The 144,179-nt window shown below is 35.9% G+C and overlaps 10 protein-coding genes and 1 non-coding gene across 30 annotated transcripts; 8 read left to right on the forward strand and 3 right to left on the reverse strand.

Moving 5' to 3' along the window:
* Window positions 1-22,615: 22,615 nt before the first annotated feature.
* LOC110864901 lies at window positions 22,616-23,824 on the forward strand. Its single transcript, XM_022114067.2, has one exon. The coding sequence runs from the start codon at window positions 22,709-22,711 to the stop codon at window positions 23,615-23,617; it is 909 nt and encodes a 302-aa protein (XP_021969759.1). The 5' UTR covers window positions 22,616-22,708; the 3' UTR covers window positions 23,618-23,824.
* Window positions 23,825-36,063: 12,239 nt separating this feature from the next.
* LOC110864900 (ATP-dependent Clp protease proteolytic subunit 2, mitochondrial) lies at window positions 36,064-39,269 on the forward strand. The gene is made up of 3 exons (XM_022114066.2): window positions 36,064-36,464; window positions 38,390-38,810; window positions 38,925-39,269. The coding sequence occupies exons 1-2, from the start codon at window positions 36,161-36,163 to the stop codon at window positions 38,800-38,802; spliced, it is 717 nt and encodes a 238-aa protein (XP_021969758.1). The 5' UTR covers window positions 36,064-36,160; the 3' UTR covers window positions 38,803-38,810; window positions 38,925-39,269.
* Window positions 39,270-41,142: 1,873 nt separating this feature from the next.
* Window positions 41,143-55,104, forward strand: LOC110864899 (ENHANCER OF AG-4 protein 2). 16 transcript variants are annotated; one of them, XR_004860227.1, is made up of 15 exons: window positions 41,143-41,590; window positions 42,220-42,296; window positions 42,668-43,128; window positions 43,261-44,485; window positions 44,578-45,022; window positions 47,180-47,288; window positions 47,389-47,501; window positions 47,597-47,784; window positions 47,951-48,572; window positions 48,646-49,048; window positions 51,081-51,176; window positions 51,278-51,330; window positions 51,400-51,556; window positions 52,699-53,074; window positions 54,753-55,104. XR_004860227.1 is itself a non-coding variant. In XM_022114060.2 (13 exons), the coding sequence occupies exons 1-12, from the start codon at window positions 41,477-41,479 to the stop codon at window positions 51,328-51,330; spliced, it is 3,906 nt and encodes a 1,301-aa protein (XP_021969752.1). In that variant the 5' UTR covers window positions 41,143-41,476; the 3' UTR covers window positions 51,400-51,728. The 16 variants fall into 16 exon arrangements, 4 of the variants coding, with proteins under 4 accessions (XP_021969752.1, XP_035830317.1, XP_035830316.1 ...); XR_004860226.1 differs by lacking the exon at window positions 54,753-55,104 and adding an exon at window positions 53,400-53,868; XR_004860228.1 differs by lacking the exon at window positions 54,753-55,104 and adding an exon at window positions 52,536-52,613 and having other exon boundaries at window positions 52,699-53,156.
* Window positions 55,105-59,680: 4,576 nt separating this feature from the next.
* LOC110864897 lies at window positions 59,681-62,546 on the forward strand. Its single transcript, XM_022114056.2, has 3 exons — window positions 59,681-60,281; window positions 60,552-60,682; window positions 61,642-62,546. Exons 1-3 carry the CDS (start codon window positions 60,114-60,116, stop codon window positions 62,324-62,326), a joined length of 984 nt encoding a protein of 327 aa, XP_021969748.1. The 5' UTR covers window positions 59,681-60,113; the 3' UTR covers window positions 62,327-62,546.
* Window positions 62,547-63,164: 618 nt separating this feature from the next.
* Window positions 63,165-63,237, reverse strand: TRNAA-AGC. Its single transcript has one exon. It is a non-coding gene; the product is annotated as a tRNA-Ala (tRNA).
* Window positions 63,205-66,716, forward strand: LOC110864896 (photosystem II stability/assembly factor HCF136, chloroplastic). Its single transcript, XM_022114055.2, has 9 exons — window positions 63,205-63,710; window positions 64,477-64,712; window positions 64,798-64,928; window positions 65,048-65,180; window positions 65,289-65,411; window positions 65,487-65,561; window positions 65,651-65,766; window positions 65,908-65,981; window positions 66,472-66,716. The coding sequence occupies exons 1-8, from the start codon at window positions 63,368-63,370 to the stop codon at window positions 65,972-65,974; spliced, it is 1,224 nt and encodes a 407-aa protein (XP_021969747.1). The 5' UTR covers window positions 63,205-63,367; the 3' UTR covers window positions 65,975-65,981; window positions 66,472-66,716.
* Window positions 66,717-70,780: 4,064 nt separating this feature from the next.
* Window positions 70,781-73,874, forward strand: LOC110864894 (endoglucanase 5). Its single transcript, XM_022114052.2, has 8 exons — window positions 70,781-71,008; window positions 71,087-71,299; window positions 71,379-71,579; window positions 71,674-71,760; window positions 72,349-72,637; window positions 72,708-72,871; window positions 72,951-73,323; window positions 73,446-73,874. Exons 1-8 carry the CDS (start codon window positions 70,811-70,813, stop codon window positions 73,736-73,738), a joined length of 1,818 nt encoding a protein of 605 aa, XP_021969744.1. The 5' UTR covers window positions 70,781-70,810; the 3' UTR covers window positions 73,739-73,874.
* LOC110864895 (reticulon-like protein B8) lies at window positions 73,825-76,520 on the reverse strand. The gene is made up of 6 exons (XM_022114054.2): window positions 76,343-76,520; window positions 75,115-75,300; window positions 74,630-74,801; window positions 74,397-74,529; window positions 74,246-74,315; window positions 73,825-74,137 (listed from the first exon to the last, which is right to left on the reverse strand). Exons 2-6 carry the CDS (start codon window positions 75,293-75,295, stop codon window positions 73,974-73,976), a joined length of 720 nt encoding a protein of 239 aa, XP_021969746.1. The 5' UTR covers window positions 75,296-75,300; window positions 76,343-76,520; the 3' UTR covers window positions 73,825-73,973.
* A 5,253-nt stretch (window positions 76,521-81,773) lies between these two features.
* Window positions 81,774-87,417, reverse strand: LOC110864893 (nucleolin 1). Of its 2 annotated transcripts, none has more exons than XM_022114051.2 (21): window positions 87,191-87,417; window positions 87,061-87,112; window positions 86,365-86,561; window positions 86,160-86,276; window positions 85,909-85,983; window positions 85,560-85,637; window positions 85,352-85,462; window positions 85,156-85,272; window positions 85,024-85,071; window positions 84,857-84,922; window positions 84,626-84,739; window positions 84,441-84,521; window positions 84,267-84,362; window positions 84,127-84,171; window positions 83,963-84,048; window positions 83,040-83,154; window positions 82,877-82,965; window positions 82,703-82,790; window positions 82,517-82,608; window positions 82,120-82,442; window positions 81,774-82,020 (listed from the first exon to the last, which is right to left on the reverse strand). In XM_022114051.2, exons 1-21 carry the CDS (start codon window positions 87,221-87,223, stop codon window positions 81,992-81,994), a joined length of 2,052 nt encoding a protein of 683 aa, XP_021969743.1. In that variant the 5' UTR covers window positions 87,224-87,417; the 3' UTR covers window positions 81,774-81,991. The 2 variants fall into 2 exon arrangements, with proteins under 2 accessions (XP_021969743.1, XP_021969742.1); XM_022114050.2 differs by having other exon boundaries at window positions 85,156-85,290.
* A 5,552-nt stretch (window positions 87,418-92,969) lies between these two features.
* Window positions 92,970-103,823, forward strand: LOC110864892 (uncharacterized AAA domain-containing protein C16E9.10c). 4 transcript variants are annotated; one of them, XM_022114045.2, is made up of 25 exons: window positions 92,970-93,265; window positions 93,990-94,643; window positions 94,745-94,869; window positions 94,987-95,081; window positions 95,165-95,368; window positions 95,451-95,541; window positions 96,238-96,289; window positions 96,690-96,755; window positions 97,105-97,256; window positions 97,348-97,418; window positions 97,540-97,734; window positions 97,821-97,862; window positions 98,609-98,716; window positions 98,788-98,877; window positions 99,005-99,080; window positions 99,164-99,260; window positions 99,966-100,035; window positions 100,131-100,307; window positions 100,387-100,509; window positions 101,267-101,350; window positions 101,448-101,632; window positions 101,775-101,913; window positions 103,166-103,225; window positions 103,342-103,413; window positions 103,484-103,823. In XM_022114045.2, the coding sequence occupies exons 2-25, from the start codon at window positions 94,075-94,077 to the stop codon at window positions 103,589-103,591; spliced, it is 3,051 nt and encodes a 1,016-aa protein (XP_021969737.1). In that variant the 5' UTR covers window positions 92,970-93,265; window positions 93,990-94,074; the 3' UTR covers window positions 103,592-103,823. The 4 variants fall into 4 exon arrangements, with proteins under 4 accessions (XP_021969737.1, XP_021969739.1, XP_021969740.1 ...); XM_022114047.2 differs by having other exon boundaries at window positions 97,824-97,862; XM_022114048.2 differs by lacking the exon at window positions 96,690-96,755 and having other exon boundaries at window positions 92,971-93,265.
* A 3,577-nt stretch (window positions 103,824-107,400) lies between these two features.
* On the forward strand, window positions 107,401-113,332 carry LOC110864891 (probable metal-nicotianamine transporter YSL7). Its single transcript, XM_022114044.2, has 6 exons — window positions 107,401-107,875; window positions 109,479-109,651; window positions 110,243-110,340; window positions 110,572-110,709; window positions 110,803-110,992; window positions 112,091-113,332. The coding sequence occupies exons 1-6, from the start codon at window positions 107,458-107,460 to the stop codon at window positions 113,201-113,203; spliced, it is 2,130 nt and encodes a 709-aa protein (XP_021969736.1). The 5' UTR covers window positions 107,401-107,457; the 3' UTR covers window positions 113,204-113,332.
* Window positions 113,333-144,179: the final 30,847 nt, after the last annotated feature.

Below are 144,179 nucleotides of genomic sequence, written 5' to 3' on the forward strand. Positions count from 1 at the left end.
TTGTGAAAATGTTTAGATCCATGATGGATCTTAGCTTGTTTATGTGGAAATCGGTTAGATCTAAGCCAATCATAGTGGAATGAGGCCAAAACATGATGTTCTTCAAGAACACCATGATGACATCACCCAAGAACACTTAGATCTTGGTGATTTCACGGTTAGAATCCAAGTTTTGAAAGATAGAAAGGTGTAGAATCAAGTAATGATCAAGATCTTACAAGAATTAGAGTGAAAACTTACCGTTATTGAGAGAAATCTGAGAAAAGGTGAAGAAGATAGCTGGTTCGGTCTGAGCTTTCCAAAAATGGAAAGTATGACAATGACAGCCCTATTTATAGGCTTCCAAAAGAGGAAAGTGGCAGCCGATCGGCTGGGAACTCCGATCGAGTGGGCAGCTCGATCGGCTGGCAAGGTGCTTAGCCGATCGGCTGGCCTGTTCGATCAGGATGTTTCCTGTTCGATCCGCCACGCACTTCGAGTATTTTGCGACGATTTTCGACGTTTCGATTCCGACGTATGATGTTATGATTTCGATAGAGTTCCTAGTCAAATTACTTTTAATCCCAACCACTATATCTAACATACAATCTTCTATAAGTCACGTTTCGATGTCGGTTTCGATTGAGTTCGATTGCTTTTCGAGTTTCGATTCGATTTTCGATTGATTTGCTTGAATACCACACCGACATAAAGTAAGCACGCACAAGTAACACATAAGGCACACATACACGTATAATAATACCAAAATTCGCATAATTCGAGTCTCGAGTTCGATTGATTGTTAGATCGGTTTGATTGCTGATTGATTATCTTTATCGCAATGTTACTTCCTATCATTCACAGTCGTAGATCGGTTCGCGTTAAAACACATTCGATTACTTCGATTCTTGCTGATTACAACACTTACTCCACATAATACAACTAAAATACAAAATCGACTATCTACAGTCAAAGAAAGTCAAGGTTGACTTGGACTTTGACTTTGACTTTGACTTTGACATTCGAAAACACGGGGTGTTACAAGTGAAAACTCTTACTATACAGTGAAAACTTCTACTATTCAGTAAAAACCCCTACTATTCAGTGAACACGACTACTATTTATTGAACACTCCTACTGATGGGTGAACATTCTTTAAAAAGGGGTTAAACTAGAGCCCTCGCGGCCCACGACCAACCTAAATGACTGCAAAAGTGTGTTGGTTGTTAAAATGCAGCTGCAAACTCGTTTAGACATGTTTTAAGCGCTATATGACTAACCCATTTCATGTTTTATGAAATGTAGGTACTAACTGAGTTACCGGAGGACGATCAAGCTCAACGAAGAACCGAACACATAAAGAACAAAACTTCCGCGAAATGATTCGTGCTCACATTTTAAACGGCGAATGTTTTATAAAATGTGGAAATGTTTTATTTCTTAAAATGTTTTGACGAACCTGTATTTTTAGTGTATGGTTAATCGTAAATATACTATTATAGTCGAATTTATATAATAATCGTATAATTGGACTAAGGGTCTTAGAAATTTATATAAAAATTAAATACAATTTAGAACATCGTAAGACTATATTCGGAATTTTATAAAGCATTATATATGAAAAGTTATAAATGAAAAACTAAACTGAAATAAAAATAAGGAAATAGAAAATCAATTATATTTGAGCAGACTCATTTTTGAATAAAATATATGTTAAATTGTGAAAAAAAAAAAACATGCCATAAAGATATATTCATAGTTTTATAAAACATAATACTCTAAAAAGTATAAAAGGTATAAAACATAATATTTTAAAAATTATAAAAGAAAAACAAAATATGTTAAAAACTATAGTTAAATGCATGGTTGATCCTTGTGGTTTGTAGATATTGCACAGTTGATCCTTGTGATTTAAATGCAAGGTGGGTTCTGATGAACCAAGTGTGTAATTTTAAAACCATAATTTAGTGTTTGGTATGCAGGAATGAGAGGCGTAATGGAATGGATGATTACGATGGAATGAAGAAAATAGTGTTTGGTTGGTCAATGGAATAGAATTACCCATTCCAAAAGCCATTCCATTCCCTCAAAATCATTCTATCCATCCCCTATGTTTTTTTTTCATTCCATCCCCTCTTTCATCATTCATCAACAATACCACAACCTACCATCTTCACCACAACCCACCACCACCCATCACCGACGCCATCGCCGCCACCCGCAACCCGCCACCCCGACAACCACCTTCGCCGCCGCCACCCACCTGCCACCGTTACCACCCACCGCCGCGACCAACCGCCAACGCCACTCGCCGCTGTCACCCACCACCATCGTCGATGCCACCCCCACCACCACCAACCACCGCCACCTCCGCCGCCACCCACTACCAACAACCGCCGTCGCCGCCACCGCCACTCGTCGTCGTCGCAGCATCGCCACTCGCCGCCGCCACCACCACCCATCGCCGCCACCGCCACCTATAACCACCCACAATCACTACCAACGACGACGACCACCACCACCACTCACCGCTAATTTTATTCCTTCGTTTTTCTTGCCACCAAACAATACACAATAATAATTCATTCCATTCACACATGGTAACCAAACAAGACATGGAATGGTAATGATCCATTGCATTCCCTCGTCTATTCCATTACTTCGTTCATTCCATTCCTTTGTCTATTCCATTGCCCCATACCAAACAGACCCTAACTATTCAATATTTGCAAACCACACGAATCAGACATTTAACTCTAAAAACTAATTCTTTCAAAGATTTAAAGCCATGTAATTCCATAACTTTTATATTACTAATAATCATTTTGTAATCTATCTACTATAATAGTAAAAATTTTAACTCACACTCTGTTTCTATGATTAATTTCGGTAGATAATCTGTTAATACAAAAAGTTAATGTTCATCTTCGAAGCCAACTTTTTAATTTCAATCTTTTAACATCTTTACTGATTCAGGTTTTATCATGTATACTAAATTTGTCAAGTTTCTTGATAACTCAGAATCTTTGAAACTGGTATGACATGTTTTTATATACATAATTTATTTTTATTGAGATATATATTTAACAGTTGTTATGGTTTATATTTTCTTACACTACTTAAAAATTATATACAGAATGTACCTATAGCCTTTGCTAATAAAAAATGGGGAGATTGTTGGCAAAAAAATAAGTTGCGAATCTATCATGAGTCTGGTAAAAAATGGGTTATGAGGGCCAGAACAGAAAATTCAACACCAATAATAACTAAAGGTTGGGACAATGTTGTTAAAGATCTCAATCTGCCGAGGGATACTTTGTTGTTTTTTAAAGCGTTAGGTGATTTTGGGTTTGAACTTTCATGTTTTGTTGATGGGATGTGTGGTGAATCTTATTTTACGTTTAATCGTTATGCAAGATTTGGTTTTACGGTATGATTATTGATCTTAACTTCAATCCTTTTGCATCTTAAACGTGTCAACACTTATTCTCATAAGTTACATACTTCACGTATAGTATTCATTATTTTTAATTTTATGCAGGTAATCGAAGACTGCTTCATTAAACAATTTTATGTAAACAGCCCACCAAGTGGCAAATTTCAAATCTGTTATAAGGGTTCCTATTGGAATGTTGAGGTGTCTAAGGTTGATACAAACTTTGTATTTGCTAGAGGATGGCTTGAAATGTGCAAGGATGTTGGGATACTTGTAACGCCCTGCGTTTTCAAACTTCCTACATTTAGAAACCTTACGTGAAATTCTATCTTTGGAAATCTTGTGTTCTTATAATCATTCTTTCATCGTAATCGTTGTAAAATACGGAACTTGCTTCGTAAATAAAACTTGTACATTACACTTTTTACCTAGTTAAATCATGTTTTATTTCATATTTCACCTTATTACAAGTTAGGGGAAACATTGTTGCATATTATTACACAACTTAATTAACAAAATTTCTCATTATAATGTTTTAAAAAAATAAAAAAAATAAAGAAATATGGCAGCCCAATTCAGCAAAATTCAGCCCCATATAGTTGGGTTTTGTGGGCTAGTTTCAAGGTGTAACCCCTTCTAAACACTTCCAAAGCCCAACCCATTGAAACCCTAATCCTTCCCCCTATAAATACCACTTATAACCAGCCTCCCTACCACTTTTGCAACCCTAAAAACTCACAAAACATCCACCAAACCGTAGCTGAAAGCAAGGGTTCGAGTAGATTGACACCCCTTCACGAAAATGAGCATAACTCACTCAATTCTTATCCGATTCACTCGATTCTTTTTCCTACTTGCTTGTATAATCATGGGGTTCGATTCCTAGACTTCTCCTTGGAGAAATCAGACCTGGAAATGCCCCGAAATAGTCCATAAACTTTCTGTTTGTTTTTATGTTCATCAAAAACTTGTTTAAACCTATACAACTTGTGTCCAACACATCTCATACCTATGTCCTAATGCTTACAACTTATCCCATGGTTGGTTAAGCTTAAAAACAAGGTTGAGACATTTAAAATCAGAGGATTAAACCTCATAAACTTGGTGTTTTTTTCTAGGGTTTTAACCCACAAATCATGTCAAACATAGTCTTTGATACATGAGTGATTATGGAACAACTTGGGTTGTCCAAACATACAATCCTCACATGATTTGATGATTTCTATTAGTTAGTTTACTTTACATACATGTAAAGACCTTAGTTCATGACCCTCCTTGGTTGTTTTTACATCAAGTGTAGTGGTGAACATCAAAGGGGTACCTAAATGGAAGCCTTGTCTTCCTACCCCATCCATGACACCCATGACTCAACTTGAGGTACCTAAATGAAGATGTAATCTTCTACCTCTTACTTGAATACTTGAACATTTGGACTTAATAATATGTGTATAATATACGACCTACATACTATCTATGTACACTCGAATCTTTGATGTTGAAATCATATTCATTTGTCAAAGTAGTAGGTTATCATCTAAGGACCTAAACCTTGTTATGATTCTTATGGGTGTTCAACTCATAAAATCATTATAACCCGTGAGGTTACCAAGTGTCATACAAGTGTTATGTGTGAAGATGAATATTTTGATATAATATTTTCATGTCACTTTCATTCCAAATCTCGACTCTAAACATGCTTGAACTTAAACCCTTACGCATTCAACCTTCCAACCTCGGCAACTTTGTCACATTGGATAATCGGAAAACATATGCAAACTTTGTGAGTATACTCGTACTTTTCCCCTTTTACTTTTACCACTTTTGGGGTGTAACATGTTTACCTATTGAAACTTACACATGAACTTTTGTCTAAACACACGAACATTCATATAACAATGCTTGTATATGTGATGGCTTGATACTTTAAATTTGGGTGATTCTTATGTGTTGAACTTATCATTAACTTCGTACGAGCCAAACCTTGACATATGTAGCGTTATAGGATTGACGACCCGCCTCTACTGAAACTTTGGTTATGTCATGAGCAAGTTGCGTTTTCTTGGTTTGATATGTTAGACACATGCCATATTTAATGTTATCTTGAATCGCATGCTTGCTATGGGGAATTGTTCACACTTTTTATCTTATGCTATGTATGTACCAAACTTGTATACTCGCCTTTGCTTTTGCATTGAATTATTTTAAACATGTTACAGGTTGATGAGGACGATGCTAAGAAAAGAAGTAGCGTTGATGCCTAGATACACATATAGACGTTAGGGTTTAATATGTTGTATCAAATTTTGTTATGTTATCATGTTGTTTTGTTAAACTTGTTGTGTTTGAATTTCTTGTAATGTTGACTATTTGAAGTTATGAAATGAAATGAAATTTGGATTTTCTAAATATTGTCACAAATAGCGTTATGATGTCTCTAGCAATCTTCACACTTCGTCTCATCCCGATGTTTCCGCCATTGGTTGGGGTGTGACAGATTGGTATCAGAGCCATAACTATAGGGAATTAGGAAAAGTAGGAATGCTTTCACCTAGTCTATAGTTTTAGAGCCTTATTCGTATGCTTTGCTTGGACTACTACATGATACCTTATTTGTTACTTATTTATGCTCTTTTAAACATGTATGTTACTCATGTGTAATATTTGACATGTTATTCGTACACATTAAAGCTTGTTCTATTATGTGTTAACACTTGTTTTACCATTTCATTATTTAAGTACCATTCTTGATATGCTTTCTTATGTGTTTATACTTGCTTGTGTATTTCCTTCAACACACACTTCCCTCATGCATTTTACTCGATTATTCTAAATCCGACAACACTCATATTGTACAAATGAGACGAATTCACCAAAATAGGCGTGAAACCCACAATTTAGTGAACGACTCTCAATCTATCTATTCTTCTTTTTACACGAGATATCGCCATTGAGCTAGGAGTGAAATCCACATCTAAATGGCAAATCTCAAATTTCAAATTCTAGTGGACCCTCGTCAACATGTCGAAATTTAAATTTTGACCCGACGAGTACCAACCACACTTAGGATACGAAATCGTCAAGATAGGGGTGAAACCCGCACCTTGTCGACTAGTTCCACTCCTTGATTTTTCATAAATCCCGCCAAGTCTTGAAATTTCGATTGATTTGGGACATGTAGTAACCGGAAGGGTAAATACCGTTAACCGACTTGTCGGCGAGAGTATTTTACCTATTAGGCCAAAGCATGCTCCTCAAATTCAAAAGACTTTTCGACCACTTTGGTTAGTCAAAGTTCCGTTTGGAACACTCCAAACTTTGGTCAAACATGTGTTTCTATTGTTCATTTTATACGATGCAATCTTTCAACCTCGAGTTTACCTTTGATTTCTCTTTTCACACGCGCAACATATCGAACCTTTTCGATACATTTATATATGCATGATTTTCATATAATTTAAATTCATATTCCTTGTAACAACTAGTGGAGATGTATCATCGAGATTGGAGTGACTTCCTTACCTTGACGATTGACTCCACCCCTCTTCCCCTAAAACGACCTCACTAACGAGTTAGGGGTGATTCCCTTACTTAGGTGACCGTTACCAAAACTCCTCTTTCAAAATATTTTATTATGCAAACCCGATCATGTTTTATACCTAAATCATTTATCATTATTCAAAATACCTACTTATACCGATTTCAAAATACATTGTTTATCAAACGTACTTCTTATTCTACCATCCATTTTCACTCAAATCATATACACGAGATTCTTAATCAGGTCTTAAAACATTTTATTTCACGAATTTCAAAACCTTATGAAATGCTACCTATCAATTAATCGGTCTAATGAATCTCTTGCCCATGAACTTCATATCCGACTTATTAACTAAAATACGCTCACATTATATCATCATACTAGAGACTTCCACTCTTAATCGAAATCAAACTAACCTTTCTCAATTACTTATAAGACCTCATAGATGTTATATGATCGTTTTACCAAATACTCTTTCCATCATCAATAAATCCTTTGTTAAAATTATTTTTAAACAATCACTAAGTTCTTTTACTAAATTTCTTTTCTAAGGGTCGACGTTTTCACAAGAACTTTCAAAGTTCAAAATTTCATGTTTTGATGCAAATGAAACAAACCCGTTATTTATAAAAAAAAAAAAAAAAAAAAAAAAAAAAAAAAAACCTTCTCTACAACGCTTAACTCGTCATCCAAATTTCAAAACACGTGGGCTAGAAGACTTCATGGGGACCGACAATTTTCAACATACGTGAACTCCTTTTTTTTAAACAAAAGTAGCATTTCAATCATTACAAAATACGTTAAGCATGACCAATGAGTACTTTATGTTCCTTTACATATACAAACTATATTCTACCTTTCAAACCAAGCTCAATCTAATTTTGATTCGACAAACTCAACGTTTTGTTTAAACAACTATACATGCACATCATCATACACATTTTAGACGATATCTCGCGATAACATCATTTATATCGTTCGTATCTACATACTTAACTTTTTTTTCTCCGCAATGTCTCAACGTACACCATATACGCAATATTTATTTTTCATACCTACACCTATGTTCATACGCTTTATGCTTGTACTCATACACATACTACTTATACGTTTTACGCTTCTGCTTGTACACATACTACTTACACGTTTTATGTTTATGCTCATACATACATGCGTATTCATACTTAAACTTATGCTCATACTTTCATCCTTACTCATGATTCGTACATTCGTACCTATACGCGAGCGTAATCCGAGGGATTCGCTTACGTGGGTCCCATACATGCTTAAACATAAACATGCTTACATACGACATTCTTCTACGTACACATTCTTATTTTCAAATTCATGTATACCTTGATTCATACATAACTAGTACAAGCTATGTGGATCATGCGACGATCAGTATAATCGCGGGTGCACACGGGATTATAGTGATAGGCGTATGAGAACGATAGAGTGTACTACTGTGTATGGTAAGACACGGAATGTAACATGACCCCGAGTAACGAAACGGACGTAATGTGGTTAAAACATGGTGGATACGCCGCTGTTACCAAACTTTCGTAAAACGTACCATGAGAAATTCAGTGTGTTGCAGACCTTTTGGACCTAATACAACTTCACGCAACTCACAAACGCATTATATCCGATTATTCATGACGAGACTTCATCCTTAACACACTACGTTCATCTATCCAACACTTATGCTATTCTCATACTTGTACTCTTTAAGAGCCATTCGTTCATTCTATACTCGTATTATTTTATACAAAACTCGTTCGCAATCCAGCTTGTTTAAACATTTGAGTCCTAACTTACCTCATTACCTATAAAATAGCCTCCCTATTCTTGATTCTTGTGTAACTATACTTAGGGGCTGTTTGGTAGCCTCTGAATGGTCATTAAGAGGCTACCTCTTAATGGAACCATTAAAAATTTTACCAATGAGAAGGTAGAAGAATGTGACATGTGATGATTTACCATTCAGAGGTTACCTCTTAACCATTCAGACTTGAGGTTACCTCTTATTCATTCAGAGGTTTTAAACCATTAAGAGGTAGCATCTGAATGGTCATTAAGAGGCTACCAAACAGCCCCTTAGTATCTCTCTATTGCTTTATTTAAAGTAACAAACCTTTTCGTTCCTCTCAATAAACAGGTTTTACGAAAGTATGATTTTTTTTATACTATCCTTAAAAACTTCCCCTTGCAAATCTACCTTGACGTTCTCCAAAATTTGGTACTTTTCAAAACTTTCAAACTTCCCAAGTTTCAATTCTTAATGATCACCTTTATGCCAAAAACTCTTTCAAGCCTTCCTCTTGAATAAATTTCGGGACGAAATTTCCTAAAGGAGGGGAGACTGTAACGCCCTGCGTTTTCAAACTTCCTACATTTAGAAACCTTACGTGAAATTCTATCTTTGGAAATCTTGTGTTCTTATAACCATTCTTTCATCGTAATCGCTGTAAAATACGGAACTTGCTTCGTAAATAAAACTTGTACATTACACTTTTTACCTAGTTAAATCATGTTTTATTTCATATTTCACCTTATTACAAGTTAGGGGAAACATTGTTGCATATTATTACACAACTTAATTAACAAAATTTCTCATTATAATGTTTTAAAAAAATAAAAAAAATAAAGAAATATGGCAGCCCAATTCAGCAAAATTCAGCCCCATATAGTTGGGTTTTGTGGGCTAGTTTCAAGGTGTAACCCCTTCTAAACACTTCCAAAGCCCAACCCATTGAAACCCTAATCCTTCCCCCTATAAATACCACTTATAACCAGCCTCCCTACCACTTTTGCAACCCTAAAAACTCACAAAACATCCACCAAACCGTAGCTGAAAGCAAGGGTTCGAGTAGATTGACACCCCTTCACGAAAATGAGCATAACTCACTCAATTCTTATCCGATTCACTCGATTCTTTTTCCTACTTGCTTGTATAATCATGGGGTTCGATTCCTAGACTTCTCCTTGGAGAAATCAGACCTGGAAATGCCCCGAAATAGTCCATAAACTTTCTATTTGTTTTTATGTTCATCAAAAACTTGTTTAAACATATACAACTTGTGTCCAACACATCTCATACCTATGTCCTAATGCTTACAACTTATCCCATGGTTGGTTAAGCTTAAAAACAAGGTTGAGACATTTAAAATCAGAGGATTAAACCTCATAAACTTGGTGTTTTTTTCTAGGGTTTTAACCCACAAATCATGTCAAACATAGTCTTTGATACATGAGTGATTATGGAACAACTTGGGTTGTCCAAACATACAATCCTCACATGATTTGATGATTTCTATTAGTTAGTTTACTTTACATACATGTAAAGACCTTAGTTCATGACCCTCCTTGGTTGTTTTTACATCAAGTGTAGTGGTGAACATCAAAGGGGTACCTAAATGGAAGCCTTGTCTTCCTACCCCATCCATGACACCCATGACTCAACTTGAGGTACCTAAATGAAGATGTAATCTTCTACCTCTTACTTGAATACTTGAACATTTGGACTTAATAATATGTGTATAATATACGACCTACATACTATCTATGTACACTCGAATCTTTGATGTTGAAATCATATTCATTTGTCAAAGTAGTAGGTTATCATCTAAGGACCTAAACCTTGTTATGATTCTTATGGGTGTTCAACTCATAAAATCATTATAACCCGTGAGGTTACCAAGTGTCATACAAGTGTTATGTGTGAAGATGAATATTTTGATATAATATTTTCATGTCACTTTCATTCCAAATCTCGACTCTAAACATGCTTGAACTTAAACCCTTACGCATTCAACCTTCCAACCTCGGCAACTTTGTCACATTGGATAATCGGAAAACATATGCAAACTTTGTGAGTATACTCGTACTTTTCCCCTTTTACTTTTACCACTTTTGGGGTGTAACATGTTTACCTATTGAAACTTACACATGAACTTTTGTCTAAACACACGAACATTCATATAACAATGCTTGTATATGTGATGGCTTGATACTTTAAATTTGGGTGATTCTTATGTGTTGAACTTATCATTAACTTCGTACGAGCCAAACCTTGACATATGTAGCGCTATAGGATTGACGACCCGCGTCTACTGAAACTTTGGTTATGTCATGAGCAAGTTGCGTTTTCTTGGTTTGATATGTTAGACACATGCCATATTTAATGTTATCTTGAATCGCATGCTTGCTATGAGGAATTGTTCACACTTTTTATCTTATGCTATGTATGTACCAAACTTGTATACTCGCCTTTGCTTTTGCATTGAATTATTTTAAACATGTTACAGGTTGATGAGGACGATGCTAAGAAAAGAAGTAGCGTTGATGCCTAGATACATATATAGACGTTAGGGTTTAATATGTTGTATCAAATTTTGTTATGTTATCATGTTGTTTTGTTAAACTTGTTGTGTTTGAATTTCTTGTAATGTTGACTATTTGAAGTTATGAAATGAAATGAAATTTGGATTTTCTAAATATTGTCACAAATAGCGTTATGATGTCTCTAGCAATCTTCACACTTCGTCTCATCCCGATGTTTCCGCCATTGGTTGGGGTGTGACAATACTTGAGGATGATTTGCTTGTGTTTAGCAGATTGATGATGTTGTTTTTGAGGTAGTAGTTTATAGAGATGAGACTGAGATTTGCTTTTCGAAGAAAGCTGAATATGACGATGATAGTGTACTTGAGATATCGAAAGCTAATTATATTGAGAATGCATTCAAGGTACGTATGTATTTAGCATTAGCAGTAAAAGTTTTAATTATTTTAGCATTATATTAATTATTTCATTAATGTTGACCAGGACATCTATGAGGATGAAGAAGTTGTGTATGTAGGTGAAGGAAGAACCATTACTCAGGTACTTACTAAATTATTAAAATTATTTATATATTTTTTAATTTAACACATATAAGAATTTAATGTTTTTACAACTATTAGTAATGTTGTTTACTGATGTTACATTTATCCAATAATGTATTATTTAGAAGAAGTTACCAACCAATGCCGAATGCACGTCGAAGAGACGCATGTCTTCACGATTGAATAAAATACAAGATGCAAGTTTACCATCTTAAAGATTGTTATATTACTATGGTTATTAAAGTTACTCTATGACAACAGGTTAAGAAGAAAGGTAAAGTTACTTCTGAGAGGAAGGAGACGGTCAAGAATAGGACTAAGGGAAATGTTGACTTAGCTGTCGACACAAGTGACCATATTGGATGTTCTTCATCTGCTAACAAAGTTAAGGCATCTATACTCGCCACTTAATTGGTATATCTTATATAAACTGTTTTTTTTTGTGCATATATTCAACATTCCTTTAATTTACATGTATATTTTTACTTTTTCATCAAGGGGAAGAGAGCCGCCAACGTTCAGAAAAAGCTTAACTATAGAAATAAGATTACGAAGACTGCAAAAAAACATTTTGGACATCTTCTCGACCCTGAGTTCTTTCATTTTGATCACAAAGGAGACTATAGGCTGCTATACCATTTTTTATAACAAACTAATAATTTATGTTTATTTTTCTGACTATTATTTTTTTCTACACAATACATGTAGCGTCTTCCTGTTGAAGTTGCCAGACGAGCAGGTCTTTCTGTTGATCTTCATCCTTTGAAAGTTCAAAACATGGTTGGAGTTGTGGAGGTTTATGATGTTAAGTCGGAGTTAAATGAATTGAAGCCACGTTATGCGTTGGACGGTTGGCGAAAGTTTATGACTGAGAATAACTTGAGGTTTGGTGATATGTTGCACTTCACATATGTGTCTTCGCAACAGAAGATCGTATTAAATCAAGTTACCTCACTTTAACAACGACATTTAAGTATGTTCTGATATCAGATATTATATGAATTTTTTTATGGTGATGTTGTATGTTTTTTTTTTAAATTATTAACTTGATGTTTTGTTGCTATGTATAGCTAACATAATAAAAACTGTTATTAGCTCTTTATGTTTTATATATAGATGATATCATGCTTCTTTTTGCTAATAGTAACTGCAATTAGTAGAAACTTAGTTTATTAATCGCAAATGTGACATTCTTCTGCATTTATGGGTTTATGAATTTAGAATAATGGATGGATATGTATGACTGTATTTGGCATGATGATGTTGTGCTTCATTTTGTAAAAACCAGGGAATTGTCAGATAATAGATTTCTTTGCCCGATTAGATTATGTGTTAAATTATAGATTTTAAGTCATTGTTTCGTTTTCTTGAATTTTATGTAATTTTGTAAAGAAGTACAATAACAAACAGTGATTTGAACCCATATTTGCCTTTTGGTCAATAGTTAATGGAAACCCATGTTAGGTTCAACAGTGTTTTGAAGAGGAAAACAGTGCGAGAAGACAGTAGATCTGATTAAGTTAAACATCTTTTCAGACTTAAACAGATGTTTGGCCTTAAACAGATATTTGGCTTTTATATCAGAGGTTTGGACTTAAACAGTTGTTTGATCTTAAACAGATTTTTGGCCATAAACAGATGTTTCAGCTCAAACACATGTTTTGCCTTAAACATATGTTTAGCCTTCTATATCAGATATTTGGACTTAAACAGATGTTTTAGCTTAAACAAATATTTGGCCATAAACAGATGTTTGGCTTTAAATTAAACATCTGTTTAAGGTCAACATTTGTTTGACTATTGGTCAACATCTGATTGACTTTTGGTCAACATCTGTTTGAATTTTGGTCAACATCTCATTTAGTATTCAACAGAACTTTGAATAACTCAACATATGTTTAATTCGTTGTTTCGTTTTCTTGAATTCTATGTAATTTTGTAAAGTAGTACAAAAACAAACATTTTTACAAAATCCCAAATCACCCTATCATTTAAGTTCACTGAAGTAAAAGTGGAAATGATGTTATTTATGTGGTCTTGTTGTGCTTTTGTTTGACCTCTAATATGGGTTCATGATCTAATTCGGTGATTTGAAGACATTGTTGTTAAATCGAATGAGATGCATGATGTAATGTGGTCCTATTAATAACAAATAGTAATTAATATAATAAGTTTCCCGAGCCCGGGAAACAATCTCGGGTAATAACCTAGCTAAATAATATTTTATAAGGAGCATTGAGTAAACCTATTGATCATTAATTTATATCAATTTTGTAAGTCTGCAGTAATTATTTTTTTTATTCTCTGTCAATATGTGTTATGCATGGTTTTCTAAGAAACGACCCGTGTTTGCACAGTAGTCTTACCGCTAGTCTACTATAATAAAAGAAACCAACTTTTAGACACATGTCATTCATTGAATGTATCCACAAATCTATAATTATCTTATATTGACTAAATAAATAATAAATTAATATTAAATCTTATCATACTTTAATAAAATATTATCCTCAAGTCTAAATTGTTAATTTAATATATTTTTAAAACAAATACCTCTTTTTCCTACTTATCTTATATTAAATATACAAATAATAAATTAATATTAAATGTTATTCTAATTAATTAAAAATATAACTTTTTTTATTATTTGGTATACAAAATTATATTTATTCAACTCGTGTAAAACGCGAGGCTTTTAAAAATATAATTTTTTTATTATTTACTATACAAAGTTACATTTATATAACTCGTGTAATACACAAAGTTTTTAAAGATATAACTTTTTATCATTTGCTATGTAAAATTAGATTTATTCAATACGTGTAATACACGAGGTTTTTTAAGGATATAATTTTTTTATTATTTGGTAGATTTTTCAACCCGACTATACACGGGTTTTTTTTAAAGATACGACGATTTTAATATTTAATATACAGAATTACATTGTTTAATCTGTGTAATACACATGGTTTTTAAAGATACAATTTTTTTTAAGATCTATTCAACACATGTAATATACGGGGTTTTTAAGGATGTAATTTTTTATTATTAGGTAGATTTATTGAACCCGATTATACACGGGTTTTTTAAAATTACGACGCTTATAGTATTTAGTATACAAAACTACATTTATTTAATCTGTGTAACACATATGGTTTTTAAAGATATAATTTTTTTATTATTTGATATATAAAATTACATTTATTTAATCCGTACAATATATGAAGTTCATAAAGATATAATTTTTTATTATTTAATATATAAAATTACATTTATTCAACCCGTGTAATACATAGGGTTCTAACGTTATATATAAAACTCCTCGCCATATACTCAAATTAAAGAATTACTTTCTTTCGTGAGAGTATAATATGGGGGATATGACTTCTCGACACAAAAGACAATCACACAAATACAATGGAAAAGTAAGCAAAAGATTGCGGAGAAATTGAAGAAGCCAGCTCCCACTATTCTATATCAAAATATTTTCTAACATCTTTTCATACTAATAAACAAAAATCCTTTTTGGACACATGTTACCCTCTGGTAATTTCTCACCCTTATTTTCTTATTTATCTCTTTTACTAAATAATAATAATAATATTAAACATCAATTTAACTAAATCTATTTATCTCTTTTGTTTAATTGATTTATTTTTAACTCTAAAGTTTCAATCTTTGGCAATTTAAGTCTAAAGTTTCAATCTTTGGTATTTTAACCCCTTTGATTAATTTGATTTTTCACTTCTAATTCAAAAGTTTTCATCTTTTGCAATTTAACCCCTTTAATTTTTTTTTACTTTCAATCCAAAACTTTTAATCTTTTGCAATTTAATCTCAACATTTTTTTTACTTTCAACTTTAGTCTCTTATATACTTTTCATCTTTAATAAGTTCTCCGTTTAACGTGTCGTTCTAAATTTCTAACTTAACACGTCGCAACGTGCGTGTGGGGTTCAACGTTTTTTCATCTATTTTTTCCTGTTTGACATGTCTGTCGCAGTGCGTCTATTTTTCCCCATTTGATAGGTCTGTCGCAACGTGCGAGTTAGAGATTGACTTAGTTATTTTTTCCTTGGTTAAATTTACACACAGGCTCGTGGTCATGTGAGAAACATTTGCCTTTCATCTAACATGATATATAACTATTGAATCCCCCACCGGCGGGTGGTAAATCTAGTATATAATGAAAGGAAAATAACGAGAATAACCATGTCAACCATAGCCCTTAAAACTTTAAACTAGCTATAAATCACAGTATAACAAGTGTATTTTAGAGCGGTAAATTTTAATTCGGAGCAACATATTTAGATCTAGAGCAACAAATTTATATGGTTTGAAGCACCACATCCGTTCTATTGAACGGTATATTTATGTGTGGAGTTGTAGATTCATAATTTCATATTGTTGCTTCGAGAGTTCCACAAATGAAAAATAATAATCAAGAAAGTTAAACTTGTTTATAAAATAAAAATAGGTGATCTACAAACATTTTTTACTAATTGTTACAAAAAGTTGTTTTAGAAATATAAATAGTTAATATAAAAGCATTATTTATAAAAGATATATTTGATTTAAATAATCCCAACTTTCTCAATTTGGCCGATAATAATCTTAACTCAGTTATTTGCCAATAATAATCCGAACTGGTCCACTTTTGGCCAATAATAGTCCGCCGTTAAAAATAGTTTAACGGAATTAAGTTTTTTTTCCGAATTACAAACCAATGTTTTAGGGCTTTTGATTATAACAAGGATATGAGTTGATTGATGTAAAATTTACCTCGAAATACTGCCCCAAATGACGAAAACGGTGTTTTAATTCGGTTGTTTAAACTTCCAATTAACAAAAATCAAGCCGTTTGGAGCACCGTTTCGAGATAAGTTTTACATAAATCGACTCGTATTCTCGTTCTGATCAAAATTCCTAAAACATCGACTTGTAATTCGAAAAAAGACTTAACGCTGTTAAGCTATTTTTAACGGCGGACTATTATCGACCAAAAGTGGACCAATTCATATTATTATCAGCAAATAACTGAGTTGGGATTATTATCTGAAAAAATTGAGATTATTTAAATCTAATTTGCCTTTATAAAAACATTTAATATAAAAACTTATGTGTAAAGTAGAAACAGTTAATAAAAAGTATTGTTTTTAAGAAAAACAATCAATAAAAATTTATTAGTAAAATAAAGTTATATAACGCCGTTACTTAATTATATAAAAAAAGTATATTGTAATATAACATTATTTTTAAAGAATAAAATAGAACTAAATTTAAAAGTTGTTTGTAAAATTCAAAATAAATTTCAAAAGACATTCTCATATTATCTTTTAAGAAACTGTTCTGAATTCGTGCAAGAAGAAAACTTGATAAAAAAGATTGCATAAGGTAAAATAAAAAAGGTATTGTTTTATTTTGACAAATATTATTATGACTATTTAAAATCGATGATAGAATATGGTATTGCTTATTCAACAACTTATATATGCTATTATTTTTTTCCATGTAATTACCATACCTACTAAAAACCTTAAATAGTTAAATGTTTTTGCAACAATTATATTTAAAATCTAGGGTGGAGATATAATAGAAGTTTATTTGGCTAGAAAGGATAGAAAGTGATCTTGACCATTCATTAAGTTAATCAAGGGCTAAGATTAAATCAGGGAAATTGAAAGGAAGAAAAGAGGCGCGTGAGTTTGTTCAAGGGCATTCTAGTCAATCAAAGCCAATAGTTTCTCTCTCCTCCAATTCCCCCCCCCCCATTTTTTAAATGTTAATAACTCTTTCATACGACATTATTTTTTTATAAAAATTGCACCAAAAAAACGAGCGTTTTTTTATCTTTAAAACGAGTATACTATTGCTATATTTAAAAAAAAAAATTTAAAACCCAGTTGCGTAAAACGCAATAGAAAAACCACCAGTTACGTAAAACGCAATAAAAAAAAAACCTAAAAAATGACATTTTTCTAAAACGCAATGCACCAAAAACACAAAGAAATGACTTATTTGTAAAACGCAATGGCCAGAAAACACACAGAAATGTCTTATTTGTAAAACGCAATGCCCAGAAAACACATAAAAATGTGTTTTACCTAAAACGCAATGCACTAAAAACACAAAGAAATGACTTATTTGTAAAACGCAATGGCCAGAAAACACACAGAAATGTCTTATTTGTAAAACGCAATGGCCAGAAAACACATAAAAATGTGTTTTACCTAAAACGCAATGCACCAAAAACACAAAGAAATGACTTATTTGTAAAACGCAATGGCCAGAATACACTTAAAATGTCTGTTTTCTAAAACGCAATAGGCTGAAAACACATAAAAAGGTGTTTTACCTAAAACGCAATGCACCAAAAACACAAAGAAATGTCTTATATGTAAAACGCAATGGCCAGAAAACAGTCAAAACACTTAAAAATGACTCATTCTAAAACGCAATGGACTGAAAACACCTAAAAAATGTGTTTTACCTAAATGAGCCAGGGGCTCTGCCCCTTGGACCCCGCCAGGGACTGCCGCTCCTGGGACCCCGCTACCGGGGGCTGCCGCCCCCGGACCCCCGCAAAGATCGTAAAACGCAATGACTAAATCAAAAATCCAGACCATGAAAATGAAATTAAAGAATTTCTGACATGGATCGAAGCCGATTTCTTCATCAATTGACAAAATTTGAATGATAGAAACACTTATCAACGCTCGAATCGAACGAATCGAGTGATTATCTCCAAAATCACCGGAAAAACGAGATTTTTTTATGAAATTAAACTGGATTTTCTTCAAAAAAAAAGCTGAAGAACACGTTGATCGGGTTCTGAATCATTGATTGGTGATGAAAATCGCACTATAATGTAGTGATTATTGAGATAGAAAGTGAAGAAATAGTTGAAGATGGTGGGTTTTGAAAATGGTGGGTTTTTGAATTTACTGGGTTTTGAAAAAGGAAGAAGAAGGAGTTGGATTGACTAAAATACCCTTTCTCTTTATTTTAAAATTTGCCACATGTCATAATCCTATGGCTTCCTATCCTTCCTAGCGAAAATTAACTTCCTATTTGATCTTTTCCCTTAAAATCTATACTATATAATAAAAGAAATCACATGTAATTCAATGAGGGCTTTAATAATTTATCAATAAATTTTAAATTTCAAATTAAAAAGATTTAAATATTATATTAGAATTTTATCTTAATTGTAAATCTAAAGTTTAAAATGTGTTTTAAATCTAATATGTAATCTTTGGATTTAATTTTGATTTGAAATTATTAAAATAAAAACCCATAAAATTATTGACCATTTAATCAATTAAATGTTTTTTTCAGAAAAAAAACCTTACTTTAATGTTAATATAAATTTCGTAAAATTTTCTTTCCCTTATGAAATCAAATTAGATTTAACATTGAAACCATATAGTACAACCTTATATTAACCGTCAAGCATATGACTTTACTCTCCTGTCTCCATAACCGAGCTCATAAAACATTTCTCTTATATAATATAATATTAGGTTAGAACCCCGTGTATTACACGGGTTTAATAAATGTAATTTTATCTATTAAATAAAAAAACGATATATTTTTATAAACCTTATTTATTACACGTGTTGAATAAATATAATTTTATACATTAAATAATAAAAAAAATTATATCTTTAAAACCTCGTGTATTTTGCGGGTTGAATAAATCTTTACTATATAATAAAAGAAACCACTTTAAGGACACTTGTCATCATATTAGATCATCTCTTATAGATAATTATAATTTAAGTTTAATCCCTTCTAATTAATTATACATAACCCTCCTACTAAATATTATTTAGTTTAATATCTTATAGATTAAATTATGTTTTTGACCCATGTGGTTATATCACTTTTACTATATTAGCCCAAAATAAGAATTTTTAACATATCTACCCCTATGGTTTCTATAACTAACTATTTTGGCCCCTAAGTCTAGAGATCATGAGGGCCAAAATGAATAGTTATAGAGACCATTAGGGCTAAAATAGTTAGACTTTGGGGCCAAAGTGGTTAATTATAGAGACCATGAGGGCAGATAGGTTAAAAATTCTTATTTTGAGCTAATATAGTAAAAGTGATATAACCGCAGGGGCAAAAACGTAATTTACTCTATCTTATATTATAGATAACCCTTCTACTAAATATTATTAGTTTAATATCATATGGATAATTATTATTTAGTTTAATCTCCTTCTCATTTATAATATTATTTATTTGAATTAATTATATTTGAACGTTTTGTTTAGTTTGGTATCAAATAGATTTTACGAAACTTAAAATAAAATTAACTAATATTATTTATCATTTATACATTTACGGAGTTTTAAATAAAGGGTTAAATTTATTGAGACTTCGTTAACAAATTTTCCAACAACAGAATAATCTATTTTTATCACGAAAACCAAACTTTGTATTAATATATTAAATATTTTTATTTTCACTATACAAAATTACATTTACTCGACCCATTTAATACATGAGGTTTTTTAAGATATAACTTTTTACTATTTGATATATAAAATTAGATTTATTCAATTCGTACAATACACGGGGTTTTTTAAGGATATATTTTTTTTTATTATTTAGTACAGAAAATTACATTTATTCAAACCGTGTAATGCTCATATTATTAAAGATGTATTTTTTTTTTGGTATATAAAATAACATTTATTCAACCCCTGTTATAAATGAGGTTTTTTAAGATGTATTATTTCGTTATTTGGTAAACACTATTACATTTATTCAACCCGTGTAATACACGTGGTTTTAAATATATAAATTTTTTATTTGTTATATAAAATTACATTTATTCAACCCGTACAATATGGTTCTTATAAATATAACTTTTATTATTTAATATATAAAATTATATTTACTCAACCCATACAATAAATGGGGTTTTTAAAGATATATTATTTTATTATTTAGTATATAAAATTTATTTATTCAACCCGTGTAATACACGGGGTTATAACCTAGTTTCAGATAAGTCAAATTTATTGATAACATCTTAAATAGATACGATGGTTGATGAACGTAACATATTTAAATGTTTATAAAAAAGGAACCATTTTATCTAACTTACACAACCATTTTATCTAAATTACACAATCTTTTTCTAAAGATGAACAAAAAGTGATGAGACATGTTCAGTTGTCTTGATACTAACACGAATCATTTAAACAATATTAAAATCACTCGTGTTGGTACCACTATTATAAAGGATACGAATTATGTACTATGTCCATATCTTGCTTGTGTTGGTACCACTATTATAAAGGATACGAATTATGTACTATGTCCATATCTTGCTTTGATACAAGTGTAGCAATGCTAAATGAAACCACACATCCTCGTATTTAGTTCATTGAAAACTGGAAATTCGTTCGTGTCATTAGTTTCGTTACTAGCTTACGGACCAAACACAAATAGATTAATCGACTTTGAATGAACAAAAGAAAGCCGAAGAAAAACTATTTATTTTAATTATTTATCTGATATTAACTATTGATTTTGTTATTATTATTTTCACGTAATATAATATAACATTCATACAATACATTTTTTTAGTAAAATACCTTATATGATTTGAGTAAACTCAAATTGATCCTTTACTTAATACAAGTAGACTCAAATTAAATCGTAACCCACATCACTCATTTCTTAATAAATGTATCATAACAATCGATGTCAATGTTACGATTTGAAAATTAGGATATTTGATATTAAATGGTTTTTTAATTTATTATGAGTAAATTACTATTTGATTATATGTGGTTGTACCTTTAACTACTTGAATCTAGCTATTTGGCACATGGTTTTTTTTTTCCAATTGCCTTTGTTTGAGTCTGATTGAATATTTTCATCTAATAAGACAGTTAAGTACATGGGTATTTTAGTTATTTACACTTAGGTACAGCCATTTAACGCACAAGGTACTTACAAAACAGATCTACGCATTTTTAAATATATGTAAACACACACACACACAAACCTTTGTTACCCCATTCAGCTCGTCGGAGGAGGAATCGTTTTCCATTCCCTTGTTACCACCATTCAAACATTTTCCACCATGAATCATTGTTGCTTTTAAATCGGATCTATGTTGACAATGGTGAACGACCGTTGAAGATGAAGGTGATGGCTATGAGAGTTTCCAATCTTGCCATAAACACAAAGATGGTGGTGAGTTATGAGAGTTTTAGGTGTGTTTCCAGCCCATTTAGAGGGGAGGGGTGATAGATTATAGAGAGGGGGTGGGATGATAGTTGAGTTTTGAACTAAAAAAAATTAATTTAGGTTTATATAAACTATTTAAGTTTTTAATTTGTTTTCTATCATATAGGCAGTTTTTTATTTAAGTTTTTAATCTGTTCTCTTTTCAAGGGCATTTTTGTTTTCTCACAGGATACTAACAGAATTTTTGGATGGTGTTAGTCAATTGGACTTATATACAATTAGAAAAATCATACGCTTAGATAGTTAAAAGTTTTAAAATTAAACTTAAAGTTAAAATCATCAAAAAAAAAAAAAAAACATGGTAAATTATTATCCATGGAAGATACCAACCAAATTATTATACACGCACATATGTCACCTCGCTTAAGCTATTGACAAATATATTCATTCTACTAGACTATATTGTATAATATATAGAAAAATAAAATAAAATAATAAAAAACTATATTCCCATTGGTTACACTCAACCTAACGTATATAAAAACAATTCAATGGTAGAACAAGCCATCATCATCATTCATTCATTCATTCAAAACTCAAAACCAAATTAAACCAGAATGCCAAATCAGACTACAACTGTTCTCCACGACGATGACAAAAGATAACACCACCACCGGACCACCGTCCACACCCTCCCGGAGACTCAACTTCCTCGGTTGTTTCGGCTTTTCCGGCGAGAATATGAATATACAACTCACAGATCATAAACTCAACTCAACCAGCCGGCGGCGTAGCCGGATCTTTAAGTGGAGCTTCAGTTGCAAGAAGTCAACAACTACCAAAACAGTTCACGTTGACTTTAACACCGTCAGTTCCAAATCGTTAAACGCAGCTCCGGTGAAGACCGATACAACGTGGGAAATTCAGGTAGTGGAAGAAGATGCAACGTTGACTAAAAAACACGTGATCATGGTGGACACAAAACATGTTCCGGTGGCATCCGAGGAGGCGAAAACATGTCGGAAAAAGTGGACAGATGTCGTCAAACGGCAAAACGGGTCAACCCGCCGGAAAGAAATGAAACCGGTAGCCACGTCAGCTACCGTTGAATTAAAAACAAGTGTGATGATGGATCAAAATAATGAAAATATTGTAAATTCAAATCCGTCCTCTTTGAAACCTTTGACTCATTCAATATCTCTGCCGGCAAAAAGTAAGAGGCGGAAACCTACGAAAGTTGACAAAGGAGTTGTGGGTAAAACGACGTCGTTGTCGTCGGGTGGGGAGTTTGACTCGATAATTGGTATGACAATATTACTCGTGATATTGGTGATAATGGTGTTATGGGGTAAGTTATGTGCTATTATTTGTACTTGTGCATGGTTTTCGGTTGCGCCGCGATTGGTGGCGGTTGGGGAACGGTCCGCGGTGGCTACGGTGGAGGGACGGTTGCCGGAAATGCAGAAGAAGGTGAATTTGGAGTCGGTGGAGTATAAGAAAAAGGTGGTTTTGGAAGGACTTCTTCAAAGGAACCACCGGAATGTTGTTGGGCGTTTGTAGGTTATAAACTTATGACAAATTATAATCATGGTTTTTTTATTGATTTGTTTTTCTTTTTGAATTTTCGGATTAAATTTTGGGTTTTTTTTATAGGTTTAAAGGATGTCGTAAATACACTGTTTTTGAACTTGTGTACTAAAGATGATTTTGACAATCAACATGATTGTTCATGTTCATAGTGTTAAGGGATGTTTGTTTCAGCTCTTAGTGATTTAGATTTTTTATTGGTTCAACATTTAATTGTTTAGATTGTTTGTTTCGCGAGCAGTTTTTTGAATGGTTCGGACATTTGTCTTTGAATGATTAAGACCTCTTATCTGAATTGGTTTGACATTTGACTCTGAATAATTCAGTACTTCCCAATTCAAAAATTGCCAAACAGCCCCTTAGTGTGTTGTTATATTTCTAACGAATATTTGGTTTTAAGTATATTTAACTCGGTATCTGATTAGTGTGATGTTTAGAGTTTCACGATACATATGGTTGGTCGGATAACAGGTAAGATAATAAGTATTGCTATGACCATGTTTGTACATAAAACCTATTAAGAACCTAACCGTATTCTTTAGTTTATCTTGGTAGATAATATTTACGTGTGTCCAATGACCATATTTGTACATAAGACCTATTAAGAACCTAACCGTATTCTTTAGTTTATCTCGGTAGATAACACTTATGTGTGTCCAAATTAGCTTTTTGATGTGTTCACACCAAATTTATGTATAAGTCCATTTTGGAAAGTCTAAAAGTATTAGGACTTTTTGATAAAGAAGGTATATTTATACTTAACTTTAAGTGTTAAGTCAAAAACTTTCGATAGAATATATTTCAAAAGAGTTGGTTGGAAGATGCCCAAATACAATAACAAACACACATTCGATTGATGTGATATTATATATATTGGTAGATTGATTTTGTACTCAACAGTTTTCAAATGCATAGTATAAAACTTTAGCCATGACAGTTCACACCTTTATACGAATAGAATCGTTAGGATTATGACGAGTCTCAGTGGCGAAACTTGAGATTTCCGACCGTGGGGGGGGGGGGGGGGGAGAGTCATCGGACCTAAAAATTTATATAAAACTAGGGGGTCGAAAATTTATATTCCAAAAAAATTCTATACAAAAACTACATACTCTCCACTACTGAGTGAAAAATTTGGGGGGTCGCCCCCCTCCCGCCCCTAAAATGCTTCGCCCATGACGTCTTAACCTAAGACAAAACTAACTACAATTACTTAGGCAATGACGATTTTTTTTTTTTTTTTACTTTTTTGACGAGTAGGACTAATGAGCGACAAATTTGTTACTTAAACATATATGGGTTATATTAGGAGTGGCTGAGTCATATTTATGCTTCATTATATTTTCTTAGGTCGATTACAAGCTTACAACTTACTTTATCTAAAAAATTACACAAATAAAAACTAGGATTATGATAAGAGGATTGGTGTTAGCAACAATGTTTTCATAACTTATTAAACTTATCATCTTATCGTTTAGACAGATTTCGAAAACCTAATGAGATCGTAAATAATTTCTAACTTTAATATGTGTGTGTATACATCCATACATATTATAAGCAATTATAAAGAAAATATTGAAAGTTTTTTCAGCCTTTTGTATTAATTTGCAATGTAAACATAGTATGAAATTTGAAATGAATAAAATATGAAACATGAAGGTGTCAATGAATTAGCTAATGAGATTTTTGAAGTAAAAAAAATAAATTGATTAAAAAGTTTGATAATCTGATCCAACCAATGTTTACTATTTTAACCTCTCTAATTTATAAGTGGCTGGTTCAAATGAACGTGATTTATTTAAATGTACTTAATTGGATCAGTCTTGTTGTACTTAATCAGACCAGTTATGTTGACGGGTTTCAATAAAATCAGCCCAACGACCTCTGAGTGCCTATCACCCTAGCATGTCTTGAATCTGCCCTTGACTTTAGATCGTGCTCCCAAACCTAAGATCGGGTCAAGAAAGATCCTTAACAATCATGACCTAGTATTAAATACCAACTTGTTTAGATAGTTTAATTATATGATTGGTTAATGATTTAGTTCTTATTTTAAAACTTATGAAAACTGTTTTCTGAGTTCCCTTGATTCGTAATTGGTCAACCTCTCCCTCGAAAAAAATAATAAATGTAAGATATACTCCACAGGACAGTCCACATGATTATATAAATTAGAGGTTATTTTAAATATCTCAATTTGAAATTATATATATATATATATATATATATATATATATATATATATATGGAACACATTAAGTGGAAGTTACCTTTGAAATCAATATCATCCGTTCGATTATGCTGAGATTAAATCTGGGCCGTTTAAACTCTTAATTTTAACCACTGTTGAAGGCAGTTCTGAGCGGTTACTTGCAGCAATCATGTTTTTCTGTCCATGTTCCTACATAACTGAACCGAACAGCATCATCCCACGTTTGAGCAGTTTTTCTGTCCATGTTTTTGACAGTTCAGCACCTAAAAAAATGGGTAGTGGTGAATTTAACTGCTCAGTTCCTTAAAAAATGGGTAGTGGTGGTACCTTCTATATAATGAGAACTTGAGAAGCCTTCTTTCCTCCCCTATATTTTCATTCTCCCATCGGCCATCACTATCAAATTCCTTCAGTTTTATCCTCAATGAAATACATGGCCTGGCAATTAACTGGAGGCAGAGGTTTGAGACGCAATTGGTTGTTTACCATTGTTTGTAGTTTTTATTCTCCCAAAATTCCTGTAGCTGATTCAAAATCCATATAATACTGCGAGTGAGATTGAAAAATCCATCCAATGAGCAAGACACATCCCAATCAAAGGTTTCAACAGGAAATCCAATTTGACGCCAGTGTCTCCAATCCGACAACATCACCGGTTGATTCCGCCACTGCTCTCTAACTCTTCCTTGGCCACATTCTGATCTCATCCATCCCGGAATCCATTAATTACCACCCACAGGTACACAATACGGCTTTTTTTTATTTACGATTTGTCTTTTCTAAACATGAAGTTTTGTCTTGAAGGATGGAGAAATGCTTAGGGTTTACATTGGAATCGAATCCTGGAAGAAGTTCTAGGTTTGATCGTTACAAATTTTGTTCATTTATTGCAGTTGGAATTAAAAGGCATTTGATTAACTAATGTTTTTTTGTTCATCTATTGCAATTGTTTTTTTTTTCTTCTTGTGTAAAAGGTTGTTAGGACTTAGGTATGTTGAAGAAAGGTCAGGAGGAGTAAATTCATGGGGTCATGGTCACCATCACCATAGGAAGACCGAAGCAGAAGATACCTTATGCACTGGTAAGATGGATTTCAGCCTAAATTTAGGGTTTTAAGTAATGTTTTTAGGTTTTATATGACTGCTTTGTGTAGTACGACCTGAAACACTTTGATTTTGTATTAATTCATAGGTTACTTTTGAAATTGATGTGTCCGTTTTGATATTATAGATATACAAATGCATGATTAGTTTCACAAAGGCTCCTACAAAGACGGAGCCACTTTCAAGCCAAAGAAAACATACAGCTCTCAAGTCGATCCATCCAAATAAACGGGTATTTTCATGGATGTTGGATCTGCAATCGCGCTCACTGTCCTATTCGTCATCAGCGGCGGCAATAGTAGCGGTGCGAACGGTTCAAGAAGGTCAGAGAAGCAACTGGAAACAAAAAGACATCAAATTTGTTTACAATTCTTCTCTTCTCGATCTTATATTTCACAGAGTGCGCACTCTCTCCCTCTCTCAGATTATGCACATATTATCTACTTCACAATGATCTCTTTTCTATAAATCTACTGGTGATCGCATTGAGTGAAATATGTAATTGGATAAAAGTGTGTCGCATTTGAAATTATGCACTTCCTGTAGCACTGTTTGAATGAGGAAGTATCTCATACAAGGAATGTTAAGAAGTTATGAATCGATATGAATAAAGGATGTGACATCTGAAATTATGAATTTTTATATCATCCACTTGGACCAATAATTTAAGTGCTTTATACGTGTGTAATGTTTGATTTCAAATCAATATGAGATTTTTGGGTTTAATTTTTTTATTTCTAGATGCATAGACTAAGAATGATTATCATCTGTGAGTTCTCTAAAGCTGTATGGAGAAGGGTGAAAGTGATGGGTGATTTTAATGATGCTCCTGATGAGTGATGATTGACCTGATATAGTTCATTATGTTGAAGGGCAGGGTAATTCTAAGTCTATTTGGAGTATAATAAGGAAACTTGTATTGGCTGATGTGGTTTATTTGATATGTCAAGAAAGGAATAACAGGATTTTTACTGATAAGAAAAGGTCTGTTTAGATGTTATGTGATCAGGTTAGAGAGGTGGTTCAGTTTGTGAAAAAAATACCGGTTTTTTACACCTCTAGCTTAAGCATCAGGTCTATCATTTGGGCTATATAGCCCGACCAAATGAACTCTAAGTTGGGCTCTATACAAATAGGCATCAAAAACCAGCCCAAACATCTCCACCCTTCCTCTAAGACACAAAACAGCCCAAAGAACTATACAACCAAGGTGCACAAAAAAGGGGGTTGGGATTCCACTTTTCGATCTGGTTTGACTTTCTGGTCAAAGTCATCTTTGGCTTTTTAAATGACGCACAAGACACGGTCATCTTTGAGTCTTTGACTTTCCTGTTTAGAACCTATTAGTGAAGTTCAGTTTTGAATATGTAAGACTAGAGGGTATGGAGAGCCTTATCCCCAAGGGGATGGGTCGCCACGTCAGCGCCACGTAGGCTCGGCTTGGAGGGGATGGACCTAGGGGTGTTCAAAACTATCCGTATCCGAAAATCCGATCCGAAATATCCGATATCCGAATCCGAAATATCCGAAAAATCAGATATCCAAAATTCGGATATCCGAATTTTTCGGATTCGGATTCGGATAGTGATTTTCAAAATTTTGGATATTTCGGATATCCGAAATATTCGAAAATTTAATTTTCATTTTTTTCGGATATCCGAATATCCAAAAATATCCGAAGCATCCGAAAATATCCGAAATATCCGGAAAATATCTGAAAAATATCCGAAAACTTATATTCGGATATCCGAAACTACCCAAAATATCCGTTTCCAAATATGAAAAAAATAATAAAAAAATAAAAATTAAATAAAAAGTTGGATTTTCGGATATCTGATTCACTATCCGAATCCGTATCCGAAATTTCGGATATCCGAAATTCGGATATCCGAAATTTCGGATACGGATTCGGATAGTGAAATCTAGTATCCGAAAATTTCGGATATCCGAAATTCGGATATCCGATTTTGAACACCCCTAGATGGACCTAGGGAACCACCACAAGTGGCCTAGTGGTGGAGTGACTTGGGTTCTCCAATGGAGACCCAAGTTCAATTCCCATTAGTGCCACTTTGGTGGCCACCGACACCCACTTTAAAGCCGGACCGAGGACACTCGAGGTCTCGGGTTTGAAACATGTTTCTTACCCCTCTTTGATGGCTATGGGTATTTGCCGCCAGGGATCCTTGTCGGGTGGTGAACTGGGAAGGGAGATCCCTTCCGCGGTCAGGGGTACCGTGCAACTACCCTTTTTTTTAGATGGACCTAGGGGTGGGGGATGAACCCCTTTATATATATATACGTATGTATGTATAGATGTGTGTGTGTTAGGAGAGAGGAGAGAGGGGCGTCGAGTTCGGCTGGTGGGAGCCAAAGTTGCCGGGCTTGGGGCGGCGACGAGCATGGGGGGTGGGGAGTTTGGGGCGGCGGCGGGAGGACGGGCCTTGGACGAAGCTCCATACCGCTTATTCTAACTAAGTCAAAATTTTGACAATATGTGTTCTTAATGGATTTTGGCCAAAACTTACAAAGAGTATAAAACTATGTTCTGTTTTGTATCCCAGTTTCTAGCTGGCTCTTTATATATATATATAAAGTGATTTGCCGTTTAAAAAAAGTATAAAACTATGTTACAATTATAATTAATTTATGAAAATCAGTTATAAACATCATTGAAATTGACTCAAATCAAAATTAGAAAAACGGTTGAATGATGAGTGATACTTCCACAAATGGGTTTAGGATTTCAAGATGCAAATGGGATGTTGGATCAAACTCAGAATTTTATTATACACATGTTTAATGCGCATGTATCATGGATTGGTACATAAGCTGAATGAGTTTATTGCATTATTTTATCAGTACTTGATTGTTCCCTGCTGGTATTACTTTAATTTTGTTAGTATTTAGCACTTGATGTACACATGTCTCATGGATTAGTGATGAGAGTTATTTTGGATATGCATGATCAAAATAATTTAAAAAAAAAACTATAAGGGAACAAGTCAAATGGGTTGAATGGGTCAAACGAGCTAAAAGTCCCCCAAACGTTTACACTTAATGTATACAACCTCCTAAATGGCTAATCAAGGAAGGCTTTTGTGGAGAGTTTTAAATACAAAGTGTTTTTTGGTTAATTACTTTATTATAGTATAAATTTTTATTATTGCACTCGATTTTAGTCAAACAAGCTAAAAGTCCCCTAAACGATTGTTCGACAGTATGTTTTCTCTAAAAACGTTATGCATATGTTTTGCCTACCGTTTACTTTTCCATTAAAATGACACAATTTCATGTTTGGTACTCTATCAATTTTATTTTCTATCGTTTTGTGGTTGTAAACTGTTGACGTTCGTTTTCCTCTTATAAATTAAAGAATCGTGCTTTTGTTTATAACGTTGTTTAAATTTGTGTACACTTAATATAGGTTAGCTTTGTTTCTTACGTTGTTCAACGTAACCCGTCCATCGGACGGGTATTAAACTAGTTTAACATGACCTTATTTATCCAATTAATTTTGAAATTTACATTATCTTATTTATCCGATTAATAAGTTGAATAACTTGTAAAGAGGTCTTCGTCAAGGTGATCCTCTGTCCCATTTCCTTTTTATCTTGGCTATGGAAGCGTTGAATGTTATCATGAATAGGGTGATGGATAGGGGTAAGTTTAAAGGGGTTAGTCTTCCAAATAATGGGTCGTGCGTTTCTCATTTGTGCTATGCGGATGATGTAGTTTTTTTAGGAGAATGGTGTGACGAGAATATAAAAAACCTTAATTGGGTTCTTAGATGCTTCCATCTTTGTTCCGGGTTGAAGGTTAATTTAAGCAAATCCTCTTTGTTTGGCGTTGGGGTTAGTAAGCAGGATGTTGATAGTATGGCGGATGTGTTGGGTTGTAGAGTGGGAGTGTTTCCTTTTGCTTTTCTAGGGTTGCCGATAGGCGCTAATATGAAGCGTAGTAAGTATTGGAAGCACGTGGTAGATAAATTTAACTCAAAACTTTCGGCATGGAAAGCTAGATGCTTATCGTTTGCTGGAAGGATTGTACTTGCAAAAGCGGTAATGGGCGCTTTGCCTAATTACTATTTTTCGTTGTTCCCGGCATCTAAGAAGGCCATTAACGCCCTTGAAGCCATTAGAAGGGATTTTATTTGGGGTAGGAAGGAGGGTTCGTATAAAATCCAATGGATTGTGTGGAGTAAATTAACGAAACCTAGAAAATATGGAGGTTTGGGTATTGGGGACCTTAGGAGTGCGAATCTTGCGGCTTTGGCTAAATGGTGGTGGAAATACAAAGTAAATCAAAGGCCTCTTTGGGCAAGTGTGGTGAGTTCAGTTCATAATGATAAAAGGAATGTGAGTTTTATTCCGATTAATCGCAAATTCCCTGGTGTGTGGAAAGATATTGCTTTGATAGGGAAGGAGTTCGATAATCTTGGTTGTTCGTTAAGAGATAATTTAGTTGTTAAAGTTGGCTCCGGCGTGACGGTCAGTTTTTGGGCAGATTGTTGGATCGATGGGGGTAGTCTTATGGATCGGTTCCCGGCGATTTATAAGATTGCAAGTTCTAAAAAAGCGACGGTTGTGGATAATACAGTGATTGTTGGTAAGGAAGTGCAATGGACGATAAAGTGTGACAGGCCCCCTCGAGATGAATTGGAATGGGCTCAGTGGGCCGGTTTGTTACATATGTTATATGGTGTGAAGATTAGTGATGTGGAGGACAAGTGGGTTTGGAAATCGGATAGTGATAATGTTTTTAATATTGCAGCAGTTAAGGACCAAATTATGAAATGCTCAGGGTGTGTCGAAGATGAATGGAAGTATTGGAATCGATGGGTTCCACCGAAAGTAAATTTGTTTACATGGAGATGTGGATTGAGTCATATCCCGGTTAAAGAAGAGTTGTTAAAAAGAGGGGTTGCCATTCAGCATTCTATATGCTTGCGGTGTGATGAACAGGTTGAATCTGTAGATCACTTGGTGTGCAAGTGTTCTTTTTCGAAATCTATTTGGTGGAATATTTTAGCTTGGGTAAAGGTTCCGGCTTCGGTGGTCTTTGGTTCGTGTTTGGAGGTTTTAGAGTTTATTGAAGTTAGAATTGGCTCCAAGGTGTGGAAGAAGGTTTTAAACATGATTTTTCAGACGACGATTTGGCACATCTGGAAGGCTCGGAATGAGAAGGAGTTTAATGGCGTCCAACTTTCGAGGAACATGGTGGTAGAGAATATCAAGGCTAACTCTTTTTTATGGCTTAAGAGTAGATCGAAATTTGATAATTTAGATTGGGGAAGATGGGTGGATTTCAATGCTAGAGACGTTATCATTTGATTTGGGCGGTGGGGGTTGTTTGTGTCGGTCGTTTTTCTTGTTTTTCTGTACTTTTGTTCGGGTTTTTACAGCATATGCTGGCCCTATTTTATAATCATAGAATCTTGCCATTCAAAAAAACAAAAAAGAATAACTTGTTTCCACATGTATTTAATTAAATGGCTATATATGAAATGAATAATTTTTTTTTAACGGCTGAGAGACCACTAGAGTATCATCATGCCATTAGCGAAATCACCCGATCATATCCATCTCCACTAGGCATAACGTCTATACATCAATTCATGAGGAAACCCATTAAATATTAGAAAACCCCCTTTCTTTTTACTAAAGCAAATGCAACTAGGTAGGAATTTATTAGTTTTGTCATTTTATCTTTTTAGGTAAATTTTAAACTTTATAAAAATGTTGTTTTATGTGTTAGGTTTTAATAACTTACATTTAATATAATATTCTAAATTTTTATTATTAATATTTTTTAAAATTTTCGGCTATTACAGTACCGTTATCATGGTAATTCTGACCGAACAATATCGATATCTATATCGTTGCTATAGTAACCATTATCAACATTAATTTCTATAGTTTTCGACTGATGTGAAACACGTGTCGACGTCCTTTTGACTATGCGACAACTTATTCTTTTTGGGTTTTCTCTTTCGGTTGTATATCGAGTGCCATTACCATAACCAAATGAACTGATACCGATCAAATTCCCGCCATGTAGCGTGAGGAATTATACTAGTTATTAATATTGTACATATTTAACCCATTTATTTTTTAGTAATTTATCATTTAATTTTATTTTTTTTAACTTTTCTTTGTTAATTTTAGAAAAAAAAACTAAAATGCACACTTATGTTTAGTTTTTTTTTTTCCTTTAACATTTTGACATTGAAAATAACCTGGATTCAGAATAAAGTATTTGTTTTATTGTATCATAAACAACTTTCGCACATGTTTTAATACCGGTATTTGTATTCCTTTTGTTGGTTTTCAGTTTTGATACGATTCAGTTTTGGTATTTTTCGGTATTTTTGAACTACCAGTTCAGTAATCAACATAATCAATGTAAAACACGTTTCAGTATATTTTCTAACATATCACCACTTTGTATTTTGGCTACACATGGAACCCTTCTGTTATTGATACATTATTTAGTTTTGCTACATATTTTGTAACATACTTGCTTTCCGTCACATCGCATGGGTCAAATAAACAATTATAATTACTTTTACACATATAAAATATAGAGTCTACGAGTAAGCTGCAGTTTTCGTTCCTAAGGTTTGCTCTAGTCTCTAAACATTAGGTTTCGTCCGTCTATAACAGTTTTAGTCCCGTTTTAGTCCCTAACGTTTAATAGCTATTCAACACTTGATGTTATAGATGGACGAGACTGATGTTTGAAATATACTTGCCTAAATAAACATTTGTCTAAGGGTGCACGGGGCACACGCGGGGATTGCTTTCGGTGACCGTTAACCCCGATCGGGAACACCGCCGCCATCAACGCGGGGACCCCATTCGGGGAATGAATTCGATGTGGATTCACCGATTGAAATGCATGAATTTGGAGGAACGGTCAAGTGTGCAACGGTCGGATTTAAAAAAAAAAATTCACTTTTTAAAACATATATAAATAACCACACCATTCACTCAATTTTTATACTCAAACCATACCAACTTCACACATTTTTATACTCTCCAACCACACCCACTTCACTTTATTTTTTATACTCTCAAACCACACCCACTTCAAACCGAGCAATGGAGAACCAACCCCGTGAGGCCAAGAAAAAATTAAGGGACGGAGCTCGCAACCGTCTCGTGGTGGTTCGAGCGGTGCAAGTGCACAACCACAACCCCCTTTTGGATACACCTCACAACCCCCGTTTTTTCCAACAACCTTCACACCCCTCCTTTTACAACACCCAACAACCCAATTTCGGCTATTTTCAAAATTTGTTATCAATGGACGCTCCTCCTCAATCCCCCGCCTTCGACCCATATGCTTTTCGTGCCCCACAAGTTCCATCTACACGAGGAAATGTCGAACGTCCTCTACCTATTTACGACGACGAGGACGATGAGGTAGTGCCCGAAACTCAAAATTTGGGCGACGAGGACGAGGAAGATGAATATAATGTGGATGAAGACGCGGGCAACGAAGAAGATGACGCTCGGGATAAAAAGGGAAAAACGAAGAGCCAAAATTGGACAAAGGTCGATGAAGAGGCGTTGGCAAAGGCGTGGGTACATTGCTCTACCAACAAAAAGAAGGGCAATCAACAAAACCACGATAGTTTTTGGCGTAAGATTTTAGATCATTTTAACGCCACCGTCGGTGGAAGTAACCGGACCGTTCATCAAGTACGGTCTAAATGGAACCCGATGATGACGAAAATAAACTTTTTCAACGGCCTATACCAACAAGCGGTAAAAATTATATTTTTTTAACATTGTATATTTTTTAATTTTCTTTACTAAGTTCATATTTTTTTAACACTTATTATTTTATAATATGTTGGATCGCACACGAGGAAGCGGATGTAAGGATCTCGACGTGATGAAAGTCTCCTTAAAAGAATTTAAAGATAGATATCCGAACGGTTTTCAACATGTCGAGGCGTGGGAGGTCGTTCGAAAACACGAGAAATGGGCCCAAGTCCCATTGTTGGGTGAGGAAGGTGAAGGTTCAGCACATAAAAGAAAGCCCGTTGACGTGGACGCTTCGATACCGGATATGAACGAAGACCCCTCGCCACAAAGACCACAACGGCGAGACAAGCGTCAAGCGACATCGTCCGAGGGAAGCTCGGCCGAGTTGGCGGCACAATTCAAAGAGTACACCGCCATGAAAGAAGCGAAGCAAGCGATGGAATTGGAGGCGATCGAATTGAGGAAAAAAAGAGAGTCGGAGGCTCGCGAGCTCATATCGGAACAACGCGAGACGATGAAAAACTACAATTACGATCGAGATATGAAAACATTCCTCAAGCCGCACGACGATGCTCCGCCAAATATGTTGCCGTTCATCCTCGCCCGAAAACGCGAAATCGCTAACAAGTACGGGTGGCCATGCGATTTCTAAAATTTTAATTTTCTAGTTTTAATGTAATTTTTATTTTCTAGTTTGAATGTGATTTTAATTTTCTAGTTTGAATTTAATTTTTATTTTCTAGTTTGAATTTAATTTTTATTTTTATTTTCTACTTTAAAATGTCTTTTGTTAAATTTTATTTAATTTTTATTAATATTTTTTTATAAACATGTATATTTTCAACAAATAAAAAAACAAAAAAAAAAATTAAAAAACCGAGTCACCTATGAGGGGAGTGCCGCCATCAATTTAGGGTGTTAGGGGAGTTTAAGAGGGGAGTTTACGTGGCACAAGAGGATTGGTGGGGCGTAAGAGAGGGGACTCCCCTCTTAGGGGAGTGCCCAACATTCTCATCCAAACCACCAAAATCTGTGTGGGGGTTTTTAAAATATAAGAAGTATAAAAAGTGGTTGTGAGTGGAGGAGAGAGAAAATGTTACTGTTCATCTGTATATTTGGGGGACACTGTTCACCCCTATACTTTTTTAATATATATTGAAAGTGGTTGTGAGTGGAGGAGAGAGAAAATGTAATATATATTGAAAATGAGTGAGAAAAAGTATTTGTTTTTAGTAGAAATATATGTTGTTTTTTAGTGGAATGTATGTATATTTTTAGTGGATTGGATGTGAATGCCCTAAAAGTTACATTTTGCCCCTAAATTCAACAAAAACTGATTTTGCACCCCTAAAAACCGATCCCCATTCACAACCCCTAGAAAAAAAAACCCCACATTTTCCCCAATTCCATTCGATCAATCGCAGCAATGCCGAGTGTAATCACTCGCAATTTGAGCAAGCTATGGAGCGGGCTACCAAAAACCCGAACTATGGCGAGTCAACGGAGTTCATACAGCCTAATACCCATGGTGATTGAGCACTCATCACGAGGAGAGAGAGCCTACGACATCTTCTCACGCCTCCTGAAAGAGCGAATCATATGCATCAACGGACCCATTGCCGATGATACTGCACACGTTGTCGTTGCTCAGCTTCTGTTTCTTGAATCTGAAAACCCATCAAAACCCATTAATCTTTATATTAATTCTCCTGGTGGAGCTGTTACTGCAGGTTCTTTGTTTCACTTTTTTTTTTTTTTTTTTTTTTTTTTAATAATTGGAGTTTTGTTTTGGGTTAATTGGATTGTTTGTGAAGTGGGTAAGAAAGAATTTAAAATTTTGTTGACAAATGGGTAGATTATATATAGCTTGTATGTAATTAGATAGTTGGTGATAGAATTTGATTTTATATGTTTGGAATTGATTAATGTTACTTTAGGTTGCAATAATTTGATCAACGTTGGTTCCAATATGCAAAGACTGTTTGCAAGTTTGGTGCTTTGGATGCTATGTTCGTGTTCGTTCGTTAAGGAAATTTGGATGTTCGTGAACTGTTCGCGAACACATGACGAACAGAAGTTTGTGTTCGTGTTCGTTCGTTAGGGAATTTTGGTTGTTCGCGAACAGTTCGTGAACACTAACCACGAACGCAAACGAACACAGACGAACACAAATGAACTTTAATTTTGAAATTAAAAAAGGCACCGTTAATCTTAAACATTGTACACAAAGAAAGTAGTTAAATATAACCATTTAAAGATTGAAGGGATGGATGATATTGGGTTCAATTGATTGGAGATAGGCTGAATGAAAGGACCGTGATATCAAAGAAGGAGAGGGCCAGAGAGAGAAATACATATGGGGGAAAGTAAAAAATTAATAAAACATTAAAAGTTTTAGAAAAATAAACATAAAAAACCGAACACGAACGGACATAAACGAACGAACATAAACGAACATATTACCGAACGTTCACGAACGCAGTCAAACGAACGAGACCTTTGTTTGTGTTCGTTCGTTAAGCTTATCGAACGAAATTTTTTGTTCGTGTTCGTTCATTAAGCTTATCGAACGAACATAAACGAACTTCACGCCGAACGGTTCACGAACTGTTCGCTGAACGTTCGGTTCGTTTACATGGCTCCAAAGCAGTATTGATATACTTAGTGTGTTTTAGATTGATGGATATAAAAAATATTAATGTGGTTTACTTGAAACTTGATAAAAATGTTGTCAATAGCGATCGCTATAGCGCGCTGCGTAACGGATAGGTCTAGTGTCGCTATTAGGGTTGTAGTGATGGAAAGCCGGAATAGCGACACTTATTTTTTTTTTGTTTTTCTAATATAAATAGCAATTAAATATAGCTATAAAATAGCTGTATTTTAGGTTTATGTTAAATATACGTGTGAAATAGCATATTTACCAGGGTATTTTGATATAATATACATATAATTTTTGTTTTCTAGTGCATCGCTATTTATAAAATAGCCGCCCACTATTTATCGCTATTTGCTATGTAGCATATAGGTACCTTATCGCTATTTGTCGCTATTCTCCATTAACAAATAACAACTATGAATGAAAGTCATTTGGTATGGGAAGTCAGTGATAGATATTTTTCTGGGTGGAAGTGTGTATGAGGTCCATTGGAAGTGTACACAACTTAGGATTTGCAAAGATGGATAAAAAGGTGGGCATGTGGCTTGAAATGTTTAAGAAAAGAAAGAAGTGGAGCTACATGAGCTAAAGCTTACCTCTTTCGACTCGTTGATGATGTATTCTTTTGAGCTTGTTATATCAGTTGAGAGTTGGGACAGTTATATAATAGATTGCAATATGATGGTTTTAACAGCTATCAGATGAGGGAATTTATATTGAGATAAGGATGATAGGAGAGGTAGAAAAGGATAGGAGGCATGTGTTTATTTTAATTCTGACTCATTGATCATAGATTTCTTAAATTTATGTTTATTTCAAATCCAATTATGTGAAAATCTATATTTCCAGTGATTTTCGCATGAAAACGATGACAGGGCTACTTGTTTAATATGTTTTGCACAAGAAAAATCATTGATAAATAATAATGAAATAGAGGGAGGTGTTTAATATGTGTCACTATTTACAGAATTTTTTTATTTAATTTTTTTTTTGTAGGTCTTGCGATATATGATACAATGCAGTATATACGCTCTCCAGTCAATACCATATGCATGGGTCAAGCTGCTTCAATGGGTTCTCTCCTATTGGCTGCTGGTGCAAAAGGGGAACGACGAGCTCTTCCTAATGCCACTATTATGATCCATCAACCCTCGGGTGGATACAGTGGGCAAGCTAAAGATATATCTATTCACACTAAGCAAATTGTTCGTGTTTGGGATTCGTTAAATGCGTTATACGCAAAGCATACCGGACAAAACATTGACGTGATTCAAAAGAATATGGATCGAGATTATTTTATGACTCCGGAAGAAGCTAAGGAGTTTGGGATCATAGATGAAGTTATGGATGAGAGACCGATAACGTTGGTGACTGATGCTGTTGGAACTGATGGAAAGGGGAAAGAGTAGTATTTAATGTAATAATTCCATATCTACCCTTCTTGTGTGCGTGTTTGACTTTTTATAATATTATAAAAAATAGCTCCTTTTGATCTTTAATTTGAGAATTGAGATTTGTTGATGTGGTGCAGGTGTATTTGGCAAAAAAGGACTTTGACACTGCAGATTCAATTAAGGACAAAAGTCAATTATATGCCTTCGACTTATGCCGATTTGGTCAACTTTTAAATGACTCAGTGCTTTTTTCTTGCCATTCTCAGTAAGTTATGTTTTTCAGATAGTCTCAAAGTTTCTTGGTGATTTTATGATATTGTTTCGATTTGCTTTTGAGCCATGATGAACTCTGATGAGATTTTTAGATCCGCCGATTACAATTTCGGCTTTCTATTGAATTTCTTGGCATATATCGACCTTGAATTTCTTGCCATACTGACCTTGCATAACGCTCTAAAGTTTTAAAGTAATATATTTATACATGAATGATTGTAAAATTATCTTTTTATTTGTGTAACGTTCGTTTGATACATAACCAAATGTATGTAGAGAACCGTGATAATCATAGTGTTGCTGCCACATATAGTGGTTACGCGGCTATACAGTCGTTATGTATCAATGTAAAAATGCTGTGTTTAAAATTAGTTTTGTATTAAACAAGCTTTCTTCTGAGAGAGATGATGTATAAAGAGGGCATCAACTATTGTATATATTACTTAACTATGTATACTTTTTTGTTTATACTAAAAAAAATCACACTGAATAAAAAATTTCTTTAGTATTTGATAATATAAAAACGCACCAAAAACAAAAAGCAACCAATTTTAGAAATTGGATGTCTTCACATCATTGTTAAAATCGACTTGAATTCTGTCTTGTTTCATTATTGAAATGTTGTCAACATGCAAGGTTGATATGTGCCATCAACCGTGGGCCATTGTTTGTTGTTGACTTGTTGTATTCTGTTTTTGGATTGTACTTGAGACGATTGGCAATCAATCCACGATGGATCTGTGTGACATTGACCATTAGCCTTTTGTTGATTTTTCTCTAATGTTGTTTTAATCCATTTGGTTGATTTGAGTCTCTAGGAGACTTAAATATGAACATATAAATAGTTTTTAAGTGACACAAAACTATCATGCTATTGTTTTTATCATCACCAAAGCATGTGATTCATGCTTAGACATGTATGCATTCACCATAAGTTGACAAAATGCTTTAAAAACTACATTATGTATCCAAGTGTTTTGACTTGATTTCCACAACTACTACTACATATCCTAGGGGATCATGCTTTCCCCTTACGTGGTTTCTTGATCACACAACTAGCAAGAGTAATTCATGTTTCTAGATCCAAATTCATGATTTTACAAGACTAAGCACAAGCACCTTTATGGTAAGAAACAAGATTCACACATATACACAAGCATACATTACAAATTAGCAAACATCATGACTTAATTGATGCAATTCACAATGCCTTTATCAAGTGAAGTCATAACTTTTATCACACTAGCACATCCTTGCTAAAAGTTCCCTAGAGTAATCAACTGTCCTTCAGCCTATCATAAAAATCCAATCAGAATACATATAATATTAAATCCAACACATATGTATATAACAACTTACCTACTAAATTTAGGGGTTGTTTGGCAATATCTGAATGGTCAAGTGCTGAACCAGTAAGATAAGTGCTGAACCAGTGAGAGGTCTGAACCATTAAGAACTTGTATAATGCTTAACCGTTCAGAGGAAAATGTCTGACCAATTCAAATTAGATGTCTTAACCATTCAGACTCTATATAATGTTTAACCATTCAGAGGCAAATATTTGAACCATTTAGACATCTGCTCGTGAAACAAACAGTCTGAATCATTAAGTACTGAACCAGTAAGATGTCTGAACCATTAAGAGCCTCTTAAGCCCCTTACTCATATTTTAAGTCCCGAATCCGATAACATGTACACATAAAAAATACCCTCCTTATAAAAAACATAATATTTTTAATATATTATACTCATTGTTGTAAAAATCCCGCCTAGACCTCGATTAATCACTAATCAGAGATTCATCAATTAATGACAGATTAATCGTTAGATGGTCAACGGTGGTCCTATTACCAAATTCTGACCAGAATCCGGTCAAATTTCGACTATACCTTATAAATTCACTCAAATTAGCAAAAAATGGGTCAATAAGGGGTTAAAACATGTGACATATTAATTCTTATTAATTCCAATTAATCGTTAGTCGATACTTTACCGACCGACTAACGTTTGTCGATTGTTAAAACACTGGACTTATAGTTTGTATGAATTTAGTAATTTCGTGCACACACACGTATTTACCATTTTAGTGATATAATATTATTATTCGGGTACGCCAGGTATTTTACTTTGCAAAAATACTCTCCACCACCACACACCCCCACCCCCACTTTCATCCACCGCCTCAACAAAATCCCCATCTTCCGGCTAACGGAATCTCCCCAAACACACACGCACAACAGCCGGTTCAACCACCGTACTTTCCACCGTCGCCGGCCCTCTTCCAACCACCATCGCTCATCTAGGGTTTCCGATTCGAATCGACTCGTTAGGTTTCCGATCACTCATTCGACAACCGTCGCGTGTGTTTCCTTTCCGTATCCTTTTCTTAGGGTTTTGATACCGAAGACGATGCCCTATGGCTCCTACGCGGAAACGTGGCGGAGCAAAAGGAGTCAAGGCGAATAATAAGTTAAATTTGGGCGATCTTGTTCTTGCCAAGGTCAAGGGTTTTCCTGCATGGCCTGCCAAGGTTAGGTCAATAATATTCATGCTTTTTATGATGCATTGTGCCGTTATTCGATTCAGTTTCATGTGTTCTTGTTTCTGTTAGTTTGATACTTAGATTTCGTATCTTGAATTTAACCTAGTTTTGTTGAATTTAATCTTGCTAATGAAACACTTGAATTGGTTTATTTGTTAATAATCTCGTAGGATGTGGCCGGTGGTGTACTTCCAACTTGTATTTTGGTGATTAGCTTCGTTTGGTTAGTTGCGTTATGTCGATCGCTTCGATAAGTATAACTCGTCATAGGCTCTGGTATATGTAGTGGCTTTAATTTTTTCATCAGCTTTTGTACTTGATTAGTTGGTTAAAATGTCGGATGTGGTTAGAACTTAGAACATGTAGACATTTTTATTTAGGATGTTTATTTGATTTGCCTCTTGATCCTAATGATGTGTATCTTGATTCCAATAATGTACAATGTTGATACTCTTTTATGAAATGGAAGTGTGAGAAGGTTAATGTATCTTATTGGGGCTTATGCTTCAAGTTGTACAGGTTACATTATGTATCAGTTTTCACATGGTGTAAAGATAAACTGCTGTAGCAGGTTTCTTAAAGCCGTCTGTTTGCGTGTTTCAATCTTATTTATGCAGATCAGCAGACCTGAAGATTGGCAACGAACTCCTGATCCTAGGAAGTATTTTGTACATTTCTTTGGTACAGAAGAAATGTAAGTTCCTGTTACCTGTAAAGGTTGATCTAGTTATGTAACTTTACTATCTTGTTTTGCTTACCAACCGGAAAAAAAAATTACTCTTGTGACGAGGTATGCCGAGTGCCATTTATCCATGCTGTTTTTGATAAATGGCGATGTAATGGACGACTAGGTGTTTAAAACATGTTGACAGTTATGCTATTAAAATGTCTGAAAAGCATAGCTCATTATACATAGAGCTTTATGCGTTAGAACAATATGTATGGGAGTAGGATATGCTATTGCTAGTTTATTATTTGCAGGTTGGATGAAATTACTAAAAACAGTTCATTATTAGTTTTTTTTTACTTACAATTGTTTTGTTTCCTTTATATATCAAATTGCAGTGCTTTTGTAGCTCCAGTTGATATTCAGCCGTTTACTAGGGAAACAAAAGACAAATTGCTGAATAGATGTAAAGGGAAGACAGTTAAATACTTTTCTCAAGCTGTGAAGGAGATTTGTGACATATTTGAAGAGCTGGAGAATAAGAGTTCAGATTCTTCAAAAGATGGTAAAGATGGACAAACGTCTCAGCCGGATGCTAATATGATAGAGACAGTGGATGATGGGATGACTACGGATGGACCCAGCGGTGAAACATCTCCTAATGATATTCTAAGTCACGGTCTTGGATTAGAACGGTGCTCTCATACACACAGGGAAATGGAATATGAGGATCTAGTCCCTAACATCTCACCTCTTGTTAATGATCGTCCTTCAACATGTTCCACCAAAAAACAAGCTGAACTTTGCAATGATGATATAACATTACCTAATGTGGAGAGTATATCTACTTCTGGCGCGGGTACAACTTATTATTATTTTTATTAGTATTTTGTAAATTAATAGTTTGTTATGTAGAGGGCTTTGGTGCTTGCTTGGCTGCCATGATTTAATTATAGTGGTATGCTTGATTGGCTAGTTTTGTATGCTTTAGGTCAAGGTACAACTTCCAAGACCGAGACGAAGGTAGAGACAAATGGGCAGAATTCCAAGAAGATTGCAAAAGCTTCAAAGAACAACCATGATGGTGTTGATGGAATAAACCAAATTAATAGCCCAGAAGGTGTAAGTTCTGCATTTCCGACCAGTCATACTACTCATACTAAATTCAGTGCAACTGAGAACATGAAGGATGGGACACGAAGTAATACCTCACATGTGAGCAAGAATGGAGCTATTGTGGGTGTGTCAAACCAAGAATCTGGGGACAATATTAAGAAAACAAAGAAACTTGTGATAGATAAAACTTATAATAATGGAGTATTGCATCCTACAAAAAAGTCTAAGTTCTCCGATGACACCCCCAAGAAGTCCCAAACATACATGAAAAATGAAGAAGTCAGAAAGTCAACGCCGAGTTTGAAAACAAAAAACCGCTTGTCATCCAAGGGGCTTGCAAATGGTTCTGGTTCTGGAGTTGTTGGTGATGGAGATGTTGTCCCACCTACAAAACGCCGTCGTGTGGTACTCGAGGACGTGTCTAGCCCAACTTCAATGTCTGAAAATAGAACAACTGAAAGCTCTATTACACCTAAAAAGGGGGAAAACACTAGTCGTGCGCCTGTGAAGAGGAGAGCTGTTCGTATTTGTGATGATGATGAAGATGAGCCCAAGACTCCCGTGCATGGAAGGTCATCTGAAGCAGTTGACAAAGTATTACACACTTCAACCTCTAATGAAGAGGTTGCTGTTGTGACTGAAGCTATTCATGATTCCCCTAGTTTGAGAAAAACCGTGCATGTGAAAGAATCTGTGGTCAATTCTCAGCAGGATAATACAGAAGTAACTGAAGAGAAGTTGTGTCATACTCCTGCGAAAGCAGAACCTGACAATAAATTCTCTGACGAGAGTTTAAAGAAGTTTGTCTCCCCCGTCAAGTCTCCGTTTGATGCTTCCAAAGTGAATAAATCTTTAGGCAAAGTTTCTGGTAATGTATTACAAAAGAAGGGTCAATCAGGGTCGTCTAAGGCTTCAATTGGGGTTTATGACTCTGGGCATCATTTGAAAAATAATGCAGTTAACGAGAGAAGTAGGGCTGTTATTACTGGGGAGAAGCAGAAAGTTGCTTCAAAGACGACTCCAAAATCAAGTTCACGGGCTACTGATTCTGCACATGTATTGAGGAAACCGAGTGACAGCAACTTGTTTTCTAGTGAAAGGTGTGACATAATACGATTTTATTGTTGCTTTTAGGAAACTGTGTACTCACAAACCTTTTCTGCTGCTAAAGTTATTCCTCTGGCTGATACAGGTCAGAATTTCGAGTGGAGCGGACAACCTCATTGGCTGATTCTGGAAATGCTGATTCGAATAAGTCAATGAGGCAGCTGATTGCAGTTGCTCAGGCAAAAAGAAAACAAGCTCAATCATACAATGTTGTCCATGAAAGTCTTAACTTGTTACACACTGAAATAACTGGAAGGAGTCCTGGCCCTGTTGCTACTGTAAGGCCAACTTCAGTGGGTACTGGAGTTACAGCTCAAACAGATGATCAGCCTGATCCTGCAGAATTTGAGGAGAGAAGGACCAGTTCAGGACACCGCCCTGCAGGTGGATCTCTTAGTGGTGGAACTGAGGCGGCTGTTGCGCGTGATGCTTTTGAAGGAATGATAGAAACTTTATCAAGAACAAAAGAAAGCATCGGGCGGGCAACACGACATGCAATTGACTGTGCAAAGCATGGTATTGCCAGCGAGGTAGGAAAGCTCATTACTTTTATATTTTTGTGTTAATGCATATATCAGGAAGCCAACGATCCCCACCGACTTGTCGGTCGTAGTGTTAATTTTACCGAAAATTTCCGAAAAAAATATTTTTGTAGTGTAAGTTATTGGATTTTTTTTAAGAGTCCGGCCCACCGTTTGGATTTTAAGAGTCCCGGCCCCGCTGAGTTTGTTCAAGCTCCGCCACTGTCGATGGTTGCACTATTTTTTAGACTCTAGTGCTAATAGTCTGGTGATGCAGTTTTGGATCGCTTAAACTGCTTAATTTCATTTTACTGGTAGAGGCCTACAAACAAGACATTGCTTTTTGTTTTGGTAGGAAGCCTAGTTGTTAATAGCGAGCATAGCGCTCTATAGCGAATAACGTATATGATGGTTAGCGCCTAAACAACGGATTTAGTTTTCTTTTATATTTATAAATATAGATAGAGATTTGAAAAAAGAAGCGTATTTCTTCCATGTTTAACGGATATTTTTTGAAGTACACATGTAAAATATTTCTAAAATTTTCTTCTGGTGTATCGCTAAACATGAAATAGCACCCGCTATTTCATCGCTATCACTACATATCGTATAGGTGGCTTGTCGTTCTCGTCTGCTATTTGTATTGACAGCTATGGTAGGAAGTTTGATAAGAACGAAGAGAATCTAGAGGGAAAAAGAAGGTTTCATTATCATCAAGCTGACCAGCTATTACAGTTACATCTGTTATTATACCCTCTAACTAACAACTACCTTCTAACAACTAACTAACTAGACATTTACTATTCTGGTCCCTCTACAATCAACACCTTTACATACTTGACTTTACTAGCAATATTACATTTTTAACCCTTTGACTATCTTATTCGTAAGTCGTAACAAAGTTTGAGTTATAGAAAGTTGTCAGCTGCGTCTTGCAATGGTTCTTTAGCCAACTTATTGTCAAGGGGTGGGCACAAAATGCTATGATTCGAAGAGTGAGGACTAAAATGTAAGAGCTTGGAGAGAGTGAGAGACCTATTGTGAGATGTTAGGATGTTTTGGGTTATTGTATGCTTATATACTTCGATGAACGGGGTGAGAACCAAATCGTAAAACATCTCTCAGTATCTCCAACTTAACATTTAAACTTCATCTAGTCTCTTTAAAGGAAATCACAAAACAGTGTGTGTGAAAATATGCATTTGGCTATGTGACTTTTGATGTCATTAACTAGCTCATTGATAACCCAAAAAAGCACCCGTAGTAGACACGTGTTGTGGTCCAATATAAGTTGGGAAAACTCATCTTGGCATCATATTATATTTACACTCAGTAGTATCCGGTCTTAAAAACTTTAATCGTTCATGTATATTATAAAGTTGTTTAAGAGCACACCACATCATCTTGGCAGTTTATCACTATGCTTTATCTAGATCAACTGACCAAGAACCACCACGTTACACATATTTTATCTACCTCAATTGTGTAACTCCATCAGATGTTGAATGTAAGATAATTGTATCATTTTCATTTCGGGGCTTGAAATCTGGTTGATTTCCAACACTTTAGTTACTATTCTTACATTTTTTAAGCTATGCTCAATAACCTGCTCTCATTGCACGTTGTGTGGCTTATTTGGAAGCTTATGTCTACAATTTTTGGTGTTATGACATGTTCTATACATCTATTAGAACATTGCTTTTTCCAAACAGTCCTCATATTCTTTTACTTGAGCGCTTCTTCTCATTGGTTGTGTTGAGCAGGGTTATAAATCATTAGATGTTTTTGTGGCGATTACATTGTGGGTCCTAGGTGGATGGTTGGAGGCTTTATGTCGATTAAGTTTTTAGATGGTCTCTTTGAGCCTATAAGCTATAACTGTTACCTCTTTTGGGTTTCAGTGGCTTAGATATTCTACTTATTGTATGCTTTTAACATTATAATTAGGGAAGACTTCTGTTTATTGGAATCTATGTTTCAGCATATAAGAAATTGGATTAACATTTGATCTCCTGTTGGAAAGTAGTATATAGGTTACCATTTGATTGTGGTCGTGTACTTGGGTTGATGTTTCGGTCTACATAAGGATATACCATGTATTAAGATGATTTTTAATAGGTTGAAGTTACATATTGTGCATTTGTGCATGATCCTCTTCTTCTGCAGGTTGTGGAGCTTCTTACCAGGAAGTTGGAAAATGAATCTAGCTTGCATCGAAGAGTGGATCTTTTCTTTCTGGTGGATTCCATTACACAGTGCTCTCATTCAAAGGAAGGTAAATATATTAATTGCATACATTACTTATTCTTTATCGTTTTTGATATATTGGAATTTTCGATTTTGATATTGGAATTTACTAAATTTAATGCATTCAGGCATTGCTGGAGCCTCTTATATCCCTACTGTTCAGGAAGCATTGCCTCGTATTTTAGGAGCTGCTGCTCCACCAGGTGCTAATGCTCGTGAGAATCGTCGTCAATGTCTAAAGGTGGTTACTGGTTACTCCTTTCTTTCAGATTATAAGTTGGTTTATATTTTCCTTTTTCTAGTTTTAACAGATTTTGAGCTGTGATCAATATTTAGGTTCTAAAGTTGTGGCTTGAGAGGAAAATTTTACCTGATACTCTACTTCGGAGCCATATAGAGAACATTGGGTCTTCGAATGATGATACTTCTGCTGCTTTATCCTCCAAGCGTCCATCTCGTTCTGAACGGGCTGTCGATGATCCTATAAGAGAGATGGAGGGCATGCTTGTTGATGAATATGGGAGGTATCTTTAGTTCTCTCACTAATTTTTGTTAGGAAGCAAATTAACATTATTTCAATCTAAATATGAGGTTCACACTTCATGGAAACATAGTGTATTGTGTGTTATTTTTTTTAAGAGTGAAACTTATGCTAAGATTTATAAGTTATTCTTTTGTGCTATTTTTCAGCAATGCAACGTTTCAATTGCCTGGATTTTTGTCAGCTAATGTCTTTGAAGAAGAAGAAGATGATGATGATATTCTCAACTTTTCACATAAAGAAGGAAGCGGTAAATCAATACTAGAGGTAAACACGGCCACAGGAGAACTTGAAACATGTTCTGGAACTTCAATTGAAAGACGCCACTGCATCTTGGAGGATGTGGATGGTGAACTTGAAATGGAAGATGTATGTGGACATCCAAAGGATGAAAAATTCTTGACAGGCGGCGGTTCTTCCTATAAGGCTGTTCAAGAGGATGATGGCTCCAATAGGTCAATGGATACAGCATTAAATAATTCCAATGAAGCGTCCCCTCTTCGTGAGGGCTCACCGCCACTGCCGCCTGATTCTCCCCCGCCCACTCCCCCCTTGCCTTCTTCACCACCACCACCTCTGTCACCACCCATGGCTCCACCACCTCTGTCACCACCCATGGCTCCACCACCTCCATCAACTCCGTCACCTCCACCGCCACCTCCACCTCCTCCGTCTCTACCCCCGGCCCCATCACAAACATATCCTCTTATTGCAGGTCCATCACAGGTGCCGTTTCCTCAAGCATCAGTGCAACCTATGTCATCCAATGTAATACTCGAATATTGCTTTCATGATATTGTATTACATTGAATATTACTATATGTCTGAGAATCAACTTGTTCAGGTACCTTTGAACTCTCGTCTTGGTGCTCATGTTGAGGCTGCTGTCAGAGGTGAAATGTTTCCTCAGCAACCATCGTCTTTTATGCCAGCTGTACGCGAACCTTCGGGTTTTGGTACTCAGCAGTTCCAAAACGGAAATGTATCTTTGCCTGCAAGAACATTCCAACCTCCAATGCTTACTCAGAATCCTGCTAGTCAATATCAATATCCTAATCCGGCAATGCTACAGCATCCATACCCGCCTAGGTATGGATTAACAAAACCTCCTGATGGCCCGAGGCGATATGGTGCTGATGAACAATGGAGGCCACCTTCAAATGAGTTTGGCGCTGAAAGTCAGCGCGGTGCATGGACGAGTAATGGGAGGACTCAGCTATCCACGGGTCCTCCTTTTGTTCAGGAAGGTATGGAAGTTTACTTTTACAGTGTCTTTGGAAATTATGTTTTTAAATGCATGAACGTCAGCATTGATGTTTAATAACATCTGCACCAGGTATCCTGGACATGTTTTAATTGATGTTCAGTGTTGGATATGCTTAATGTTTTGGTTTTGATTTTGTCTAAAAGAGGGCAAAACAAGTAGTTAGTTAAAGCGCCATGCATCCGTTATGTGTTTTTAGGCATTTGAAACAGTAGTATATGGAAAACAATGAGCATGCAAACCAATTTTAGGGAAATGATATAGAGTGCATATAACGAATGAGCTCACCAGCTAAGCTGAATTTTCAATGAAAAGTGTGGCATGGCACTATTGGGGGCTTAAGTAGAAAGTTGAGTTGAACACTTGAACAACTGTCGGGTGTCGAGAGGGCAAAAATATGACCACTTTTTGTTTTGTTTTTTTAACGGAACTGTTTTGGTAGCTAGAAGGCTAAGTATCACACAAAGCTATAAACGTTGATCAAGTATTATTAGATAAAAAAAGAAGTTGCATCTAATGATCTTACATTCATTTTCTGTGGCAAATTATTTTGGTACGCATAACATGATGGAAGATAGACAACTATTGCTTGAGAGAACATCCCAGCTTGATTGACGCATTTTGGGCTTCTCTTTGAAGCACCTAGGGTTTGTGTAATAGGGATTATGTACACAGTTTGCTAGAATGTGTACGCCTCTTATATAGGATTAGGAAGTGTTGGTATTTGAATATGTATTTTACAGTTCCTAAGATGGGTAAGACGGGCTGCATATACAACTTAAGTTGAGGGTGACAGCCGCAGTTATGTGGATGAAGGATAATTATGATAGCAGCTGTAGTTATTATTGTTCACATGAGGTTGATGTGTATTACTGTAATGCATGTGGAATATTTGGTACATTCCTGGGCACATTAGCTTTCTTAAGATATATGCTTACGTGGAAAAGGCACGACGTAAACTCATTAAACCATAAATTGTACACTCTAATAATTCATATCTCACAGTGATCTCGTTAAACTTGAGGATGACTGATGACAATATTATAACTGATGCTGTTCTTCTCTTTTTTATTAATTGGTGGTCCTCTGTATTTGAAGCTTTTGTTTGTTTGGAAACTCACTAGAGTGAAGGATTAATAAGCTTAAGTACTTTTACTTGTACACTTAAGTTTTTTTACAAAGCTTAGAAGTTCAACTTGAGGCCTCGAAAATCATCCAATAGAAAGATACAGTTTATGTTTATATTAGAACATTGATTCAATAAAATTGAAGCGTGATGAATAATGATATTAATGACAAACCAAAGTTAAAGCTATAAGGAAGTCTAAAGGTACATATATTTGTATAAATGAAGAAGAAAGTGTGTTTTTTTTTTCTGTCCAGAGTACATTAAACTAGAAAAATGAATTTATGTATTTAGGACGGGATGTTCCAACATCAGGCAAGAGATATCCTCTAGGATAGACGAGTTACAAAATAGGACCGAAATGTCTTAGATACACAATACCACTCATATGTGGCATAGTTTCTAAAATAATTGAACTTATCTCATGAATAAACCACATCAAGTGGAATTTGTTTGCAAGTTAAAGATAAGCCTCTGATGGAGGTTTAGAGAAATTAGCTGTGTATTTACTGGATCTGTATACCCCATATTGTAGTACAAAAAGATAGGAAATTAGGATCAATCAAAACTTTTAGATATATGAATGTTAAGCTAGACACGGGTATGCATTTAATTGATTAAAGAAATCAGATGTAGCTACTTTTACTTGTACACTTAAGTTTTTTAGTAACCATGAAAATATGTTATCAGATAACCTCTAGGACCCCACCAATACCCTGCTAACCTATGGAAGCAGGTAAAACGCAGCTTGCGCTGGGCAGATGGTCTTCAAAGGGGTTTACCTTTAGTCTTACTTTATATAGTGCTGTTTACCTTTATAATCATCATATTCTGGAAAGTTTTTTGCATACACTTTGGTTTATTGACTAATTTGTTTTTACCATGGCAGGCTATTTTCGACCACCTATGGAGAGACCACCAACCAATAATGTTAGTTTTCAACCCGCAGGTAAGAATATAGTTCCAGCTGGAGCTCCAATTCCAGGTGATCTAAGCAATGCTTTTGTATTTCTTTTTTATCTTGCTTCTTAATCTCTCAAATCATGGTTTGTGGGCTTGGACTAACTTCCTAGTTATCGTTTTCAGGCCATAGTGGTTCACTGATGATGCCATCCCATAATTCTTGGAGACCAGCTTGAGTAAGCTCAGCATCTCTGGACCATGATTTTGACTTTTTAAAAATTTGTATTAATTTTTATAATATATAGGTGGTGACTTTGGTTGATATATGTCATAGAGCTTTGGAAGATTTGGTGATTTTTTTGTTTTGGGTATCTGATACCTGTTGATGGAGTTGTGAAGAGAGCGTTTGCAGGATTGTATATTGTAGTTTTCTCTTGGCAGATGCTTCCTAGACAACAGATTGTAAGCCCGCATCACTCATTTCATACACATCTTCTTTCAACTATAATGTAAACTAGAAAAATCGTGAGATCATTTATCGTAACAACATAATGAATTACTTCTCCTAGCCAGATCTGCTCAAATGACTGAAATAGAAATGGATAACACCTCTTTTAATGGTGTTTTTTTAAAATCCTTTCTTATCTCCCTATGCATATTTTGATTCTTCTAGGTTTTGGAATATTTCCATATTTTTTTTGTTTTACATTATAATATTTTTATTTACCACTTTACATAAATCGCAATGATATCTGATATTTGCATCATTTTGAAGGTCTTTTGTGAGATTATTGTAATTTTTTAAAGATAAGCTGTTTTTCCATATTAAAAGATAATCTGTTTTTCCATATTAAATGTCAACTGTAATAAACGATATCAAAGAGGTTTTGTTCACATGAATGTTATTTAGCTTCAAAGTATAAAACATGTTAATTATAATATAATATAATAGAGGTACCTTTACAACTGATATCATATAATATTAGAGGTTTCGTAAATACCGGTACAGTTTTTTTTATTAAAAGCTGTTACTAAAGCCATCGCTCAAAAACAAAAAAGAAAACGCTAAATATCAAGTACTAAACTAACTTAAAGTTGAGTAATCTTTACGAATAATACCAGTACAATTTTTTTTTTTTATTATAATCTGTAAATAAAATAATTGCTCTAAAAACTAAAAACGCAAAAAAAGTACCAAGTATACTAAACAAATGTATAAAGTTAGATAACGATTGCAATTGTAATACAACAATTCACTCGTATTTACTATTTAATGGCTATTAATTACCCGTTTTTAAATTCAAAATGTTACAAATACACCCCTCTTTAGCCATGACTTTTACAAATACACCCCTCTTTAGCCATGACTTTTTATAGAAATCCTCTTTAGAATTACTCAATGTATGATCTCTCTCTCTTATTATAACCTTTTGTTGTGTAGATATTTAATGTTAATATACATACGTACGTGGAAATGTGCAAGCAACTGTTTATGTGGCTCGAAAACGATACATTTCTTGTAACTTTCACCGTGCTTTTCACTCGGTACACCGTATTTTTTTTTAATTTCCTGTTCCTTTATGCTTTTCTTTCGTCTTTTTCAGTTGTTTTTAACTTCTGCCTGGCAATACGTCAATTGTAATCCGCGTACAATAAATGAGGTTCAAAATATTTGTTTGCTAGTAGCAGGAGTTCCGGGAGATTCTTTGCAGTGCATGCCTGTTGTCATTCATGCGTTCTAGTTTGTTATAAGTAATGTTGATGTGAAGTCAAAAATATCAAAGTCAAGTAGACAACCCACTACTACCCACTGCTCATGTTCTTGAATAAGCGTATTGATGAGGTTAATGTGAAGATTGGCATGTAGATTAGTGAGGTACAATCTGGAGTTTGTGATGTTAGCCATAGGGGTGAACTTGTGTAGTCATGGACTGAGCAAAGCCATTTCTTTACTTCAGAAAGTGCATCAAAGACAACCAAGTAAGAATTTCGCCATCTAAAATATTTCCTTTCGTGTTACCAAGTAAGAATCTCGCCATCTAATATATTTTCTTTCGTGTTAGTTTGTTTGATAATCGTTTACAGTATACTTTACTATGGTAATTTTGAAAATACGTTTGAAAGATCATGAGATGGCAAATATTATAGTAGTTTTGAAGAAAGAAACCATTGTTTTCCTCAAACTTAACCTCCTAAAACAAGCATGATGCACAACTTTTTATTTACGTTCTCCTATACTTAAAACTTACAAACCAATCACGTTTTAACTTAAAGTTTTGGGTATTGTACTCCGAACACATTTCAGACACCGGTTGTGCATTTAACATTGTATGGGCAAGATCTGGATTCTTAGGCCTTTCACAGTGAATCCCCGACAACTACTTGCTAGTAGGCCTCCACATTCATTGCTAAGTTATAGGCGTATTCTGATCTAACAAGGGAGATTTGGTGGGCCAGTCATTGGGACCCGAATTTAGACGAGTTATTCTCTGAGATGATGATCGATGGAGTTCTCGAAGTCATGAGATATGTGGTCTTAACTCTCGTAACCACCGATAATTTCCTTATTAGACCAACTTTCATTTAATACGGACTTAAAGCCATATGATAATGCCATGTTAAGTCCTCGAATGTCTATTCAGGAAAATCGTGACACATGACACGTGACATTTTTCTTTTGCGTATCGAAACTGTATGAAAATATAACTTTTGGGACTTATCAAACTTATTAATACACATATTTAAGGATAAATTCATGAAGTACGTTAACCAAAGTTGTGTACGCCCTTTCTCATTTAATTAGGCATTTGATTTTAGAGGCCAAATTTCATTCGATTCAGTATAACTAAAATAAAGTTGGATAATAGAGTAGAATGTTATTTTCGTTCTTGATGTTTGACCACTTTTGTGACTTTCGTCCTTGAGATGCCATTTTCATTGAAAAGGTTTGAAATCCTGTCATTTTCATCAATTATGGCTAGGGGTGTAAACAAGCCCAGAGGCTCGAGAGCTACTCGTGATCGGCTCGGTTAAAAGCTCGAACGAGCCGAGCCTTAACGAGCCCGAGCTCGAGCCTGAAATAGAGCTCGTTTTGTTATCGAGCTCGAGCCTGAAATACAAAGCTTGTTTAGGCTCGCGAGCCTAAACGAGCCCATACAAAATTTTAATTTTTTTATATATAATATATTAATAATGATGATAACATTATTGAGTCGAGCTAGAGCCGAGCTTTGGCTCGTTTAAGCGATATTGAAGTGAGTTCAAGCCGAGCTTTTAGCTCGTTTAAGGTTGTTCTCAAAATAGTTCGAGCCGAGTCGAGCCGAGCTCGAGCTTTGGGTTTTACTCGCGAGCCGAGCTCGAGCTCAAAGAAGAAAGCTCGAACCGAGCTCGAGCTCGAGCTTCACAAAAACCTAACGAGCCGAGCTCGAGCCTGGTCGAGCTCGGGCTTGGCTCGACTCGTTTACACCCCCTAATTATGGCCAAATTTCGAGGGACGAAAGTCGCATTAAATTGCCAAACTCAAGGATGAAAATGGTAATAAAACGCAAAACTAAATGACTCAAATGCATAAAAAAGTTATTTTAGATGAAAAAAAAGACTAAACCTCATGGAAGATTTTGGCATTTTACTCTTGATAATAATTTTTAATCTCATTCAGGGGTGGTGAATGAGAGGTGCCTATGTGGTAGCGACGATGAAGACAAAGTCATCAACACAATTTTAAATATTCCCAAATCACAAGATCATCTGTCGTCCTTGATTGCTTTGTAATGTGGTATAAGGTGTGTGAAACAGTGTTACTTCCCATGAAGGTGTTCCTCCGCATTAAGTCGAATTCGTTTGTAATGTGGTATCAAGGTGTGTAAAATGGTGTTTCTCATGAAGTTGAGTATTCGATCTCACGGTGGGCAATGGTGTAGAATTTGAAGTAGATTAGATAAAACTTGCTATAGGGCTTACTCTGTTGATATAATTTGCATTTATTGATTGTCATCAAGCAATTCTTGCTAGTGTGAGATTAGCGGATTTTTTTGTATGATATATCAAAATAAGTAGTTGGAAAATAAATGATAAGTGTTGTATATATTAGAAAGATTTACGTTAGTTAAACAAAATATTTTTAGTTAATCAAAATATTCATATGGTATCCAAAGGGTTGCCCACAATTTTTAGTTAAACAAAATATTCATATGGTATCCAAAGGGTTGCCCACAAACATAATAACATCCGACTCTTGACATATATCACAAGACTTCCACCTGATCATAACATTCTGAATTCACATGTGAACTAACAATGATTCATATGATCATTGTTGATAAAAAAGGTTCTTCTCAATTAGTGTAATATATATAGGAGTAAATTTTATAAGGGTGTGTGACTTGCTGACTTTGCCGCAACTTGAACTAATGGATACTTTTCGTTTTGTTTTAGAGGGTTAGAAGAGTAAAAAATGAGTATTTTTGTTCTTCCACTCTCTAATATTTGATATAATTCTTTTTTATTTTTTAAATTGTCTTTTAGAGGTGATTGATTAGTGTAGCTTTACATGTGGAGGGGTATGGTTTCAAAAACCTGCGCTCACCAATCAGTACGCGTGCGGGACCATACTCCTACTATACTAATCTGGCAGTTTTCCCAGCCACGCGCCGATCAATCAGGTGCAACCTAGGTCGCACGCAGTGTCCAGGCAAATACAAAACCAGATTTCATACTTAGCTCCTTGGGTGGAAGCCCTCACTTCCTGGACCTTGCGCCGGCTACATGGGTTACCCCCAGGGATCGCGCGGAGGACAGAAGCGCAGGTCACCCTAGGACAAGTACCAAAGGTACAAGTGGCAGAGCAGTGGACCAATGAGCGTCCAACAGGCTGTATCCGATCGTGCTCCACAATTAGCAATCGTACAGGAGACAAGAAGGTACACAAGGACGCTTACGTGGCACCAATTAGCGTGCGCCGACATCTGCTCCACGATCTCCACTCAGCCACTGATTACAGAGAGACAACAAGGACAACGGTCAGGACACGTGGATCCATTCAACATGCGCCAACTCCATCCTCACCCAGAAGCACTAACGGTTGTTGCAGAGGAGACAAGACGGATATTCTTTGTTGTCGACTCAAGGCCCAAGGCCCAAGGCCCATTAGGCCATCTCCTTCCACACTACTCCGGCTATAAATAAGAGCATTCATCTACAGGTTTAACCATTCTGTTCTCAGCTCTCTCACCTTTAATCACACACTTATTCCTCAAAACATATACTTATTATCACATTGGAGAGTAGTTAAGAGGAGAACCCCCCCATTCCCCTCCTCTTAACGAGCTTAACGAGGTGTTTAGTGTTTTGTAGAAAGATCATCATTATAGCTTGAAGAAGACAAAGAAGATTAACCTTATTTATCGAGATACATACCACAAACTAATTACCTGATTAGTTTGGTGTTTCTTCAACATTAGATGTAAGATTGTTGTTTAATGTTAGTTCTTGTAGCTTGGTAGGGGAACTTTGGATGTGTCATGTTATATACATATAATATATTAATATCCTTTATATAAAATAGTTATTTTAATATCACTTTAGCTGTCACCCTTTAGCATCAAATAATCTTCTTAAATATGCTGTGCTATGTACATGACAATTGTAAAGGATTTTTAGGGGTCCATAAACAATAGAGGAGTTTGATAAAGAGATGCGGAGATTTAAATAGGAGGGGGGGGGGGGGGTTAGGTGGGTTTTATAAATAATTTTATTATATTTCCACACTATAAATTTGCAACAATTTTTTACCTAAAGAGGTTGTATTTATGGCTTAGGGTAGTTTAAAAAAAATGCAATTTTCACTATTAACGTAAAGGTTTTATTCTTTGAATTTTAACCCCAATGACTTTTTAACTTTTTATCCAAAGTTTTTCCTCTTTTGCGATTTAACCCCAATACTTTTTTATTTTCAATTTGGTCCCTCATACTTTTCATCTCTCGCAAGTTTTTCGTTTTACGCTTCGTTCTAAATTCTGCGAGTCAACACGCCGCAACGTGCGTGTGGGGTTTAACGTTTTTCGTCTGTTTTTTCCCGTTTGACAGTATTTTTTTCCGTTTGACAAGTTCGTCGCAACGTGCGGGTCCTAGATCGACTTAGTTATTATCTTCTGCGTTTTACGTTTATGTCTAATTTCTTCGCATTAACACGTCACAACGGGCGTGCGTGGTTCAACGATTTTACGTCGGTTTTTCGTTCAATGTTATTTTTTACTTTTTTAATTTTATTTTTTCGAGCTTTTCTGATGTTGGTGGTCACTGACATTGGCGGTGTGACATTAGTGCTACTTGGCACGATTTTACGAACGTATTTAACCTATTAATTCTTTTACCAATACTTTATTTGAAGTTTACCGCTAATTCTAAATAAAAACCAATTTTAAAAGAAGTAAGATGACTAAAAAGCCCTCACATGCAAAGCATGTGAGGTAACTTAACTGAGTTTTCGGACGGCGTTAGTTGTAAAAGTTATAGAATGTAACAAAACATGAACATAAAGGTTGGGTTTTTGCCGATTTCATAGTGAAAGGTATAAAATGCAGCTTAGGTATAACATAAAGGTTGATTTATGCAATTTAGTCTAAGAAATTTTTTTTATGTGCATATTTTTATATACGTGTCGGGATAAATTCGATTTGCTATACGTTTTGTTTTGACGTAAACTTTTTCTGGAAATGAGTCAGATCATATATAATACGTTTTCGTTTAAAAAAACATTTTTACGTGCATATTTTTTGTGCGTTTTGGTATAAATTTGAGTTGGTGTATGTTTTGTCGTAAACTTTTTTGGGAAACGAGCAAGGTCAAATATAATATGTTTTCGTGGTTAATTTTATGAATGTTTTGTAAATTTTGTTTCGAACCGAGCGGAGTCAAATTGTGGTTTCTTTTTTCCCCTTTTTCAAAAGATCTAATTAATCTCTTTTGATTATATGTGTCAGCTTTTCCGTTATACACGTTACATTTTCTATGTATGACTCGAGTCACATATAATGCGTTATTATTGTACGGTATAAATTCGATTTACGTTATGTTTTGATCTAATCGCAATGCTTATATAGGTTACATTGAGTTCAATTAGATATGTCGTGTAGGATCGTATTCGGACCCGAACGAGTCGATCAGAAGAGTAATTCACCAATACAAGAGGCGGAAACAAGTGTACTGGTGTTATTTCAGCTGTATTCACTTTAACTTGTCGATTTTATTGATATAAAAGCCTTTTACAATCACGACGACACTTCAGCAGCACTTCGTTGCAAACCGGAAGACTCTACTACTGATTTCGCTCTAACTACACCTATTTATAGGACACCTTATTCCGCTTGAACATGACATGATCGGTTCAAGCGGAATCAGAACTAATACATTCAAGCGAAATCAGAACTGGACCATTCGAGCGGAATCACAATTGATTTGATTTCGCTTGAAATGACAAGAGATCATTTCAAGCGGAATCACCTACAAATATCAATTTCTTGATTCCCGAGCCCTACCTATTTCTATACAAGACTCGATTCAAGACGAAGTCGACAGACGGATGCACCAACATGTCGAAACGCGTGCTTTCATATGGTTAACACATCACATAACGTTTGAACTAATTCATTCGACGTTTGCGATGTACCCGGGCCGCAACACGCGTGGGTCTTATTGCTAGTTTTAACTATAGTTAAAAAGAGAATAAAAAAAACTCAAAAACAAAGACATACAACTAAAATGTCAAATGAGTTAATATGTTCGTAAACTGATTCGTTTACCTATTTAAATTGGATCATATGGTTACAACACAAACTGCAGTTTATGTGTAAACTGCTTTTATATTTTGACTAGTGTAAATTGCAAATTGCGAAAGTGTTGGGGAATTTTCAGAAAACCGGATCATTAGAGAGGCGTGTAATCACTCTCAGATCATATTATTTTGATGGTTCACCCGAATAATTTAATCGGACACAACTCTGATTTTTCGAGAAATTAAACCAGGGTATGTGTCTGTCTGTGAAATTTTTTCTGAACCAGGAAAAAAGTAATCAAAACTTGTCTACAAATTTTGGGTTTTTTGGGATGTAACTGCCTAATGGCAGTTATCTCTATTTTTCAGACAAAACTGCCAATAAAACTGCTAAACATTTCAAAAACGTGACAATTTCTAGAAAATAAATTTTCTGATGCAGTTTTATTAAAATTTTCGACCCCGGCTAGGGACTCTGCTCCTTAGACCCCGGCAGGGGCTACCGCCCCTTGGAACCCCGTAGAGTACGGGCTCCGCCCATACACTTCGAATTATAATAACTCAAAAAAGCGTGCACTCTCACACCTCTTAACTTGCCTGATGTGTATTATTATTCACTTTGATCACCAAATCACGATTACACTAAAATATATAACAGAAAGTAATTAATTTCATAAATGAATAAACAGGATTGATAGAAATGACAAGAATGACATACCTCAAGGGTCCAATAAAAAAAGGTTTTTAAATAAATAAAACAGGCAAATACGCCCAAATCACGGAACGATTTTGACGGTTTATCTCTTTTAACAGATCTCCCACAGGTGAAACTGGTAAAGGTTTAACTAAAAACACTTGTACTTTCCGCTTCATCAGTAGTACCTTACGCAGCTGACCATTCTCACCAGTATAAACGGAGAACTCCCTTTGACCACCTCCATACAATCTCACTTTCTTCATCAATGCCGGAACATCAACTCTTCTAAAATATCCCTCACATTTTCAATCAACACACCATTCAGATCTTCAAACTATTATAGATAGATCAGTTCATCAATCATTGATTCATTTCTGTGTTGTTTCTGATTTTGTTTTCAGTTAATTTACTCTTTGTCACCAGATTGATGCCCTAATGTGCCGAAAACTCAGATTTAGGGTTTAATAAACGTTTTACGGATGAAAAGACGGAAAAACGGAGATTATTAGAGTATTGTGATAAGGTTTTTTAGCAGATCGGAGTTTGTATTAATGGAATTAACCTCAGATTCAAGTGTTTCAGCTCCGTTAGGGTTAATGCAGCATTCTTCATCTAGTGACGGTTGTTCAAGTGTCGGTAATGGTGGTGTCGGTTGTATTGTACACACTGTCACAAAGTTTGATACGCTTGCAGGTGTCGCTATCAAATATGGCGTTGAGGTTGTTTCTTATTTATGTTTGATAGCTTTTTTATTGAATATGTATAGGTTAATGATTTTATTAGCATTTGATACATTTATTGTTAATATTACAGTTGGAATTGTTTGTAGGAGAGATTTTTAGTGGATTTAGAAGTGTGTGTTATGGTGTTGGTTTGGTTATGATATGTATTAGTAGTGTGTTAATGGTTATTTAGGAGAGATTTATATTTGCAGTTATTGTTTTTTGTAGATTGTGATTGTGGTTATTGATTGTTTTTGTGTATTGTAGGTGGCTGATGTCAAGCGGATGAATGGTCTTACGACCGATCTACAAATGTTTGCGCGTAAGTCGCTTCAGATACCATCACCTGGGAGGCATCCACCGTCTCCTGTAATGACAAATGGATATCATACTCAAGGGTATTTATGTTTTCTGTCTTTGTTTACTGTTTGTGAAGAACTCTTTGCTGATTGTTTGATGCATACTTGCTTTTCTCATAGTCTTATGAGGTTTGTGAGCTTTCGCGTTTTGGAACTCGATTGAATTGGTTAATGTGTGTTTCTCTGTTGTAAAAAATGAAACTCTTTCTGTTTTGGCTTGCTAAAAAATGTGGACATTTCCTTTTTAGCAAGATTATGATCCAATATATGATCTTTGATAACAACTCAAAAGCTTTCTCAGTTCCTCTTTTTATGAGGCATATTCAGGTATCTGATTTTTACTCAAAAAGACTTTTAATAAACAACATGGTATGGTGTCATTTTCTTAAAAGGGGGAGTAAATAATGGAAATGTAAGAGAGGCCCTTTGCCAATTAGTTATTTTTATATAATGTACTACATCCATAGATCTATACACACATTGACATACTTGATGTAGTTGCTGTTTTTTTTCTGGACTATGTTATTAGCTATTTGATGCAGAATGGTTATCTAAAGATAATGTCCTCTTTTTTACATTTGTTTTAGGGAGATAAACGGTAAACAATAGGAAGCAATGATGTAACAGCAGTGCCCAAAATATATTCATGATATTAATATCACTCGTAACGCTGTTAAAATTATTATATAGTTACCAAACTTATTCACTTTTTATGGAAGTAACAATCTTGCCAAATCAGCAGTCTCCAAATTTATGTATATTAGTACCTGATGAAGCATCAAGTCTCATGTTTGACTCCCATTAAGGCGTTAGCAGTCTAAACTTAGCCTTGGCCTGTGGACGGCCTTTGTCCGTTAGTTATTTGTATAAAATGTTGCTTGTTGAATGTGTATATAAGTTATGTTATAGAATGTCCATAAATTATTTTTTGGTTATTTTTTGCTTTATAGTATGCCATAAATGTGTCATGCTCTTATATTAGTTATATATGTTTGCAGACAACCAAGCTCCCAGATGACGCCACCCGGCCATAAATATTCCGATTCATTTAGTCCAATCGGACCACTGAAATTATCATCTTCACCCCAAAGGAACATTTCATCTTCCGTCAGTTCTTTACGGGAGTATTATGGTCTTCCATTGAGTGATCGTAAAGGCGCCCGTGAAGGTTTCGAAATGACCCAAACTAACACGCCCCTTGGTCTTCACCGGAAGTCAAAAAGTGAAGCAAACGGGCTTTCCAAAATTTACAAAACGGGAAGCGTTCCTGTTCCAAACAACAAGGGAGCTCCTGGTTCTGATAAAAGCATTGAAAAGCTGGTAAGAAGGCGTAAATCAGAGGTGGACCTTAACAACCGCACGCCAGAAGACCTGACAGCTAACCATACAATCGCTGAACCCGAACCAGGTGCACCCAACATGGTTCCATTAGGTTCCAAAGATTCATCAGTGGCTCCGGCTATAAGTGGAGTGAGGAAGTCTTCAAGTGCACCAACTTTTCTACCGTCGGAGACTAACAACACTAGTAATACCAGCCCGACTCCATCATCAATTTGGCCAATTTCTTTGTTGAATTTTACGGCCGATCTTCAAGCTATGTCCATAGCAGCCATAGCAAGTCCGCTCTTTGATGGGTTGCCAAAGCCAACGAGCGGGCGGAAGAACAAGGCGGCTCGTGATTAGTAAATTCTCTTGATTATTATTTTTTTGTGTCTCTATTTAAATTTAAATGAATTATGATGCTATATGTTCTCCTCGCTATTGAATTGGTGTCATTTCGAGAAACTAGAATAGGAAATAAAGAATTAGTTGTCGCGTCATTGTATTTTTTTGGGCAGGGATACACATACACACTTAATAGTAGCAGTAGTTGAGGTTTTAATATTTATGGCTTCATTGAACATATGTTGTATTCTTTTGGCACTAAAGTCGAGTCTTTTGAACCTGTGGTTGTGTCTGGAACCTTTCCAGGAGAAACATTACAAAGCTTTCACTGTCAGTCCAGCCCTACACCTGACCAAATGCTTGCTAACCATGAATCCCAATGGCAAAGGTCAAAAGAATTAAGCTACCCAATTATCATTCAAACCAATGTTGGCCAAAATGATACCTTGTCCACTAGTAAGACCAACACTGGCCCGGAGAAAACATACTCCATTGGCCGGACCAATGATGGTCGAAAGTCCAAACAGTAACTATTCTACTATCTGGGCCAGGGACAAAGCTTGATTTAGATAGAAAGCAAAAGGCATTGAGATATACATTGTGCACTATTCGAAAGATGACTCGTATTTGAATCTGTACTTGCTACACTACATTCCTTAATGACCAACAATCTGGTGCATCATTAGCCTAGACAAATCTTGAATTGGATAGAAAACAAAAGGTAATGAGATTCACATCAATCATAACATGAAACATAAACACCATTCAAAAAGACACATATCTGAATGTGTGTGGATAAAAAATAAATAATAAAAAATAGACTACTCAATTTAAATGGAGGAAAAAGTAACATTTATGGAGATGCGGGGTATCGATCCCCGTACCTCTCGCATGCTAAGCGAGCGCTCTACCATCTGAGCTACATCCCCTTCTGTTACATTATATCAAACAGACGCATTTCAACTTTCATAAATCTTCAAAGATCGTTTCCTGGTTATGGATAAGAAGACGTGGAACAATACGGAGAAACCGTGAGAGTGAAAGCTTCGAACAACGAAAATGGTGACTGCTGCTAAGCTCTTACCTGATTCCGTTACACCTTCATCTCTCCTAAATTCTCTATTCAATCATCATCCTCATCCTCCTGCTACTTTTTCACATTCTCGAAGCTTCCAACAGCCTCACCGGACCTTTAACACCATCAGAGCTTCTGCACTCAACCGTCGGGACTTCATTGCCGACACCGCCGCAGCCGCCGCCGCGCTTTCACTTACTGGATTGGACAGTGGAACCTCTATTGCTAAAGCTGATGTGCTTTCTGAATGGGAGAGAGTTTTGCTTCCGATTGATCCCGGTGTCGTACTCCTTGACATCGCTTTTGTCCCCGATGATCCTTCTCACGGTTCGGATTTATTAACTTAATATAACATTCTCTTCAGTTAAACAATGACTATTTGTTAGATATATTGTAATTAAGTATTAAAGTCATAGTAAAGAGTAGTAGATTATGTAAATAAATATCTACATGTATAAATAGGGCTGTAAACGAACCGAAACGTTGCTCATATTCGTTCGTTTTTCGTTGAAATTGTTCATGAATGGTTGACGAACACCTATTGAACGAAAATTATTGTTCGTGTTTGTTCATTAAGGAATTGAACTTGCTCACGAACGGTTAACACTAACGAACATATACCATTTTTAGAAATGGAAACCAACATTCTTAATTCCAAACGTTAGATTGATATAATCATCTTGTTAAGCACTTGATATAATAATTATAAACATAATTGTGCCAAAACGAAGGCACAAGTTAGATATAATAAGCTTTCAAAGATCTTAGTTTCTAATGACTGGACGTAAACTAAACAAAACAATCGACCATGAACGGACGTGAACGAACATATTACCGAACCTTCACGAACTCGACCTTTATTCATGTTCACCTTCATTTATTAAACGAATTTCCTGCTGGACGTTCGGTTCATTTACAGCCCTATTAATTAATGTTGAGCATTCTCTTCAGTCAAAACTGTTATCCGAATTACAATCAGATGAAATGATGTGATCCCTTTGTCAGAGAGAAAATGCTGACACTTTCTAATGACATGATTAAACTCGTTATTTGGATCAACTTTGAAGAACATTTGGATGCTTGTATGTGGCAGGTTTTCTGTTGGGGACAAGACAAACTCTTTTAGAGACCAAAGACGGGGGCAACACGTGGGTTTCCCGCTCAATATCTTCAGCTGAAGATGAAGATTTTAACTACAGGTTTAATGCCATAAGTTTCAAGGGAAAAGAAGGATGGATTGTTGGAAAACCAGCAATTCTGTTACATACAGCAGACTCTGGAGACAGTTGGGAACGTATACCATTAAGTGCTGAACTCCCCGGAGACATGGTAATACATTCATCGTTCCACTTTGGTTGACTTTTGACCCGGTTAACCCATTTGACCTATTCCATCTATGTTGCTTGTATTGCAGGTGTATATAAAGGCAACGGGAGAAAATAGTGCAGAGATGGTAACTGACGAAGGTGCTATATATGTTACAGCAAACAGAGGTTACAACTGGAAAGCGGCAGTACAAGAAACCGTTTCAGCTACTCTAAATAGGTGATCTATAATTCATAAGGACGCTGGGTTAACACGAATATTACATTATCAACCATCAAATGAAGTCAACAGTTGGATTTTGGTCAAACTAACAGTTACAAACGCTATTTCGCTTGCAGAACAGTTTCTAGTGGTATTAGTGGTGCTAGTTACTACACAGGCACCTTCAATACTGTGAACCGGTCACCTGAAGGAAATTACGTTGCTGTTTCGAGTCGCGGTAACTTCTACCTGACTTGGGAACCGGGGCAGGTTAGTCGCTTTCTTGATGTTACTTAAAAATGACCATTTTACCCTTGTAGGGTAATCTTGGATATGTATGATTGCTCACTCACTGGTTTTAAGTTTAAACGATTGTAGCCGTACTGGCAACCGCATAATAGGGCAGTTGCAAGAAGAATCCAAAACATGGGTTGGAGAGCAGATGGTGGACTTTGGCTGCTTGTGCGTGGTGGTGGTCTTTATCTCAGCAAAGGCACAGGGGTATGTAAAAGTTCAATAATGCCCTTGTTCTTCTTATTGACATTTTGTTTAACAACTTGAGCTTTTATCCTCTAGATAACTGAGGAGTTCGAAGAAATTCCAGTACAGAGTCGTGGTTTTGGTATTCTTGACGTTGGTTACAGGTCAAAGGTAATATCCATTTGTTAGTTTTTTATTGGTTTGCACACGTGACTTTTTACATGTAATTTGAGTGAATCGTATGTTCTGAAACTGTACAGGAAGAAGCTTGGGCAGCTGGAGGAAGTGGGGTCCTTCTGAAAACTACAAACAGCGGAAAGTCATGGAGTCGTGATAAAGCGGCTGATAATATTGCTGCCAATCTTTACTCGGTAAAGTAAGTTTTTAGGCCCTTTTTAACTTGCACACGATGATTCTTGATTTTTTAACTTAAGGAGATCTAATGATTTCTCTGTAACTTGATCATGTGTTATAATATACATCATATATGCTGATTCATATTACCTATTTTCTGCAGGTTTATCAACGACAGACAAGGATTCGTGCTAGGAAATGATGGAGTCTTGCTAAAGTATCTTGGATAGTTTCATGGTATGCAAACCATTGATGCTTAAGTTTGTTTGTCTGTTTTTTTTTTTTTTTTCGGGGAGGGGTGTTTGAAGTTACACATAATACATATAGCATTCGACTTATGGAGATGAATAAATGTGGCAAAACTGGTTGGTTGGCCGGGCCGGGTAGTGGGTCAAACTGTGTACTTTTTAATGCTGGTCAAACAGGTCGGGTTGACCCTCCAACATTTGTCTTCTTTTTCAAAATCTATAAACAGTTAACGTGCTAGGTATGATTACTAAACAATATTTTCACAATCTTACAAAAACAATATTTGCACGTTGGGTGATTTTCAACCCATTCGATTTGTTTCCATTCGATCGAATGTTTTAAGAGTTACCCATTTGACTTGCTTGAGATAAAATATGATCATTTACCTATAAAACGGTTGAAACTGTCTCTTCTAGAGATGATGGTGGGAATGGGCCAACATGTTAATAGAGAACTTGACTATTCAATCTTAATGCAGGTTCTGCAAAACTCGTAATTTTGTAAACGCGAAAAAGTACCATACATAACAGGTACCACAGAGAAAATAAGTTCACTTAATATTGAATTTACGATGTATTTACTGAGCAACCCGACTCGTTGTGATTGTTTGTGAACCCTTGTAAATGAATTCAAGAACGACACAACACAATAATTCTTCTTTTATTGTATGCAAGTCTTATTTCGGTGTTGTTGAGTGGCCAAACTTTGGTTTTTGTTAAACTATATGTCTGAGACAATTTTAACATGTCGATGTGGTAGTTTACAGTTACATGTTAGATGGTTTGATTATCGACTACTTAGACCATGCATAATGGTTAAAGCCCCTTAATGGCATTTTCCGCCACATCAGCATCACTTAACGCCCCTTCAATCATGTGTAATGGTTAAAGCCCCTTAACAACATTTTCCGACATATCAGCATCACTTAAATAATCTGATCTAATGATCGATCGAGTAGTGAATTTGTGTGAAAATTGGTAATCCTTAAGTGGATCTCGTTCAGTTTGTAATTTTGTTGTGATTCAACATACATCCTTGAGTATACAAAATCATGTTAAAGACATATAGTTAAGGGTTAGTGTTGTTTGTATAGATTGAAGTTATGATCTTTTAGATATAAATATATTTTTATAAAACTTTGTAAACACGTCTTTTGGTAAACTAAATCAAAAGTTCCATAAAAATATTGAAAACTATAAATGTTATGTAGATGTTTTGTCATTTCTAAAATGTAAATGTAAATGTAGATGTTTTGTTATTTCTAAAATGTAATATAAGCCAATAAGGTTTATAATAAAATATAAAATTAGTTAAACAACAAATAAAAATTATTTAGCCCAGTGACGAAGCTTGTGATTTCCGACTGAGGGGGCAGAAGTCATCGGACCTAAAAATTTCTATAAAATCGCAGATTCGAAAATGTATATACCCAAAAATTTATATACGAAAACTACAGTCTCCACTACTGAGCGAAAAGTTCGGAGGGTTGACCGCCCCTCCCGCCCTACTTAAGCTGCACCCATAATTTAGCCCAACTTTGAGAAATCTAATTTAAAAACAATATTGTTAAATCAAATAAAAAAAAAGCATATCGTCTGTAGGATTTTGAAATTGTTATATACATCAGTATAAATTGAATCGAGACATGCTTTATATGTATAAATTGAACAAGACACATCCTATGTATTTCTTGATCATAAGGTTTACGTTACTGAGATTTTGGTGACCCGATCCAAAAACAAAAATATTAAACATCTAAAACATGAGCTATAATGACACCGGGAAAAAAGAATGTTTTTTCTCACACACCCTGATCTAATTTCTTTCGGTCTTTCACACCCTATCTAGTAAACGACCAATAATATTTAGTCTATCTCTTCTTGTACCTTAAATTAGGAGTAAATTGCCATTTTAGTCCTTGAGTTTTGTTCAAATTTGCCATTTTAGTCCAAATAGTTTTTTTTGCCTCTGGGTCCCTGACTTTTACATTTTATTGCCATTTTGATCATTTTGTTTAACTCCATCCAAAAACCAAGTTTGTAACAGGGGTATTTTGGGGATTTCCTTAAAAAATGTTTTCAGTTGCCATTTTGATCCAATTCCAAAAAATCAAAAAAATTCCAAAAAATTCTAAAAATCAAAAAAATTCTAAAAAATCATAAAAATTCTAAAAAATTCAAAAAAATCAAAAAAATTCTAAAAATCATAAAAATTCTAAAAAATCCAAAAATCATTAAATGTTTCGGCACGAACCGTTTCGACCCGTACCGTTTCGAACTCGAACCGTTTCGAGCCGAAGCGTTTCGACGCCAAGCGTTTCGACCCGTACCGTTTCGACGCGAACCGTTTCGAACCGAACCGTTTTGACCCGTACCGTATCGAATAGAACCGTTTCAACGCGAACCATTTCGAGCCCGTACCGTATCGAAACGGTTCGCTTCGAAACGGTTCGGTTCGATACGGTACGGGTCGAAACGGTTCGGTTCGAAACGGTTCGCGTCGAAACGGTTCGGTTCGAAACGGTTCGCGTCGAAACGGTACGGGTTGAAACGGTACGGGTCGAAACGGTACGGTTCGAAACGCTACGGGTCAAAATGGTACGGGTTGAAACGGGACGGTTCGAAATGGTACGGTTCAAAACGCTTCGCGTCGAAACGGTTCGGGTTCGAAACGGTATGGGTCGAAACGGTTCGTGTCGAAACGGTTCGTGTCGAAACGGTTCGCGTCGAAACAGTTCGGTTCGATACGGTACGGGTCGAAACGCTTCGCATCGAAACGGTTCGGGTTCGAAACGGTACGGGTCGAAACGGTTCGTGTCGAAACAGTCGAGCTCGAAACGGTTCGGTTCGATACGGTACGGGTCGAAACGGTACGGTTCGAAACGGTTCGCGTCGAAACGGTACGGTTCGATACGGTACGGGTTCGAAACGGTTCGCGTCGAAACGGTTCGGTTCGATACGGTTCGGGTCGAAACGGTTCGGTTCGAAACGGTACGGGTTCGAAACGGTTTGGTTCGATACGGTACGGGTCGAAACGGTTCGGTTCGAAACAGTACGGGTCGTAACGGTTCGTGCCGAAACATTTAATGATTTTTGGATTTTTTAGAATTTTTTTGATTTTTTGGAATTTTTATGATTTTTTGGAATTTTTATGATTTTTTGGAATTTTTATGATTTTTTAGAATTTTTTTATTTTTAGATTTTTTGAATTTTTTTTGAATTTTTTAGAATTTTTATGATTTTTTAGATTTTTTTGAATTTTTTTGATTTTCTGGAATTTTTTTGGTTTTTTGGAATTGGATCAAAATGGCAACTGAAAACATTTTTTAAGGAAATCCCCAAAATACCCCTGTTACAAACTGGGTTTTTGGATGGAGTTAGACAAAATGATCAAAATGGCAACTAAATGTAAAAGTCAGGGACCCAGAGGCAAAAAAAAAACTATTTGGACTAAAATGGTAAATTTGGAAAAAACTCAGAGACTAAAATGGCAATTTACTCTTGTTATAAAAAAAAAAAAAGTCAAAGCTTTATTCAACGTGCAACCCATGAAATAATAAAGAAAGTCAATTTTTGTTACTATTCGGCGTATTGGATTCGTCACAGAGCCCCATCTGCAGTTGGATGACAACACATGTATATGCAACGTCTACAACTTTATGAACAACTCAATCCTTGTAAAAGCGTTATTGCAATTACAAGGATTGAGTTTTTCATAAAGTTGTTTACAAAGAAAGTCAATTTTCATATTAACATAAAAATAAATATAACGACACATTCTAAATGAACATTAAACGTTAATATGAAAACAATAAAAACCCTAAAATGTTTAGAAAATAGATTATGATGGTTGAGAAAGTATAACGTACTTCACGCCTTAACGTACATTAACGTACTTCACGAAATATATAACATGCGTAATTATTTTTCTGACCAAAATAACGTGCGTGATTTTGGATCCCATGCGTGATTATGTGGTCCCATGCGTGATTATATGTTCCATGCGTGATTATACCCCTGATCCAACGGTTACCATTGTCTCCTACGTGAAGTATGATAAGCCGTGAAGTATGTTAACCTTTCTCTATGGTTTTAGGAAAAGTAATTAAGTAATGGTTAATAACATATCAACTCATCCTTTAACATGTTGATAGAGTTTATGAATTACCAGATGACCAGAAAAAAAAAAGGTTATTTTTAACAACCTAGACCATAAAAGATTAAAAGTCAATACATTATCCTGTTTGGTGTTCTCTATATATAAGAAAACCAAGGAAAATATATTTATTATGTTCTCATGCACGAACTCTTTTTTTTAAATAGCATCACCAAACGTACCTTTAATTTCTAGATAAGTCAATACATTATCCTGTTTCTTAATTGTTACAACAATGATTAGATTTTCATGTTTAATAATCATTCCCTCTTGCACATCATAATCACTTCCCAAAAAAATATATTTGAAGTCATACCTACCATCAGCAGTTTGCATGGGACATAAATACTATTTGTTAAACTAAACGAATCAAAATCTCACCAAAAATATACAATTTATATATTTGTTTATTTTTAGTCTAATACATATAACAATATTTAAATTTTAGTCAAACCTAGATTCTGTCTTGGCAATCATAAGGATGAAGTACTAAACATGACAACGTGAGGACCTCTAACCTTAAATTGGATTCTGTATCATCAACGTGAACCCTACCACTTCTGTACTTCATTTTGTCTCCCATACATATGTATATATAAGTTGTCTTTATCATATCATTTCTTCATCATCTTCATTCATCTCAAACATCTCATTAATTAATAATGGCGAACCCGAGACACATTTTGACGACACTCGTCTTAGTTTTAACCATCATCGACGGATCATCAGGGTTCGACTATATGCAAGCCCTTGACAAAAGCTTGTTGTTTTTCGAGGCACAAAGGTCAGGTAAGTTACCTTGGAACCAACGTGTGAAATGGCGAGGCGATTCCGGACTCTATGATGGTTACCAACAAAGAGTAAGTAGTATCTTGTTAAGCTTTATGCTATTTGAGTTGTATAATAATAATAATAATAATGTGGATGTTGGAATGTAGGTGAACTTGGTTGGAGGGTACTATGATGCTGGTGACCATGTGAAATTTGGACTACCAATGGCTTATAGTGTTACAATGCTGTCATGGGGAGCCATTGAGTATGACAGAACCATGATGGACCTTAACCAAATGGGCCATGTTTTGAATGCTATCAAATGGGGTACTGATTACTTCATCAAAGCCCATTCACAGCCCAATGTTCTTTGGGGACAGGTGAAAATAATAAAACTAAGTACCTTTGTGATTGTATTAATGGTTGGTTACCTAAATGTTTAATAAAATTGTGATGCAGGTAGGTGATGGGGACTCGGACCACTACTGTTGGGAGCGGGCAGAAGACATGACAACACCACGAACCGCTTATAAAGTGGATACTGAACACCCGGGTTCAGACCTTGCGGGTGAAACTGCTGCTGCTATGGCTGCAGCGGCTATTGCTTTTAGGCCTTATAACTCTTCTTACTCTGATTTGTTATTAGTTCATGCGAAACAGGTCAGGAACAAATACTTATTATTTCTTAGTTCCTAATGACTTCGTTGTGGGTGTTTTTTGACGTGACGTTTGGTTTTGTTTTAACAAAATGCAGCTTTTTTGGTTTGCTGATCGATTTAGAGGACTGTTCACGGACTCAATCCCGTCTGCAAAAGAGTTTTATACATCATCGGGTTACTCGGTAAGTAATTATATTTGTCTTGATGCACTAGAGGTCGCAAGATGTACGCATTGGGTAACGGGTCAAACAAGTTAAGGTTGAAATGGAACTTTTCTAGTACGGATGGTTGTAAAAATCCCGCCTAGGCTCCGATTAGTCACTGATTGATCACTGATCAGAGGTTCACCGAGTAATGGCCGATAAATCACTAGGTGGTCAATGGTGGTCATATTCCGGCTAAATTCTGGCCAAATTCCGGCCAAATTTCGACCAAACCTTATAAATTCCCTTCTATTACTTAAAGAATGGGTCAACGAGGGGTTAAAACATGTCTACATATTAAAATGTGCGTGTATATATAAAACTAAAAATTACATATAAAAATCCCAATCCGGTAAATCACTAGTCAGTACCTCACCGACCGACTAGCACCTACCGATTCTTACAACACTGCTAGTACATATTAAAACGGGCTTAAGTTAGACCGGTTGACCCACAAACACGTGTCCTAATATTAATAAAAATGGTTTATAAAGTTGTGATGATAAATTTGAGCCCAGATGCTCCCAGCTCTAAGCCTCTAACTAACGAGTTTGTTTGGGTTTGAAGGATGAACTGTTGTGGGCGGCTACATGGTTGTACCGAGCAACCAAGGATGCATCATACTTGAAATATGTGGTGGATAACGCCGTCTCCATGGGTGGCACCGGTTGGGCGATGAAGGAATTCTCTTGGGATAACAAATACGCAGGCGTCCAGATTCTTCTATCAAAGGTGTTGATGGATGGAGACGGTGGTGCATACACCAGCACACTAAAACAATATCAGGCGAAAGCCGATTACTTCGCGTGTGCTTGCCAACAAAAGAATGACGGCTACAACGCACCTTTGACTCCTGGTCTGTTGACTATCTAAAAGTCTATCTTTGACCTCAAAAGTCAAAATTGTACTAACTGAATTTTATACAGGTGGCTTACTCTACTTGCATGAGTGGAACAACATGCAATACGCAGCCTCGGCCGCATTCCTACTTGCCGTCTACTCAGACTACCTCTCAGCGGCGAAATCAGTCTTAAAATGCCCGGATGCTGATGTTCAACCTCGAGAACTCCTTATGTTCGCTAAATCACAGGCATGTCTCGCTTTGTTACGTGAAACTTTAAGAAACTGTAATCATGTAGTTAACAAAACGGGTGTCGGGTGTTATGCAGGCTGATTACATCTTAGGAAAAAACCCGAAGTCGATGAGTTACATGGTAGGGTACGGTCAAACCTACCCGATTCATGTGCACCACAGGGGTGCGTCCATTGCATCCAAATTTGTACTCCATTCAGTAGTGGGTTGTGTTCAAGGGTTTGACACATGGTACCGCCGCCCACAGGCTAACCCAAACGTTCTCCATGGTGGCCTTGTTGGTGGGCCTGACAGAAATGACAATTTTGATGATGATCGATCCAATTACGAACAAACGGAACCTACAATGTCTGGGACCGCCCCTCTCGTAGGGCTCTTTACCAAGTTACATAGCATGAATTCAAACTATGAAGCAAGACCGAACCCAACCAAGAACCAACCGAAATCAGGTGATTAACGCACACCAAACTAAACTATTGTATTTCTACTAAGAAAATTAAAGGTTGCGTTAGAAAACCGATTTAACTGTATAATTGAATGAGAACTAACTTAAGTGGTTGTGTTTTTTTAGTAGGAGTGCCGGTGGAATTCTATCACACGATAACAGATTCGTGGACAGTTGGGAGAATCGCATACTATAGGCACAAGGTGACGATCAAGAACCAGTCGAGAAAACCAATCACAGATTTGAAGTTAGAAATTGAAAACTTATCAGGGGCACTATGGGGATTATCTCCAACTCGAAATAAGAACATATATGAGCTTCCAAAATGGATTAAGATGATCAAACCTGGTTCCGAGTGCAGTTTTGTCTACGTTCAAGGCGGCCCACAAGCTAAGGTCTCGGTTCAATCCTATCACTAATCATATGATCATTCCAGGGTCAAATCTGCGGTCAATCCTGCTTTACTTCTTTCTTTTTTAGATTTAGTTTGAAAAAATGTATCCAATTTGAGAAATCTAAATGGTTCATATACCAGTTAATACATATCCAGTAACACTTTTTCATTAAAAAGCTACTGATAAATACACCATACGCAGTCTAAAATGACAAAAGTTAAAAACACACATAACATTTTTGCGACAAGTTTAGATAAACCTATTCAAACTTCTTCCTGGTTGCTTTCGGAATTCTGCTTAGCACACTAGCATCCAGCTTACTATAGTTGTTCTGAAGCTTTCCCAAAACGTTGTATACGGCGTTATCAATTTGATCATCATACTTCTCGTACACAACAGGCAATGTGTGGGCGGCCACAAAACCTTATCAAAAATAAATAAATAAATAAAATCATGTCATATTTCACATTGAAGAAGCCCAAAGATATGGTGTAGTTTAAGCTGAAAAAGATGCAATATACAAAATATTACCCATGTAAATCACGGTAAAAAAGTTACACCAGGTTCCAATTATTGCAGCAGTTAGCAAACTCCCAATAACCTGATAAAAAATCAAAAGGAAATTCGAAGGTCGTGATACAATTGCATTTATATACTAAATCCAGATTAGAATGTTACATACAATTACAAGTTGCTTAATATCTCCTCTAGAACCAACGTGTTGAAGGAAAGCTAAAGTGCGGTTAACCTCAGCACCTACTGCGGTACCAATGTTCACGAATAGTTCATCTGACAGACGAAGACTTTGTGGGGGCCTGTTAACGAATAACGATCACAAGTGAAATTAGTCTTTAAATATTCAAATTTTTAGTACAAATGATTTCTACTTAATACAGAAACTACATAAAAGAGTACCTGTTCAAAAGGCGTGACATAATAAACTGGCCAATGATACATATAACAAGACCGAAGCATACCAAAGGAATAAAATTGTAGTCAAGCCATTCAAAAAGCACCCAAACTGCAGTAGCACCAAATAAGACACTTGCTGATATCTTTTTGTTCCTCCACAAGAGCACATCAGCAGCTTGAAAACGACCAAAAAAAATCAATTTAGAAACAAACCTATTAGATTCATTGTAAAAACAGATATTATAAAGAGTAAATTACAAAAATCGTCCTTTATGTATGTCACTTATTGCAAACTGTGTCCTTTTGGTCAGATTTAACCGCAAAAATTAACTGAGTTATGGCTAAAGGACATAACTTGCAAGAGTTTGCAAACATCGTGTACGTTTTCTGTAATTATTGAAGACAAAGGACACAGTTTACAATAAGTGACATACATAAAGAACGATTTTTGTAATTTACTCTATTATAAAAGATGAGATGAACATTACATTTTCCGCCCCCTAAAATACGATGAATGGGCTTCTGTCTCCCAAAGAGCTTGTTAAATTCGGTTCTGACAGAGTGTGGTTTCTCCTCCTCTGCGAAGAATGAACCAGAACTTTGCTTCTTATCAGAAAGCGAATCCATGATGTTGTGGAGAAGATCTTCAGGTGTTATACCCTCAGGCATGGCTCCTGTGGTAGGGAAGATAAAAAATGACATATGCATGCGTGTGTGTAGGGATTAAATAAAAGAAAATCCTTGTCAACATACTTAACTGTAATCAGATTGTTGCTACAACTATAACTATATCTTACAAGTTGTTAAATAACAATACGCTAGTGTTTCTCTACATTGACGGTTGACCCAGGTTTTAGCAGACTATCCGAGGCACTGCCTGCCAAGGAGGGTCCTGATTTACGCGAACTTTCTTTGCGGGCTGCGGGATTAGTTTGGTTGGACCACAATCTGAGCGGGCTACTCAGTGACTTTATATTACCTCTCACGTTATAGTTCTGAGGCGGTTTAAGGCACGCTAAGGTCATGGTTGTATAAATCGCTAGGCGCTAGTTGGGCAGTGGGGTACCGACCAGTGATTGATTAATCGGGATTAATCACATCTGAATTTTATAGGTAATTTTTCAAATTTATACACACACACACACGGAATTTTCAAAATTCAAATAAGTAGAATTTTTCAAATACTTCAACGACTTTGACCAAATTTGACTGATTTTAGTACCTACTAGTGATATTTAATCAGTAAACTACCGATAACCGATTATTCGTAGATGCGATTAATCCCGATTTTTACTAACACTGTATAAGATAAGAAAAGGAGACAGCTACTTTTAGGATTTTTAAAAGTTGACTTTTTAGTCAAAATTAGGTTAAAAAAACCTCATTCCCCAAGGAATAAAAAAAACAATCATTATTAAAGTAGTAGCAAAACCAGATTAAACACTAAGATTAAACAAATTACTAGTCAAACTAAATTCAACATAAGGTCTAATATTTTATTACTGAAGAAACTAACAAACATCCATAAAAAATTGGGCAAAATGATCTAATTCAACTTAATCTTTCAGGAATATAAAATAAATAGTAACAGTCAATTCGACTACAGTTTTCAAAACCCTAATTTAATGGCAATTCTGCTAAAATTTAATTAAAACAACTATTCACTGATTTGAACTTATATATATATTATATATATACAGAGAGAGAGAGAGATACCAGATTCTGGTTAATCGTCGATGAGAGAGAGAGTTCAAAATTAAGAAAGTTGTGAGAGAGATAAAGAAGAAGAGGATTTGAATGATGGATTGTGGGCCGGGACCCGGGGGTGGCTGGAGCATACGTGTTAAAACGACGGCGTTTTGTGAATATAATAATTGATTCGTGCGCGCATCTTACACCAATCGCATTCATTGTCCCATTAAACGTTTTTAATATTCGATATTGGAAAGTATATTATGATTATCTATCGTTGGTTATATTATTTAGAAATGAATTGTGTTTATGCTATTCACGTGTGAGTTTTTTTTAGCTTATAAAAAAAACATTCAGCCGGTTCAAACGTACGTTCCACCACAGGCTACTCCAACCACGCCAGCACGAAGGTATAGACAGTACAAGGTAAAATAAAAGTATAGCCAATCAACACTTAACAGGCTCTGCCCCAGACGATCCTCACAAGTGCGCTTGTGCAAAAGACAAACGATACAGCCGACAGCGATGTGTGGCCAATCACTATTTCACCTTTCCTTAACTTCCACTAACGGTTAACGATAGACAAGACAAGAAGTACTTCCTGAAAGCAACGTGTAGCCAATTAGCAACGCGTAATTATACTCCCACCTCTGTGGGCACTAACTGCCACGACAGAGGGGACCAAAAGTGACGTCTCGTCTAATTGGCTACAACCCTTCGACTATAAATACCAACCTCTACCAAAGGTTTGAGGATTCCGATCTTTGCACTCCCACTCTTAACACACACTTGTTCTCCTTCTCTATAGAAAAAACATATACTTATTCTCACCCCGGAAGGTGGTTACGAGAAGAAACCCCACGTCTTCTTCTCGTAATGAGCTCACAGTGTTGTTTAGTTTGCAGATCGATTCCAGTAGATCACGGCTCACGTAGATGGAATAATGGATTTTAATAATCTCAACTGTTGCTTGTTGGCCGGCAACGGTTCCAACTTCAAAAATTCCCACTGGCAGTCCCATTTTTTTCACATATTGACCTTCAATGAACCATAACTAACAGAACCCTAATGTCGTTAGTCTCCGGTCGCCAGAAAAACGTTTTTGGCCGGAAAACTCCTTTTTAGCCAGAAAACTCAACCTTTTTGCCTGAAACCTCTTTGTAAACTTATTACGCACCTTTAGGAACCTTTTCTAGTAAAAAGTCTCAATTATTAAGGTCGCCGAAAAAACTCAAAGTTTTCGTTCCAAACCTGTTTGTAACCATAGATCGGACTTTTTGGAACCTTTATCCGACCAAAAACGTTTTTCCGGTGACCAGAGACTAACAGCGTTAGGGTTCTGTTAGTCAGGGTCCATTGAAGGCCAACATGTGAAAAGATGGGACCGCCAGTGGGAATTTTTGAAGTTAGGATCGTTGCCGGCCAACGGGCAATAGTTTGGATTATTAAAATCCATTATTCCTCACATAGATCATAGAAGAGATAACCCCTAGTCGAGACACTTCTTGGTCTGTCCTCTGCGGATCAGACTCGTATTTCTTCAAAAAAATAATACATTGCTGAAATATCTTAAATTGATTGTCTTCTTTGTATTTGTATCAATCAACCAATCGTACCCAGTAAATCCCACAAATAGCAAAGCTATTTGTAGGGTTTGGGGAGGGTGAAATGTAGGCACACCTTACCTCTATCCCTAGGGATAGAGAGATTGCTTCCAGAGAAACCCTCGACACCAAAGACATATAGTATATAAGCAAGAAACTAAACATATCTTTAAAAAGAGCGATGCTAAATAACAAAAGAAGTGGTGGATAGGTAACATATATGAAAAAACACAATAAATGCAAAATCCGCCTAGAGCATAAAGAAACGCTAATGATTCTCTTTTTATTGTGTTTTGTGAGAAGTAAATTATTTGGGCATGCTAATGATCCTCTTTTCCTTAGTCAAGATGGTTTGTTAATTGAAAGTTATTACATCAAGAGATACCAATACCCCATATATTGCTATGTGAACTGTATTATGTATGTCAGGAAGCCAAAAGTGTGTTAAAGCAACAATTATAAGCTCTATGCACACATTCTTATCTTGCATGCTATCTTTTATTTTATTTGAGTAAATTACAAGTTTTGTCCTTTATGTTTGTCCCAAATTTTAGACGTTGTCATTTACCTTTAAAATTGATGATTTTTGTACTTAATGTTTCAAAATCCTGCACGTTATGTCCTTTAGGCCAAACCCAGTTAATTTTTTTGTTAAAACTGATCATGTGCAAGGCACATGAGGGCATTTTTGTAATTTCATTTTTAGGGAAATTTATGTAATTAACTTAAAATAAATACCCACTATCTTCTGCAGACCCACCACCACCATCGATTAACCCACCACCACCATCGATTACCAGACTACCACCACCACTGTCTCCACCATCCCCACCCCCACCCCCACCCCAACCCTAACCCCAACCCCAACCTCAACCTGCAACAATCCAAATTAGCAACCAAAACCATTAAACCCACCACCCCCACTGGAACCCTAACCCCAAGAACCTGCAAACCACCATTATGATAGTCGATCGACTGTGGTAAGGTCTCCGATTGACGGAAGAGCACACCGTCACCACACACACCGCCACTGCATTCTCTCTGTCTCTAAATTCCCACTCTCTCTCTTCTCTCCCTCTCTCTCACCTGCCGCCACCTCCCACCACCACCATAACCACCATTACCATCACCCACTGCCTCCCCTGCACCGGTCTTCACCACCACCCTCCACCTCCACTACCAAATAAAGAACAACCGTCGACACCACCACAACCCTTGAAACCCACAAAATAAAAAAAAAAACCCAAAATCCACAAAATCAAAAACCTTAAAACTCATAAAATCAAAAACCCCCAAAATCCCCAAAAACCCTATCTTTTGAAGATGTAAACGGTGATGATGGATCATCGCAGGTGGGGCAGTGGTGATTGATGATGATGGTTTCGATGATAAAGGAACCAATGGTGAAGAACGATGACGACGATGCTTAATTCCGTTGATGATGGTGGTTTCCGAGATAACGGTAGGCGTTTCACGGCGGCACTAGGGTTTTTGGGGAGGACTCGATGATGATGGTGGTGATGGTTGAGCACAGTAGTTCCGGTGGCGATGACGTGTGACGGTGGAAAGTTTCAGGTTCATTAGGTGGTGGCCAGTGGTGGAATCGAAACCCTTTGGTGACGATAATTGTGGTGGTGGTGGGTGTTTGATTCAGTTCTGGTGGGTGATGGCGTATTGAGTTTAGAGAGAGAGAGAGAGATGAATTGCAGAGAGAGAGTTGGGGAAGATTATGATTAATGATGTCATATATATATATATATATATATATATATATATATATATATATAGGATTAGGATCATGAGTGAACAACTTTTTGAGAATGAACTAAGTGAACTAATCTTGACCCTTGATCATTTTTTAGATTAAAAGGGTAAGATTGACATTAATCAAGTACTTTTAATTAGAATCCCTTAATTTTCTCCTCTCTTAACTCTCTCTCTCTCATTTTAAATTATTTTTCTATTATTTTAATTATTAATTATAAGAGATTGAATGGCTAATTTTTTTATATAAATTGTTATGTTCCTTTTAAAATTAAATATGTGTATACAGGTCAGTATATACAAGACTTATACACTTGTGTATTATTACATCTTGTTTCCACGGGTCGCTATAAACCAGATTTATACACTTGTGTATTATTCAAGTACATATGTGTATACGGGTCGGTATATACCAGACGTATACACCTGTGTATTATACAAGTACATAGTGTATACATGTCGAAATATACCAGACTTATACACTTGTGTATTACTATGTATTGTTTCCACTATACATCTTTTCATCAAACATTGATCTAATACATATATGTATAGAGAATGTAATTAAATATTGTTAATTGTGTTATAGATGGAACAATATTTGATAATGTTTGTTTTTTTTAAATTATGTAATATTAAGTTAGGTAATATGTGAGAAAAAAATATAAAAAATGTAATTAAATATTCTTTTAATTGGAAAGAGAAATTAAGAGAGAGAAAAAATTAATTAATTAAATGAAGATAGAAATATACAATTATACCCTTGTGTCTATTAAAATACATGTAAGTTACAAAAGATAATTACAATCTTGCCACTAAAGAAAAAATCTAGATCTACAAAATCAATGGTCAGGATAAGTTCATTTTGTTCACAAATAAATCATTGTTCACTCATGAACCCTACCCTATATATATATACTAGGTTAGAACCCCGTGTAATACACGGGTTGAATAAATGTAGTTTTATATATCAAATAATAGAAAAATATATTTTTGAAACCTCGTTTATTACACAGGTTGAATAAATGTAATTTTACATACCAAATAATAAAAAATATATTTTTAAAAATCTCATTTATTACATGGGTTGAATAAATGTAATTTTATATATTAAATACTAAAAAGTTATATCTTTAAGAACTCTGTGTATTGTACGGGTTAAGTAAATTTTATTTTATATATTAATAATGAAAAAAGTTACATTTTTAAGAAGCTCATGTATTGTATGGGTTGAGCACATGTAATTTTATATACCAATAAATAAAAAGTTATATCTTATTATATCTTTATAAATCCTGTGTATTATAAAACTTTTGGACTAAATTGACAAAATGGCCCAAACCACAGGGACTAAAATGACATTTAACTCTTTACATTATATTAATTCATATTTAGTGTACGTATTTTGTTAATGTCAAGATAAATAATTTTGAAATCTAATAAATATTTCAAAAGATTATATTATCTCCTATCTGAATTGTTTAAATTTAATTTTATAATTATCTTTTAATTAATATTAATAATCTATAATTAAGTAGGAGATAAAGATGAGAAAACTAAAAAATAGATGGCTCCAATGAATGACAAGTGTCCAAAGTTGGTTTCTTTTATTATATACTATAGATATATATAATAGTAATAATAATAGTATTTTTTAATATTAATATTAAATATATAGATAAAAAGACAAAAATACCCTTAGATGATAAGTTTTAACAAAAAAAAAATTAACTGTATTTGGCCTAAAGGACATAACGTGCAGAATTTTGAAACATTAAGTACAAAACTCATCAATTTTAAAGGTAAAGGACAGCGCCTGAAATTTGAGACAAATATAAAGGACAAAACATGTAGTTTACCCGTTTTATTTAATAGGCCTTAATTTGATCCGTGAAGTCAATGTGCTCCGAAAAGAAAAACACTCAGAAATTCCCACTAGTTTTTAATTATGTAAACATTAAGGTAAAAAGAACTTTTTAGCAAACACCACTAGATCATCTAATGTACGTGTAGCTGCTGTTAAGAGACTGAAGATGACAAAAAAAATCATGTATGATAAGCCGCTTTCAACAAGGGGGTCCTCAAAAGGAACAGTATTTTTTTCATCAAGACATGTATTATAATTTAAATTTAGAATAGAACATCTCTAAGTTGGCAAAAATATTACATAACACCGGCTTCGAAATAAATAATCTAGAAACTACATAGCCAAAAATCTCTCATATAATCTTCCATACGAAAATAAAATAACAAAAACATAAATTTAGCCAAACAAGCATCAGCGCCGAAACACCAACTCTCAAGATTAATCGTCACCAAAAGTTGTCTTCTTTCCTGAGAAAAAAAAATTCATTTGTAAGAATTTGATATTAGCTTGTTCAATTTTGCATAACTATCAACTTTAAAAGAATTTAATTAATGTGTTGGATATACCTGTACCGGGTGTTGCCATGCTAGGCCTGCTAGGGCCACGTCCTCTGCCACCACCACGTCCTCCACGACCACCATCTCTGCCACCACGACCACCACCACCAAACCTGCCACCACGTCCACCATCTCTGCCACCAAACCTACCTCTTCCACCGCTCCTACCACCATCAAACCCGCCACGACCTCCACCACGTCCAGAACCTCCGCCATCACCGCCTTTTGGTCTTGCTTCCTCAACACTTAGTTGACCTCCATTAATATCAGTTCCACTGAGATCAATAGCTTTATTCAACGCGTCACGGTCAGCAAAATCTACGTAAGCAAACCTGAAAAAATCGTTCTCAAGTGTTACTTAAGATCAGATTATCAAACAACAGATTCAGTATAAAACAAACCGTACCCTTTAAGACTGCCAGACTCGAAATCTTTAGGAATAAAAATCCTTGAGACCTCTCCGCATTGGGCAAAGACTTCCCCAAGAGTATACTTAACCTGCAACAGGTATATAATAAAACTTTAAACATGTGAAATTCAATACATAAGAATGTAATATGCAGACTAGTGGAAAAAAAGTATAAAAACATACATCATCCAAGCTTTCGTCACGACCGAATCCCCTTACATACGCAGTTAGTCCAGGAGTCTGCGCGCTCTTTTGGTAAGACCTCTCGTTGCTACAGAAACAAATATAAATTCTCATTCAAATGTCGATTTTCCAACCAGGCGTTAAACATAAAACAATTATTGGGAAAAATCATACCCGGTACCAGGAGTGTATGCACCTCTTTCCTTAGCTAAATCAAGTCTGACCGGGCGGTCAAGTAATGGTTCACCGTTAAGTTCAAGAGCCTGCAGATAGAAGTTTAGAATCATATGTTGCAAAGAATGTCATAAATTGCTAGAAAAGGGAAGACAAAATATACCTTTTGGGCAGCCTCGGGGGTGGCAAATTCAACATGCCCGTAGCCTGCAAATCGATCTTCTTTGACTGCAAAACGAACCTCAACAACTTCACCCGCGTCTTTGAAGAAATTATGACTGCAGAGAAACTAGTCAGTAACAATCATACACGACGACTATGTTGCACGGATACGGGTACGGGACTGGGGTACGGGGACGATACGGGTACCGGGAACGGCAAAACTCAAAAATACAAGATACGGGTACGGTAAAAAAATAATATTAAAAAATAAAAATACATTAAACTTAATATTTAGCTACAAACAAGCTTTATTTATTATTTAATATATATAATTTATATATACATCTTTATGCACTAATTTGTAAAAGTCTAGGGTCAATTTTGATAAATCTGGAGGATGAAATCGTAATTTAGTTAAAAAAAGGGTGTAAAAATAAAAAGAAAGAGTTAAAAATCAGCCAACAATCTTTCATATTTGGTTAAAACCCTAGATATTTTAACCCTAAACTAAATAGCCGTCCTCTTTTCTCTCTTCCCTGGTCACTCCATCTAAAGTTCTAAAGCTAAAAATCAGCCGACAATCTTCTTTCATTCTACGATTCATCAGGGAAGGTAAGATTCGATCAGCAACTTCGATTAGCCACCATTTCTTCTCTATTACAATTGAATTGTTTTTTCGGAACACCATTATGGTCGTCGGAAATGTCCCCGATACACTATTTTGGAAGTACCCAATATCGGGTACGGTTTTGTAGAAGTCCCCAACATCCGGGTACGTTTGGGAAACGTCCCCGAGCCGTCCCCTACACGTTTCCGTCCCCGAGCCGTCCCCGGGACGGGTACTCGATGTTAGATGCCGTCCCCGTGCTTCATAGCACGACGAATATTTAGGGTACTTATCAAGTGTAGACTATGTGCACATACACGTCGCTTTCTTCAATAGAGAAGGATAAGTTGCCCATAAACAAAGTTTTGGTTCCTGAAGTTTGAGGAGTAGCCGGGGTTTGAGGCTGCCAGTTATAACAATTATTAGTAATGCAATAATACACTTAAAAGTTTAAACAAAACAGCTTGAATAAACCACTAACCGCTTTCTTTGCTGATGGAGCATCAACCATCTCCACATCGGTATCCTGCATATACTTTATTAGTTAGAAACGAAAACCTAAAGTTAAGAATATTGAACATGTAAAGATAATTATCGACAAAATTAAAAGAAAAAGAGAACCTTTTTCTTTGCAGTTTTGGGTTCATCCTCCTCTTCAGAGCTTTCATCTTCTTCATCGGATTCTTCTTCAGAACTGCTGCTAGCCTTCTTTTCAGCCTGCAGTCAGAAAAGTCAATATATATATATATATATATACTTACAGATTTAAAGCAATATATACAGTTATACACCTACCTTTTTTGCAGCTTGTGGTTTTGCTGGCTCTTCATCAGAGCTTTCTTCAGAATCACTGCCCTCTTTGGCTTTAGCAGCTGGCTGAAATATATTAACGATTCCATTAACAAACATGGTATCGATAAAACAAGTATGGTTTCTGAAGTGATAAAATAAAGCATAATGAAAGTTCAAAATAAACCTACCTTTTTTACAGCTTGTGGCTTTGATGGCTCGTCATCAGAACTCTCTTCGGATTCAGAATCACTGCTTTCCTCTTTTTTAGCAGCTGGTTTTGCAACTGGCTTTGTCTCAGATGGCTGAAAATACATTAAATTAAAATTTAATATATATATATACACACACATAGAAAACTGAAATGCTATCATCATTATGAACGTCTATATTAACGAAGTTACGGTCTCTAAAACATTTACCTTCGTCTTCTTCTTTGGAGGCTCTTCATCATCAGATGAACTTTCATCCGAGCTTGACTCTGCCTTCTGTACACCCGAAGGAAAAACAATTGACAAAATGCATTAATATCAATTGATGATAAATAGTACAACATAAAACATAAACAAAAGATGGACGAGAAACACACCTTAGTTGCAGCAGCTGCTACAGGTTTCTTTGGTGGGGCAGCTTTAACCTGCATAGATACAACGTTATAATCACAATCATTGTAAATATCATCGACGAAAATAGTTTCAACAAGTAGAGCAAATCAATATACGTCTTCATCGGAATCACTTTCTTCTTCAGCGCTACTGTCATCAGAACTCTCTGCTTTCTTTGCGGCGGTATTTTTGGCAGCAGCAGGTGCTGACTTCTTTGCAGGCTTGGCGTCCTCCTGCACAGGATGGTTTAACTGTCAAAAAAACACTTAAAAATTTATGCTATATATTTAATAAAATAGAAAGCGGTCTTACTTCATCGGAACTGTCACTGTCATCTGAGTCAGACTCATCACTTGATTCTTCTTTCTTTTTAGCTGCAACAGCGCCATTCTTGGGCGCGACGGCTGGCTTCTTTGGTTCATCCTAAACAAGTTAAAAATGGGTGTAGAAAGAACATTAAATATAAGCAAAAAATAGGATTTTTATAGCATAAAAGACTAATTAAATGATCATCACTTACTTCATCAGAAGAATCATCATCACTGCTGCTTGACTCCTTGACTGGCTTTTTAACAGGGGCAGCTTTCTTGGGAACAACCTTAACCATTTAACATAAAGAAGCTCAATAAAATTCAGGAATAATTTACCATACAAAATCAAAACCATAGTTCTAGATTTTTAAGTAAAGTAGTAAACAACACGGTTTTAACAACACAGTTAGTATCTGCTAAAAATACGATAAAAAACTAATAAACAACAGCAGTGGCTTTGGTTCCAAGAAAAGTAAAAACTAGACTAGTATAGTTCTAGTTCCATCTCAACTTTTGTCATATATATTAAAAACAAGTTATTATATAACATGATTATACCTTCTTTTCATCCTCAGAATCTGAACTTTCATCAGATGAACTGCTGTCCTGTTTCTTGACAATCTTCTTTGGGGCCTTTGTATCAAATAAACAAAAAACAAGCTTAACATTAAAACATGAATACAAATAAGCAAACCCTAACCTATACAAATATGATGTGGTAAATTTTGTAGTCAAATAAACCTTTAAAGTGCTTAAACAACCCCAGCTTAATTAAATCACAAAACGATTAACATTAAACAAGGTTATACCTTCTTTTGTTCTTTCTCAGATTCTGAGGAACTACTGTCTTCTTCAGAACTACTTTCCTGTTTCTTGACAACCTTCTTTGGGGCCTTTGTTTCAACTTTCTTAGGAGCTACCTTAACCTTATATTTTAACATTAAAACATTAATTAATACAACTATGCAAAAACAAAATTAATTAACAATAGTCAGACATTAAGCAAGTTTATACCTTCTTTGCTTCTTTCTCAGATTCCGATGAGCTACTATCTTCAGATGAACTGCTTTCTTGTTTCTTCACAACCTTCTTTTGAGTCTTCGTCTCAACTTTCTTCTTCTCAACAGCCTGAGCCACACCACCGTTGACCACTTTCTGCTTCTTGCTACTCACGATTTCCTTCTCAATAATCTCCTCTGCATCTCTCTTGCCTATATTCAACAAAAAATATTCATTTTTTTGCTCAAGTAACTGTTTCCATCACAAATAATAATAATAATAATAATAATAATAATAATAATAATAATAATAAAATTTAAGTTTCAGAGGTAAACTGTTTTGGCATAACAAGCTCAAAATAAATGGTTTATCATAACAATTAGCTAATCAAATGGATTATTAAAAACTCACAAAAATCAACATGATAAAATAACAACACATGTTTATACAATCAAAAGTTGACAAAATACAGCATAAGAAATCATCAAATGTCAAAAACGAGTTTCAAAAGCGTTCTGTTTGACATTCAAACTTCAAAATCAATACTTTATCATGACAATAATCTAACGAAATAATTTTTTGAAATCTCACAAACAAAATTTAATAAAAATACAGCAAAAAGGTCATCAAATACACGAATACAAACATGAAATAGACATAATAATCAACCTACAGAACATAAAACGATGAAAATAAAACCAAAAAAGCTACCTTTTTTCGATGATTTAGTAGCCGATGCTACAACTGCAGGAGCTGAATCAACCTGAGATGAATTGAATAGGGTTAAATACGTGCATATAGATGCAAGAATCAACAAACTGAAAACAAAAATTAAACGTACCTTAGAGGCAGACTTCTTGGATGATTTAGGCATGTTGAAGTTATTGAGAAAAGAAGAAAGGCTCTGAAGAGAAAGTTGGAAAACCCTAGAGGAGAATTAGGGTTTTACAAAAGTAGGCTGAAGTAGTGTGGACGTTACTAAATATATAGTTAAGGGTGAGGTCTGATGTACCCTAGATATTTTGCAATGATCCAACTGTGTGTGTGATGGCGAATTCTATTTTTTTTTTTTTCTCTCTTTGCAAAACCATTCATGGATTATATTTATGTTTAGTGCAAATGTATTATTTATACTTGTGGAATGCTAGCTTGATGTGGCGGAAGCGACATATCGCATTGTGATACTTGTTTTTTTTCTATTTTTTTTATTTATATAATATTTATTATTGTATTATTGTGATAGATATACATCAGAAGCAAAGTAATCGGGTAATCCATTTCATTATGTTGTGCATGGTTCAGTCTGTTCGGTTATTATCCTCAATCGAAGCCGAAACCAAAGTCATTGGTACGTCTATTTTATTAAACGATTTGTTTTCGGTTAATCACTTCATTTATTTGGTCAAATTGACGGTTTTCGGATTGGTTCATTTAATATAAAAAACCAAACTTGGCCTAAAACTTTTACTTAGAAATATATGAAATTGAGGTATAAATACATGAAATGAAAGTATAAGTATATGAAATGGAGATATAAAATATGAAATATATGTGAACTAGAGGTATAAAAGTTAGAAATATATGAAAATATAAATAATTCGGTTTGGTTCAGCTAATTTTGGTTAAACAAGAGTACAAAAAAATTGATAACCGTTTTTTGGTTAATTCGGTTTTCAATTTTAGTTAATTCAGTTTTTGGTTGATTTCGGTTCGGGTTCGTCTGTTATCGGTTTGGTTTAGGTTAATAACAATAGGTGTGCGCGCGATGCGGCGGGAAACACAGACATTATCACGGTATGCATTGTTCGGTTGGTTAGATTATTATCCTCAACCGAAATCGAGGTCATCAATTAGTCTATTTAATTAACCAATCTGTTTTCAGTTAATCGGTTTGGTTTATTCAATTATATTGACGATTTTTGGTTTGATTCATTTAATTTCGGTTAATAGCCAATACCAAACTTAGGCTAAAACTTTTTAATAGAAATATATGAAATTTAGGTATAAATACATGAAATAGATGAATAGGTACATGAAATGGAGGTATAAATACATAAAATTGGGGTATAAATATGAAATACATGAACTTAAGGTATAAAAGTTAGAAATATATGAAAATATGAATGGTTCGGTTCAGTGAATTTTGGTTAAGTGAGGGTACAAAAAAATCGATAATCGTTTTTGGTTAATTCGGGTTTTAGTTAATCAGTTTTTAGTTAGTCTCAATTTTTAGTTGATTTCGGTTCGATTTCGGTTAATGATTCAGTTATTACTCACCATTAGACACTATTAATCACGTAACATTGTCACACCCCAACCAATGGCAGAAACATCGGGGCGGGACGGGGATGAGATTGCTTGAGACTTCATAACACTATTTGTGACAATATTTAATCAAAACCAATTTCATTTCATATCAAATTGGCAAGTACAACATTGGGAAATCAAAGTACAACAAGAAACAAATTACAACATAGTTCAAAACAAAATACAACAACATAATCTAGAAGTCTAAGTGTGTTTCTAGTCATCCCTACTAGATTCCATGTTCATCAATATCATCAACCTGCAACATGTTTAAAGTATAGTTCAATACAAAAATGTATTGGCGAGTATACAAGTTTTAATAATAGCATAAGTATAAAAACAGTTTAACAATCAACATGTCAAATAGTTATCTGAAATTAACATACGATTGGCATGCGTCTATAAATGTCAACCCAAAGATTACCGCTAGCGTAATCCTATCGTAGCAACGATAGAACCGTTCTGTTTTTACTTAACATGACCACAGGACTAAGGGCGGTGCGTTACTTCTATAGCGTTATACATGTTAAGGGGAGGCTCGTACGAAATTAATGACAAGTATATCACATAAGTATGTTCCAACATGTATGAATCAAAGAATAACGTATAAGCATGTATGAATGATTGTTTATGTGATTGCATAAAGTATGTGTGATTGTGTGAATTTTGTTAAGGTACACATATTGCACCAAAAAGTGTAAAACGTAAAAGGGTGTTCGAGTATACTCACGGTTTTGCAAAGCTTTACTTTGTTAATCCCGCGAGTTGATGAGTTGAAGGTTGGAACACCGAGGTCAACCTACATGGGGTAAACGAAGGTGTGTGAGTACTTGGATTTTTGATGAAGGATTCGGATTGGAATTTAGTTACAAAAAATATGTATTCATAAAAATATATCTTGTCTAAGTACTCGTTTTGACACTAAGTTTGTATGTGATTTCATGGGTCCTAACTTGCCCATTAGAATCGAAAACGAGGAACTTATAACCATAGATAAAATAACCCAAGTTCATGACACATAATCATAAACCGATTAGCATCATGAGTTCAGCTACGTGTGTGTGTGTGTATATATATATATATTATAGTAATCCTAAAACTATGTCCATCATGATTGTCATAGATATCATATAAGTAAAACATGAAGGTAAGATTAACCTCATTGTATGAATTTACCAATGCATAAAATCATCAAAAGGATGATTCGGATGATCATGAATGAAAAAGAGAAATACAACTACCTAAAATTTCATCAAGTAGCCAAGTAAGATCAACCCGAGTGTTTCGTACCCCTTATGGAAAATGTTGGAGTTACGGTGGGGTTGTGTTACTTTAGGACTAGTAAACTACTTGGAATAGCAAGATAAAACATAAAGTGAGGTGGTGGAACAAGTTAGGATAGCCTTGACTTCCAAGGTTCACACCTTCACCAAAACATAAGTCTTGCCATATGAACTATGGTACACTTGGATGGTTTCAACACTTGTGGGTTGTTAAAACCCTATCAAAACAGAAAGTTTAGAGGGTGTTTGCACCTCTAAACTCATAAGAATCAACCATACACAAGCTCGCTAACCATAGACTTGGTTAGAAGCAAGGTAGGTACGAGATTGCATAAGAAATCATAAGTTTTATAAAGGTTAACAAGTTAAACTTCCAAAACAGAAAGTTTTGGACCTCAAAATTGTGATGTTCCACCTTAGTTTACCATGGTAAACTTGTGGATACACTCATAGAGGTGTTCCAAGCTTTGTAATGAAAGAGAAGATGAAGAAAAGTGAAGAAGTGCTTACTTTGGCACTTAGAATAATCTGCCTTTTCTGGAGTTTGCAACTCATTCGGGAGTGATTTGAGAGTGTAGATGAGTTTAGAAAGTGAAAATGGGTGATAGGAAGCTTGTTTATATAGTGGTTGGTTAGGGTTGAGTGTTAAATGAAGATTAAAGGTGATTGGGGAAGAAAAAAAGTTATAAAAATTGGCCAACCTTCAGTCAAGATGTAAGGACCTTCAAAAATGTCCCTATCTATTCATACGTGAAAACCCGGACCCCTAAAACCCTAACTAGCTTGAAAAATCAAGAAAACAAGAAAAAATGGGTTTTAGGCGGGCCGCGTAAGGGATAGCTTAACCTTACGCGGGCCGCTACAACTTAATGATCAAACCGGATAAGTTTTAGGAGTCCAGGCGGGCCGCGTAAAGGTTAAACATATCCTGACGCGGGCCGTGTCAACTTATGTTTGACCGGATAAGTATTCCGGGGCCACGTGTTGACCATCTGGGGACCTACTCATGACCAATCAAACCTACGCCTAGACTAGGCATCCACGCGGGCCGCGTAAGGTGTAGCTTGTGGTTTACGCGGGCCGCGAGAACACCATTTTTCAGCTATAAATAGGTTAGCTCATGAGCAGTTTGTCTGTGCAACTTTCGATCATAGACGAAGATACACTGTCTAAAACTATATTTTCATATAGTGAGGTGCTGCCACAATACCGGGTATTAACTCGATCGCTGCTACGATTAAATATCCGATCGATTGAAACTATCCAATGGATGTTTAAGTGATGCCCGCATTAGGGTTATACTTTGTCATTCATCGTGATTCCGATAGGATGTTTGGGTATCGCCCAAATTCGGGCTATACTCTGTCATTCGTTGCGAATCCGCTGGATATTTAAGTATTGCACTTTGTCATTCGTTGTGAGGGTTGTATCTCGTGAGTTATCGTAAATGCTGTATTAGTTACTAACCTGGTTCGTGTGCATTGTTGTTTAAACTAGGTTATTCGGCTTATCAGTAGGCTAAACCCTGCCCGTATAAACTTGCAATGTGAGTCATTCTCTTTTTACAAAATTTACTTTCAAAATCATATTTATTTCCAAAGTTATAATTACAGGGATTAAGTCTTTGTAGTCTTCAATTACAGCCGGTATGTGGGGTTTTGTATACATTACTTGATAATCGTCACCATTGGACGACGAGTTAGCCAATGGGTGATATGACCATAGTCACAGAAACGAGTCGAGTGACAAGTACTGTTGGGTAATTGGTTGACATATAAACATTGTAATCGCTCTTAATACTGTGGATTATAACAATGCGTCATTTTATCAAAATGAATGATTCACTCAGTATTTCTCCGCTGACAAAATATTTTTACAACATGTTTCAGGTGACCTACTTTGAATCAAGTACAAGTGCTCTGGAGCACTCCCAAGCTTAAAGTAGTGGCTCGAATAAATAAATAAACATGTTTTGTAAAAGAAAGGAATTATGAAATTCCTCCACTGTATATTACGGGGTTTATCCCGAATTATAAATAAATAATACTCGGGCATTTTCAAGTTTAAACGATCCTGTCAAGACTTTCGCTGTAAAAATAAATACCACGGGCTTTCTGTCCCGCGGCTCCTGGACCGGGTCAAACCGGGCGCGGGGGCCGTGACACAAGAAATCAGCTTCTGCGGATTCAAGGCCTTGGCATCGCGCGACCAGAAGTGTGGAGGGGCCTGGCGTAGCGCGGCGCTACCCATGTCCAACCAGTTTGATTCTCTTACATTTTGGCCCCTGAACTTTGATATTCTTATCATTTTATGCCATAACTTCAATTTTTAGCATGTGTTTAAGTATGTAACATGTACGTAACTATAATTCTAGTATCGTGAATGCATGTATAGGTATTTGCACGTATAAAGAGTATCGAAACACGTATTTAAACAACTGATTGTATGTATAACAAATATGTATAAAGAACGAATTTCATTATGATCAATTCTCTATTAACAAAGTTGGAAATGAAATACGATTACAAAGAGAATACAAGTTTCTAAAAATAGAAATATATACAACTTTCTAAATAAGGAAAGTTCAAAAAGCGAGACGTTACAACATATCCGTTTTTTAATTATTAAAACTATAGCAATCCTATATTCAAATTAAAGAGAATAAAATACTCATTGATATGGGTAATTAAAAAAAGTATAGCGTACCAAAAAGTTATGACCATTTAAAAATCATGGGGGTAAGTTTTTTTATAAAGGGATAAAGTGTAACTACTAACTGATTACCTCATCAATTCAATTCCATCGTCTATTCTATTCCATTCCGTCTCTCATTTCTATATATCAAACACTACCTACATTTTTGACAGAATAATGACTTTCATATATAGATTAGAAACAAAAAAATCAAGTTGAGCCAACGAGCTAGATTGAGCTGAGTGAAGCTAGCTTGGGCTCAGCACTCAGCTTAACTCGTGATTTCAAGACAGATTTGAGACGCGAGTGTAAGTTCTTAAAACTGTACAAAATTGACCCTCTCAAATTCACACTTTAGGCATATCCGAACACCTGTTAACCTTCGCCCGCCACCAAAACCAACACACGAACGCCTCCCTCTACCTTTGCCTTCTGGAAGAATCAATGTCTCCTTTCCTTTCCTTAGGTTAAAACTAATAAACCCAAATCAATTTCACCCCTTTTTTTAACACACCCAGATCCATTAACCCCTGTATCCCCCCTATCTGCCTGTTTCAAAGGCAAGACAGTTTCATATCTCAGTTGGGTTTGTCAAACTTCTTTCCCTGCATACATACATACATGAATTGAAGGTTTGTTTTTCTTTTAATTATTAGGATAAATTGCTAGACTCTTTAAAGATTTGTGTCATGTCAATTCAAGAATCCATTCATCCCAACAAAGATTCGGTTTTTAATTTGGAATTTTAAAAAAGAACATTTTGTATTAGGATTTGAAGTAATAAATGAGGTTAATTTACTTATCTTGATTTTTTGGATTGAATGGGGGATTTCTTTTTGATGACATTATGAAATATGAAGTTTCTTGTTTGATGTGTGCATATGTAGTGTGATTGTGAATTGAAAAGTGGGAAATTTAGCATCTTTTTTTGACTTTAATTACTTTAGCAAAATGCTGTCACCATTATAGTTTGATGGTTGTAGCACTTACTGATATTAGTAGCGGTGGTGTTTGGATTTTGTTTTGGAACCGATTATCTGTTTATTGATTGTAACTTCGGTCCGCAATAGCCAGCTTTTAATCTTTAGATAGACCGATTCCGCTTTTGATTATTTAAGGCTCAAATATTTAGTTTCACACCAGCCGCTACAAACTGATTTTCGAAGAGTAAACTTTAGTTACATATTTACCACTTCTTTTGCAGACATCTAACGACATATCTCCTTTTGATTATTGCTTTTTCATCACTTTGTCTTCAGCAAGTAATTTCCAATGTATTTTGATATAACCCGTAAACCAGTCTTTTAGTCTGTATAATATATATGGCGGATTAACAATTTTATTATTATTATTCAGGAAGCAATATGTGTCAATAAGCGTATTGGGGGCGCCCATTGTCAATAAGCAGTTTGTGTCAATACACAACGTGTGAGAGGCTATTATGAATTCAGTGAGACTAAAATACAAGAATAAAAGATGGGACCTCATGTTTCAACCGTACAAGTATTTATTTGGCTCAAGTTATCCCGAGAAAACCTGTTACCGATCCTTAACCCGTTGCATCGGTGATTCAAACTGTTTTTCTGGGAATAATGTTTATAGAAGATACCTATCAGATTCTACAAAGTTTTCCGGTTATAATTCCACAAGATTGTTTGCGGGATCATATGCAACTTCTAATGGTTCTTTTAGATTTTATAGCTCCGAGGGTGATGGAAGAAACACAAGTGAAGATAAGCATGTACCTTTAAAAGATGTGTCCGAAACCGATAAGGGTATTATTGGTAATGAAAATATAAATGCGGACGTGAATCACCATGATGCACATGCTCGTTTAGGAGATCTAGATCAAAAGGAATGGCTTTTGAACGAGAAATTAGCTATTGAAAGTAAACGAAAAGAGTCGCCTTTTTTAACCAAACGACAACGATTCAAAAACGAGTTTTTAAGGAGGATTGTTCCATGGGAGAAACAAACGGTCTCATGGGATACATTTCCTTACTACATACAGTAAGCACTAAAGCTGTTTGCATTATAGTTTAAATTTTAATTTTGTCAAAGTTTTTTTTTTTTTGGTTTTTTGGTACAAATGAATAATGATATTGTTACAGTGAAAATTCGAAGAACCTTTTAGTGGAATGTGCTGCTTCTCATTTAAAAAACAAGAAGTTTACTACTACATATGGTTCACGGTTAGATTCTTCAAGTGGGAGAATATTGCTTCAGAGTGTACCAGGTATATAGACTATTGAGTTCAGATTATTATTTTAATAATAAAGTTTTTTTTTTTTTTTTTTTTTTTGTCATGTTGCATAAGTTACTGTGTGAATGATTGACGATTCTGATGATGCAGGCACTGAGCTTTATCGAGAGAGATTTGTTAGAGCGCTTGCACGGGATTTACAAGTTCCCTTATTAATTCTCGACAGTAGTGTTCTAGCTCCTTACGTAAGTTAATCCTGAGTTTGTCTTTCGGCTGTTCCAATAATCATGGTTATCAATATCTTTATTTTGGTGGTTATTTGTTGCAGGATTTCGGTGAAGATAACTCAGAAAATGAATCAGATGAAGAACATGAAGAAGTTACTTCTGAATCAGAAGTTGATGACGATGCAAGCAACGAGGAAGAGTGGACTAGCAGTGCAGACTCGCGATCCGACGATGAAGATGTTGAAGCTCGGGCTGCCGCAGCCCTAAAGAAGCTTGTTCCTGGAAACATTGAAGAACTTGCAAAGGTATTTTTTTATATAATTTCAAAGGGGTCAAATAAAACTTTAGCGTAAACTATATATTCATTTTCATTTCTTTTTGTAACAGAACATTGCTGTTGTTGGGGAGATTTCGTCTGAATCTTCAAAGCAGGAGGAGGCTGAGTCTTCTGAGGACGCAAATGAGCCATTAAAGAAAGGTATGATTTTTACAGCTAAAATCTTTTATTCAATTATTCTTATATACCTTAAAACACAATGTCGGTGGTATATACCACCAACACTCTCCATTTTAAAAACTTTCAGTTTTTAACACCTGTACTATTACTTTGTATTTACACCTTTCAACTTTTGAAAATTACAATTTTAACCCCTAGACTACTACATTTTACAGTTTTTATAATTCTAAAATTTGCAATTTTAACCCATGCATTATTACTTCATTTTACACCCCCTCAACTTTTGAAGTTTGCCCTTTTAAGCCTCAAGTTTAATTCCGCCACCACCCCCTCAAGTTTTAAACTTTGCGTTTTTACTCCCTTGCCATATTACTCCATTTTTAACGCCACCAACCCCTCAAGTTTTAAACTTTGCGTTATTATTCTATGCACTATTACTCCATTTTTACACCTCCTCAACTTTGAAAATTTCATATGGTTAATGCATCGCCTAGCGCTTGGACCAATCTATTCGATGTTTGCAATGTACCCGCGCCTCAACGCGCACCGGTCTAATTGCTATTTATGTCTGAAATGCATATTCTTGTGTATGATCACTAAAATCCATCCATCCTTTCATTCAAATGGAATTTTATGAATTTCTATGTGATTAATATTGATTAGAAGCTTTTACTTTTTTATGAGGTAACAACTAATTATCTTATATGCTTTAATCAGGGGATCGTGTCAAGTATGTTGGTCCATCTGTCCGTGTGGAAGAAGATAACAGGTTATCGCCTTTCTAAACAATTGCTGAAGTTACTTACATGAATACATGCTATTTATTGTTGTGTTAATTTCTTAAAAATATGGTTACAGAAAAAATGCTCTTATTTTTATTTTTTTATTAATATGTACTCTACTTGAATATGGCCTTTACTTCTTACGTGACCTTTTTGTGTGGACTGGTTCTCTTTATTTGTGAGCACATATGTGTACTTATAGGATCTTAATTGTGACCATTTGACCCGTTTGAGATAAACACAACCCGTTCATAAGTAAACGGGTCGAAATTGCGAATTTGCGAGTGGTATGAAGGTGCATCTGTTGAAAGCCCTTGAGCTTAAGAATCCACATGAAGAACACCTTTAGACTCACATGATTATTTACATATATCCAATGCATCACAGGATTAAATTGGGGTCGATAGCAACATCTGACGGTACAAGAAATGCATATACCTTTATCACGCGCAGGTGGGTTGGTAAGTTGTACTCATATGTATGAAAAAACCGTTGTTGCCATGTTTTCGAGTATGCAACTCACAAATAAAAATTGTTTCGTAAACATCGTTTTGCATGAAAATGAGTGTTTAGGATCCATTTGTTTAGTCCATTAACTGTTCTTGATTTCATGCTCTTGCTGATTCTTGAAGCCTACAGTTACGGTTTTGGTTTTACTTGTGTTTGATTGTGGGTGTAATTGCTGAAAGTTATTGTTTTCAACTTATCTTTATCCAGCATTTTGAAATTTTATTATGAGCCACAAATAGCTATTTCCGAAATATTGGTTTCAATTTCTTTTTCGTAAATTTTTCTTACTCAGACCCTTGGCTACGGGCCAACGTGGGGAGATCTTTGAAATTAACGGGGAAAGAGTTGCGGTTATCCTAGATAGTGTGGAATATAACGCATACGATTCAAAAGATGACGAGAAAGCTGAGCAATCTGCCACACCGTCAATATACTGGATTCACGGTAAAACTTTATAGCCGTCGTCTCTATACTTATTTTATTTCAGATTTTTGTTATTGGTAGTTGTGCTGATAGATATATTGTTTATTTGCAGCTAAGCATATTGAGCGTGATTTTGATACCGAAGCTGAAGAATGTTATATTGCAATGGAGGCGTTATCTGAGGTTACATAACGGAAAACCTCTTTCATATTTCCTTTATTTTCAGTTTAAAAAATATGAAAAACTAATAATAATAATAATAGAAGACATGTTTCGTTTCTTATTATTTCTATAACGATGGCAGATCTTGCGGTCTGTGCAACCGCTTATTGTGTATTTCCCAGACTCGTCTTTGTGGTTGTCACGCGCTGTTTCTAAGTCAAACCGCCGAGAGTTTGTGAATAAACTTCAAGAAATGTTTGACAAGATATCAGGGCCCGTTGTTTTGATATGCGGTCAAAATAAAGTTGCTACTGGATCAAAAGAGAAAGAGAAATTTGTAAGTTTAATTCTAAATCATCGTGTGTTTTTCTTTTATATTAAAATATTTTGGTAATCTTGTTTTGCTATCTCTTGTCTTGTCAGCAGACTATGATTCTTCCAAATCTGGGCCGTCTAGCGAAATTGGTAATTTTCAGATTTTTTTCATAACATTTGGTGTTAAAACGGTTACTTTTTTGGTCGACTTTAAACAATTTTCCCCCCTAAAGTTAGTAACTTTTAATGAATATTTAGTGTTTCAAGTATGATCACAAAGTTTATGCTGTTCAAATTTATAATCTATTTCTTATGAGTAAAATGCCATTTTCGTCCCTGAGGTTTGGCCAGTTTTGCCACTTTTGTCCAAAGGTTTGTTTTTTCGCATGTGGATCCAAAAGGTTTGAAATCTTGCCATTTTTATCCGGCTCATTAACTCCATCCATTGTTCTGCGTTAAGTCAGGGGTATTTCTGACCTTTTTGTTAACTTAAAGGGCAATTCGGTTTTTCATGGGTATTTGGTCTTTTTACATAAAGTGAAAAAGACCTAATTGCCCTTTAAGTTAGCAAATGTGAAATGCCCCTGACTTAATGGAGAAAAATGGATGGAGTTAACGAGTCGGATGAAAATGGCAAGATTTGAAATCTTTTGGATCCAGATACGGAAAAACTAACCTTTAGACCAAAGTCACGAAAATGGCATTTTACTCCATCAAAATATAAATTTTGGGTGACTTTCGACCCTTTTGATCCGTTCCTTTTAAGCTATTTTTTTTGTTATTTGAACTTGTCAGAGATAAAACATAACTATTAACCTATTCTTGTTCATGCTAAACACCATCAAACATGTTAATGACTGAGCATTCGTTAACTGCCTTAAATACCTTTTTTACAGCCTCAATCTTTGCAACGACTTGCTGAGGGAATAAAGCCCATGAGAAGGCCCGGTGACAACGATGTTTACAAGATATTTACTAATGTTATGTGTCTACATCCTCCAAAGGTACTTATACATTAATATCTTAATAGATTAATACGCGGTTAACTTTCGATAACCTTTATTTTCTTTTGCAGGAGGAAGACCCCCTTAAAGTATTTAATAAACAACTTGATGAAGACAGACGCATTGTTATATCACGGAGTAATATAAATGAATTGTATAAGGTATGTATATCTTTTAGAGCGGATGCCACTGAACTAAAATATCCTTTAGCTGTTTGGACAAAGCTGTAATTGTTTTTAATGCCGTAACTTTATATTTATTACTTCTTTTCTATATGATCTGTTTCAGGTTTTTGAGGAAAATGAACTAACATGTGTAGACCTATTGCATGTAAATACCGATGGAGTGATACTGACAACTAAGAGTATGATAATTTATGCGTTATCATCTTGATAACTAAATACATTTACATGTATAAAGTGAATTATTTTTGTTATGAATTTGCAGAAGCTGAGAATGTTGTGGGGTGGGCTAAAAATCATTACTTATCCACTTGTGACCTTCCGTCCGTTAAAGCCGATAGATTGAATTTGCCCCGAGAAAGGTATTAATATCTTTGATTAACCAATGGTCTGTCACGCCCTTTTATTTCGTTTAGTTTCAATCTTATTTTGTGGGTCCCATTCCATCATGTGAGACTTGTGTACCCAAAAAACGAGTCACAAAATGAAATGATATGCGTAGGGCTGCAAATGAACCGGACAAGACCTTGTTCGTGTTCGTTTGTTAAGAAATATGTGTGTTCACGAATTGTTCATGAACACTTACCGAACGAGATTTTATGTTTGCGCTCGTTTGTTAAGGAAATGAACTTGTTCGTGTTCGTTTTATGCAACGAACGAAAACAAAGGTTCATGAACACAAACTAATGTTCCTGAACACAAATGGAAACAAACGAACCCAAAGAAGCGTTCATGAACAAAATATATCTTACACTAACCTTATTAAATATTTTATTTGTCGGAAATTTTGAAGTATTTAAATAAAATATAAAAACTAAAAACTTTAATGAACCATCGAACATAAACGAACACGTTACCGAACGTTCACGAACATAAATGAACGAACACGACCTCTGTTCATGTTCGTTTGTCTAATAAACGAACTAACACAAACGAACTTCCCTCCGAACGGTTGACGAACTATTCGCTGAACATTTGGTTCATTTGCAGCCTTAGATATGCGGCTAAAATAATGATTCCACACTTTATTGCATTACATTTAAGCTGACATACGTTTCAATATGAAGCCTTGAAGTTGCAATTTTGCGGCTTAAAGAGCAGGAATCGATCTCCAAGAAGCCTGCGCAAAACCTAAAGGTTTGTTCCTTTTTGTTAGCTCGTCTTGCGACATCTACTTTGCATGTGTAACACGAACTGTAAACATGTGTAACACGTATTATTACTTGTGGCAGAATCTTGCTAAGGATGAATACGAGAGCAACTTTATTTCAGCAGTTGTTCCACCCGGTGAAATTGGTATTAAATTTGACGATATTGGTGCTCTTGAAGATGTGAAAACAGCGTTACATGAATTAGCCGTTCTTCCAATGAAAAGACCCGAGCTTTTCTCTCGTGGAAATCTGTTACGGGTACTTCGTTTATATAGTTTTTTCCTGATGGGTACTTTAGTCATTCTACACTTTATGTAACTACGTACGCCTTTTTCAGCCTTGTAAAGGTATATTGCTTTTCGGGCCTCCTGGAACCGGTAAAACACTTCTTGCAAAGGCACTTGCAACTGAAGCAGGAGCCAATTTTATCAGTATAACGGGGTCCACCCTTACATCTAAGGTACTTAACACATTATGAAACCTATCGTAGATCATAGTAATATTCGGTTCTTGTTTGTAAGATATTTATGCCAACACATAACTTTATCAAGTGTTTTTTTTTTTTTTTTTAAAAAATAGAGTATTTGTTCTCGTTTCATCTTTGTTGTATATTCAAAATGTGGCATTTCTGATTCGTCTATGGATAAATGGGTAACCTTAATTTTTAAAACATTAATATTTGTAAAATTAAAAAAAAAGGAAAAATTACAAGTTTTGTCCTTTATCTTTGTAACACTTTTCAGGCGGTGTCCTTTACAACGCATGTTGACAGGCGGTGTCCTTTACTAGGTATTTTGTTGCAAGTTTAGTCCTTTACACCCAACCCAGTTAAAAAACCCTGTTAATTGTTGGGTGTAAAGGACTAAACTTGCAACAAAATACCTAGGTAAAGGACTAAACTTGCAACCAAATACCTAGTAAAGAACACCGCCTGTCAACAATTAACAGGGTTTTTTAACTGGGTTGGGTATAAAGGACAAAACTTGCAACAAAATGCCTAGTAAAGGACAGCGTCTGTCAACATTCGTTAAAAAGGACACCGCCTGAAAAGTGGTATAAAGATAAAGGACAAAACTTGTAATTTTTCCAAAAAAAAAAACGTAGACAAAAAGTGTTCGTGGGTCAGCCCGACCCGAACTTTTTTACTTATTACTCAATCTTCCTGACCCAGCCATTTTGCCACGTTAAATTCTTGAATCATTTGTTCAATTATGTAGTGGTTTGGTGATGCTGAAAAACTTACAAAGGCCCTCTTTTCATTTGCCAGCAAATTGGCCCCTGTAATAGTGTTCGTTGACGAGGTTAGAGTTCTCATGACTTATTAAGAACCCTATTGTCTTTCACCTTATAACTTCTTTTCAATTTAGTTAAATGTTTTTTTTGTTGAATTTTAAACAGGTTGACAGTTTGTTGGGGGCCCGTGGAGGGGGATCCGAGCATGAAGCTACGAGAAGAATGAGAAACGAGTTTATGGCAGCTTGGGATGGATTGAGGTCAAAAGATAGTCAAAGGATCCTCATTCTTGGTGCGACGAATAGACCATTTGATCTTGATGATGCTGTGATCCGTCGATTACCACGGAGGTAAGATAATAATAAACAATGCTGCATATATAATAATGGGAAAAATACATTCCTTTTTATGCGTGAATTATTTCGTAATATGATTGACGAATCATTTTGAACTTGAACAACGTCGTGTAATGCTTATGGATGTTGGTTTTAGGATTTATGTGGACCTGCCGGACGCCGATAATAGGTTGAAGATACTGAAAATATTTCTTGCTAAAGAAAATATTGAATCTGATTTTGACATAAGAAGTCTTGCTAATGCAACAGAAGGATATTCGGGGAGTGATTTGAAGGTAATCTTCTCGTTTACATTTTACAGTCAATATGACTAGATGTGGCAAAACGGGCTTAGTCATGCGGGCTGGTAACAGCCAAAAGGGTCAGGTTCATCTGAAGTACTTTTTGTCCGAATATCCAATTTTTGTGGCAAGTATTGTTGAAAGTTTGTTATTTTAAGAAATATTGGATTTTAATAATCCCAACTATTCGCCGTTGGCCGAACAGTCCCAACTTCAAAAATAACCACTGGCAGTCCCAATTATTAACATATTGGCTAGGGCTGGCAATAGATATCTGTATAAGACACGATTAGACCTGTTTACTAAAAAAGTACACAATGTGATTTTTTTTATTTTTTTTTAAATAAATAAAATTATGACGTTAGGATCCATCATTTCTTTTTCTTGGTACATAAAACATAAAACTGTGTTATAGACATGAGATATCAAGTAGTTAAACAAGTTGTATTCATATTTAATACTTGTGTTATACGCGTCAGACACGATTTGAGCTGTTAAACCTGATAAGACACGATTTGCCAGCCCTAATATTGGCCTCCATTGGACCCTGACTAACAGAACCCTAACGCCGTTAGTCTCCAGTCGCCGGAAAAAACGTTTTTGGCCGGAAAACTCAACATTTTCGTCCCAAACCTCTTTGTAACCTTATCACGAACCTTTAGGAACCTTTTTCTAGTAAAAGCACCAATTATTGAAGTCGCCGGAAAACTCCTTTATCGCCGGAAAACTTCTCTTTGGCCGGAAAACTCAACTTTTTGGCCGGAAACTCAACATTTTCGTTCCAAATCTCTTCGTAACCTTAGATCGGACCTTTAGAAACCTTTTTCAGGCCAAAAACGGTTTTTCAGCGACCGGAGACCAACGGCGTTAGGGTTCTGTTAGTCAGGGTCCATTGTTGGCCAATATGTCAATAGTTGGGACTGCCAATGGTTATTTTTGAAATTGGAACTGTTGGCGGCCAACAACGAATAGTTGGGATTATTAAAATCCAATATTCCTTATTTTAATAATAATATAATTTTTTAATTAAACGATCCAGGACGGACGTGTTATGCATTAAAAAATACACTTTGGGTGACTTCTACCTGTTTGACCCGTTTCATTTTTTAGCTTTTTCACTCATTTGTTACACGTAATAATACATATGTCCATGTGACAAGCTATTAAATAAATTGGTCAAATCTGCCACCTATGTAACAGGTATGACTTTGTTACACATTGTGATTAAATCTCTCTTTTTTTGCAGAACCTTTGTATTGCTGCGGCATATAGACCCGTTCAAGAACTTTTAGACGAAGAAAAGAAAGTAAGCATCCTTCATCGTTACTGACCAACTCATCATCATACATCGTCGATCCTATTTTTATCTATGGCGTTTACATTGGTACCATTTTTGTAATTATCCAAACACTGTTTTTGCAGGGAAATAAATATGATAAAACTCCAGCATTAAGACCGCTTAATTTGGATGATTTCATTCAATCCAAAGCCAAGGTATGTTTGCATGTTAGTTGTATATTTGACTTTGACCAGAATCATCTTCTTACTAAAATTAAATCTATAGGTGGGGCCATCTGTGGCTTATGATGCGGCAAGCATGAACGAACTCAGGAAATGGAACGAGCAATATGGAGAAGGCGGAAGCAGGAGAAAGTCACCGTTCGGGTTTTAATGTTACTAACGATATCAGTTTTGTTCGGCATTGTTAAAGATAGAAAGATAATGTATCTAGCAACCTTAGCAGTCGCAATCTTTGTACTTGTGATCAATGGGAGAGTTGCTTCTCGGCATGATTTTGAATATTTTAGTCAAACAAACTGCAAGAGATTAGAGATAGCAGCTGATGTTAGTGTTTGATAAACAATTTCCATTTATTTATTTAATAAGATTTTACCTTTACTCAATTTTATATTGAGAGTTTACTTTTTACTATCATGATATATCTCCGAAAATCTTGGTCGTACCTCTTGAAAATTTTCAACCGCCCCCTTAGAAAAAAAATATATTATGAATTTATGTAAAAAAATTGTAAACATTAATTTTTATTAATATATAAGTAGATAACGCAATTTATATAGTTACTCTTTAACTACTTATTCATTTAACCCAATCTCATTTAACCATTCCAGTTCCATTCTCCCAATCTCCCACCCCACAAAATCCCCAATGACGCATTGTGCTTGACCGGACCTATTTTTTCGCCGGAATTCTCATACAGAACGGGTATCCTTTCTTTATTGATTGCTTTTTTGTTGTTTTATGTGATGATTAGAGAAATATAGATGTATAAGGGTTTGATCATTCGATGGCACTGACGTATTACCAACAACGGATCAACAACTACACTAATAACTGGTTTTTATATTTTATTATACTTGGGAGATCACTAATGAAAACAGAGTGAAATTAATATTTCAGTCATGTATATGTATATATTTCTTCTTGGGTAAGTTAATATACAAAGTGCACTTAATGTAAAAAGCGTAAAACTTAATTATGCATGAAGAAACTCAAAATTACGTATGAAGGAAATAATAATTGAAAATTACGCAAGAAGGAAATCAAAACTAAGTGTAAAAAATACGCATGACAGAAATAACAATTGAAAAATACGCAACATATTTAAATCCTTTTTACACTTTGTGCGTTATCAAAACCTTTCTATTTAAACTTTTTACTATTTCCTCTTAGCTGCCCCTCAGAAAAATATATTTATAAAAATATATGTCAATGCAACGTATATTTCAACTATAAATATAAAATTTGGACTCGCATGTATACCGAAAATGAAAGCATATACCAAATGGGACCCCATTTTAGGGAGAAGATTAAAATCCACATCACACCATAAAAGTCCACATGAATGAAGTTTGTACAGTTTAACTAAGATTTAAAGTCCAAATCGTAACCTACACGTTTTCATATTTGTGGTCTAAAAGTAGTATCATCAATGAAATGGTTCAAAAGAGTCCATACACACTTGAAATCCACATCAAACCATTATTTGTCAGCCAATGAGTTAGTGGTGGAGTGGTAAGGGAGAGACCTTGTGTTCCAAGTGACCCAAGTTCAATTCCTACCCCTAGTATTTAGTTTCTGCGGCACCTGGTGATGATGGGAGACTAGGCGAGTAGGCGGCGATCGCTAGTTCAATCCTTGAACTGAGCGGGTTTTACCTCACCGCACTGTCGTGCCTTCGGGCGAGTGTTCACGGGCTTCGGCCCTAGGTGAGGGTTTTCCCCGGTTCGGAAGGCGAGTGTATCCCGATGTGGTGAATTTCGCCAGTAGCCCATTTGGAGGATTCGTTGGCCGTTCAAAAAAAAAAAAAAAAAAAAAAAAAACCATTATTTGTCATATACTCTTATATTCCAAATCCATTAAATGAACAACTTTAATGTCCGATATCTCATACCAACCAATATTATCTGTTTTTTGTTGGGACTAATCATATCATAACTCAAAAGTTGGAGGGTGCTAAGTGGTTTAGTTTATTTTTGGTGGAAGATTAATTGTTTATGGTAGTTTTATTTTATTATTATTTAGGTTTTCTAATTCTAGTCTAGGTATGTTTCTCTGTTTAGTATAAATAGGGGTTATATGTTTAGGGTTTTTATACCATCAATCTTAATCAAAGTATTTTTTCTTGTTAAATCTTTTGTTGATTATATTGAAGAAGGCTTGATTTCTAACATTTTTCCTTAAGAAAGATGTATTTGGCAATCCGAAACCCATCTTGGGATTACCTCCCCCAAGCAAAGCTTAATCGTGAATTCTTCTTTCATCCACAACTAATGTGCACAATACGCATTGGTAACATTTAAGGTAAGACAATTCTTATGAGCGAGACATGGATTGGCCTAGGGTGTTAAATGAGCAACACTAATTCGGAGCTACAACCAAATTCTCATTGCTTAGACCGAAAAAAAAAATGTAGATGTTACTTGGAAACTCACGAACGAAAGCAGAACTCCAAGACAGGTCATTTTGGACTAATTAACTTGCTGATAGAAACAAAGCTTTGGCTATGATATATTCCACACCACACAAGGTTGTCATTTGGTTGGATTTTATTTCAGATTTGACATTTATCCAATTCATTTATGAAAATTATACCAATGTAACAATAATTATAAATATACATGCAAATAGTTCTAAAAATCCATTATTAAAACAATTAGATAATAAACAAATCGAGCCTGAGCTTGAAGAATTACTCACGAGCCGTGCTCGAGGTTCAGGAATATAACTCTAAACGAACCGAGCTCGAGCTGTGTTAAAGTTAAACGAGTTGAGCTCTGGCATAAACAAGACGAAGCTGTCTTACGTTGTAGTTAACGACTGAATGCTAACGGGAAAAAGGCCATCGACCAGGGCAAGGACATCTCTGAGAATTCATGTACCTTGTTTGAGTTCGAAAAAATGTGTCATTCCGTAATGTTTTATTATTATTATTTTTTAAAATCAAATGAGTATTATGCTTACTAGACCTAATGCCAATTGGATAACTTTTAAACAAAAAAAATGTTTTGTAAATGAGCCTATCTTAGAGTCGGTACGGGTATACTATTTAAAAAAATTAACATATATATATATATATATATATATATATATATATATATATATATATATATATATATATATATATATATATATATATATATATATATATATATATATATATATAGAGGGGAGGGTTTAAATGAGAACGCTAAATATTGTGAGAACCGTGAGAACAAATGAAAAAACCATGAGAACTTGGTCAAAAACAATTCAAATTCAAAAATTTTTTCTACACTTATCATTATTATTCGAATACAATGTTAGAAATTCAATTTACACGTTTAAATTTACGTGAATTCATAAATAAAGAAAATTTACACATGTGTAAGTTTGCCATTTACACATGTGTAAATCTGCTATATTTACACATGTGTAAAAAATCTAAAAAAATGATTTTGAAATGAGAAATGAATTATTTGATGTTATAAATTCTTGTTTTGATGTTGTATCTTAAACAATGAGATTTGTATAAAAAAAATTGGTTTTGATTGGTTTTTTCATTCGTTCTCACGGTTCTCGCAATATTTAGCGTTCTCAAGATAACCCTCCCCTATATATATATATATATATATATATATATATATATATATATATATATATATATATATATATATATATATATATATATATATATATATATATATATATATATATATATATATATATATATATATATATCAGATTCTTTTTTTAAAACACGTGCCCCTAAAAATCACGGGCCCTAAGTGGTGGTTCTCCCCGCACACCCTCATCACCGCCCATGGACCAGCGACAAAAGCGTAACCAAATTATGAAAGCCGTGTCTCTTAATGAAGTTAAAGGACCAAATCGCAACTTTTGATATAAAACGAGGGTGGGAAGTATAGGTTACTCATTAATCTATTACTATAACTTATATTCTATTCATATGACAAATATAAAATTCTTTGCAATATATATACACCTTACAAAGAAGAATTTAATCATATAGACTCAAATATGGCTGTAGAGAGCACTCTAGAGCTCGAAAACGAGGATGGAAGGACTAAAAAGGATGCGAATTTCCTCGGGCAAACGATGGAAGATGACGATGAAACGAAGGGAGAAGTAATAGAGTCGGTAGAGATGGCGTTTAGGGACACAATGATACCGTCGTGGAAGGGGCAGTTGACGGTTAGGGCGTTTGTGGTGAGCGCGATATTGGGTGTCATGTTTAGTTTCATAGTCATGAAGCTCAGCCTCACGACGGGTATCATACCGTCGCTAAACGTGTCAGCGGGTTTATTAGGTTTCTTCTTTGTTAAGACTTGGACAAAGGCGTTGGAGCAGTGTGGGATCTTGAAGCATCCGTTTACAAGGCAAGAGAACACTGTTATCCAAACTTGTGTTGTTGCGACTTCAGGCATCGCATTTAGCGGTATACCTCTTTCTCATATATATATACACACACACACGAAGTATGCAAATAAATATATCATTATCCTCATCGTTATTATTACTGTTGTTGCGATAAAAACTGTTTTAAAACGGTACTAAACAAAGTATATCATCAACCGAAAGTTCTTTGGGAAATCCATCGGTTAAAGTGATTACCGAAGAGAATCTGTCGGTGAAACGTCGATAATATAGGCTGGTAACGTAGCGACGGATTAGTGACGGCTAACTTAGATAGGATTACTGACAGCTTTACCGACAGCTAACGTAGCGACGGATTAGCGACGGCTAGCTTAGATAGGATTAGCGACCAAAGCTTTAGCGGCTTCATTTCGATTCCATAATCTTAGAAAGTTCATGAGTCGTGATGTCAACCATAATTAGTGACTCGAATCTGTCGCAAAAGACTATATCGCTATTTTTCTTGATAAGACCGGTTATATTATATGCAAATGCAACCATACATGACTGATATGATCAAAACTGAATCAACATTAAACTACATTGTAGGATGACAATTTCACAGTTTTTTTTGACAATGATGGCTAGAAAACAAAAACATCATTCTCAGGAAAATAGAAACCAACAAGTAGGCCGGCTGAAAAAAAAGAAAAGAAATTACGTGAACCTTTTTTTATGACTGTCAAAATGGTCCCTGAGTTTTGATTACTTTTGCCACTTTAGTCCAAAACTAAAACATTTTGAATCTGGGTCCTTGTGGTTTCAATTTTGTTGTCATTTTTCATCAAAAATCAAAATCTGTTCAGATTTTTTCAGTTAACATCCAGTTTTTTTGTCTTTTTTCCTTCCTTTTAATGAAGGGTAAAATGGTCAGATTTTTTAAATTTGTTATAATAAAACGTTATAAGACCATTTTGCCCTTAATTAAAAGAGAGAAAGAAGACAAAAAAGCTGGATGTTAACTGAAAAATCTAACCAGATTTTAATTTTTGATGAAAATGGCAACAAAATTGAAACCACAGGGATCTAGATTCAAAAGATTTGAATTTTAGTCTAAAGTGGCAAAAGAAATCAAACCACAAAACCATTTTAGCACTTTACTCTTAATTTTAACACTTAGAAAACACACACATATATGTTATGGAGCGGTAATTTTAATAATTTTCACATGTAGAATAAAACACACAATGCATTTGTTAAGTACGCACAACGTCAAACGTTTATAGAAAATCATTTAAAATATGACACTCAAATTAAAGAATATAAGATTGTAAGTTTTATGATATAATTTTTTTCTTAAAGTAGTAATTTATATAAAGGTTATTTAAGTTTAAATATTAATAACACCATATTATATTGTGTTAACTTCTTTTAGCCGCTAACTATTATTTAAGGGTGTGCATACCTTGATGGCTATTTACACACCAAGTGGGACTCTTATATACGCCTACAAAATGCTGTCCATTTTCATTACTTCATATTATTCACAAATTAAAGGTCTAGATATTTTTATACACTTTTTATAGGATGTTAATCTTTTTATGATCAACCCTCCATACATATAAACATTACAAATGAACCATCTATGAAAAAGTTGACAGGTTGAGGTTGTCTAAATTTGACAGGAGGTTTTGGAAGTTACTTATTTGGGATGAGCGATATGATCGCTTCACAATCATCAGATTCCGACTCACCTACTCTAAACATGAACATCAAGAACCCGAGCTTGGGCTGGATAATCGGTTTTCTCTTCATCGTTAGTTTCATCGGCCTTTTCTCTGTGGTTCCTCTTCGAAAGGTACTCAATTAAACCCAAACTCTACATCTCTATAACATGTTATTACATGAACTACCAACTCAAATTTCAAATATAGTTTCGCCCTTAATGAAAAGGTTAGGGTTTGGCCCTTTTAGTACCGGATACACACATTTTAAGTGTGAATATATATAAATGTAAAAGTGTAAAACTAATGGAGTGTGTGCAACATACACCGGATATTGTGGGTTAACTCGAACATAAAATAAAGACCGAGCCCAATACCTCCATAGCCCACGTTCAGATAAGTCGGCATCTTCATAGCTCACACTCAGATTAAGCTGACGCCTCCATGGCCCACAATCCTATAATCCTACACTCCATAGTCGGCCGACATCTCCATACATTGGCACCTCCATAACCCACACTCTACACGTCGACACCTCCATAACTCACACTCCTATAAGCCTCACCTCCATAGCCCACACATTTAAAAGTCAATGCATATTTTGATAACTTACTTGATCAACTTGCCTATTTTCATAATTTTCCCAATAACAAATTAAGTTTTATTACGAATTAAAGCTTAAAGTATCAAGATTTCGTAACATATTGTGATGGGTTTACATACAGATCATGATCATAGACTTCAAGCTAATATACCCGAGCGGAACTGCAACTGCTCACCTGATTAACAGCTTCCATACCCCTCAGGGTGCCAAGCTTGCCAAGTATGTGTATCTCTCAAATATCTTGTTTCAAATTCCATGCATGCATGAAATATAGGTTTTTTTTTTTTTTTTTTTTTTTTTTTTTTTTTTTTTTTTTTTTTTTGCAAAAGAAGCAATCACCATATCATTATACAACATGATGTGTGCATGAAATAGTAGCAGTGGAAGTTTTTGTAGAAGAAGCAACCACCATATTAATGAATATGATGCTTGCAATATATGTATATACAGGCAACAAGTGAGTGCATTAGGGAAGTTCTTCTCCTTGAGCTTCTTATGGAGTTTCTTTCAATGGTTCTTCGTTTCTAATGAGGATGATTGTGGCTTTCAAAACTTCCCTACTTTTGGCCTCAAAGCTTACCAACAAAAGTAATCACTGCTCTTAGCTTTACTTTACCCTTTGTCATATATTTACATACATTTTCATCAACTTAATAATGCAATAAATATGTATGTGTATAGGTTTTACTTTGATTTCTCAACTATGTATGTTGGAGTAGGAATGATATGTCCATACCTTATAAATGTCTCCTTGCTACTTGGTGCAATCCTATCATGGGGGATTATGTGGCCCCTCATTGAGACACAAGAAGGCCATTGGTACAAAGATGGTCTTGGACAAGGTAGCTTTCATGGCATCCAAGGTTACAGGGTAATCAAAATTTTTCTCAATCTTTAGTATCACTTCTTTATATTGAAAAAGCTTGCGGATTGCTCGATAAAAGCTCGCTCAAAACTAGTTTGATTGTAAACGCGAGTCACCTCAGTCTGTAAACGAGTCAAGTCTGAGTCAAAGTAAGCTCAACCCATTGGCTCGCTCGTTAGGATTGTTTAGCTGGCTTGTTGGCCCGTTTCGATTAAATTCCAAATTTTGATATGTATATAAATTATAATCCAAAAGTATACCCCTTTTTAAGGGGAATTGGCCTGTAATAATCCCAACTAGACGTCATTGGCCATTGCTAGTCTCACTTTTGAATATTTCCCATGCCAGTCCCACCTTTCACCTATTTTTCCTCCACCGGTCCTCAGTTAAAAAAACTTAACAGAGTTAAGTTTTTTTCCGAATTACAAACTGAAGTATTAGGGCTGTTGATCAGAATGAGGATACGAGTCTATTTATTTAAAACTTACCTCGAAACGATGCTCCAAACGACTTGATTTTTTGTTAATTGGAAGTTTAAGCACCTGAATTAAAACACCGTTTTCATCGTTTGGAGCACAATTTCAAGGTAAGTTTACATCATTCGACTCATATCATTGTTTTGATCAAAAGCCCTAAAACGTCAGCTTGTAAATCAGAAAAAACTTAACTCCGTTAAATTTTTTAACTGAGGACCGGTGGAGGAAAAATAAGTGAAATGTGGGACTGGCATTGAGAATATTTAAAGGTAGGACTGGTAATGGCCAATGACATCTAGTTTGGATTATTACAGGCCGATTCCCCCTTTTAAATAGATACAAATTACAAATTATTCTGTTGTACATTAAATGTATTATATGCATCTTAAAAATGTCAATTTTTGATTTTATACATACCAATATGTGCAAAAATAAAAATAAAAAAATCTTAAAACAAATTATAGTGTTGGCTGGCTTGACGTGCGATGAGCTGGCTTTTAACTAGCCGAGTTCGATCTGCATTCCAACTCGTTAAGATAAATGAGCCGGGCCCACAGGTCCAACCTGGCTCGGTTCTGCTCAGGGCCTCAGGCCTAGCTATAACTAACTCATCCTCAAATTGTTACAGGTTTTCCTTGCAATAGCCATAATCCTGGGAGATGGACTCTACAACTTCGTCAAAGTAGTCGGTAAAACCGGAATCGGGTTGTACGGTCAGCTCAAAAACAAAGAATCATTAACTGTTCTTCCAGTGGCCACAGACTGTGCAACCAAAGATACTACATCTTTTGATGAACAACGTAGGATACAAGTGTTTATGAAGGACCGGATACCGACATGGTTAGCCGTTGGCGGGTACATGGCAATAGCCGCGGCCGCCACAATTACCCTCCCTCATATATTCGGCCCGCTTGAATGGTACTACGTGATTGTAATTTACCTTTTCGCCCCTGCTCTAGCGTTTTGTAACGCGTATGGGTGTGGGCTTACTGACTGGTCCTTGGCGTCAACTTACGGGAAACTAGCTATTTTCGTGATCGGGGCGTGGGCTGGTAAGTCGCAAGGTGGTGTGTTGGCGGGGCTAGCCGCGTGCGGGGTGATGATGAACATAGTGTCCACTGCTTCGGACCTAATGACGGATTTTAAAACGGGTTATTTGACCTTGGCTTCACCCCGGTCCATGTTTGTGAGCCAAGTGATTGGGACCGCGATGGGGTGCGTGATCGCACCATGTGTATTTTGGGTTTTTTATAGTGCTTTTCCGAATCTTGGGAAACAAGGGTCCGAGTACCCCGCACCGTACGCTATTGTGTATCGAAATCTTGCTATTTTGGGAGTCGAGGGGTTTGGGTCGCTTCCAAAGCATTGTTTATCACTTTGTTACGCGCTTTTTGCGGCTGCAATCCTTATAAACGTGGCTCGAGACACAACGCCCAGAAAGCGGGCTCGGTTTATTCCCATCCCAATGGCAATGGCGATTCCGTTCTACATTGGAACGTCGTTCGCCATTGACATGTGTGTGGGGAGCTTGATTCTTTTTATATGGGAAAAGAGGGACAAAACGAAGGCCGATGCTTTCGGACCAGCGGTAGCTTCGGGTTTGATTTGTGGTGAAGGGATTTGGTCTGTGCCCAAGTCCATATTGGCTTTGGCCAAGGTGAGTCCCCCGATTTGCATGAAGTTTTTATCGAGGCGTACAAACTTAAAGGTTGATGATTTTCTATCGACGCTAAGTCGTTAGCGTCAAATAACGCATATTCGTATTGTTGTGCATTTTTAGAACTTTATACGAATGTAGATTTTTGTTTCAAAACTATAATTTGGGTGTTTTGATTGTTGATTATTATATGTATAACGTATTATAAAGCCATCGTGTGTATATGAATCTTGGGTAACAAGTCAATAAGAGTTTGATTTGAAACAAGTCATCTTTTTACGAGATGGATTGACTGTTAGGTATCAAAATAGTAGGAGGACTAGATTGTAATAGCTGAATAATATAGGGTGTCTTTGATGTACTTAAACAAATAGAACATATAAATGAGCATCAATGAATTGAATAGGGTTTATTCCCATCATCTTCTATGTGTTCTTCTTTCTCTTTATCGATCTTAGCTTGATTACCAAATTGTTTCGTAACAATGACCCTCAAACTGTAGGAACAATTCTTATATAAACTCAACTAAAACACTTTTGTTAGAATTACATACAATAATCAAAGGAAATAATTAAATCACAGAACTATTATAACTTAAATGAAAAATTCAAAATATGAATTTCTAGAACATTTTGGGCGAGGATCGTGTTAAACGTAGATTCTTTAAAATATTTTTCGAGTTTCACAAAAGAATTCATTTGTTTTCCATTATACAACAACCGGAACAATTTATACTGCTAGAATTGACCCAGCACCCGAATGTATACCTTAAAACACCGAATGTTTTTAATTATATTAAAAGCTTCTCATTACATGAATAATGACGTATAAACATATACTAATAAGATATTTAATTTCATCATAAACTTATTTTAGGCTATTTATGACAAAAGGTATAGAGAACAAATGAGGCTTGTATTAGATTGTAAAGTTGTTTTGTTTATATAGAACACCATGTTACACATCTAACCCCTATACTATAATTTATTGCCTTCTTTCTGACACCCCCCTCCAGTTGAGTATTGGGTCACCAATACTTAACTTGCTCAAGCAGCTGCTAAATGCGTTTACGTTGACGACTTTTGTAAGAATATATGTGAGTTAATCTTAATTTTGACGGTATATATGGGAGCTCTATGATTCTTTCCTCCAGTTTCTCCTTGATGAAATGTCGATCTACCTCCACGTGTTTTGTTCGATCATGTTGAACTGGCTTTTTTGAGATCTGTATTGCAGTTGTATTGTCACACATAACTTTACTGGGTGCCCTTTGGGAAAAACCAATGTTTTCTAGTAGCTTACCGATACAAAGAACTTCGCTTAACCCTCGAGCTATACCTCTAAATTTCGCTTCTGCACTCGACAGAGCGACCACCTTCTGCTTCTTACTTCTCCAGGAAACAAGGTTTCCATCGACCAAGGAGAAGTATCCTGATGTTGCCCTCCGATTTCCTTTATCTCCTGCCAAGTCTGCATCAGTGTAGAGCTCAACATTTAGATGTCCATTTGTTTTGAACAACACTCCATGGCCTACGGTTCCCTTGAGATACCTTAAAATTCTCTGAGCTATTTCCATGTGGGAAACTTGTGGTTGGTGCATGAACTGACTTACCACTCCAACAGCATAAGCTATATCAGGGCGAGTGTGAGAGAGATAAATTAATTTGTCCACGAGCCGTTGATACCTTTCTTTGTCTTCAAGCTCTCCATTAAGTTCCATGTGCAGGTTGTGGTTCACCAACATTGGAGTATTTGCTGGTTTATAATCAATCAACCTGGTTTCCGCTAGGAGATCAAGGACATACTTCTTTTAGCAGATAAAGATTCCTCGTTTAGAACTGAGAACTTCGATCCCGAGGATATACTTGAGATTCCCTAGGTCTTTCATTTCAAACTTTGAGAACAGGTTCTTTTTCAGCCGTTCTATTTTTTCTACATCATTTCCGGTAATAATCATGTCGTCTACATATAGGATCAAGCAAGTTACAAGGCCGTTTCTTCTTTTGAGGAATAGAGTATGATCAACGTTACTTTGGTGATACTCATATTCCTTCATGACCAAAGTGAATTTTCCAAACCATGCCCGAGGAGATTGTTTTAGCCCGTATAAAGACTTTTTCAATCGACATACTTCTCCTTCTTTAAAACTCCCTGAAAAACCTGGAGGTGCTTCCATGTAGAGTTCTTCCATTAGGTCTCCATGGAGAAATGCATTTGTAACATCAAACTGGTGGAAAGGCCACTTCTTATTGGCTGCCACAGAGAGGAGGACTCTGATGATGTCCATTTTCGCAACCGGAAAAAATATCTCAGAGTAATCGATCCCATACGTCTTAATGTAACCCTTGGCTACGAGCCGAGCTTTGTATTTTCTAATGGATCCATCTGGCTTATATTTGATAGAATACACCCACCAACATCCAACTATTTTTTTTCCTTTAGGAAGAATGCACTTCTCCCACATGTTGTTTTTCATAAGAGCATGCATTTTCGTTTCCATTGCTTCTCTCCAGTTCTTCTTACCTTGGGCTTCCTTTACGGAACCTGGTATTTGTTCGGAATATAGTGAAGTAACAAATGCTTTCGCACTGTTAGATAAGTTTCCATCAAACATATTAGCTATAGGATACCTTGAACTTCTTTCCCTTTCTGGGGAGTACCGTTTTGGGGGAACCCCTCTATTGGCTCTTGGGGGTAAAACATATGTTCCCGGTGTTGTTCCAGATCCTCTATCATGTTGTTCATTATATTCGACCTTTCCTTAGACTGCGTTGTTCTGCTCAGCAATCTCTACATGTTCCATTGTCTCGGGACTTTCATGATTGTTAGTGATAACTGGCTTAGATTCGGGCACAGTTTCAAGGTTTGGAGAGTCACTTACCTCGAACACCAGTCTGGATGATTCTTGGGTGAGACCCTCGACAGGCTTAGTATGTGTGGATGTATGAGATAACTCGTCTTTGCTTGCGGATGGACTCCACTTCAACCAACTCAGTGAGTGCTCATGCTCTATCTCCCCTTGACCACTGAGATGAGACTGATAGTAATATTCCATTTCAAGAAAGTCGCAGTGGACAATGGTAATCACCCGGCGTCGTAATGGGTTAAAACATCGGTATCCTTTCTGATTCAACCCATAACCAACAAAGACACATTTCTCCGTAAATGGGTCAAGTTTGGATTGTTCGGTTTTGGGTATATGGGGAAAAGCTGTACACCCAAAGACTCGAGGTGGTAAGGTAAGAGGTGGAGGTAGTTCGGTGAATGTGGATAAGGTATCTAGGGGAGTTTTTAGGTCAAGGGCTTTGGTTGGTAAATGGTTAAGTAGATACACAGCTGTGTTTATAGCTTCGGGCCAAAAAGATTTAGGGACTTTGGATTCAAGCATAAGGGCTCTGTCCATTTCTACCAGAATGCCATTTTTCCGCTCAACTACACCATTCTGTTCGGGGTGTTTTGGGCAAGTGGTTTGGTGAATCAATCCCCTCTCTTGAATAAATTGTTTCATGGAGTTCTCCATTATCAGATCGTAAGATTTGAATGCTGGTTTTGAATTGAGTTTGGACCATGGTGTACAACAATCTGAATTTGTCAAAGACTTCAGATTTTTGTTTTAAAAAATACACCCATGTCATCCGGGTACAGTCATCAACAAATAATGGGAGAAAACGGAAATTTTGACCTCCATTAGTTTCAGCTGGACCCCAAACATCTGAATGTATTAGGGAAAAAAGGTTCACTGACCCTAGTGTTACTTGGTTTAAATGGTTTTTTATGGCTTTTGGCTAAGGCACATGTTTCACATTCTAATGTACTGTTTGATGGGAAGAGTTCAGGGAGTAAAAGGTGTAGATATCCAGCGGAAGGATGCCCTAATCTCCTATGCCAAAGCCATGCTTCTCTACTCTTTGTGTGTTAATGAAGGAACATATAAACAATTTGACAGTATCAGATTGGGAGCTATTTCGACAGTTCCTCCTCCCTTTATTAAAGCATTTTCTCCATTTACAATTTTAATGTGGGTTCTGTTTGGTTTCTTTGTAGAGAGGAAATCCAATGGCTTGTACGTCATCGTATCCGTGGCTCCACAATCAAATATCCAAGGACTGACTTGATCACTACTTTTCTATTTTGTTAAATAAGCTTCCCCACTTGTTGACGGATAGTCTGCCAACAACTCATAGTTCCTGATGTATGTAAAATGCAACATATAAATTACATCAAATGAGGCATAAAACTAACCCTTTTTTAGTACTAATGTTGGAAAAAGTGTGTTTTTGTCTTCCTTTTGTATTTTCAGGACCAAATGAGCTTAAACGAACAAAAGGAACAAATATGCAGCAAAAACTAACATAAATACAAAGCAAAGGAATAAACGTGACATGCCCGACCCCTCGGCAACATCCCCAAGAGCAAAATAAGAAACAGAAGGCTGACCACGGCTCGTGCTCACTGGACACGAGGGCGTGGTCAGATGTCTGCAGAAATAGACAAAGCTGTGGAAGCTTCTACGCCTACCACGGGGCGTGGTCAACGCTAAGATTTGCAGAATCTTGCAAATCTTGGTAATATAGTTACGCTTCTGCACACGGGGCCGTGCCCAGGGAACACGGGCCGTGTGGGAGCCCAATGCAGGCAAATGCAATTAATGAAGGAAGAGAAAAGGGATGGCCACGGGGGCGTGTCCGCTGGACACGGGGCCATGGCCGTGCTTCTGTTCAGGCTATAAATAGGGGTGTTTGGTTCACTTCAAAGGCATCCCTTGCCAAACCACCTCTCTCCTACTTTGCCACTACTCTACCACCACTACAACACCCACATCCACCACCATCATCCATCATCCACCTTAGAGTGTGTGTAGTAGTCTCAGGATCCAAGATTGATCGTAAGAGTTCTTGTCAATCAAAGGCCATATTTGGCTAAGTCTCTTACATCACTTGGTGAAGACAAGCATTTAATGTATTACTTTTGATTTTTAATCTTTTCGCGCTTTTTATTTGGTTTTGTATTAATGACTTTAATAACTAGTTTCTTATGTTGAAGGTGAAACTTCTTTATCATTTGTTCGTGGTGTCTTGGCATTACTTTACTGTCTATATAAAGTAAAAGATTTCACCACTCATATCTCTACGGTCTATATAGAGATATGTTGGCTACCTGGTCGGGGATTAAGGTAATGGTTTAGTAAGGTTCTTACCTTGTTCAGTGTATAGATCCTGCAAGGACCTGGGTCAAGCTTACTAGGACCTCCTTCAATACCCACTGGTATTGGATGGCGGGGGTGCGAATGGCTTGATCCCCTCATATGTAAACTACTATTAATACATTAAACCGGCTACTTGGGATTGTATCCCTGCTGACTCAAACCACTTAGCCGAGGGTAACATCACCTTCAAAAGAGGGGCCTACCACTTTTCGCATTAATAACTTAATTAATTATCTTGCAATATTTCGACCCTTTGGGATTGTATCCTTGCTGACTCAAACCACTGTGTTGAGGGTAACGTCACCTTCAAAAGAGGGGCCTACTACTATAACTAAGATAATCTCTTAAAATTTGTAAAAGTGCGGAAATCATCAAAGGATACATTAAAGGCGAGTCGGATCCAAGTGATTCATCTTGTCTATCTGTTTTTATTTTTATTTTTATTTCAGCATTTTTAGTTTTTATTTTTCATACTTAAAACCTTTTCTAAAAATTTTAGTTTGATTAGACGTTGAGGATAAACCGATACTAAAAGCTCTTGTGTCCTTGGACGACCTCGATATCTTACCAACGCTATACTACGCTCACGATGGGTGCACTTGCACATTTGTGTGTTTAGTGTTAGTAGAATATCATGTTTTATATATTTAAAACTTGATTAATGTGTAAATGGGCTTAAAATATCAATAAAACATATCACACCCGACACACACCATTCATGTGATTGACCATCTTCAAACAGTTTTTTTTTGTTGTAAAAATATGTTGTCTATACCGTTACGGACAAAACAACTGACTAGTGTATTTATAAAATACGCTGGGCACTTGAACACGCGTTCAAGATTTAAAGTAGCCGGAGATACTAGGGTCGCCCAAAAATGCTGGGCAACTTAAACCGCTCAAGATTTATCAAATACGTCGGAAACACCATGTTGAAAAAAAAAACGTTCTCTTAGTAGCGTATATATCAAATACGCCAGCCACTTGAACTCTCATTCAAGATTTAAGTTCGCCCAGAAACAAGTTCTCTTACCAGCATATTTATCAAGTGCGTCGGGCAACTTGAACTCTCGTTCAAGATTTAAGTTCGCCCAGAAACAGATCCGCCACCTAATAACAAATCCACTACTGATGCAAATTTGCTCAGATGCGACAACTAGGGTTTGGGTTGTGTTGTGTTATGTTGTTTGAAGTGGCAGTGGCTAGGTGTAAGGACTTGCAGAAAAATGTCCTAAAACACTTCGTAAGTGGAAACCCGGACCCCTAAAACCCTAAATTTCATGAAAAATCAAGAAAATCCAAATTTATCCATCTGTCGCGGGCCGCGTAAGAGTTAAGTAAGGCTTACGCGGGGGGGGGGGGGGGGGGGACAGCCTTGCAATCCTCCGGATAACGATCAGGGCCACGTGTCAGACATGTAGCAGACCTACGCCATGACACGGCAGCCCTAGTCGTAGCTAGGGTGACCCTCGCGGGCCGGGAAGGATTCCCTTCAGGCTTACGTGGGCCGCGTAGAACTCAAAAATCAGCTATAAAAGGGATGTGCATGGGCATTCACTGCTGCTCCAAAAATTTCATCAAAATCACTTTCATACTTCTCAAAATAGTACGTGTAGGTATTGAAATGCTGCTACGATTACAGGGTAATAACTCGATCACTGCTACGATACAATGTCCGATCGATTGAAACTGATCCGAAGAATGTTTAAGTGCTAACTAAATTCAGGCTATACTTTGTCATTCGTCGTGAGGGTTTTGATTTCGTGAAGTTATCGTAAATGTTGTATTAAGTTACTAACCTAGTTTCGTTTGCATTATCTAACTAGGTTACCAAGCTTAATCAGTAGGCAAAACTCTGTCCAACTAAACTTGCAATGTGAGTGATTCTCTTTTTATCAAAAGTGTTTTACAATACCTAAATGTTTTCCAGTTATATTTTAAAGGGATTAAGTCTTTGTTATCTTAAATTACTGGCAGTAAGTGGGGTATTGTGCACAATTACTATTGTTTTATCACTTTTAGGTGAAAGGACCTAAATTGTGATACACGTCACTTTTGGGTGAACAGACCCAATAGTGGTATGACCACAGTCATAGATCCGGTCGAGTGACAACTGAACCAGCTAATTATAAGATAGGGGCAATTGTAATCGCTCTTAATACTGTAATCTATAACAATGTGTCGTTTTATGCAAATTGAGTGACTCGCCAGTATTTCCCCGCTGATAAAATCTTTTTAAACATGTTTCAGGTGATTTATTGTGAACAAGGAAAAGTGCCGTGTAGCACTACCAGCTTGGATAAAGTGGCTCAGTACATAAATAAACATGTTTTTGTAAACAGGGAATTTCCCAGTGAAATTCCTTTATTGTAAATTACGGGGTTTGTCCCAAAATTTGAAATAAAATAAAAGGGGTGTTTTCAGTTTAAACGATCCTGTTAAAATTTCCGCTGCCTAATTAAACACCAATACCACGGGTTTCTGTCCCGCGGTTTCTGAACCGGGTAAAACCGGGTCGGGGGCCGTGACAGGAAAAGGTGGTATCAGAGCCACTTATTTAAGCCAATTAAGTATTTAGAAATACTTAATTTGTCAGATTGCCATTTTGTGATTCTGTGAAAACTTAATTTAACAAATAAAATTTTAACTTGAGTTTTTGTGTGTTTCTTCATGTGTGCTAACAGCATGAATGAACTGTCAGAGGCACTCCGAAACTTTACAATCCATACGACTGATATGGATACAACAGGAACCCAATCCGGATATCAGGCGGATACCGAGGAGCCCCTGGTATTTCAGGCCCAACCTCAGGAGAAACCTAAGCCTAAAAAGAGAAGGAGGCGGCTGGATTGGAAACGCGGACGAAGGAAGAAGCCAGCTGCCCAAAAGGTGAAAAAGACAGAGGACCCAAAAGATAAAGGAAAAGGAAAGGATGTAGGGGAAAGTTCCGGTCAAGCACAGGAGATGCCACCTTGGGAAGCACTTGATAGGAAACTTGCGAATTGTGACCTCATCGGACCTATTGACGAAACCCTTTTCAATTTCCCTGCCCAGTCAGAACTTCTAATTAATTTGGAACCTGCTATTCCGGACCCTATTGTCAACCCTCAACCTTTTACAGGGCAATTGGAAGAATGGTGGACGAGCGACTGGCATTTCAGAACTTCATGAATAACCCCAATGTTTATTTTCCCCAGTTTGATCCTGAACCTGCACCTCTGCCACCTATGAGCGCGGAGAACGTTGCCGAATTACGCCGCTACGGCGAGGAACTGGTGGACGCCGGAAATCGGATTCGGGAAGTGGGGGAAAATATCACATGGAAGTACAACGAGAGGGAGCGTCGTTTCTGAGAAGCCAGTTAATTGAAGGTAAAATGTTTTTGTATAATAATAATATGTGAAAAAATATATAATATATAATAATAATAATAATAATAATAATAATAATAATAATAATAATAATAATGTATAATAATAAAATAACGTATCTGTAAAATATATGGTTTGTACTAATGTTTAATAATATATAAAAATATAATGTCGCAAGGACGACGATTTTGGCAATATGTGTTGACTTAATTGTTTATGTGATTGCTCTATTGTGTTTGGTTGCTATCCATTTTGTGACAGTAATATATATATATATATATATAGGGGAAGATTTATTTGAGAAGAAATTTAGTGTGAGAAGAAAAAGAAGAAAGGGCATATTAGTAAAATACTATTTCATTTATAACTCATATCATTAATTTTTAACTCTTTAATTAATTAGTCAACTAATAATTAATTATCCTACATATTATCTACAAAACCTACACATATCAAAATTTTCCTACATATACCCGACACATTATAGAATTTTATCCTACACAGTCGAAATATATATCCTTCACACCTCGAAATATATCCTACATAACTCGTAATTTATCCTACACAACTAGTAATTTATTTTACACTTTAAATTAAGTTGTTGTTTTTTTAATTTGGAAAAAGTATATATTTTGAAAAGGAGTTACAAATTTAACTTTGTTAGTTATTAAAGGGGAATAATACAAATTAATGATTTTTCTAAGTTTACCAATATACCCTTATATTAAAATTAAATGCAAATATTAAATGAAGTAAAATCAAGCATTCTTATTGGTTGAAACTTCTTCTTTTTTCTTCTTACAAAAAAATTCTTCTCATTTGAACCCTCCACTATATATATATATATATATATATATATATATATATATATATATATATATATATATATATATATATATATATATATATATATATTGTTAATGATTCAGATGGAAAACGCAGAAAACCAACCGGCAAACGAAGTTAACCAATCTGAACAAAATAATGAAGACCATTTTCTTAATCGACAAGATATTGAAAATATCGTTGCTCAGGGAATAGCTAACGCTATCCCGGCAATTGTAGCTGCTGTTAAGAATCCTACTGAACCTTCTCAAGCCAACCATAGTAAACGCACTCGTGACGATAATTTCAGTAACAATGTAAATGGAGGCGGCAATAATAACAATAATGTGGTTCAAGCCCCAATACTTAAGAAAATGAAAGTGGCAACGACTGTTTGCACTTATAAAGAATTCCTTGTCTGTAAGCCAGTCGAATTTGCAGGCAATGAAGGGGCAACTGCCGCACTGCGTTGGTTAGAAAAGACCGAAGCAGTAATTAAAATCAGTAAATGTGCAGAGGAAGACAAGGTTATGTATGCATCCCACCTGTTCAAGGAAGAGGCGTTAGAATGGTGGAACACGGTGCTACAAGCTAAAGGAAGTGACATGGCTTATGCCATGAGTTAGGAGGAATTTAAGAAATTGGTGGAAAGAAAATTTTGTCCCTCCTATGAAAAGGAACAAATGACAAATAAGTTCCTGAACCACCTATGGTGGACGTTGATTGTCGAGGGTATACTTCGAAATTTTTCGAATATGCTAGAATTGTACCAACTCTGGCTTTGCCAGAACTGGTGCTTATTTCTCGCTATATCTGGGGACTAATTAGCGAGATTCGTGACATAGTCAAAGCCGCGAGATCCCGCACAATTGACGATGCGGTCGAACTAGCAAACACCTTGACTGACGGGCTGGTACGCACTAGAGAAGAGAACAGGAAAAGGAATTGGCCCAAAAGATTACTCAAGGTTTCCATGGGAGTAATAATGCTAGTAACTTCAAGAGAAAGGGACCCAGGCAATACTCCACTGCTCCATTTTGCAGTACCTGTAAAAGAAAGCATTTTGGAAAATGTAAGGGGTACTGTAATTTTTGCAAAATCCCAGGGCACCAAGAGGAGAATTGCAGGAAGAAATCCATGATCTGATACAATTGCGGAGAAACAGGGCACTTTAGGCCCGACTGCCCAAAATTGGTTAAGCCAGCTGACAATAAGGCCAAACCTGTAGAAGGAACTACTAAGAAGAATGCAAGAGCCTTCCAGCTGACAACACAAGAAGAAGATCTGATCCCCGATGTGATACCTGGTACGTTTTTGGTACGTGACATTTATGCGAAAGTATTATTTGACTTTGGTGCAAACCAAAGTTTTATAAATACTTCATTCTGCCAAGCTCTTAACCTACCTTTAACCAAACTTAAGCAGAGTTATACGGTAGAAACAGCAGATGGAAATTCTGTTAACATAGATAAGATTCTCCAAGAAGGAAAAATAGAACTCTCATGCCATAAATTTTCTGCAAACCTTCTACCTATGAATTTAGCCGGATTCGATGTCGTGTTAGGAATGGATTGCTTAGTAGCCAACCATGCTCGAATCCTCTGTGATAAGAATTCCATAGAAATACGTACACCAGCAGGAGAAGTAATTGTGATTTCAGGAGATAAGCCACGTAAACCAATGAAGTTCATTTCAGTAATGAAAGTTGCTAGTTATGAACGAAAACAAGGAATAGTGTATATGATTTCGGTAATCATTAACACTAAAAGTAAGGAACTTAAGGAAATCCCAGTAGTGTCAGAATACTCGGATGTATTACCAGAAGAACTACCAGGATTACCACCCAATAGAGAAGTAGAGTTTAGAATTCATCTGATTCCTGGAACTACACCAATAGCGAAGGCACCTTATCGATTAGCACCCACGGAAATGTTAGAACTAAAGAAGCAGTTAGATGAATTGCTAAGCAAAGGATTTATACAACCTAGTTCATCCCCTTGGGGAGCACCTGTGTTGTTTGTGAAAAAGAAAGATGGTTCGATGCGGATGTGTATCGATTATAGGGAATTAAATAAGGTTACAATTAAGAATCGATACCCATTACCTAGGATTGATGATCTTTTCGCTCAACTTCAAGGAGCTAGATACTTTTCTAAGATAGATTTGCGTTCAGGATACCATCAGTTGAAGGTACAGGAAGAAGACATACCTAAACCAGCTTTCAGGACTAGGTATGGTCACTACGAGTTTACAGTCATGCCATTTGGAGTAACGAATGCTCCTGCAGCATTCATGGACATGATGAACATGATCTGTAAGCCATATATGATAAATTCGTAATTGTCTTCATCGAAGATATACTTATTTATTCTAAAATCCAGGACGAGCATTGTGAACACCTGCATGCACTCTTAACTTTGTTAAGAAAGGAAAAGCTTTACGCCAAATTCTCAAAGTGTGAATTTTGGCTACAAGAGGTGCAATTTTTAGGACACATGGTGAATCACTAAGGCATTCACGTGGATCCCTCTAAGATAGAAGCGATCACAAATTGGAAGGTCCCACACTCAGCAACCGAAGTTAGAAGTTTTCTAGGATTAGCTGGATACTATAGGCGCTTCATTAAAGATTTTTCCAATATAGCTGTTCCGTTAACTAAGCTAACATGTAAAACTGTTAAGTTTGAATGGGGACCTAAGCAAGAAGAGGCCTTTAGGATCTTAAAGCAAAGATTAACAAATGCCCCAATTCTGGCCTTACCAGACGGAACCGAAGATTTTGAAGTCTTCTGCGACGCTTCTAAGCTAGGGTTAGGATGTGTGCTAATGCAACGCAAAAAGGTAATTGCGTATGCATCAAGGTAGTTGAAGAAGCACGAGGAAAATTATACGACTCATGACTTAGAATTAGGAGTAATAATTTTTGCCCTTAAGATTTGGAGACATTATTTATACGTAAGTAAGTTAACTATCTACACAGATCATAAAAGTTTAAGGTACATATCTAGGCAAAAAGAATTAAACATGAGGCAAAGAAGATGGATGGAAATTCTAAGTGACTACGACTGTGATATTTTATATCACGAAGGAAAGGCCAATGTAGTAGCAGATGCCCTATGTAACACCCCTTGTTTTCAAATGTCAAAGTCAAAGTCCAAGTCAACTTTGACTTTCTTTGACTGTAGATAGTCGATTTTATGTTTTAGTTGTATTATGTGGAGTAAGTGTTGTAATCTGCAAGAATTGAAGTAATCGAACGTGTTTCAATGCGAACCGATCTACGACTGTGAATGATAGGGAGTAACAATGCGATAAAGTTAATCTAATCAGTAATCAAACCGATCTAACAATCAATCGAACTCGAGACTCGAATCATGCGAATTTTGGTATTATTATACGTGTGTGTGTGCCTTATGTGTTACTTGTGCGTGCTTACTTTATGTTTGGTGTGGTATTCAAGCAAATCAATCGAAAATCGAATCGAAACTCGAAAGGCCATCGAACTCAATCGAAACCGACATCGAAATGTGACTTATAGAAGATTGTATGTTAGATATAGTGGTTGGGATTAAAAGTAACTTGACTAGGAACTCTATCGAAATCATAACATCATACGTCGGAATCGAAACGTCGAAAATCGACGCAAAATACTCGAAGTGCGTGGTGGATCGAATAGGAAACATCCTGATCGAACAGGCTAGCCGATCGGCTAAGCACCTTGCCAGCCGATCGAGCTACCCACTCGATCGGAGTTCCCAGCCGATCGGCTGTCACTTTCCCCTTTTGGAAGCCTATAAATAGGGCTATCATTGTCATACTTTCCATTTTTGGAAAGCTCTGACCGAACCAGCTATCTTCTTCACCTTTTCTCAGATCTCTCTCAATCCCGGTAAGTTTTCATTCTAATTCTTGTACGTTCTTGATCATTACTTGATTCTACACCTTTCTATCTTTCAAAACTTGGATTCTAACCGTGAAATCACCAAGATCTAAGTGTTCTTGGGTGATGTCATCATGGTGTTCTTGAAGAACATCATGTTTTGGCCTCATTCCACTATGATTAGCTTAGATCTAACCGATTTCCACATAAACAAGCTAAGATCCATCATGGATCTAAACATTTTCATAATGTAAAGGATTGAAAGAAGGAGTTCCAACTTTCTTTCAACTCTTTTACACTCAATGCTTTCAAACCGGTAGAAACGGAGCTTGAACCGGCTAACCAATCATTCAAATGGTTTAGAAGGTTCAAGATTCGGGTTCTATGAACAAGGTTCACCGATATCGGTTAAACTCTAAACCGACATTCCAAACCGTTCAACCGGCTGGACTTGGGTGATTCCTGTTCGAGCCAAGGGAACAGGTGGGAACGAAGGTTATCATAGTTCAACACGTTGTCAAGACACCTTGAAAGAATGACAAATAAACAAACAACCAAGTGTTAGACGGAGAGCCGACCAGGTCAGAAACGCTGGCCGAGCGGCTAGGCTGTTCGAACAGCCCAGCCGATCGGACATGCCAGCCGATCGACCGGGCCAGCCGATCGGCTAGCACATGGTCATACTTTTCCAAACTTTTGAAGTATAGTATTGACGAAGTAATGTTCGATCGAATAGGTCACCCGATTGGTAAACATTACTGTTCGGATCATGAGATACTATGCTTCAACACTTAATCGTTTTCACAACTTGTTCGTAGTAGAGAATGCCAGCCGATCGAACAGACTATTCGATCGAGTGACATTCAGTTGAGGGCTAACTTTGAAGCTCCTAGCCGATCGAGTGAGCTAGCCGATCGAGCGAGCTAGCCGATCGAATGAACCGTTCGATCGAACGACTTGAAAAGGTAGGAACACTTCAGTGTTCTCAAATACTGCAACAAAAACTTCAAAAGTTCAAATCCTCTAACACAAACACACTAGAGGAAAAAACAATCCACTCGAATGGTTCAGCCGATCGAGCCAACCGGCCGATCGAACAGGACTGTCCAATCGGATATACCAGCCGATCGAACAGGCCGTTCGATCGAACCTGTCGTTCGATCGACCAGCCCATTCGATCCATCCATACTTGTTTACTTTTCCGCGTTACTCATCGTTATGCTATCGAACTATTCAGGCTAATCTTACTCTCATCGCTCCCTTCAATCCATAATCAATCACTGTGAGTATACTCGATCCCTTTTTGCTTTTAGCACTTTTGGGGGTTACATACGTTACCTATCAAATCACAATTCAACACAAACTATTTGAACGCTAACCAACTTGCATGTGCTATTTGACTAAATGAATGCTGTTTATTATGTTTACACGTGGAGTGCTATCTACCTGCCTTAGCAACATAGTACTATAGTTTGGACTCAGCACCCGTTCACACGGGGGTTGTTAAGGACAATATACTTGCATGGATTACGGTGGTAATCATGTATTGCGAACCGTCTCGGACGGTCAACCCGCAGTCGTTGGTACCGATGGTCCCATGTCGATAATTAACATGCATCGTTTTCCTCTGTGTACGTGCCTGGTTATGCGTAAACTATTCGAACTCTATATGCTACTATCAAACTTGTGTGCTCACCTTTACATTTTTATGTATTGACTTTATTTTAACGTATGTGACAGGTAATTAGGATGCTTACTTGCTAGGAAAGCGAGGCAATAATAAAGCTTTAGAGCCCATCTAGCAGTTGTAGGTCGTAACCTACCTAGGGGTCTCTAGAAGTGAATAAACTATAGCCATGGAGCCGTTGGAGTTGTTCGATCAAGCATCTATGGCATTAGTTGTCTGTAGATCTTGTCCGGACGAGTCTTAATGACTCTGGGCCGTACTTTTAAACATTTGGTTTGTAATAAATTAAATCTGAGTTGTCGAAACAGTACTATTTGTTTAGTTGTATTCTATGATAACTTGTTTATTTATTTGGGATACGGTATGGGACGTATCACTTAACTGAATTTGTAATAATAGTTATTGTGGAAACTTCTGGACAATCTGTTTCGCTCAGTGCCGCGCCCCGATGATTCCGCCATCGGTTGGGGTGTGACACCCTAAGTCGTAAGTACCATGAAAAGCAAAGGCAAGTTCGTGCTCTTAGATTAAATCTTCAATTAGATTTAATGGAACAACTGAAGAACATTCAGGAAACAACAATCAAGGATGATGCTGAAGGAATAAAAGGACTGATAAAGGAATTAGAGCAAAGGATTGATGGAATTTGGAGATTCCATAAGAAAAGGATTTGGGTACCTAGGCAAGGAAATTTAAGAGATAAGATTTTAGAGGAAGCCCATAAATCTAGGTATACAATGCACCCTGGTAATAATAAGATGTACCAAGATTTGAGAAATAACTTCTGGTGGATAGGAATGAAAAAAGACATAGCTAGATACATTTCTAAGTGTCTAACTTGTTCACAAGTTAAAGCAGAACACCAGAAACCTTCAGGTTTACAGCAACAGTTAGAAATGCCTTTATGGAAATGGGAACTAATAACAATGGACATTGTTACTAAGTTGCCCAAAACCAGAAAAAGGTAACGATGCAATTTGGGTGATTGTGGATCGATTAACTAAATCAGCTCATTTCCTGCCAATAAAGGAAACCTTTAGCATGGAAAGATTAGCAAAGTTATACGTAGACGTGGTAGTATCTTTACATGGAATTCCACTCTCCATTTTGTCGGATAGGGATAGTCGTTTCACTTCGCATTTCTGGACAAGTTTCCAAGGAGTAATGGGGACCCGACTAAATTTAAGTACTGCATACCATCCCCAAACATACGGATAAAGTGAAAGGACGATCCAAACCCTTGAAGACATGCTCAGAGCATGTGTAATCGACTTCGGTGGAAACTAGGATGATCATTTACCCCTAATAGAATTCTCCTATAACAATAGTTATGACGCAAGCATCAATGCTGCCCCGTTCGAAGCACTATATGGACGAAAGTGTAGAACTCCAGTATGCTGGGCAGAAATAGGAGAAAGTCAATTATCAGGTCCCGAGATTGTACAAGAAACCACCGACAAGATAACTCAAATAAAGGAAAGACTGAAAACGGCTCGAGATCGCCATAAGAGTTATGCAGATAATCGACGTAAGCCGCTAGAATTCCAAGTTGGAGAAAAGGTACTCTTGAAAGTTTCTCCTTGGAAAGGAGTAGTTCGATTCGGTAAGAAAGGAAAGCTAAGTCCAAGGTACATAGGACCAATCACAGTTACCCAACGGATAGGACCCGTTACCTATCGCTTACAACTACCAGAAGAATTAGCTGGGGTACATTATGTGTTTCATGTATCCAATCTCAAGAAATGTTTATCTGATGAATCACTCGTAGTACCTCTTCAAGACATAGAGGTAAATGAAAGGTTGAAATTCGTGGAGAGACCTCTTCAAATAGAAGATAGAAAGGTTAAACACCTTAAACATAAGAGACTGGTACTGGTCAAAGTAAAGTGGGATTCAAAGGGAGGACCTGAGTACACATGGGAACTGGAATCGGAAATGAAAAGAAAATATCCTCACTTATTCCAGTAAATCTCGAGGACGAGATTTTAAATAAGGTGGGGAGGATGTAAGGACCTGCACAAAAATGTCCTAAAACACTCCGTAAGTGGAAACCTAGACCCCTAAAACCCTAAATTTGAAGAAAAATCAAGAAAATCCAAATTTATCCATCTGTCACGGGCTGCGTAAGAGTTAAGCAAGGCTTACGCGGGGCGCGACAGCCTTGCAATCCTCCGGATAACGATCAGGGCCACGTGTCAGACACGTGGCAGACCTACGCCATGACATGGCAGCCCTAGCCGTAGCTAGGGTGGCTCTCGCGGGCCGCGAAGGATTCCCTTCAGGCTTACGTGGGCCGCGTAGAACTAAAAAATCAGCTGTAGGATCGTTGTTGGACCCGAATGAGTCGTTCAGAAGAGTTGTTTATCCGAATCAAAGGCGGAATCAATGAAACGGACACTCAAAGTAATTATAATGCCTCTTGTATTGATTTAACACTGATTACAACCTGAGAACAATTTAGCAGCACTTCGTTACAATTTTTGATTCCGTGCCAAATGAACAAACAAGTGCACCATTTATATACTAGACTGATTTCGCTCAAATGGATCAAAGTCATTTCGGGCGAAATCAGAAGTTTCTGATTTCGCTCCAAATGACCTTGGTCCATTACGAGCGAAATCAGCACCCTAATCTCTAAACTTCGATTCTCGAACCTCGTGCACTGATTATCCTATTCTATCCTATAACATGATACAAGACGAAGTCAATAGACGTGATGCACTAACAGACTCCCCCTCGGATATTGACGAAGTCTTTAGTGTCTATTCTTCAGCATAACACCTCTTCGGTCTTGATCATTCTGCATTCTCACTCAGTTTGTAACAATATAACCATTCTTCAATCTTTATCTTTGATCAGCTTCAATCTTTGACTTTTAAACCAGAATCTCATCACTGGCTCTATCATCAACAGCTTCATCATAAGGCTCCCCCTTTCGTCAAGCTTCCGTGCTTTTAGGGATCGACACCTAGCTTTCCAGCTACAAGCTCCTCCTAACTTCCAGCTTGTCTTCAGACTCCCCCTTAGACTCTGCTCTTGGGATCGTAGTCTGAACTATCTGCAATTACTCATACATTTATAAGTAACAACATTTTTTAAAGTTCTAGGAATTGTAACCTGACAATTTAAACTTCTCAAAATCATTTCTCATGAATTTGGCAGTTTCATCAAATCGTATCGGAAACTAGCTCTATAACAATATAAGCATCCAAATCCCCCATAGTTAATCATCCAAGTCCAACTTAATGACCTTGGAGATATCACAAACTGTTTTTGATTTTTGAATTAAATTCAAGTTTCAAATTAATGAACTTGTTTTATTTTCAGAAACACAATCAGCTTACTTAGATTTTGAAACTCAGCATCTCAGATATCGGTTGTCGAAAATAAAGGAGAATCAAAAATCTTTTTGTATTTTCTGAAAATATAAAGCAATAAAGAAATATGTATAAACATATTTACAAACAATATTTTTGTTTGAGTATGCGTCAGAGGATCATATCAGTTTTCGACAAGTCACTAGTACCATTGAGCTTAATTTCACTTTAAGAATTAAACAATTCACTTAGATTGTCGATATACTGATCCACTTAAATTTTCATACAAACTTCAACTGATTCAGGATATGAATTGGATGTTTTAAGAACTTAAACTCATTCATATGTCCCACCTCTTGAATATACTCCCGTATCCAGAATCCCAATATTTAGTCTTACAGGTGAGTATACCACAAATGATATCTGTAAGGGGTTAAATGCGAGGGCCGTGAGAGCTCAGGTCGATACTTCCATATACGCAGAGAGATGACAGCTTCGACTTTTCGGTGTGTCCCCTTTAGAGGATCTTTTGTTACAACAGCAATGATTATCAATTTTATTGTTTAATCAAGTTGCTGAGGGTGATGCTGTGTTTCAAGCATTTGCGGAAAGTATTATTCGGGGACTAGGTCAGAACTTCCATTCAGCAGAAGTCCCGGAATAATACCCCAGATATCACTGAGTATAAAGACCTAGTATCTCAGAATAAGAGACCTTTCAAACAAGATTTCAGGGGTTACCTATATATCCAAGTAATGTTCCCCACGAAATAAGCAAGTGTTTGAATTTAGGTTTATATCCCGAAAAAGTTTACTAAATGTATAAAAACCTATCGGCATATCATCAGTGAGACTGTTTAATGCTATTTAATCAATACAATTCTTTAGCATACTATAACTGTCTACTGATGTACTATCATTTCCTCTTTTTACGCAAAACTCAAATTTTTGGATTTTATCATGTTTTTGGCTTTTTCAAATTTTCTAATATTTTTGTATTTTCTGACAAACTTTTTTCTCCCCCTAAAATGCAAAATCATTAAAAATTTTAAAACACGATACTGATAGCTTTGTCTCGCCATCTATTTTCTGCTGACTATGAATCGTTTTGCACAAAAAGCAGTAATTACCCCCATGATTTACAACCCATTGATCTTTTACAGTTTGAAAACCGTTTCTCAATCTTGTGAAAGTAATCATGTTTGTTCAGCCGTGAGGGTTTCAGCGTATTCAATCAACACACATTTTTTTTATGTACAGAAAACAATCAAACTAAACTCCCAGTTCAACCAAACTAGGGTCCTGCAACCTCTTCCTCCTCTTCATGTGCCAGGTTGCTCCAGTTTCCAATCTCACAGTCTGTGGTTCCGATGAGCACCTGCACATACACCAAATCAATCATTTGAATAATGCAACCCAAGCCTGTTTAGACTCAGGTAGTTGAACATGAATCTTTCCAGGTAAAACCGGATAGTTTCTTTCATTTTTCTCAAAAACATTATCAATTTGATTTTCAACTTTTTCATCTTTTACCAAAGTCACTTGTTTCTTAACACTCCATTTCTGTCCTTTTGGAGTACCTCTATTGTAAAAATGTGAATCTTTTAGAACACTTTGTTTTTGAACAACATTTGGTTTCCAAAACTGTTGAGGTTTTGTCATATCAACTGATTTTTTCCAACTTTGTGTTGTTCTGAATCTGGGTGTGTGAGAATTCCAGGTCTGTCTTGAATCGAACCTGTTCGGGTTTGATTTCCAATTTTGATTAGAAGCAAACTTGTTTGTATTATACCTCCAAGTTTGTTTCGAATCAAATCTGGTTGACCTTGGTTTCACATCCTCAGATTTCTGTTTTTCAATATCAAAAGGCTTTGGATTTGGACACTTTCGTGCAACATGTCCAATTTGATCACATTTAAAACACACTTTCTTTGAAACATCCTTAGCTTGTTGTTGCTTCTTTTTCTTAGCATCAAACTCCTCATTAGACTGTTGTCCAATTTTGAGTTTTTCCTCTTCTGCTAAACTTTTTCCTTGAACAAAACTTGTTTTTGCCTGACCATTTTGTGTTTCATTTTTCTTCCAATTTTGTTTCTTTTTATAACCCAAACCAGCCTTCATGTTTTTCTTTTTAAAACCAAGTTTGTTATAAAAATTTTTGTGACCTTTACTAGCACACTTTGAAATCTCAGATTTCTCAATCTCAACCATTTTGAAAACTTTATCAACCTTTTCTGAAATCACATTCTGAATCGGGAATACAACATCTAAGAATAATTTGTCCGATCCAATCATGGTATAAACCAATCCTTTTGAATCATCATTCAAATTTTTCTCGGATTTTGTGTTTTTCAGATATCCATCATAAAGATTTCCTTCATCTTCATCCTGTGATTCAGACTTACCTTTTGTAGACTCATCTTTCAAAATGCTTTCAACAACCTTACTTACCACCTCTGAATCATTAGCATCATCAGATTTGGAGTAAGTCACATCGATATTTTCAGGTAACTGGTCAGCTATGTTCAAACCCTTTGCCACCTTTTCCTCATCATAAAAAGTATAATTGTTTCTCAATGGTGGTGGTACCTGATGAAATTCTGAACCAATACCCTTTTTGTTCTTGTCAGTATCTTTGTCATCTGGTGTGATGTTGAAAATGCGTTCAAGAATGTATGAAGAGTTATGATAACTTTGAAGTTTGGTTACAACCTTTTCTTTTTCAGCCAAGACTTGTTTAAGATTAGCAATTTCATCAACACATTTGTTTAATTCAAGTTGCTTTTCTTTAAAATTTCTTTCATACATTTCTTTAGTGACTAACGTTTCAGACAATCTTTGATCAAAACTTTTGACTTGGCTCTTCAAAGTATCATAAGCTTCCTGTACTCTCTGACTCGACCACTTTAAAGAATCATACTGTTTTTGTAAATCTTGAAATTTAGATTCTTTTTCAACACAATCAACACATTTAGCAGTACACTTTTCTTTCAAAATCTTATTTTCTTCTTCAAGACCATGACATTTCTGTGTTAACTTTTCAACTTTTAATTTCAAAATTTCTTCTTTTTCAATAATTTCTTTACATTTTGTTGTGAAAACATTTTCAAGTTTAACTATTTCATTATCTTTTGTTTTTATGATGCCATCTTTTTCAGTACAAGCTCTGCATGTTTCCATGCATTTCTTGCATTGTTCAGTCAGTTTTAAGATTTTAGAATCAGAATTTACCTCAGTGATTGGCACCTCGGTGTTTTCAGCTGTCTCTGTTTGTTTCAGCTCTTGTTTCTTCTCATCACCAGCACCTTTATCACTATCAGGCTTCAAATTCTCAATCTTTACCTCAGTCTCTTTCAGCACCGGTTCTTCTTTCTTCTTCTGTTCTCCTTCAGCTTTCTGTTTCTGTTCAGCAGCAAGCTTTGCAGTAACCTTCACCTCTTCAACCAGCTTTTTCAACTCTTCTTCTTTTCTCTTCTTCATTTCTACCACCTTAGGTAAACTTGCTTCACAAACTTCTCTTATCTTGCTTTCCAAATCCGACAAATATTCTTTATCCGACAACCTTCTTGTACTGAAAGTAGCCTGCCTTGGAAGCAAATTTGTTACAGCTTCAAAATCCACTTTTGATGGGTCAACAACTGGATTACCCCGTGGATCCATGTGACATTCCAATTCTTCATTCCATCGTTTAGCTCTCTGGGCTTCAGTGAATGATTCCCTGAATTTTCCGATTTCCCATCTTGCGTAATCATTTTTCCACCATCTATCAGGATCAGAATCAGCCACAAATGCATAACCAACTGCATCTTCTTCAGGGCAAACTTGACTCTAGTCGTAACCTTCATCGTCATGAATAACTGCAAGAGCCCTTGATCTTTCTTCCGGCTGTTTCAATCTTGGTGGTTCTGCCTTGTTCTGATGATAGATCGCTTTCTTGTAATAATCTTCTTTGAACGGGTTTTCAGAATCATCAGCATACGTATTTCTGCACTCGCGCTTAAAGTGACCTTTTTGTTTACATTTGAAACATGTCACCTTTGATTTGTCAAATCCTAATTTGGTAGAAGGTCCACCTATAGACTTTCTTCCGGTTATCTCCATGAAGCGCTGTGCTCTCCTCACTGCACTGGCCATGCACCATCTTATGTCGATCAATTCCATCTCTTCAGGATCGATTTGATCAGAATCTTCTTTTGTCAAGTTGGTGTTGCCAATCTTCCCTGCAACGAGACTTTCGTATGACTCAAGCACAGATGCCAAGAAAACCATTTGTTGTTTAGCTGACTCTTCACTGAAATTCTGCCCATTCTTCAAATCCACTACGAAATTACACTGAAACAAATTCTTTGAAGCAGATTGGCTTGAAGTTGTTGAAGAAGATCCACTGTGAAAACCACTGTGAAGACTTTCACTGTTCACTGAATTTGAACTTTCTGCAGAAAACGCTGTTCTTGGAGACCCAGCCTGTGGTACATTTCCTCTGTAGTAAAGTTCTACATTCTGCTGATAAGTTGGATTGTTGACTTTAGATCTCTTAATCTCCAACTCATGACTTTCAAGTCTTTCGATCAACAAATCCACTATTAACTCTTCAGGCTTGATTGTATTTTTCAACATTAGAGCGAAGTATTGCCAATCTTGATCATTTGGCAATGAGTCAAACAGTTTATCAACCAGCTCATCTTGAGTGTATGTTATCTTGTATCTGGCCAGCTCCATCTTTAGATGTCCAAATCTCTCGATCATTTTACAAACAGATTCATTTTTCATGCAACCAAAAAGATCAAACTCTTTACGCAACAATTTCTTTTTGTTTTTTACAATCTCATTACTTCCTACACATTTTCTCTCTAACGCTTCCCACAAACTCTTCGAAGTTTTCTCTTGTTCAAGTAGCGAAATAATATCTTCTCTCACTGACTGTTTGATCAATGTAATCATTTTATATTCAGCTACAACATCTTTTATATCTCTTTCTGTGAAATCTTTTTCATCTATTAACTCTCCTCCCTCTTTTACTGGTGCCGTATATCCATTTTTCAGTTTTAACCAACTTTCAGGAGCGAAAGCTTTTACCCAACCCTCAAATCGGTTTTTCCACCAGTTATAATCTTCAACTTTCATTAGCTTCGGTGGTTTCTGTTGGCTTCCATACATGTTTTCAAACTTCAAATTCTCTGAAATCTCCTTTGAATATTCTCTCATCTCAGATCTTCTTTCTGTTGATTCTGAAGTGAACGCGTTGTAGAATGTGTTGTAAAATTCTTCACCGTTGTTCGTCATCTTTAATCACCTGAGAACAAACAAACATACTCAATCAGTTTAAACAATATCAAATGTTCTAAAATAAACCGATACTCGATTGTCGTGAAATGATCTTGACGCGAAAAATTCACTTTCTAGCGAAATATATATCTCAAGCGAAATCAAACTTTAACCAGACAACCACTTTCGAGCGAAATCAACCAATAACTCTTCAAGCGGAATTAGACTTAGACTTTTTGAGCGAAATCAGGCTTAAGCTTTCGAGCGAAATCAGGTTGATTTTTGGAGCGAAATAGCAACTTGTTGTAACTTGGAGCGGAATCAACAAATGATTTGGAGCGAAATCACTACTTTGACAGTTTGGAGCGAAATTACAAGGAACTCTGGAGCGAAATTAGCAGATATCTTGGAGCGAAATTAGAATTCTCGAGCGGAATCAAGAATTGTCCCTTCGAGCGAAATCACTTCGGATGTCAATTTTGTCCATTTTTAAACCGAATTTTAATCTCAAACTTTCAAGGATTAGTTAATAGTCACTTATACACAGTCTGTGAAGAATTGAACAGGTTTTGACCGTTAAATTTTGTTCTGTTGAAGAAAGAAGGTGTAGAAGACAGAAAACTGATGCAGTTTGAGCTAAACTCTTCTTCCTGAGCTCTGATACCACTTGTAGGATCGTTGTTGGACCCGAATGAGTCGTTCAGAAGAGTTGTTTATCCGAATCAAAGGCAGAATCAATGAAACGGACACTCAAAGTAATTATAATGCCTCTTGTATTGATTTAACACTGATTACAACCTGAGAACAATTTGGCAGCACTTCGTTACAATTTCTGATTCCGTGCCAAATGAACAAACAAGTGCACCATTTATATACTAGACTGATTTTGCTCCAAATGGATCAAAGTCATTTCGGGCGAAATCAGAAGTTTCTGATTTCGCTCCAAATGACCTTGGTCCATTACGAGCGAAATCAGCACCCTAATCTCTAAACTTCGATTCTCGAACCTCGTGCACTGATTATCCTATTCTATCCTATTACATGATACAAGACGAAGTCAATAGACGTGATGCACTAACAGACTCCCCCTCAGATATTGACGAAGTCTTTAGTGTCTATTCTTCAGCATAACACCTCTTCGGTCTTGATCATTCTGCATTCTCACTCAGTTTGTAACAATATAACCTTTCTTCAATCTTTATCTTTGATAAAATCTTTTTAAACATGTTTCAGGTGATTTACTGTGAACAAGGAAAAGTGCCGTGTAGCACTACCAACTTGGATAAAGTGGCCCAGTACATAAATAAACATGTTTTTGTAAACAGGGAATTTCCCAGTGAAATTCCTTTATTGTAAATTACGGGGTTTGTCCCAAAATTTGAAATAAAATAAAAGGGGTGTTTTCAGTTTAAACGATCCTGTTAAAATTTCCGCTGCCTAATTAAACACCAATACCACGGGTTTCTATCCCGCGGCTTCTCAACCGGGTAAAACCGGGTCGGGGGCCGTGACACTAGGGTTCCGTGGAGGCGGCGACAATGATCCCTGGATAAAAAAACTTGAACAAGCGACAACTAGGGTTTCGTGGAGGCGGTGGCAATGAAACTAACCAAAAAATCACGTCGACCGGAGTTTGATCTGGAACTGCCCAAATACGCTAGATTCTTTGGAGTTTGATCTGGATTTTTGGAGTTTAATTCCTATCTTTGGAGTTTAATTTTTGGGTTTGAGGTTGGATTCACTGGGATGGATTGTAGATGATGAGCAAAGTGTCCAAGAATCAGAAACACTGCTCTGATACCATGACAAAAGGTAGGAATCAAACTCCAAAAATCCAGATCAAACTCCAAAGAATCTAGCGTATTTGGGCGGTTCCAGAATTAAGGAGGCTTGTATTAGATTGTAAAGTTGTTTTTGTGTTTACACAAGAAGGGTGTTTATATAGAACACCATGTTACACATCTAGCCCCTATACTATAATTTATTGCCTTCTTTATGAAAATTTATTCATTTTAGAAAATCTCAAGTTTATGAACTATTTGACAATTAATTATTGGGTTTGTCCAAGCTTATCTAATCGGGTATAGGGTTGGAATTATCTAAACCCGTCCTAAATTCGCCCCATTGGTATCCCTACTTTAATGTCCTCCTTGTTGTTAAACAACTGCCCAACAAAGAATAAGACATTCTGATGCAGGCCCAAGTATAGAAGATCGGGCCATGACTGTAACACCCCAAAAACGGGTTTGGTAATTAAGCCACGTTAATATCGAAGAGCGGGTAAAATACCGTTAGTGGTAAAAGCTAACCCGATAAATATTAGGATTTAATTAAATAAACCTAATGCTAAATAAAAGATAGATGAATGCCTTTTTGAATAAAGTTTATAAAAAAAAGAATCCCGAGACTATCGGTACACGATCTAAGTCGGGTTGTAGCATCCGTGAACTTATTAGATTGAATTATCATGCTTATTGATAATTAACGAGAAGTAGACAACTAGGAGTAGTTAACCTAGTTGATTATTTGTATTGTTAGTAATAAATATTGGATGATATCCATGTATAATTAAAATCTCAAACTTGAGGGACCAAAAAGGGAAAAAGGTTAAAGTCTTGGTATAATAAGAAAACAAAACACAACACACACACGCACACACACAGAGTGTGTGTGTGTGTGTGTCGATCACGGCTGGAGAAACAAGGGGAAACCGTTGTTCATCATAGGATCACCAAATTGAAGGAAGATTCGGGTCTTAAATTCGTGCATGAACATGAATTATCGATCTCCTAGATTAGGAGATCATAAGGTATGTTTAAAAACCTTGATTGGTGAAAGTTATAATTTGAGACAAGTAGAATACTTACAATTAGATTGTTGGATTATGATCCAAAGATGAAATTGAGTACATATGTAAGCTTAGTTTCGTTAGATATAATGAAATTATGCAATATTTGATGTAAGATTCCTTGCAGTGATTAACAAGTAGATTACAAGTGGGTTTTGATAATATGATTAAGTTGATGTTATGCTTATGTTTATGATCACCATGAATGGTAGTAATAGGAAGATACTTAAACAATTTATGAGTTTGAGTATATGTTCATACTTGTCATCAAATGGATTTTTGATGATTTGACGAAATTGGTAATGTTTTGATGTTCATTGCAAGCATAATTGCTTGTATGGATAAAATACTTGAATAATTTAGTGAGTTGATTTAGTATCCATACATACTATGAAATGGGTTTTGACATGAAAAATGAAACCACAACTAATTGGCAGGAATATGAGCATGCAACACTTGTACCTTGTGCATTAAATGTTGTACGCGTGCCAAGTGTTTGATGAAATGCCTAGGTGACTAGAATAGGCAAAAGTTTATTCAAGAAAGAGTTGAATGTGTGTGCGTGTTAGTAAACTAACATGAGACAATGTATCTTAGATGAGAATGTGGTTTGATTATGTGATTTGGTACAAGCACACATTAACAACTTGTACTTTGTACTTGAGTGGTGTGTGTAAATAATGTACTTGTTTAAATAAGGTTCCATGAGATGTTGTGGTCATTTTATATGATTATTTACTTAATGAATCTTGTGGATATCATGTTAAGTTGACCTCGTCAAGCTAAGGTGGAAGCTTGGGAAGGAATGGGTCAAACAGCTCAAGTGCGCGAGGAAGCTCAAACGGACGCATGCAAGTAAAGCTTACATCTTTTAAATAGAATATATATTCATGTGTTTGGTTAAGAACAAGGTGACTTAGTATTTGAAATAAGTCCTTGAATTATGACGTTCCGACATGACGGGTCGGAACAGGTAAAAATGGTAAGAAACCATAATTGGTGGTAAAAAGGGTAAATGGTAATTTGGTCACGTGATGACAAATAAGCAATTAAGTTTTGAAAAGTTACCTTATGGTGTAAGCCATAATGGGTAAAATGGTAATTCGGTTACACGTTGACAAATAAACAATTTAGTTTTAAAAAGTTACCTTATGGCGTAAGCCATAATGGGTAAAAAGGGTAAAATGGTAATTCGGTCATGCATTGACGAATAAACAATAAGTTTTGAAAAGTTACCTTATGATGTAAGCCATAATTGGTAAAAGGGGTAAAATGGTAATTTGGTCACGTGTTGACGAATAAATGATAGAGTTCTAAAAGACACCCTATGGCGTAAGCCATAATGGGTCAAATGAACAAAGAAACGATTTTTAAGAAATATGACCAAGTGGTGTAAATCTTAATGGGTCAAGTAGGAGAGAAGGTATATAAATACCTTCTTACAATAAACAAATGCATGGTCTATCCAAAATGCAAAAAGGATTAGTTAACAAATGGGAAAAACAGTCATTTGGGCCGAGCGGGTCAAATGGTGATGTTATCACCATTTGAAAATAGAATTTAATGCTTGTTCATTAACTTTATACTATAACGCCCTGCGTTCTGTAACTTTCCTTAATTAGAAAGCTTGTCTTGTATTTCTATTTTTGGAAGCTTGTATTCCTTGTAATCGTCATTTCATTGTATCGTTGTAAAATCCGAGACTTCGATCATAAATAAAATTCATTATTTCTTACAATTTATGCTTTACATATTCGTACATGCTCATACGTTTGAATTCGTAATACATTTGTTATCATATTCGTAATTCTTGCATAATGTGTTAAACTTGCAATACTTGTTATACATACTCAATTCATGCGTATATGATACTTATTTACGACTCATATGTTTGTATCATACTTGTTTATACTTGAAAGTTACATAATACACCCCTATAATATGCTTTTTATATTTAAAACACAATAAAACTTATCAAATATAAACATAAGGGGTTGTTCTTGCCAAAAACCAAACTTGTTTTCTCAGCCCGAAGGCCTCGCACGACGCAACTGAGCCCCATGCTCCCCGTCGCGGCCCGCCAGGGACCGAGATCCGCAGAATGTTAATTCTGCTTCATCCATTGGCCATTTATGTGTTAGTTTGGTGTGTTTTTCTCATTAGTTACCACCTAACTTAACCCTAAACCTCTCCTATATAACATACCTCAATTCCACACTTCTTCCACTTTGTAAACACCTCATTCTCACTCTCAAAGCACTATAAATCAGTAGCAAATCTCAGTTTAAAGTCAGTTTCAAGGCAGAAACTGCTAAGTGCAAAAGTGAGTTCAATCTCACCTTTCTTCACTTGTTCTTCCTTAACAAAGTATGGAACACCTCTAGGAGTGTTTCCACAGGTTTTCCATGGAAAACCAAGGTGGAACATCACCATATTGAGGTCCAACTTTCTGTTTTGGAATAAAACTTTATAAAACATTCTTTAAACTTGTGTTTTTTTCAACAAACCTATGTTCTAATGCTTCTAATCAAGCCTATGATTAGTGAGCTTAAACAAGGTTGTTTTATCACAAGCTTGTTCTTGTAAACATGAGTTGGTTTTTCTGTCCTTATTCATGCTTTATAAACCGGAGATGTTTTATCACTCCAAACTTTCTATTTTGTAAGGATTTTAACCCACAAGTGTTGTATCCACCAAGCTTGTTCTTGTAACAAGACTTGTGATGGAAGTGTGTGATTATTTGAAAGCTTGGGCTATCCTACCTTCAATCGATCATCTCACTTGATGATTTGTCCCTTTGAGTAGTATGTACTTGGTATTCTTTTCATTTCCTTTCTAGTTCATTCATGACCATCCTTGTTGTCTTTGTGACAACTTGTGCATTGATGAATATACAAAAGAGGTTTTAAATGGAAGGTAATCCTCCTACCTCCTTGCATGACTTATATGAGATCCTTGTAATACATGTTGGACTAAACTTATACAATATACTATATAGAATATATAGAACACATATAAAATATAGTAACCAAACCCTCGATAATAATCAAGTGATTATTCGTCATAGTACTAGGTTACGTCATCTAAAGTACTTAACTTCTCGTTACGATTCTAATGGGTATTTAGCCCATGAAATCATTCTAACCCCTAAGGGTTTTATAGTGTCAAGAACGAGTATTAAGTCTAGATGATTATTTTCTCGTATACTTACTTTTTTATACTTTAAATTTCAAATCTAAATTCTCCGTCATCATCCAAATACTCATACACCTATGTTTCCTTGTGTAGAAGGACTTGGTATTCCATCCCCCAAACAACCAACAACTCTTCACGGGTTAACAAGTGGAAGCTTGCAAAACCGTGAGTACACTCGACCCATTTACTTTTAAGACACTTTGGGTTGTAACATGTTAATATACAAAACTCACAAATACACACTTAAAATGCTTTTATGCTCAATCCGTATACATGCTACTTGTCATACTTAGGTTCATGATAGATTCATAATTTGCTTAATGTCATTAACTTAGCTAGCCCGAACTTAACATATGTAGCGCTATAGGAGTAGCACGCCGCCCGTCGGGGTCTTGTTAAGTCTTTTATTCATAAACTAGTCTTGTTACTTTTGTGGCGAGGGGCACTTAATTCTTGTGGACACTTGGGTTTGACATTTAGTATCGCATGCTAGTTTACCTTGTATACAATTACCATATGGATTCGAGAAAATGATTTTATACTTATGCTATATTATTACAAACTTGTGTACTCGCCAATGCTTTTGCATTAAACATGTTACAGGTTGATGTTGATGCCATGATGAATCTAGTAGGGATGACTAGAAACACGCTCAAGATACTAGATTTGAATATGTTTTGTTATGTTATTGTTATTGTATTTTGTCATTTCCATGTTGTACTTGTACTTCTTTCGTTGTATTGACAATTTATGTTTATTAATGAAAATCGGTTTGAATTAATTATTGTCCCAAAATAGTGTTATGTGTGATGAGCAATCTATTTCGTCTCACTCCGATGATTCCGCCATCGGTTGGGGTGTGACATATACTCACAGGAAAAGCATAGTGCATGATTACGTTTTGCCAAAAATTAGAAAACAAGAAAAGTAAGGTACTGATAACGGGTCAATGTTTTGACCCGAGCCAGGTACGTGTAAGGATATAAACTCTCGTGAGGTCTGTGGCCCAACGAGAGACAATCGAGTCATGAATGGACATTTGATTACCTCGGGTGAGGTATATCTAGTAAATTGAGATTTGGATATTTTTACGTTCTTTGGAACATTACAAAATTTAAACGAAATAACAGATTAAAAGTGTTCACTTGGTCAAAATAAGCTTTTTAATGTCCTTCGATAGTAGAAGTGCTAAAGTTGACCATAATGCCCCCAGACGATAAATCGGGTAAACAACCCTTAAGGGTAAATTATTAATGAGTTTAATAATAAGTTAAATCTCTCCGGAAGTGTAAAAGTGAGAGGCATAAGCCTTTTTGGGCTTAATGCCTCCTAAGGGGTCAATGTCGTAAATTATTAAACCGTAGGGTAAAATCAGAATATAATGATTTCCTACAACAACCCACCACAAGTAAAGTTGTGGTATAAGATAAAGAAAAGTCCTAGTGTGGAAATAGAAGGGATGGAGAGA

Source organism: Helianthus annuus, chromosome 6, assembly GCF_002127325.2.
Source record: "Helianthus annuus cultivar XRQ/B chromosome 6, HanXRQr2.0-SUNRISE, whole genome shotgun sequence".
Classification (NCBI taxonomy): domain Eukaryota; kingdom Viridiplantae; phylum Streptophyta; class Magnoliopsida; order Asterales; family Asteraceae; genus Helianthus; species Helianthus annuus.

Coding starts and splice junctions, on each gene's coding strand:
- LOC110864901 (XM_022114067.2), top strand. CDS start 22,709: ATGACAAAAGATAACACCACCACCGGACCACCGTCCACACCCTCCCGG.
- LOC110864900 (XM_022114066.2), top strand. CDS start 36,161: ATGCCGAGTGTAATCACTCGCAATTTGAGCAAGCTATGGAGCGGGCTA. Junction 36,465..38,389: donor TGGTGGAGCTGTTACTGCAG/GTTCTTTGTTTC, acceptor TTTTTTTTGTAG/GTCTTGCGATATATGATACA.
- LOC110864899 (XM_022114060.2), top strand. CDS start 41,477: ATGGCTCCTACGCGGAAACGTGGCGGAGCAAAAGGAGTCAAGGCGAAT. Junction 45,023..47,179: donor AGCATGGTATTGCCAGCGAG/GTAGGAAAGCTC, acceptor CTTCTTCTGCAG/GTTGTGGAGCTTCTTACCAG. Junction 47,289..47,388: donor GTGCTCTCATTCAAAGGAAG/GTAAATATATTA, acceptor TAATGCATTCAG/GCATTGCTGGAGCCTCTTAT.
- LOC110864897 (XM_022114056.2), top strand. CDS start 60,114: ATGGAATTAACCTCAGATTCAAGTGTTTCAGCTCCGTTAGGGTTAATG. Junction 60,282..60,551: donor CTATCAAATATGGCGTTGAG/GTTGTTTCTTAT, acceptor TGTGTATTGTAG/GTGGCTGATGTCAAGCGGAT. Junction 60,683..61,641: donor AATGGATATCATACTCAAGG/GTATTTATGTTT, acceptor ATATGTTTGCAG/ACAACCAAGCTCCCAGATGA.
- LOC110864896 (XM_022114055.2), top strand. CDS start 63,368: ATGGTGACTGCTGCTAAGCTCTTACCTGATTCCGTTACACCTTCATCT. Junction 64,929..65,047: donor GTTTCAGCTACTCTAAATAG/GTGATCTATAAT, acceptor TTTCGCTTGCAG/AACAGTTTCTAGTGGTATTA. Junction 65,767..65,907: donor GCCAATCTTTACTCGGTAAA/GTAAGTTTTTAG, acceptor TATTTTCTGCAG/GTTTATCAACGACAGACAAG.
- LOC110864894 (XM_022114052.2), top strand. CDS start 70,811: ATGGCGAACCCGAGACACATTTTGACGACACTCGTCTTAGTTTTAACC. Junction 71,009..71,086: donor ATGATGGTTACCAACAAAGA/GTAAGTAGTATC, acceptor GTTGGAATGTAG/GTGAACTTGGTTGGAGGGTA. Junction 72,872..72,950: donor TTATGTTCGCTAAATCACAG/GCATGTCTCGCT, acceptor GGTGTTATGCAG/GCTGATTACATCTTAGGAAA.
- LOC110864895 (XM_022114054.2), bottom strand. CDS start 75,295: ATGCCTGAGGGTATAACACCTGAAGATCTTCTCCACAACATCATGGAT. Junction 74,802..75,114: donor TATTTTAGGGGGCGGAAAAT/GTAATGTTCATC, acceptor GTCGTTTTCAAG/CTGCTGATGTGCTCTTGTGG. Junction 74,138..74,245: donor TTTTACCGTGATTTACATGG/GTAATATTTTGT, acceptor ATTTTTGATAAG/GTTTTGTGGCCGCCCACACA.
- LOC110864893 (XM_022114050.2), bottom strand. CDS start 87,223: ATGCCTAAATCATCCAAGAAGTCTGCCTCTAAG. Junction 85,291..85,351: donor ACAGTGACAGTTCCGATGAA/GTAAGACCGCTT, acceptor TTTTTTTGACAG/TTAAACCATCCTGTGCAGGA. Junction 82,791..82,876: donor GCATACACTCCTGGTACCGG/GTATGATTTTTC, acceptor TTGTTTCTGTAG/CAACGAGAGGTCTTACCAAA.
- LOC110864892 (XM_022114045.2), top strand. CDS start 94,075: ATGAATTCAGTGAGACTAAAATACAAGAATAAAAGATGGGACCTCATG. Junction 95,542..96,237: donor AAATGAGCCATTAAAGAAAG/GTATGATTTTTA, acceptor TGCTTTAATCAG/GGGATCGTGTCAAGTATGTT. Junction 100,510..101,266: donor GGTCCACCCTTACATCTAAG/GTACTTAACACA, acceptor TCAATTATGTAG/TGGTTTGGTGATGCTGAAAA.
- LOC110864891 (XM_022114044.2), top strand. CDS start 107,458: ATGGCTGTAGAGAGCACTCTAGAGCTCGAAAACGAGGATGGAAGGACT. Junction 110,341..110,571: donor CAGGGTGCCAAGCTTGCCAA/GTATGTGTATCT, acceptor ATGTATATACAG/GCAACAAGTGAGTGCATTAG. Junction 110,710..110,802: donor CTCAAAGCTTACCAACAAAA/GTAATCACTGCT, acceptor GTATGTGTATAG/GTTTTACTTTGATTTCTCAA.